At 45.2% G+C, this 142142-nt stretch overlaps 4 protein-coding genes and 2 long non-coding RNA genes across 16 annotated transcripts in view; 3 read left to right on the top strand and 3 right to left on the bottom strand.

Moving 5' to 3' along the window:
* Positions 1-37490, top strand: part of ADGRE5 (adhesion G protein-coupled receptor E5) — a 47087-nt gene extending 9597 nt beyond the window's left edge. The window contains exons 2-19 of one of the 2 annotated variants that reach the window (XM_083717601.1): positions 9880-9936; positions 11958-12014; positions 13138-13257; positions 14137-14271; positions 16578-16721; positions 19796-19842; positions 22422-22514; positions 25357-25525; positions 25972-26085; positions 28199-28428; positions 28746-28919; positions 30536-30727; positions 31540-31760; positions 32762-32828; positions 33432-33523; positions 33842-34010; positions 34316-34423; positions 35186-37490. In XM_083717601.1, coding sequence (XP_083573727.1) covers positions 9880-9936; positions 11958-12014; positions 13138-13257; positions 14137-14271; positions 16578-16721; positions 19796-19842; positions 22422-22514; positions 25357-25525; positions 25972-26085; positions 28199-28428; positions 28746-28919; positions 30536-30727; positions 31540-31760; positions 32762-32828; positions 33432-33523; positions 33842-34010; positions 34316-34423; positions 35186-35218 — 2222 coding nt within the window. In that variant the 3' untranslated portion in view covers positions 35219-37490. The remainder of the gene's footprint in view (positions 1-9879; positions 9937-11957; positions 12015-13137; positions 13258-14136; positions 14272-16577; positions 16722-19795; positions 19843-22421; positions 22515-25356; positions 25526-25971; positions 26086-28198; positions 28429-28745; positions 28920-30535; positions 30728-31539; positions 31761-32761; positions 32829-33431; positions 33524-33841; positions 34011-34315; positions 34424-35185) is intronic. The other variant, XM_083717602.1, reaches the window with a different exon arrangement.
* Positions 37491-38019: 529 nt separating this feature from the next.
* Positions 38020-49858, bottom strand: DDX39A (DExD-box helicase 39A). 2 transcript variants are annotated; one of them, XM_083717620.1, is made up of 11 exons: positions 49705-49858; positions 45609-45819; positions 44841-44968; positions 44328-44420; positions 42625-42808; positions 42098-42216; positions 40490-40621; positions 40290-40399; positions 39912-40056; positions 39416-39563; positions 38020-38309 (listed from the first exon to the last, which is right to left on the bottom strand). In XM_083717620.1, the coding sequence occupies exons 2-11, from the start codon at positions 45814-45816 to the stop codon at positions 38293-38295; spliced, it is 1284 nt and encodes a 427-aa protein (XP_083573746.1). In that variant the 5' UTR covers positions 45817-45819; positions 49705-49858; the 3' UTR covers positions 38020-38292. The 2 variants fall into 2 exon arrangements, with proteins under 2 accessions (XP_083573746.1, XP_083573747.1); XM_083717621.1 differs by having other exon boundaries at positions 45518-45819; positions 49705-49781.
* A 6896-nt stretch (positions 49859-56754) lies between these two features.
* Positions 56755-69123, bottom strand: LOC310838360 (UPF0575 protein C19orf67 homolog). Of its 6 annotated transcripts, XR_014560943.1 has the most exons (8): positions 67327-67562; positions 64322-64623; positions 63173-63317; positions 60897-60997; positions 59705-59890; positions 59349-59471; positions 56980-57497; positions 56755-56925 (listed from the first exon to the last, which is right to left on the bottom strand). XR_014560943.1 is itself a non-coding variant. In XM_083725574.1 (7 exons), the coding sequence occupies exons 2-7, from the start codon at positions 64597-64599 to the stop codon at positions 57323-57325; spliced, it is 1005 nt and encodes a 334-aa protein (XP_083581700.1). In that variant the 5' UTR covers positions 64600-64623; positions 67577-69123; the 3' UTR covers positions 56755-57322. The 6 variants fall into 6 exon arrangements, 5 of the variants coding, with proteins under 5 accessions (XP_083581700.1, XP_083581697.1, XP_083581699.1 ...); XM_083725574.1 differs by lacking the exon at positions 67327-67562 and adding an exon at positions 67577-69123 and having other exon boundaries at positions 56755-57497; positions 63173-63314; XM_083725571.1 differs by lacking the exon at positions 67327-67562 and adding an exon at positions 67577-69118 and having other exon boundaries at positions 56755-57497.
* LOC310838361 lies at positions 66061-80205 on the top strand. The gene is made up of 2 exons (XR_014560944.1): positions 66061-66457; positions 79991-80205. It is a non-coding gene; the product is annotated as an uncharacterized lncRNA (long non-coding RNA).
* Positions 70641-76521, top strand: LOC310838362. The gene is made up of 2 exons (XR_014560945.1): positions 70641-71684; positions 71837-76521. It is a non-coding gene; the product is annotated as an uncharacterized lncRNA (long non-coding RNA).
* PKN1 (protein kinase N1) lies at positions 73287-137377 on the bottom strand. Of its 4 annotated transcripts, none has more exons than XM_083725557.1 (22): positions 136514-137377; positions 103256-103556; positions 99231-99376; positions 97820-97949; positions 96957-97102; positions 96099-96312; positions 95582-95782; positions 94936-95045; positions 94276-94419; positions 90174-90249; positions 86321-86483; positions 85573-85669; positions 85343-85428; positions 84709-84787; positions 84357-84448; positions 83489-83665; positions 83137-83199; positions 82746-82822; positions 81465-81607; positions 80787-80894; positions 80397-80477; positions 73287-78751 (listed from the first exon to the last, which is right to left on the bottom strand). In XM_083725557.1, the coding sequence occupies exons 1-22, from the start codon at positions 136532-136534 to the stop codon at positions 78548-78550; spliced, it is 2859 nt and encodes a 952-aa protein (XP_083581683.1). In that variant the 5' UTR covers positions 136535-137377; the 3' UTR covers positions 73287-78547. The 4 variants fall into 4 exon arrangements, with proteins under 4 accessions (XP_083581683.1, XP_083581684.1, XP_083581681.1 ...); XM_083725558.1 differs by having other exon boundaries at positions 84709-84784; positions 136514-137061; XM_083725555.1 differs by lacking the exon at positions 136514-137377 and adding an exon at positions 107906-109222.
* Between the last annotated feature and the right edge of the window lie 4765 nt (positions 137378-142142).

Below are 142142 nucleotides of genomic sequence, written 5' to 3'. Positions count from 1 at the left end.
TAATGATGCCTCTGTTTCCCATATGCTGCTTTAGGAGTGGGGTACTTGGGCAGGGAGAAGTTGGAGGGCATGAAGTAATCCCTATAACCTCCCCCTATGTGTGTCTCCCCATGACTCTTCTCCACTCCAGCCCCTGAATTCCAAAAGTGTGTTTGCTTTACACCAGTAACCTTCATGATCTGACATCTGTTGATGGTGCTAAGAACTCACCTGTCTCCCCACCCTACTCCAGCATCCATAATTCTCCAGAAAGCAGGAACAGAATCATAGAGTTGCAAAGGGGCTCCGAGGATCCTATAGCCCAATGACCTCCAATGCAGGAAGATTAAGCTACTTTTAAGTCTGTGATATAAAGAAGCACAGTTGAGCGCAGCTTGGGAGGTTTGAAACCTGTAGCATTCTTTTTTGGTTTGTATCGAGTACTTGGACTTCATCAGTTTGTAGACCGCAACCTAGAGACGGATGTGGCCTTCAGCAATGTTTGAATTCTTTCCCAGTAAACTGGGACATTTGGTTATCACGAGCAGCATCATTCATGCTCGGAGTTAGCTTTGCATTTCAAGCATGCATCAGTGCCAGAGTCATTATTCTTTCTCATCCTTAGAACTATGTGCCAGTTCTTCACAGCCCACTGAACTTGGCCAACTCTGGCCGCTGAGTAGCCTGGATTTCCCCCTCATCTTCTGGCTTAGAAATCTTCTCCTCTTGTCTGTTACCTTTTTTGTTCTGTTTTGTTGCTTTACATGCCCCACCTATGGACTTGCCCTCCTGACTTGCTCGCTGTACAGTGGTACCTCGGGTTACATACGCTTCAGGTTACAGACTCCGCTAACCCATAAATAGTGCTTCAGGTTAAGAACTTTGCTTCAGGATAAGAACAGAAATTGTGCTCTGGCAGTGCGGCGGCAGCAGGAGGCCCCATTAGCTAAAGTGGTGCTTCAGGTTAAGAACAGTTTCAGGTTAAGAATGGAGCTCCAGAACGAATTAAGTACTTAACCCGAGGTACCACTGTATTTGCCCTGACAATAGGAAGGAGAGCTTGGTTGCCTAGCAATGAAAACTATACTGATTCTTCTTCTACAGCCTTACGGAAAAAAATACTCTGATCACATCCGCACATTCCCTCAAAGAATCCTGGGAACTGTTGTTTGTTAGGGGTGCTGGGAATTGTAGGCTCTGTGAGGGGTCTCCTGGCAACTTTTAGCACCCTTAACACGCTTACTGAATTGTACTAGTGTTTCAAAAGCGACCTCTTCTCAAAGTAAAACTGGAAGCTGCATTGCAGCAGCCGTTCTGTTATCATCTGGTACCAGAACCTCAGTTGATGCAGGTCTACACACTAATCCCAGGGTCTTATTGGCAGGGCCTTCCTCTCAGACATGGGCGGAAGAATGTGTGCGGAAGCTCCTTGCCGAGTTCCCAGGGCCCTCCACATCATGTCACAACTTCTGCTGCAGCTGTGATATTTTATTTTTCTTTGTTGACATTACTTGCATCATGCAGTTTTGAGAACTTCCGAGAAGATAAGATCACTTACTACCCAGAACCCTTGTGACTCTCTTTGTGACAAACTAGGTGTTTACACACAAAGCACTGAGTCTTTTCTGCAGTTTACGGTCCCCTCCCCTACATGTGATTATAGATAACTGGTACTACAGAGCATCATCTTGCACATATTGAGTACATTTAAAGCACATTGCCCCCCCCCAAAAAAAAAAGATTGTGGGAACTGCAGTTTGTTAGGGGTGCTGGGAATGGGAGCTCTTTGAGGGGTGAGCTACATTTCCCAGGATTCTTCTGAGGGATGCTCTTTTAATGTATGGCGTGCACAAAGCCCAGGTCAATGGACATTTTGAAAAATGCATCACTAATTCAGGCCAGGCAAAGTCTTTTGACATTTCCAATGTCTCTTTCATATGTCTGCTTCCTTGGAGCATTCCAGCTGCCTCCCAAATTTGTCCTGTTAACCAGCTCTTTAGCACCTGCTACTTTTAATTTTCCACAGGTCTGTTTAGGACTACTCTTACTGAGCCTGTTCCCACTTCATTGGCTAGATAGCTCTTGATGTCTTGCGGTGCAGGAAGCTGGCCAGTCGTGAACTTCCCACTTTTGCAGAACTTAGCAAAGCGGATATAAGACCCGTGTACAACCTTTGATGCTCCCAGCCCTAGTAGAGAGAGCTCTGTGCTTGTGGAGTGCACAAGACTTGCTGGTCAGCTAGCTGCTTTGTGGCCTCGAGGGGTGTTGCTTTCCTTGTGATGTGCATCTCTTCCCCCTTTCCTTAGATTTATTATGGCAGTTCAAACCTATCTATATACCTGTTGCTGAAATGTGGAGGAAGCAAAAGACCTCCTTAAGAGCTTCAGGGTGTTACAATTGGGCCCCAAGGCGCTGGACTGGGCTGCGTGAGGCTTGTCAGTATATTTTCACTCCCCCTCCTGCCAGTTTGCAGTGGGATAGAGGGAGGGGGAATTGTTGAGGAAAGCACAGCGAGTCTCCCTGAAAGTTCAGAAATGAAACCCAGCTGAACAAAACTAGCCTTGGGGGACTTCCAAGGAGGGACAGAGGCATGCAAGTCATTTTTAACCTCTTGTGGGAACAGACTTGGTCTTCGTTGATGGGGGAAAGGGCATGGTGTTGCTATTTCCAGAGCAGATCTGCTTCCAGGCACTCTGTGGCGCTTTGGGTTCAAGTTGCCTTCCCCTCTGACTACTCTGGTGGAATCTCCAAAGAAGGCCGGCCTAGTCCATTTTCCCAGCTGTCCCCTTGATCAAGTCCCACTGACTTCTTCCTCTTCCACACCCTAAAATCTTGACATATTTACAATTACAATAAATTTGTAGGTAGTGCTCCTCAGCTCTCTCTGTGTGTGGCCTTGCCTCCCTGTTTCCCTAAGGTAGCTAGCCGCATTTCCCTTTCTGCAGAACTAGGAGGCGGAACCTTCTCTTTCCTGTCACCTCTGGGTTGCTTCAGAATTTCCCCAGAAGAGCTGGAAGGGGAAGCCTTACTTCTTCAGGAGGTTGGGTATCTGGGTGGGGCTGTGTGTGTTTGTGTGCATCTCACACTTTCACATGAGGCCTAAAAGTGTGTGTGGGGGGGAGTATGAGTGACTCAGGCTTTCTCTGCCACCATTTCTGTAGGAAGTGAGGTTTACCTTTCAAACTTACTACCTCAATAAAGCTTACGGACTTTTGAAATGCACATTCCTTTTCTTAGGCCCTAAGAGAGATTTTTGTTGTTGTTCCTTGGAGACCATTCCTGGCGCTGGGTGCTGGTCTAGGCACAAAGGATGCAGATGGCACCTCAGCGGAGGGGATCGTTTCCCCCTCAGCAAGGCCTTCAGATCCTAAAGAGATAGCTGGAATGGGGGGGGCAGTTGTGCTGTGCTACCGAGGAAGCCAAAATGCCTGTATGCTTGAAGTGGGAGCTTTCCTGGGCCCTTGATTCCTTATCTTTATTTTTATTTTTGTGCACTGCTCAATTTTCCCTATGGAATATAGTACGGATGGGGGACCTGTGCCTCTCCCGATGTTACCTAACTACAGCTCTCTTCATTCCTGTCTGTTGGTTGCGCTAGCTGGGGCTGATGGGTGTTGGAGTGCAACATGTCCTGTCCCACGCCCCCACCCCCCATGTATCATTTTACTTTCTTCTCCTTTTTTTAGCTTTAAAAAACTCTGTTTTGAATGCTGTTGTTGCATTCTTACATGAAATAATACTGATTCTGACATTGCATTTCATACATCGTATGAAACTTTTGTCCTAGAGTTCAGTTTGATTTAGGTAGCCCAGCATATTATCTTACCTTTGGCATTCTTAATTTGTTAACCATTTTCAAGAACAATGATTGTGTTGCTTTGTTTAGAAAGTAATACATGCTAGATATTTGCATGAGCAGGGTAGAAAGGCAGGAGTGGTTTTCCATATTCCCAGGGTTGTTTGTGAGAGGCATAGAAATTTGATCTTGGAGAGGTGAGTTGCTAAGAAAGGTTACGATAATGGAAAATACAGCTGTGAGAGGTGATCTGTGTCCGTAGGTGGCTGGTTCTACAACAGGGGCCAACACCAAACAGGAAGGAGTCCCTACAAGTTTTCTTACCTTGGCAAAAGCTTACTTCTAGGACAGACAAGTTTTGCCTCCATCTTCAAATTGTTTTCTCTGCATGCACATATGTGTAATGAGGTTGTTTGCTGCCATCTCTTCCTCATTCCTGTGGAATATCTCTTATTCTCTTGAATAAATGTATTGCATTTTTACCTTACATTGATATGCACTAGTGCAGTGTAATGAAAGAGATGCTATCTTGTTGGTATGTTGACTCCGTCACAGCCTTAATGAATGCTAAGTACTTCAAATAGGTCCCCATGGTCCAAGATCTACTTGCTGTTTGGTGGAGGCAAGGGGTTGTGACCCAGAAGGGGTCTGCAAAGCACAATTCTCTTACCAGTGTCTCAGGGAACAGAGTGTCTGGGCAGCATTTAGGTCCTGAGGATGTGCCACGCTTGCCAAATATAAGGTTGAGAAGGAAATAGGGTTAGCTCAGGGGCGGAGGAAGGGGTGTGTGGTAGGTGTGGGCCACCCCGGGTGTCACCACTGAGGGGGGGATGACAAAATGTCGGGCGGCACTCACCGTGCAAACACTCCACCCGCTGCCTCCCCCCAGCAGTAGGGCGGCTGAGTGGGAGAAGTCAGGCAGACTCCGGAGGCCCGGTGGTGCACCCTGCCCCAGGTGCCCGAGCAGCTTTCTCCGCAGCTAGGTTAGTGTGCTAGCTTTGTTGATTCCTTGCCTCTGGTTCGTTTTCTTTTTGCAGGACGCACTCCAAGGAATAGAGCAGCCATTTTGGTGAAAGCATTGTTTGCTGCTCTTTTGGCTTTTTGTTCCGTGTGCAAGTTTGTTTACAGCTGTTGAAAGAATGTGAGTGTATGACCCATCAGCATCTCATTATTACTGTTAAGCCTGTTCCAGGCTCTGTCTGTCCTGCGGATAGCAGTTTCCTAGGGCCAATGCACTCAACTGTGATGGAGAGGCAAATTCAAAACCTCCCACTCCGGTCATGCAATTCATTGCCAGCCATTGTCACCTGTCAGCATGGTCTGATAAAATGCTATTTCTTATGTGTCGATGGGGATGCTCAACATGGAGGGCTTTAGAGGGACCAAAGCACCTTATTACATGTGGCACTTTTCACAATAAATGTTTTTCCTGAGGTTGTTTCCACCATCACTCAGCATATTGCAAAAAGCTACAATATGGACCAAACATTTGTGCATAAAGGGGGACAGACACATCTTTCCCTCTAGATCTTTCCTCCGTCTTTCTTGATTATATAAGAGCTGAGGGGTGCCCCTAACTTTTCCTTAACAAGGCAAGAAGTAGCTAGGAGGGGGTGGTTTTGATAGGAAAACCAGCCTGCAGGGAAAGTGGTGAGTACAGTCGTACCTTGGAAGTCGAACGGAATCCGTTCTGGAAGTCCATTCAACTTCCAAAATGTTTGGAAACCAAATCGCAGCTTCAGAAGCCGCAGAAGCCCCGTCAGGTGTTTGGGTTCCAAAAGAACATTCACAAACTGGAACAGTCACTTCCGGGTTTGTGGCATTGGGGAGCCAAAACAGCCGAGTTCCAGGCCATTTGGGATCCGAGGTACGACTGTATCCTAATGCACATGCACTTATTATCAAGGTTGCAGCTTCTTCCAACTGCTTGATTGTTGTAAACAGACAAACAGAAATAAAAATCATCCTTTTGGGGACAGGTATGTTGCTGAGCATCAACAATGCTTTGACCTTAATGAAATTGATCCTGCTCTGTATAGTAGATCTTGCAGTATGAAGATTGTGGAACCTGTGTGTGATTATTAATCACATCTAGAAACTGAGAGGATTTCCGTCAATTGACCTTGAAGACAGCCAAGGACAATCCTTCTGGGCAGGCAAGGAACATGAATCTTGTGATACCTATTTGTTAGCTCAGGTCTGACTCAAAGCACTGGCCTTCTCCCCTCCCATTATTGAGCATAGTGAGCCTGATCCTTGGCAGGATAAGCACAATTGCCAGTGTTAGCCAGCAAACCTCTGAGGTCAGTCTCCCGATGGCAGAGTTGAAGAGGATTATTTGAGACAGAAAAGGGTCCCTCTCTACCTTCATTTTTTCTGTTGCTTATGGAAAAATAACTGTAAAATGAAAAAATGAAGCTAAACCTCTCCGCATAGAGACGTTTACAAAAGAATTCTTTCTACAACACATAATGGGAGGTGTTTATAATTTTATTTCTTCTCACCAGCAAGTAATAAGAGGGAGAAGGATATGGCTGTTTTGCAGTCTGCATACAACTGTGTGATAGCAATCAAGGCAAGTGAACTGGAGATTTCTGTTCAGTCAAAAGATATACCCTGACCAATAATTTTTGACATGTTATCTGAAACCTAGGAGAGATAAGTTTGTAAAGGAAGCAAGAGGGGCAAGGGGGGCAAAAGTTAGAACAGGAACAGAGAAAGATATGAACTAGAAGAAAGATTAAGATAAAAAGAAGATAAGGCTATTCTATTGGTCTCATTTCAAAATACGTTACAGAAACTTGATGATAGAATGAAGGAATGTGCAAGTAATGTGATGGATAAGACATTTGAGACATAATGTGGGCATGATGGAATGAAAGATAAGCATGTGCTTAATCTCTTCAGTTGAAGTTGCTTGGACTTACAGCATATTGTAATTACTGTACAAGAAGTAGAAAAATAATGAATATAAATCAGAATTGATAAAAATGAGAGCAGAGGAGATCTATAATGAAGGCTGAAAAAAATAAGATCAGAATCAGATGAGTGCCTGAAAGGTTTGACTGACTCTCCAGTAACATTTATTTCATTTTTAATTTGGAAGACCCAAATGTGAGATGCATAAAATACATGCTTGGAATAAATTCTGCTACTCTGAAGGAAGTGCCACTGAGTTCAGTGGGACTTACTAAGCAAATGTAGGCTTGCGGCCTAAATATACTGTATTTTTCTGTCTATAAGATACTCCCATGTATAAGACACCCCCTATTTGGGGGGACTCTGATTTAAGAAAATGGGGGAAGATCTGTGTATAAGACTCCCCCAAATTTTGGACATTATTTTTTAGGGGGGGGGAATCTAGTCTTATACATGGAAAAATACATACTTAGCGACAATATAGTAAAATTATAAAGTACTAAAGCTAGTTTTCCTCTAGTACTTCAGGCAAGAAGTAATATCAGTTAATCTACCCAGATGATTCCTGGTTTTAATCCCACCGTTTTAATTCTGTCTGAAGAATTTAACTTCCTAGTAAATTAGCTGAAAGAAATGACCGCACGCTATCATTGGGGAATAGGGACACAGGAAGCTGCCTTGTCCCATGGCAAACCATTAGTCCACCTACCACAGGCTGTCCAGAGCTTCAAAAAAGTGCCCATTTAGAATCAATTTTCAGCAGTCGTCTTCAGCTGCTGAATAGAATTGTTAGAGGAAGGAAGAAAAGAAGCAAATGTGAACCTGGGATGGAGATCCTGTGGACCTCCAAATGTTGATGGACTACAATTCCCATCACCCCCAACCATTGACCACGCCTGATGAGAGTTGGAGTCCAACAACATCTAGAACGCTACGGCTTCCTCACCCTGTTGTAAAAGAAGATGATCATGGTCTCTTAGCTGTAAGTACAAGCTTGATTTTCTGTTTCAGCCATTCATCGGAAAGAGCTCAGAGAAAAGATGGCAGGCATCAAACGCTCTGGGTGGTATTCAGCTAAGTATTGTTCAGAGTAGACCTATTGGAATGAATGGACCTAGCCATGTGCGTTAATTTCAGTGCATCTGCTCTGGGGAAAACCCGTAGTTGACTTCCACCTTCTGTTAATAATAGAGCTGCATATTGGGTTGCAGAAGATGGGAAGGGTCTGTGCCTGCCAGTGTTGTATGCTGTTGAGTCTTTCCACGCATCAAATGCCTGTCTTTCATCATCAACTAAGCTTCTAATATTGCTGAAGGATTTTGCCACTCTCTTTTGCAGCCCCAGGCTTGGCTAAGCAAGCTTCTGTAATTGTATATGCTTAAGTTATTTATTGACACATTTTCGGGACTTGTGTTTGAAGCGGGGCTGAGTGCCAGAACTTGTGAAGTAACAGTAGAGAAGAAAGTAGCTAGGAGCCCTTGCAGGCAGCATTTCACATACCGCTGTGTAACCACAGCCTGCTCTGGTATACCCTGTATGTTGACTTCTAGGTGACAAAGTGTAACTTACAGGCGGGTTGAAGACTAGAAACCACTTCTTGGAAATTAACCACTTGCTTGTGTTGGTTATTACCCTGCACAAACAATTGGCCCTCAATTTGCACATTGGTTATAAGCAGAAGGAAAAAACGTTGTTGGATACGCATGAAACGAGAATCAGTTGTGCTTGCAGATGTCGTGTTGATTGAATTGCAATACAATGAATAAAAATACAACACATGCGAGGCAATAAAACAACATCTTAGCACAATGTTTGTAAATGTTAGGAAGTTTTTAAAAGGCGAAACAAGAAATGCAGCAGACATCTACCAAAATAAAATAAAATCGCAGCCATTTGTTTCTCTTTATTAATATAAATGAATATGCCTCATGCCCTTAAAATTCCATGCTTCTTTAACTATCTGTAGGGGAGAAACTGCCTCCTTTCCATAGAGGAAAGGACTAATTGGGTTTGTTTGTTTGTTTGTTTGTTTGTTTGTTTGTTTGTTTACATGGGGGGCATGTTGCACTCCAACATCCATTAGCTCCAGCCAGCACAGCCAATGGACAGGAATGAAGGGAGCTGTAGTTCAGTAACATCTGGAGAGGCAGTATAGAATTTTTTAAATATAAATTTATGACTCGACAGTCAGTGAAATGGTCACTACACGATTTAATTAAATAAAAAATACTGGGGCCTCTTGCCACTGAACTCCTTTCCTTGAATCTATTGTCGATTCAGCCTTTTATTCTGGAGGGCCTTTGACTGGAGGGCTGTTCTGTCTCAGCTGCCAAGATGGGAGTCGCTGTAATCTGTTAGCAGTTGTATAAGCCATCACTTGAATCTGGCTCTCCTCATGGAGCTGCCCTCTTTTGAGAAACCACTGCTTCCAAGAGAGCTGTGCAGTAAGGGGAAAGAAGGGCTGGAATAACCATGACTGGAAATTATCTTACTATTCATTCAGTCAGCCACAGAACCAGATCCAAGGATTGCATCCTGATGTAATAATATGAAGAGCTGAATTCCTAAAGAGGTCACCTGGTGAAATACAAATGTGTGCTTTCCCTTATGTTATCCCCCTATATCTGAGTGATGGACAGTCCTGGCTGATATTACAGATCCTTCCTTCCTTCCTTCCTTCCTTCCTTCCTTCCTTCCTTCCTTCCTTCCTTCCTTCCTTCCTTCCTTCCTTCCATAAATGTCCTGGATTTAGACAGGGTTTTAACTGCTGTACAGGCCTTCAGAGGCACCCTGCCTCCAACTGTGAAGGTAGAACATAGCCATAGCCATTGTGGCTAGTAGCCACTGATCGCCTTGCCCTCCATTAAATACCCATGGAGATGTTTGTGAGATCCACAAAGCTTTTACTTCCTGGTGTGACCGAATGACCTGTCCAATGAGTTCTGAGAAGGCTGGGACTTGCAGGTGAGTAGAGCCAGTGTGGTGTAAGAGGGTTAAACTAGGACTGGGGAGATACAGGTTCCAATTCTTTCTTAGTCATGGACCTGCCTCACCTATCTCCTAAAGTAGTTATGTGGATAAAGAAAGGTGGGAAAGAGAACCATGTGTGTTGCCTTGAGCTCTTCAGAGCAATAGCAAGGTATATATTAATGGTAAGTCTGACACTGGGGCTCTCTGTCTTTCAGGGCTCTTCATAATCCTGATTCAGTCTAGATGTGCTGCCCAGCAAGAAGCACCAGAAGGTGAGTTCTCTCTGGATTAAAAAGCCTTCAGAGAAGCAATAGAGGACCAGTTTAAAACCACTGCTTGACCATGTTGTTTGTTTGCGGAGGAGTGCAGCGTGTGCTGAGGACACCAAAAGAAAGAGTTGCCGTATGGCAGGGTGCAGTAAGCAATCCACAAAGCGGTGATAGCCAAGACAAGGAGAACATCCTATGGGTCAGCTCATGGGGTTATGCATAGCACTGTGGCTGCATTTTGAAGAAATGTCTTTCCATCCATCCATCCTGTGGGTCGGTGGTTTCCATGTCCCGGAGATAAGCAAGTTATTCGTTCTGGATGGAGTCATTTCCCCTTGAAGGAGCAAGTGCACATCTTGGGGGCACCCCTGGACACATCTCTTGTCACTAGAGGCCCATGTGTCCTCTGTGGCTAGGAGTACTTTTTACCAGCACCACCTGGTTTACCAAGCCACGGCTGTTCCTGGACAGGGATAGCCTGGCCATTGCAGTGCATGCACTGATAACCTCGAGGCTGGATTACTGCAGTGCACTCTGTGTGGGGCAGCCCTTGGGCCTGGTTTGAAAATTATTGCTGTTGCAGAATGAGATGGCCAGACTGGGGGCACATGACCGACACCTGCCCTGGCCTGGCTGCACATTTACTACAGAGCCAGTAGTAAATGGCTCAAGGTTCAAGGTTCTTGTATTTGCAAAGCCCTGAACAACTTAGGTCCAGGGTACTTTACGGACTGCCTAAACCCTATAGCCCAGCTTAGTCATGGAGATAATCTGCAGGAGCATTGTTGACAAGGCTCATCTGACAGCAACAAGAAACTGAACCTTTAATGTCATCTGCCCAATCATGTGGAATGCTCTGCAGGCACCTTCTGGTTTTTAAAATTATTATTATTGAATTATTAACCAAAAGAAGTGCAATCATAACAAAGAATTAAAAATGTAAACAATAATGCATCACAACCTGGAAGGCCAAAACTACAAAGGTACAACCCACCTCCAAAGGGAAATAAAAAGGCACCTTCTGTTTTAATCTTTAATTGTCTGCTGGAAAAGTTTTTGCTATCAAGTTTTTGCAGGCAATTAAAAAATACCTATCCATGATATTTAGTTGATCTCCAATTTTAAATGTTTTTTATTGTATATTTCTAAGTTGGTTGTAAACCAGCTTGATAGTTTTAAAAATATAAATAGCAGTATACAAATATTCTATGACTATATAAATGTAAGGCACCTTTCCGTGTTCCTATATCCTTTATATTATAGATAAACTTCCTTACAAGTGAAATAGCAAATGCTTAGGTACTAGTCTAATATATTTTAATATTCAATATTGTTGCACAAATTTGCTTAATGCAGTGTTGGCCAAGGATTTCTCACCTAGGACCACTCTAGAAATCTTTGCTAATGTGCAAACATGAAGGCTAGAAATTTGCCTTTTAAAAACATGTTTGTATTTTACTAACTTTTACTTAGAGTAGACCTATTGAAATTAATTGACCTAAATTAGTCATGGCTATTCATTTCAGTGGGTTTGCTCTGAATAATAGTTGGTTGAATGTAACTCATAAATATATTAGGGGCTCTCATGCCTAAATGACTTTAGATCTGTCTCAACTCAGAATGAGAATTCCCTGGCCTCAACATGATTATTGAGTCAAAAAACCTAATCTAATACATGGAAAAATACAGTATTGTTTCCTGGAAACAAAGATACTTAAAAGTAACTAAATTGCAAACTCTGGCACACATGAAAGCTTGGATTCTCAAAAAAAATGAAAGAAATAAGAGTTCTGGAGTTGCTGCTCCTGCCATAATGTATTCTGATTGCAGAATATTTAATTCCCCACTCTGCATGGGTGGACTAGTTGTTTTGGAAGTATGTAGTAAGTAGGGAAAGGGGAGGTCCGATTTGGGGGAGGTGGGCTTAAGTGTTGTTTCTCTGGAAGGAAGTGAGAAGAATGGGAACTGACTGCGTGGCATAGGCAGAGACTCACCAGTTGCTGTTCTCTTCTCTGTCCTAACAGACTGCTCACAGAAAGAAAAGGTTGGTGGCACCTGTGGCTCCTATGAAGACGAGTACGGTAAGTGTTATGGTAATTAGACTTGCTTCCCAGATCACAGCACAGTAGTACCTCTGGATGCGAACAGAATCCGTTCCGGAGCCCCGTTTGCATCCTGAGTAGAATGCAGCCCGCGTCTGCGCGTGTGTGGGTCGCGATTCACTGCGTCTGCGTGTGACATCATTTTGAGCGTCTGCGCATGTGCGCATTCTGTTACTTCCGGTTTGCCGCGGAGCGTAACCTGAAAACGCTCAACCTGAACCATATTTAACCCAAGGTATGACTGTAGTGATTTTAAAGTAAAATACATTAAAAAAAAAACCCAACAACTTTGCTTTTTCTTTTCTGGCAGTTGCCCACAATGAAGAAACGAAAGCAATTACAGCAACCAGTTGGCCACCTAAAATGATCTGATCTTAAATATTTATAGAATGTGTATGTCATATATTTAATCTTGCCACGCTCAGAACACCTTCTTGGAGCAGCATCCAAAGCCAACAAGCTCCCCTACATGGGCTTGCAGCTTTTGGCTTGAATAGCAGAGCTAGCCCCAAATTATAGACCCCTGTTTTAACAGGAAATGTTGAATATGAAGTCCCTTGCACACATACCAGAAACCTCCTGCCCCAGTGTTAAGAGAAACGTTGCCAACCCTTTATCCTACTAAGGGCGCTCGCTTCCAAGCTCTCAGCATGACTTGATTATTTGTGTGAGGATGTGAGAGGCTACAAAGGAGACACCTCTGCAATGGACGCTTTAGTTTAGTTTCCTGCATTGCAGGGAGTTGGATTAGCTGGCCCTCGGGTTCCCTTCCAACTCTACAATTCTAGGATAAAATATTGTGTTCAGCACTCTTGGGTTGGAGGAATCCCGTGACCCAGCTATGACACAGAATCAGATTCCTCAAACCCGGGTCAGAAAACCTTTCACCCTCCAGATGCTGTTGGATCCCAACTCATCCCATCCCGAGTCAGGGGGCCAACAGTCAGGAATGATGGGAGGTGTAATCCAACAACATCCGGGGGGAGGGGCAACACAGGATCCATACCCTTCAAAGGAATTCCCAGGCCTCAGCCATTTGATGCATGCAGGAGACGGTTAACAGCCAGATTGCAAAGTGTATCCTTGTTTGTTGCATTCATAGATGTGGATCTATGCCTTGAGAAGAAATTAGATTGTGGATTCCATGCCAACTGCAAGAACAACTCCTGTATATGTGTAGATGGATTCGAGAAGTACCCCAAGAAGGATAATGCCTGCAAGGGTAAGGGCTTTCTTGCTTGAGATGCAGCATGTTCGCTCCAGGCACGACACGGGCTTGACGTATAGAGCTGAGAGCTACAGCAGGGGCACAAGTCTGGCTGTACATGGGGCTGTGCACAAGTTTTACAACTAGCACCAAACCTAAGTGTACCATCTGGGAATAAAAGAAGGAGGGCTTCTTTCAAGCAAACGCAGCACTCCTCTCCTGGGAGTGGGGAGCCTGCACCCCTTAGCCTAAATAGGGAGCCGGTAACTGCTGAAATTTGCTTGTTGGGGAGATGTCACAATTTAGTCTTCTTAATTTACTTCTGGCAGCTGAGTCTGTAACACAAGAGTGGGGCACCTCTGTGGGGGACGGCACGAAAAACAGCAATTGCTGCTGCATAGTGAGGCAAGGAAGACGGCCACGTTGTTTCACAGCATCCGCATCACAACATCCTCTGGCTGTGCCTCCAGTTCATTACCTTCTCGCTTGTAGCTTCTGTGGCTGAAACTAACCTAAAAACTTGACTTGTTACTCTCTCACCCTCTAAGCTGGAGGTTCCTCGAGTTGTTCCAGATGGCAATTGCCGTTGAAATCTGGTGTACTCAGCAGACATCTATTAACGCTAGCCATTTTTTTTATTTGAATGGGAAGCCCTCTTGTCCCTGCTAACAGCCTGGCATGCCAGCTACAATGCTCTTGCAACCCAACACTTGAGAATTGCTGCTCTAAGTGAATGCTAACAGCATGCTTCTTTGAATGGCTTCATCAAGGCGGATTTTCTAGAATGGCTTGCCTTTCTGCAGCCATAAGCAGTTTCCTGATTATCATGATGTGATGGCTCAGGTTGGGGGCCAATTTGCCGTGTTTCACCTAGAAGCAGATTTCTCATTGCAGACATTGATGAGTGCCAGAAAAACGCTTCCATCTGTGGACCTTATGGAAGTTGCATCAACACCAAAGGGGATTACCTTTGTAAATGCAAGCCGGGATTTGCGAAGAGCATACAAGATGATAAAAAGATATGTAGAGGTACAGCTCAGAGAGAATGCAACATTTCTTTCTTACCCGGCCAAGGGAATGCATGGGCAATGGCACTTCTTCATTTACCGCAGAGTTGTAATTAGCTAGTGATGTTAAATATGTTGGGGCCAGAGGATGATCTGAGCACATCTGATGCTAAAGCAAAACAGACCTCAGCATGACCAGTGCTTGGAATAGAGATTGCTTGGAGGGCCGTCTAAGGCAATCTGAGCTCCTGGGATGAAGTTTGGTGTAAAATTCACTGATAAAACATGTGAAGTTGAGCTTCTGTAATAGGCATGTTTGGATGTGGAGGATCAATGGGGCCAAATGACTGTTTGTAACTGTTGTAAATAAAAATATGCCCTTTTCCCTTATGGGGTATCCAAGAGCCCATATAGAGTCCTTGCATAGGTTCCCTATTGGTAGGAGAAAATAACAGAGGCCAACCAGAGAATATTGAGAAGCAAAGCAGCTAGTAAGCTTGATCTTTATTGATCTGTTGCAACAGGGTACTCCCCTCACACGCAGGAGAGGAAGAGGACCCAGAACAATGCTGTGCAAGGGTTTATAAAGACTTTTGAAATTCCCATTCTGTAGATCAAGACCACCCCCAGAAACATGCATACATCACAGAAGGGGTGTAACCTAAGACCACCCCTCAGATACATCCCACCTACATCACAGAAATTTAAATGTTGTTTTTCTCTTGTCACAGTTTATCTTCAGTCGCTTTGTTTATTTCCTGTCTGGCAGGTTACTTGATTGGATTTCTTGGGGAGCCTGGGCAGTCTTGTAATGATAAGGCTTACACCCTTATTCAAACACAGATTAAGACAGGATTTGTGAAGGAAGAGACAATGGGGAAGCTTTTCCATTTTGACCATGCAGAGAAACATTTGCTCAGTTTAGGAATCAAAATGGTTCCAGGTTGGCTTTCCTGTGCTGATCTATGTACGTGTGGTTATGAACGTTGCCATATATCTAAGACCATAAAATTCCTATCACATAACATACCTGTGCACAAACCTACCATATGTAAGATTTCTGTGTTCTTATATCGGTTATGTGATGCCAGAACAATCATCTGCCTTCACTGTCATATGCACTGTTACACATTTTACAGGGATTAAAGCTTTTGTGCATGTAAACTGGATTTCTGCATGGCATAATTCACATGCAGTTGCCTCTTGTCAAGTCAACACAGTTTGTAGAGTCTTCCTGGGGCCATATTTCCCAGATGGATTGCCATGTCCTCCCTTTCTGTGAGCCTTTTGGAAGGAAACCTGGGAATAGATGGCTTTAATCTAGGACATTTCCCCCCCCCCTTCCTATTTTCTCCAGTATCCTCATTCCCATCTGTTCATGAGGTGCTGTAGGGATGAGAAACTTGCTTCTTTTGCCAACTGGGCCAAAACTCAAAGGAGAAGCTGCCGTCAGGGTTGCCTCCAGTGTACTCAAGAGACTTCCATTGTGTATGTGAAAGTTTGTGCACACAGGGACTTTCCAATCCTATCAACAGGAGAGGATTTGGCATATTCAAATGGGAAGTCCTTGTGTGAAGCATCTTCCAGGCTCAAATAATAATGCGGACCCTTCCTTTGTCAGTATCATTCTCACCCACGTGACACTGGAAGACCGTCCCACAATAGTTTTGCAGTTCAGCATCAAGATGGAGAACTAGCACCCAAAGGAACGGTTCAAGGCATATACTTTAGCCTGGGTGCAATTCATGTGGTTGCACTACACTGCAGATTTTTTGGTACCCAAGTTGAAAACCTATCTTTTCCAGAAAGCCTTTGTAGATGCCTATTTAACTGCCCCAAGTCTTAACTCTATCTGTCAATGTTATTTTATTGTTTATTTGTTCTGGATCTGCTGTTGCTGTATTTTTATTTTAAGTCTGTGATTGTGCCCTGGTCTGACAGCATGCTCTGATGAAGGTCAGGTGAGAAATCTAAATAAATACACTGTTTTACAGAATCATCATAAAAATGTTATATGGGGTGATAGTCAACTAAGTTTAACTCGGAGTAGACCTATTGAAATTAATGGGCCTGATTTAGTTGTGTTCGTTAATAAAACTTAGTTGAATTTCAGCCACGGAATAATGCGGAATGCATTGCAGCAGAACTGAATTCACACAGTTGCAATTCTATCTTGTTGCCTTGTCCCCAAAGACACCCCCGGTTGGCTCAACAGATTGTTGAATGCTAGGACACAACTTGGTTGTTTCTTACTTCTTCCTCTCGTTTCCCTTTTCAGATTTATTATTCTCATGTTGTTGTTTCTCTCCCCTCCCCCCCCCTTTTCAGATATTGATGAATGTAAACAAAATATTTGTCATGAAAGTGCCCAATGTGAAAACGTCGAGGGGAGCTTTCTGTGTACGTGCCCATCAGGGTACTTCCAGTATATGGATGTTGGACCTTTGGGTAAAAACATCACAAAATGCAAAGGTAAATTCTGGTGGAAGAGGCTAGGAAATGGGGGAGAGGGCAGAGGGCCGTGTTCTAAGGGAAGGGGGGAGGCTGACATTGTCAAAGGCCATGATGTGTAATAACATAGACCTAGAGTCTAGATAATGCAGGGTGGGGAGATGCATACATTTGCCTTCTGTTCTTGCTTTAATGTAGCACTATTCCTTGGTTTAAAAAAAATACTCCAGTAAAGTTAAATCCGCATGGGGAGAAATGCAGAAAAGGTCCATTGATTACTTCAATACACTGAAAACACTTACCTTGCCTTCCTTGCCTCAGTCACTGGCTCCCTGCATGCAAAGACAATTTGATTCCAGATGTGTTAACAGTGATCATTTTCTGCTCAGACAACATCTAACTAGGCTACCCAGGTGCATTATTTCCTTACAGCTTCCATCAACGGCTCATCTCCACAGGGGTGTCTAGTTTCCACTCCCCTGGAACTCTGCTTTGACAGATTCCCCTTCCAGCCTGAGTGATTGACTGACAACAATTAACCACCCTCTGCTCTCCACTTCTTCAGGCTCCTTCAGACCAGGCAGGGATGAGGAGCTTTGTTTCAGCAGCACTCCCGGGGCTTGTGGCTCCAGAATGGCCAATCCTTGCTGTGTAGGGCCTGTATGGCCAGGACAGCCAGGTGTATCCCAGGGGAAAGATGCCTTTTGCCAGCACTCTTCCCACACCCCCAGGTGTGTGCAGCAGCACTAAGCTGGGAACTCAGCAAACCACAATGAGAGGCCACACGCCGCCCTTGAAGAGGGGAGCCTGGTGGGAAGGATGCAGAGTGGGAGGGGTAGAATGGGGAGCCAATCTGGATGGGGAGTAGCGAAAGGGGAGGGAAGGCCTCTGCAAGTGGTTAGGCCAGACATCTGGTAAGGGCTGTCTGTCCTGTTCCCTGGCAGCCCAGTGAGTGAGGAGGAGGCCAGAAAGAAGAAGAGAAGGAAGGGGGTAGCAGAAACAGAGGGAAAGGGGTATGCCAGCATATGGGCCCCAGCTAAAAGAAGGATCCCCATCTTTCCCTTAGTGTGCTGTTGCAGTTCCCAGCCCATCCTTAAAAAGTTGGGGCTAACTGCTCCATAGCTATGGCCAGCATTTGAAAGCATGGAAACAAAGTTCCATGGCTGTGAGTTCTTGTAGTCTGAATTCGTCCACATGTGCTGGAACCTGTAGGTCATTTCTAAATGACGGACAGCATTCACCAGTGGATTTATTTTATCCTTTTCTTGCTCAAGGGTGGAGGATTCAGGAGAGAACAAGGGAAGTACTTCTTCACACGGCATCGTGGCTTTTGCTCCCGCAAGAGGCAGTTGTGGGTGGCTTTAAAAGAGCAATAATAATAATAATAATAATACATTTTTATTTATACCCTTCCCGGTTCAAAAACTGGGCTCAGGGCTGCTGACAACAAATTTAAAACACTTAATTGTAAAAGCAGCATAAAATACAGTATAAAAACATGAATAACAATAAAATTCAAAGTTCAGAAATCAATTTAGGGGAAATCCATCTAATAAGCATTAGATAATCACCACGGCTAGCTGGCTGAATTAGTCCTACTTGGGCCAGCGAGGAGGCCAGGGGAGAATTAGCTGTGGGGTCTCAGAGCTGGTAATCTTCATAAAAGGGGAGGGGGAGGGAAGAGAAGGGAAATAAAAGATCAGGCTGAATTCAAATTAAAGGCCAGGTTGAATAGCTGTGTCTTACAGGCCCCACAGAAGGAGGTTAAATCCTGAAGGGCCCTAGTCTCATGGGCCAGAGCATTCCACCAGGTCGGAGCCATCACTGAAAAGGCCCTGGCCCTGGTGGAGGATAGTCTGACTTCCTTAGCGCCCGGGACCTCTAAACTATGGTTATTCATGGACCTTAAGGTCCTCTGCGCGGCATTAGACAAATTCATGGAGGGGAGAGGGCTATGGGAGGCTCCTAGTTATGGCGGCTACGTTCTCCCTCCACTGTTGGAGGCAGTATGTCTCTGAATGCCAGTGGCTGGGAATTGCAGGTAGGCAGAGCGCTGCTCAGCTGCTGCTTTGGGGCTTCCCATAGGCATCGTGTGAGAACAGGGTGTTGGACTAGATGGGCCATTGAGCAGGCTCTCTGTAGGTTCTTAATGTTCTCCCAATATGTTGTTTTACTCTTTACTGAGAAACAAAACCAAGCTGGCTGGGGAAAGACCCAGAGCTGGGGAGGGGAGGGGAACAGAGGTGGGTGGGAAGGAGAGTCTTTCATTTTGAAAAACAGAAGTTGCTTTCAATCACAGTGAATTATTTTCCCAATGTTCTATAGTCACAGTGACTTGGGGGATAGCACCTCCTCCATGTCCCCATTTTTGCCCACAAAAAGGAGGGGAGAAAATGTCTCTTTTCCCACCCCCCAAAAGTAAAGTCTAAAAGTAAAGTCTGCCGTTGCAGAAGAACCACCACATATATATTTCCAAGATTTGACAGGCTTCATCCCCACAGAAGGAGCAACTAAGCCTGCAATTTGCATCCAATTCTGGCAGAAAATAAAAAAGTTGGGGACTTTTATTCTTTAATAAAAAAGCAACCTTTAAATGTTCCCTAAACAAAAAACCTTTGGATGGATCTACCTGAAATTTGGCAGGCTTAACCCACTGTGTAGGGGTTCATTTTCCTGCAAATTTCATCCATTTATGTGAAAAGGGAAAGAAATTATAGTTATTTTTATATTCCCCACTATAGTCAATGGGGACAAAGCAGAGCTTTGGATTTAACAGATCAGTTTCGGACCTAAAAATTAAATTAAATTGGAATGACACAGAGCAGATTTGAAGTAGACCAATCTGCTTCCAAGCACTACAGAAACCAGTTGAATCTTGTGGTCGCTGCATGGCCCTAATACATATCCGTTGTTTGGTGCAGACATATTTAGCTACTGCTACTCAAACAGGAGCTGCTGGAGCCATTATGGGTTACTCAGTAGAAGGAACAATGTATTGTGCCCCTGGCTCTCAAAAACAGCAAGCAGAATGTGAAAGGCTTTTTGGAAAGGGATGGAGAGCAATACGTTCTGATAATTTGTCCTCCTTTCCCCAGAATTCAGCTGCCCGGAACCTTCAAGTGATAACTGTTCAGATGAACAGGTGAGTCCCTAACATTGGACTTTGGAAATCAAGACCAAATTAATTACATGCATAGGCTTTCTATTGACTTGGGTAATTGGCTGTTGTGTCAAGAACTGCATATATCTGGTTATTTGAAAAAAGAACCAAATCCATCAAAATTCTCTAAGGAAAGCTGCATTACATTGCTTGTATACCGTGTTTTTCGCTCTATTGGACGCACCGGACCACAGAACGCACCTAGTTTTTAGAGGGGGAAATCAAGGGGGGAAATATTATTCGCCCCCCGCCAGCCCCAAAGAGCAACGGACAGGCTGCGCGCTTCCTCTTTAGCCTTGAGTAGCATCTTTAGCCTTGCACAACGGGATGGATCGTGCCCGCTGTCCACCGGGGCTGGACTAGATGACTCCTGGGGTTCCCTTCCAACCCTGCAGTTCTGTGACCTCGGAAGTTGTTGGGGGTCTCCACCACTGGAGGCTTTTAAGCAGCGGTTGGGGGACCATCTGTTCTTTAGCTGTGATTCCTACATTGTGAGGGGGCTGGGCTAGATGACCCTCGGGTGACCCTCCCAACTCTATACAGTCCTACACTTCTGCGGCAGGAGATCCACAGCCACTTCACACAATGCCCACTCCCAATTTTCATTGGAGAGACATGTGGCTTCAGTGTCTAGGTAGGTACCCCCCTACCTGCCACTCTTCCCCCACCCCACTTAAGCAGAGGGAATTCCTGCCCAGAGAAGCTCCCAGGTGAGGCAAGGGTTAAGATCTACCTCTGGTAAATGGCTTTGTATCCTCCCTCTTTCCCTTTTCTCCTCTTCTTCTATGCTTGTTCCTTCTCTTGTGTTTTGTTTAATCTGTTTTTATTGTATACTAAAATAAAAGCTGCAAAGTTTCCTTTTTTATAATATTCCCCCCCCCTCCAAACTAAAACGTTAATCTAAATAAAAACACTGATCCAGAGGAAAATAAGGGGGTGGAGAAAGGACGAAAAAAGAAAAAGAGGTAGAGATAGAGAGATTTTTTAAAAGTTGGCTTCTTTAGCCTTGGGCAGCTGGAGAGGCTGTTGGAGAGGCACGCACGGCTAAAGAGGAAGCCCGGGCAGCGAGCGGGATGGCTCGCGCTCGCTGCCCGGGCTTCCTCTTTAGGCTTGCACAGCCTCCCATGACTGGAGAGATTGCGCAAGGCTTTTCCAGAGGAGGGAGAAGGGACTGACTGGCCGCGTCAGTCCCTTCTCCCTCCTGGGGAAAAGCCCGCAAGAGCCGCGCGAAGCTTCTGTGTGGCTCTTGGGGGCTTTTTCCGCTTGCCTCCCCTCCTGCATTCGCTCCATAGGATGCACAGAGTTTTCCCTTAGTTTTTAAGACGGAAAAACTGCGTCCTATGGTGCGAAAAATACGGTAAATGATACAAATTGTGAAGATTTGGATATAGTGTTTAATTGGCATACTTTACATTAGCCATGGGAAGAGGCAAAAAGTTGTTCATGGCACCCTGTAACCATTGGAAACTTGGTTGCTGTCATACACTGATGGTGGAAATTCCCTCGAGGTACTTCCTACTTACACTTAATCATGTTTGCACTGCCATCTTAAGGACTAGAAACTTTACAAAAAACTTAGCTGAGATTCTCAGGATGCTACTTTTCTAAAGACAGTCCTGTCCTGTTTGTCCATTGAGACAGGGCAGAGGGGGATATTCATGACTTTTAAAAGAAGAGCTTGTGGAATTTAAACCCCAGGAATTTCCTACAAAGATAATTAGGTAAAGGTAAAGGGACCCCTGACCATTAGGTCCAGTTGTGACCGACTCTGGGGTTGCGACGCTCATCTCGCTTTATTGGCCGAGGGAGCCGGCGTACAGCTTCCGGGTCATGTGGCCAACATGACTAAGCCGCTTCTGGCGAACCAGAGCAGCGCACGGAAATGCCGTTTACCTTCCCACCAGAGTGGTACCTATTTATCTACTTGTACTTTGACGTGCTTTCGAACTGCTAGGCTGGCAGGAGCAGGTACCGAGCAACGGGAGCTCACCCCGTGGCGGGGATTCGAACCGCCAACCTTCTGAATTAAAACATCTGTGATTTGCTTCCCTGAAAGCATCCTCATAAAGCCCCAGCTTACTGAAAGTGGGAACGTTTAAACTACTTTATAGGGAAATTTGAGCATTGCTGCTAAATGTCAGAACAAAATACTGGCTGTCACTTTGTGCCCACTTGTCCTAAATAGGTGCGCATGTAGCTGTGTGCTGGATTACAGCCGTTTGTCTTGAATCTCGCTCTCTGCATTTCCTAGGGCCTCTTTCCTCTTGTATTTGTGACACAGCTGCTCAGTCCACAGCATTAGCCCTTTGCAGCTTCCCTCCCATTGCAAAGAGCTGTCGTGGGGGCCGTCTGTTCAGTCTGGGACAGAGGCCGGGGCAAAGGACTTAAAGTGCGTCTCATGCCATGATCCTGATCTGGATCAGAGTCTCCTGGCGCCAGCTGTTTGTTATTTTAAAAATCAAGTGTACCAGCACTAAAGAGATGTGAATGCTGCTTCCTTGCTTGGCCCGTAGGATTAAACAGGCGCAGCAATTTAAAGTTTTGTGGGGATTGTTTTCCAGGCACTCCTCTGTGACTTCAGAGCAAAAAGGAAGCATCTCTGCGATTCATTGCTGGAAATGCAAGGGGCAACAGATGCAAAGAAGCAGCTGCAGGTATGTTTCAAGCTGGTTTCGCCTTTGCCTTCTTTAACACTTGCCTTTGCTCCAAAGGTCAGAGCTGCAGGGCTTAGCAGAATGTGCTGCTCTAAAAATAAGTGGAAACAGAGGCCAACAAGTAGTGCTTTCTAGCCAACCATCACTTCCCTGTAAGAAAAATGGTGCTTCGTACATTTTCCATGAGGAGAGGATATGTTTTCCCACTGAAGCAGTAATTGCAACAAATGGGGAGTCTCTGCAGGGTGTACCCATATTGCACAAGTCTGCACAGTGCAGGAACACGTGCAAATGTTGCACATGAAGCTGCCTTTAAGACCATTTTAGTAAGTGATTCTCAAATACACACACGCGCGCACACACACACACACACGTGTATCTATATATATATATGTGCGCATTTCCTGCCCCTGTAGAGCAAGCGAATGAGGGAAAGCATATTTGTTTTTTTAAATGACCTGGTTCTACTTTCCATTTCACACTAACCAAAAGGTTGTCTAAACAAAATGGTTGTGGTCTAGTTCTGGGTGCAGGACAGGAGTGCAGGACCTGTGAGCCCTGCAGACATTGCTTTTGTCATCAGCTGCCACATCACAGACCACTGGCCATGTTGACTGGGACTGGCGGGCATTGGGGTCCAACAACATCTGGAGGGCCAGAGACACTGGTGCTGGGAATGTTTAGCAATGGGTCAGACAGAATAATACCAAAATACAGCACTATCAGTGATTAAAGATTCTTCTTAAATCTTAAGGGCAAAATTTCATTCAGTTTACCCCCATGCACATGCACAGCTGTGCTTTTCTCCTTACACACGCTGGTTGTGACCTTCTCTTCACTGGCTGTTCTGCCTTAATGCCCTCTCCTCTCCCGCAGCAGTTTTTCCATTTATTTTACTTTATTTATTGCTGAACTAAACACAGCCTTTTAGGACATGAGTGGTGTTCAAAATTTTGGGCAGTCTCCAATGTTAGTCCTACTCAGAGCATACCAATTGAAATGATTGGATATGACTGACTGAGGTCCAGTCATTTCAGAGGATCTTCTCTTGAGTATAATTTAGCTGGAAACAACCCTTCATAAGTCGTCGTCGTCATCATCCAGTTAAAGCCATATTGTTCTGACTTAACCCTAAATAATAGCAGCTAAACACCAGCAGCAATTAACAAAAGCAGCAGCCTTTAAAGAAGTATACTGAAACAAAAACATTTTAAGTTTACATTCCCTACCACTGCACTGTACATGTTTATGGAGCCCTCCATCCTCCCCATACTGATGCAAATGTTTGCACAATATTGGCAAGACCAGTTCGGTTTACAGGGCTGAATTAGATCAATCCCAGCTGCGTCAATTTTTGTTTATTTATGAGCATTTTAAAAAATGGTAGAGAGGGTTGGACAAACTTCAACTGGTAGTCAGTAGACAAAACTTCTATTTGCACAGCAAAATTTGGTGCATTTCCATTGGTAGCTAAGAGGATAAGAATAAGCCACCATTGGAACAATTAACTACCAGAAAGTTATTGCTGTTCACAACATGAGCCAAAATAAACATTGCTACTTTAGTCAATTGTATTTCTTCCGAAATGCAAAACATCAAGTGAGATAACACTCAGACCATATGCTGGAGGTGTAAATGACTATCAGACTTTGAAAAGCTGGTACAGTGGTACCTCGGGTTACATACGCTTCAGGCTACATACACTTCAGGTTACAGACTCCGCTAACCTAGAAATATTACCTTGGGTTAAGAACTTTGCTTCAGGATGAGAACAGAAATCGTGCCCCGGTGGCGCGGCAGCAGCAGGAGGCCGCATTTGCTAAAGTGGTGCTTCAGGTTAAGAACAGTTTCAGGTTAAGTACGGACCTCTGGAACGAATTAGGTACTTAACCCGAGGTACCACTGTATTAGTTGATCAAGTTCATTAATTTTGTTGAATTAATTAAACAAAATAATTCAAATTTAATTTTGAATAAATGTGCAAATAATTGTTCCTGTATTGAACTTTATTGTGTTATTATCTTTTTTTAGTGGGTTGTGTAAACCAGTATTTCCCAAACTTGGGTCTCCAGGTATTTTTGGACAACAGTTCCCATTGTCCCTGACCGCTGCTCTTGCTAGCTAGGGATGATGGGAGTTGTAGTACAAAAAAACAGCTGGAGACCCAAATTTGGGAAACACTGGTGTAAACCGCTATTCTGAATAGTTTTTTTTGTAGGGTAGTGGGCACTGAGGATGAGTTTATGGAGCCAGGGAGGCAGTGGCCCAAAGAACAGTGGGAAGCAATGACATAAATGATACAAAATTCTATCAAGAGCGTAAAGGAGGATGCAATGTATAAGGGTAGGAATGCACACACTTTCTGTTCACACACACACACACACACACACACACACACACACACCTACCCCTCCTTTGCCAAGTGGTTCAGTGGCTTCAGACAGAACTCTACTCAACGATCCTGTAACTTGCAAATCCAAAATCTGTTGCAATCTGCTGTAATGACTTGGCAGCCAAAAGTGCCTATAACCCAGTGGTGTCATCCCCCCCCCCCCCATCACTGAAAATTTCAATTTGAAATCTTGCTACATATGGAAGGATGGTTAGAACACTGTCTTACCTCCTATTAGTATTTAGTATTCACAGAACTACCTTCCCTTTTCCCACGTGCTGAACAAGCAACACACGGTCGAAATCTACCCTCTCAGTGCTTGCATGCACTTGCAGCTGATTAATCAGACTAGGGTTGACCATCTCTGCTCTGTGTGTTTTGAGTGTCTGGACCATAATGGTGGCAGCTTTTTCCCTTGAGAGCTGATGACATCCTATCTTCATTCTCAAGAGTCTGCTGGCACTGCTGGATGACCTCGTGGCTCTGATGCCAAGTGGGAACAAGGAGCAGGGGCACCGTTTCGTCACTGAGATGTTGGAAACTGTGGAGGTCCTGCTCAGAGTTCTAGCATTCGCTTTACCCAAAAACACTGTGAGCACCGGGAGCAGCAATGGAACAGGTTGGTGTGCAGAGCGTTTGCATGTGACCTGAGGGTTCCCTCGGTGGCAGAGGTTGGGATTTTCCTGTTCCCCCACTCATTGCAGGTGTACCTACCCTATCTCCCGGGGTAGCCTTCCAGATGTTGTTGGGACTCCAACTCCCATCAGCCCCAGCATGCATGACCCAATGACCAGGAATGATGGCTCTTGGAGTCCCTAAGGCATCTGAAGGGCACCATGTTGGCTCCCTTGGCTGTGCACCCTGTGACCCTTTCAGGGTGCCACTGGAATCATCAGGAACGTTCTTCCCTCCTTTCCCAGTTCTTCTTTGTGGCATGCAAGATCTTTCCCATGGTGGGAGAGACTACAAGTGGAGCAGCTTTTGAGGAAAGTGACAGATGTTCCTGGGGTGTTGTCTTTTCTGCTGGCTGTCAAACTCGGCCTGGGTTTTTTTCATTCACTCCAGAGTTGACCATGGACATCAGGACAGCTGGGAACCGAAGCCAGAGTCCAGCATGGCTGCTGCAGGATTCTGTCCAAATGGAGCTAAACTGGGAAGCAGCAAGCAAAGAAGGTGAAGGTAAGGGAACCCCATGTACACCACAAAGGGGCTAGAGTACAGATGCAGCTGTGGCCCGCAGCAAGAGGCTTTCAGCTGACAGGAAAAGCTGGGAAGGGGCAATGGAGAAGAGCCAGCTTCCCTGAGGACGCAGCTTCAACGGCCAGGCTTTGTATTTTGTGGTGGGGTAGGGCGATAGAGATGGGGAATCCACATTTCCATGCACAGCTAATTTATGTGTGTTCACCATCTGCAGGTGATGTCCACATGCAAACAAGCCTGTGTATGCCTATGGAGCTCCATAGCTAGATCAGGACAATGCCATTTCATTTTATTGTTACTATTTTGAATGGTACTGTTTTGTATATTGAATTTCATCTTGTAAACTAACTTGAGGGCTGCCAGGTCATATGTTTAATATCTCCTCCTTATCTACTTGGGGTGATGGAATGCAGCGCTTAGAAATCCCTATGCCAGAGAGTCAACCTGAGGCGACTGTATCTTTTTTTACAAAGAATGCAGTTTCCCAGTGCCAGGGATGGGGAGCCTGTGGCTCTCTCGAGGTTGTTTCAGCCCCCCACCTGCGCTAGTTAACATGATGGGACTTGTACTCCAACAGCAATTGGAGAACCACAGGTTCTCCACAAATAGCTCTATTGCTGTCAAGGTGTGGGATGCAGGTGGTGAAAGCTTGAGAGCAGCTGCCTCAATAGCCAGTCTAAGAATGTGTTGGGAGAAGCAGAAGTGCTTGGGGCATTTCAACTTATGAGACAAAAAAGAAAGAGACAACTGAGTGGAAAGGCCTGTTAAAAAACTTTATTTTAAGAAAAACAGGGTTACCAATAGGATTGGCAGAATATTTAGGGTGGGCAAAAGGGAGCATTCTTCACATAGCATATACATAATTCAGGAACTTCCTACGTAATGGGTCCACCATTGATAGCAAAATGCAGCTTCCGCGTTCAGAAGCTCTGAATGCGTACCACGTCACAAAGAAGAGTAGACTCTTAGCGCCCCCAGAGGCATGGGCTTCTGAGGAGCCATCTTTTTGCAGCAGTGGCCAGGCAGGTGCTCTGAGGATCCCATAAAGAGAGGAAGAAGGAATTAATCCTCTTCTCTTGCTCATACACACCATCTACAATTCCAAATGCTGGACTAGATGCACCTTCAGCCTGCATAGGAAACTGTTTTACACTGTTCAGGGCCATTGGTCCTTCCAGCTCAGCATTGTCTGCACCCAAAGTGGGGAATCAGGGCTTCTCTGTCTAGCCTTTGAAACTTTCCTACGCTGGTCCTGTTTTGTACCCTGATTGTTTTTGCCTGGCCAGAATGTGTCCTTGAACTCTTGATAATGCCTCTTCCTTGGCTGGCTGGAGGGGGTGTGTGTATAGAAACTAGCCTACTATACAAAGGTGAAATTTGCATTCATTGCTCCACACACTTTTGCCTCTGGCCTCACCAGCTAGTCACACCAGTGAGTACTTAATTCTCCCTTAGGTTATCTAGGCAGAAATGCAGCCCTCAGGCTGTAAAAGGCTCTCCATCCCTGGTTGACAACTAACTGGCAGTAGCTTTCCAGAGTTTTGTACCTGGAGATGCCAAGTATTGAATCTGAGACCTCCTGCGTGCATAATAGGTTCTCTGCAACTGAGTTACAGCAACCCTTCCTTAGCCACAGCTTGATCCAAGGCGGTTCGAACATTTTTAAAGGGAAGCAGAGGGAGCTTTCCCTGTGTTGATATTGCTTAGGCCTAGTCCACACATGCAGCACAATAGGGTGAAAGAACAGACCATACCACAAGATTGTAGGTGGGGGTGTCTCCCCACCTCCCATAATGTTTTCCCCTGTAAAATATTCCCTGTAAAAAAAAACAATTTTTAAGCATATGAAGCAAGTGGGAGGCTGCACCCCAACCCAATTCCTGCTGTCCTAGTTGCAGTGTTTTTTCCTCTATCTTCATAGAGAGCAACTCAAAATTCTGATATCCTTCTAGCTGCTAAATAAAACAGTAGAGTCTTTTCTCCCCTTTCAGGATTCTTGTCACCTCATTCTGCTGCGCATAAAGCCTTTAGTTTTCATCATACCAGCACCTGTTTAGTTCTTCAGTTCTGACTAATACTTTTCTCTTTTCAGCTTTGGGTCTGGCCGGCCTGCTCTCCTACCACAGGCTGGGGCCCATCCTGGCTGATGCTCACGTTGAAGGAAAAGAATGGGAGCGAGTGGGGAAGTCCCCACAATGTGCACAGGTGCCAGGCAAGCCCAACTATGAGGTCCTGTCCACGGTGGCCTCTGCTTTTGTGGGCCACAATGAAACCACAGCCTTGAGGGCCCCTGTCTTTTTCAACTTCAGTCACCGGACAGCAGTGAGTACATAATTCTCCATTTCCCCTTTGCCCGCCATCGCCAATACTCTGTGCGGGCCATTTCCTTCGCCCTTTTACACGAGGAAGCAGACATGCCAGAAAAGAAGGGCCTTTTCTCAGTCCTCTTCTGTCCAGCTCCCATGAGCAGATGTTGACATCTCATTGATCCATATTATCAGCATTAAGTTCAGACTGTTTATGCTCCCTCCCATTCTGTGTACATGTACATATCTGTAGTATCAAGTTACCAAGAATACTACTCCGCTGCTCCTAACCTCCAGGTACCTCAAGATGCTTCCCTCCCACTTTTTTCTTAGGAATCAAAGCCTGACCAGCAGGTGATTTGTGCCTTCTGGAAGCCTGTCAATGGCAGTGGACACTGGTCTCAGGAAGGCTGCACACGCCTGGACACCAGCACTGACACCAGCACACACTGCCGGTGCGACCACCTCACCAGCTTTGCTGTCCTCATGGCCTTCTATGATGTGGAGGTGAGTCCAAAAGCCCTTTCATTTTCCTGGCCACTGAGACATCATCTTCCCATGTACTGCAGTCAGGAGGAGACATTAGAGTGGGTTGTATCCAACACTGCATGAGTGGACTTCACTTTCTCCCCCTGTATGCACTCAAAATATTTCCCAGAGTCCCCCAAACCTCTGGAGCAGCGTTTTGAGGATTACAGTGGGGAGAAGAGGAAGGGGAAGTCCTGTTGCATAAGCAGAAGCCTGTTTCGCTCCTGCAACGGCAGTGTTGGATGCAAGCAGTGATTCAGAGACTTCATATACGCTTGAGAGAGGTGGAGTGACAGAGACATTACAAGAAGTGCCAAAGTGAACATGATTGATTCACTATTTGTGTTCCCAGAGGAAAAAATCTAAAGGGAAAACTTGCACACCTTTTCCTGTGCTGGACTGCGTGCATCCCACACATACCGAGTGGCCACAGCCGTATCACAGGGGAGATGTAGATCTTCCATTTTTGTATGTTATACCACAAATGTGTGGGAAGCAGAGACTTGTCCTTGCTGTTTGAGGGCTGCATCTGAAGTCGCCCTGAAGGAGCTGACTTTGCAGGGATATGAGAGTTTCTTCTCTTGATGTCACACCAGCAGCACAGATAATGAATGTGCATCAGATGGCTTTTTAGCAGACACAGAGTCAGCTGCTTGGCTCACACAAGCACCTGCTGGGGTCCGTGGGGTGAAGCGCTGGCTGGAGGCATGGCCTGCTCTCTTTCTTAGTGTTGTGCACATGTTCAAACCTGCACACAAGGCAGAAACCAACAACGAGAAATGGGGGGGGGGGCACACTGTGAGGGTAGTGGCATTTTTTTAACGGTGGGAAGCAGAGGACACTTGCCTCAGCAAGCAACAGCTTTTGGAGCAATTGCCTCGCTGCTGCCCTTCCATTTCCCAGCCCAGAGATGGGACGCCTCTGGCCCTCCAGATGTTGCCGAACTCCCTCAGGCAGCATGACTAGTCATCAAGGGGGAGATATTTGAGGCACCACAGGCTCCCTATCTGTGCTCTAGGCTACTTACGTGGGGCCTAATCCTCCACTGTGAAGGCCAGGAAGTTCAAGATCAGCATGGCAACAGCAGGAGGAAGCAGAGATGCTAGCTGGGTACAGAGAGTAAGGACTGGGGGATGACCCAGAGGAGACACTCGTGCTCCTGGCTTTGGCTCAGCTCACTTGGCTGAGCATGAAGCTAAGGAGGGAGTGTATGCAGTGACTAGAGGGGAAAGAGAGAGGCTGCAGGTACTCTGAAGCCCAAGGACTCACAACTGCTTGAGGCTAGGTCAGAACCAAGACTAGGAGTTACGGTCCCTGGTGTTTTGTGGAGATGATGTAGGAGCCAAAGCAGGTTGTCCAAAGAGCAAGGAGAGGTTCAGTCTAGATAACAGGACTTCTGACCCTTCTTCCCATGGAAGTTTCCAGTGGCTTCAAAACATTGCCTCCTAGATACTAGGAACTGAGACTGCCCTTCAGCTTATTATTAGCAGTGTCTTTGGTGGGGAGGTCCTTTTTGGGTAATCAGCCGGTTATGCCAAATTTCCCCTAAGACTTGGCTTGTATTGCACGGGCTCAATCTTTTGTCATTGTGGCAGGACTGGGGCCTGGATATCATCACCAAGATTGGGCTGGTTGTGTCTCTGATCTGCCTGTTCCTGTCCATCCTCACCTTCTTGTTCTGCCGTGCCATCCGAGGTATCCGCACCACCATCCACCTCCACCTTTGCCTGGCCCTCTTCGTTGGCGACGTCATATTCCTCATGGGTGCTGGGAACACTGGCAACCAGGTAACTGGCCAGGATGGCCTGCTAGCATGCACACAGGGAGCTATATGACCAGAGCTATTCCAAGGGAAACAATTGGGGGTGAATGGGTAGCCCAGGGCCCTCTGATAGCACCTCTGCTGACAAGGGGAGCTCCTGCCTTCTTACTCAGGCTAGTGAGCATCCCTTGACTACAGCCCTTGCTGACAGCATTACAAAGACCCTGTGCTTGGGAGGGAGCTAAGGAGACTAAGGAACTGATGGCCACAGCAGGCTGTAGTATGTGGCAATGATGCGGTGGGAACAGGAAGCACCTTGCAATTCCTGTTTTGTCATATTTCCATTTTTGAATCTCCCTCTGGGTGTGGGGGTCTCCCGATGTGGGACAGCTTTATGGGATATGGACACCATGTTGAAGGAGAAGCAAAGAATGTTTTTGCAGTAGGTGAAGAGGTGGGACAAAAGTGCAAGGCACTTGGCTCAACCTGTTCCCCTTGCATCATCATCATGTCCAAAGCTGATGATAGAAACGAGCTGCATTGTGAAACCTCTATCAAAACGGCAGGGGCATTTGCCAGAAAGGCAGTTTGTGTCACAATGTCAAACATTGGCAGCTGCCATATCATTTAGAGGCAAGGGAAGGATTGCTTGATACCGTGGTGTAGCAGCAGATCTCCAGTACGGACCATTTCAGTTTGCAAAGTACCAATTCAAGTTCTTCCCCAAACAAGTAGGCAGCTGGATTTTCCTCCCTTTGGATTTGGGGACCTTATGCATCCCCCCCAAAAAAGTAGCCCCTTTCACAACCTCCCCCTGGCTCTGTCTCCCCTCCCCAGACAACTTGTGCTGTAGTGGCTGGGCTGCTGCATTTCTTCTTCCTCTCGGTCTTCTGCTGGATGCTGCTGGAAGGCATGGAGCTCTACCTGATGGTCGTCAAGGTCTTCAATACTCACAGCCTCAGGCACTGGCACATCTTCCTTGTAGGATATGGAATCCCAGCCATCGTGGTGGGCATCTCAGCTGCTGTCAATAGCGAGGGCTATGGCAACCTAAGAAAGTAAGTCCTGGGGTTTTGGTGTGCACCCATGTGAACTAGAGAGTAATTGTCCAGTAGAACTCAGGATACCAGATCCTGTGGGGACAGCTGGGTAGCATGTTAGTAGTGTGTAATAAAAATGTTTGATTTTATACTGAGGTAAGAGGGCTCAGCATGGACAAGCAAAGCACAGCTGCTGTTCTGGAGCACCAAGCCTCTGTATGTGCATCTGAAATATCAGGTTCTCAGCTTTGGAGTACTCGTTGATCCAGCTTGAGGCACAGGTTGCATAAGGCCTTTCTAGCAGCATATACTACTTTGCCAACAGCAACCCCTGCAGGGCAGGGAGTGTTTTTGCACTAGGTATTCCAGAGCCTGGTACAATTTCATTTAAAGTACTCAATGGGGCCGCCCTTGAAAATGGTCGGGAAAAGATAAGTAGCTCAAAATGTAGCAGCCAACATTTTGATTAGGGACAAGGTATGAGATCACATCTTGCCAGATTTGAGAAATGTATGTACTTGCTTATTGGTTTACTTCCAAGCTCAACTCAAGATGCTGGTTTTGACATTTAAAGCACTTCATAGTTTGGGACCTGTAAACCTTAAGGACAACCTTCTCCCACATCAAACTGACTGTGTTAAAAATTCCATGAAGGATGTTCTCAGTGTACACTAACAATAGGTGGCAACAAAGCAGAGGAGCTTCGCATCTGTAGCACTCCAGAAATACGGGGCAGCAACCATATTTCGATCATTTCATGCATTTTAATTGCTTGTATTTTAAAAAGTACTGGGAAGTTATATTTCCTACAGCTGTGTTTTAAAATACATTGTAAATTGCCACGGGATAAATAATTGTGAAGGGTAGTATACAAATAACTGAAATAAATAAATGATTAGCAGTGAGATCACATGTGAAGGAAAATGCTTTTCTAAGGGGACAGGGGAAACAGATTCATAATACGCAGAAGGTAAGACAGTTCGATCCCAAATGATTCACCCTCTGCCTTTCCCCCACAGCTGCTGGCTTAAAATGGATAAAGGGTTCCTTTGGAGCTTCCTGGCCCCTGTTGCCCTCATTATCATGGTAAGCTTAATGCATCCCAGGAATAGCCATTTATTCTTCTTTCCTTGATGACAATCTTTACCCTTTCCTTGCATGTATTAGCACACTTCAATCCAACCCTTACAAAGGCATCAGTGAGTGGTGGTTGGTTTTTTTTATTCAACTTTGGATGCAATTCTCTACCTACTGCTTTGAATCCATTTCTCAGCTGTCTGCAGTTCATTTTCCCCACACAGACAACCAGAACTGCCTTGATTCTCAGCTCCATCCACTTTCCAAAGGCATGGCTTACAGAGATTGGGGGTGGGGAGAGAGAGATGATTTTATGTATATCAGGGAACATTTTTTTCTGGCCAAGCTGTGTTTCGTGACAGATAGTACTCACCAAACTAAACCCCATTTCAATCATCCAGGCAGCCCAACTATTCGATCCATGAGTTTTGGCTTACACAGATTTGTAGGGGGAAATTGTGTACATTGTGTGTGGGAAAACTGATCCCCCTCCCTTCTGCATGTACTTTTGGAAGGTAGAAAAAAATTGTGTGTGCAGCAGATGCAGCCCAAAGACCAGCTCTTATCTCGAATGTGTCTTGCTAACTTCCATCTCCCATCTTTTCCGCACAGCTGAATGCCGTTGTCTTTGTGGTTACTGTCTGGAAGCTCTCTCAGAAGTTTGCCGATATCAATCCGGATATGAGTAAACTAAAAAAGCAGAGGTAAGCAGCCACAGAGTCCCCCTGGAGTCTAAGACGTCAGGCAGTAACTAGCAACTAGCAAAAGACAGTAACAGCCCTTCCATGTAGCAGTAAGATTATGCTTAACAGTTTACTGAGCTGATTGGTGGAAAGGGATGTGATATATTTCTCTAAACTACACTAATTCTACCTTGGCTGTGAACAAGTATAAAACACGCTGTTATTCTAGGACTGTCTCAAGTTCCAGGCCCTTTCTAGCTCCTCTGCAGAGGCTAATCCTGACTGTGTCCTCCACAAGTCAGCTCATAAATTGTGTTCCCTTTCTTCTCATCCCTGCAGGGTACTCACAATCACAGCCATTGCCCAGCTCTGTATTCTGGGTACCACCTGGGTCTTTGGCCTGTTTCAATTCAGCAATCAAACCCTCGTCATGTCTTATATCTTCACTATCCTCAACAGCCTGCAAGGACTTTTTATCTTCCTCCTGCATTGTCTGCTCAAGAAACAGGTACCTGCACTAGGAGAAAGGCAAATGGGTGGGAAACAATCTCCAGTACTGCAGTGCTATACACAGTTACCTGAGAGTAAGCCCCATTAAACACAGTAGGACTTACTTATGGAAAAATGCACATGGGACTGGCACTGCAAGTTTGACAAAGGGTGGTTTGGGCAGGTTGGGGCTGGGACATGAAACCCAAAAGGCAAATTGCTTATGTTTGTCTGGCTGTAGAAGGGGTAGTGTACAAACATTGAACACCATGAAGACAATTAACAACATGAGCCTGTCAGCTGCAATTTTACTTTTGTGTCTAGGTGCGTGATGATTACTACCGCTGGTTCTGCAAGGACAAACATGGTAAACCCCACAGCAGTGACAAGTATTCCAACTTCAGCTCCACAGTGGGTTCCAACACATTACAGGTAAGCGAACACAGCAGGTTCTGTGGCATACCCCCCCCCCCCTCCACAGATCATCACTCTTCCCGTCAAGCTTGCAGTTGCCCTGCAACAACAACATGGCTCTCAGCCTGGCGCTTGCAATTCTTCTAAAAACTACCCCCCCCCCATTTTCTCCACTGTTCTTCATGAATACTGCAACTTTCCTGAAACAGCAATAGTTTTCTTTTGGACTTTACAGCTAAGCTCCACTTAGGGGGAGACAACCAATTGCCTTAGAATCATAGAAGTGAAGAGTTGGAAGGAACCCTGCGGGTCACCTATTCCAACTCCCTGCAATGCAGAAATCATAAATGACAGCTTAAAAACCTCCCAGGAAGGAGAGTCCACCACCTTTCATGGGAGTCTGTTCCACTGCACGGAAGGATTTATGGGCAAACAGGCAGAAACAGTTGGTTGCATGTTATAAAGCAGCGCTTTCCAAACTGTATGTTGCAACACCCTAGTGTGTTGGTTGCAGTATGTAGGTGTGTCATGCAAAGGCTCCCATGCTTCTCCCGGGGCTGCAAAGGGGTTCGTTTAACTTCGTTTTTCTAGTAAAACTGAATTGCTGTGTAAAAATGATGCGTGTGTAAAAAGTGTGTCACCAACATGAAAAGTTTGGCAAGCTCTGTTATAAACGATTAATGAAACACAAGATGGGAAGATACATGGGCTATGCACACGATGCTGACAGTGATAAAGTGCTATTAAGACTCCTACCATTGCATCCTTTCTCTCTTACAGGCACCCAGTACTTTGAAAGAATCTGGAATTTAGCAACCAAACTTTGCAGAAGCAAGTTTCAAGAGTGCTATTTGGAACATGAGAAACACATCTTGTTGTTCCAGTAATCTTTCTTCTGGAAGAGTCACCCACTTAAGATGCAGCAAGGACAATTGAACTGCCAGAAGGTTATATAGGGACCCACTGAGCAAACTCAATAACTGGACCAATGCTATTAAGCTGATGTTGGCATAGCCTCTTCTGATTGGGCTCCTCCTTCCTCTACACCAAGACTCACCTCTCTCAAGAAGAGATGGAGCAAGTTAAAACGGTACTCTGCACACGTGACACTTTTAAAGAGGTCCTTGCAACAGACATTGGCTAACTCTAGTTCTAGAAAGTACACAGGCTGTGTACCTTGCTGTTCAATCATCATTCACCAGCTGTAGGTGTTCATCACAAATCTGGTGAACTTTCACATTTGGTCCAAAAAACTCATTGAAACATTATGGTGGGGCAAATAATCCTTTCCTTCCACTCCTTGTTCTCTATGGAATGATCCAGACAGCCCTGATCACTGTGGTATTTTCCAGGACTCTGTCCTTCCTATCAGTAGCTCATCTTTTTCCACATACTCTAAGCAGCTGCCTCAAATAATGACTGCAACTCAAACTGGTCCAACAACCATAGATAAAAGAAGAGCCTCAACTAGGAGGGCAAGGCTGTTACTCGCTTCTCTTGCCATCACTTAACCTACGAAGACTTAAGAAGAGCCTGCTGGAACAGGTCAGTGGCCCATCTAGCCCAGCCAGATGCCTGTAATAAGCACTGTGAGACTGTGAGTATTCAGAGGCAAGTTAGACCCATTTGTGCAAGGAATAGCAAAAACTGAAGCCTAGTATCACTGAGATGATACAGGTCAGCACATACTTCTTCAGGCTGCAGGTGACAGCTCACATGACTGAAGATTCCCCCATAAAGAGAGCACCAAGATAACATGAAAGAGGAGGATGTGAGGGCAATGCCTAAAATCTGCCCCCTCCCAAAGGCATCTAGTTTTCTACATCCAATAATTTATTTATTTATAATAATAATAATAATAATAATAGAAATGTTCACGCAGTCTCCAGCTATAGCTTAGACACATTTTCTACAGGATTCAGATGCACAGAGTCAATCTAGGCAAGGAGCAATAGTCAAAGTTGTGTTTGGGTTGCCCATAGTCTACTGTTCCCAGAATTCAACAGAAGTAAGTATCCACATCTCATGATTACAAAAATGCAATAATGCTTCATCAGTTGATGATTCAGGCACATGAGCTCATTGCTTTCCTCGTCACCACTTTCAGGGAAGCACATGTGCTCTTAACTCAACACCTCACTTTTGTGTTTGGTACACTGGAATCCATACTAGAGTTGGAAAACGTCAAATGACTCTTCAGGTTGCCATCATCAACAACAGAAAACTGAAGCATGCACAAGTAGAATCATGACAGGAACCCCACTGCTATAAAGGTCCTCATATGCTATTTCCTTCTAGTTCCATATTCCTCAGCTTAACAAGGAGATGCACATTTCCATGCTTTGTCCGTCCCCCCCCCCGCACTGCTATCCCCCAGGATTTCTGCGCAACGGCAGCAAAAAACAAGGGCACAGCAAGCACTCAATCAGAAAACCCACCGGTCAAGTAGCAGAGAGGCTCTTGTACAAAGACTAAATGATAGCAGCACATATAAAGCAGCAGGAAGGAGAGAAAGACAGTTTTCTGGAAGCCGTTACTGAAGTTAATGGAGACCCATATTGGCAGTTCACATCAAACACGAGCTTTACAGAGCTTCCTGTTTAGACTAATTTATTTAGGACTGTTTCCAATTTTGCCAGATTCCTACTGTTCTTGCCAAAGAGATTGGCTATGTATACTGCAATTCCAGATGCTCTTTACTCCTAACGTGTGTGGATAGCCAACGCACATTAGCGTTAACAAATCTTTATTTTATTTAGTTTTAAACCCTAGTTGAGAAAGAAAAGGTGTTGCACAGCAAGCTTTGCATGCACCTGAACACCAGGTTTTGCAGTATTCAAATCAGTGCAATGGATTCAAAATGTAGTGACGTTTCTAATGCTGTGTAACTGTTTCAGAACTTACTCTACTATGAAATATATTCACTCTAAGGATGTCCTTAGGTAAACTTACATGCAGTTTATCCAAGCATCTTTGCACAAATAAGCTTATGCTCCTCTAACTACGCACCCCGTTATTTGAAGCAATTGTCTCTCAACCACTATTTTTTCCTAACATGTACATTTAATTAAAATATATTTTGGAATTCTGAGTTATACCATCTTTCTAAGCAAGTAACTTTTGGGGTGGGGGGGGAGGGAGAAATGTGCAATGTGAAGGAAATGGGTAACTACTTTAACACACCAGTTCAAACATCCTACACTTCATAGGAAAGCAAGAGGAAATAAAAAGCCAGGACAGCTGACACTATCTGATTATATAAAAGAACAAATATCTCATACAAGGGTATGTAGAGCAAGGACATACATATCAATAGTGCCTGTCTTGTTTTCTCCGAAAGGAAGATCTGTTTTACCTTTCTGTTCTGTGAAACTGTTTGCAATGGAGACATGTCAAACAAGCACACTGCTCAAAGCCAGGACAAAGTGGTAGGTCTTGGTAAAGGAAGATGTAGGACATAGGAGACTAGCAGGCAGCAGAAGAGTATCTACGGCAAGTTTAAGAAAATGCACAACCCTGATACACAGAAAGTGGGAGACGTAGCAAGGATGGAAGGCACCAAGAATGTAAATACCCACAACCTGGCTCACTGTGCCTCAAGAACAGCCAGAAAATGACATTTGAAAAATTCATTTATTACGAAACTTAGCCACAGGGGTTTACTATTCAAAAAATATAAAAGTCTAATTTAAAAAAAAGCCCCCAGGCTACAGCAGAGGCAAAGTACCACCTGGGCAATTTGTAGGACATTCATTTAACATCAAACACCTCTATACGTTTAACAGTGTGTTTAAAAAAAAAAACATTCATCTCACTTCACCAGAAGATAGAGGTATTGTGTTCCATCAGGTTCCATTCTGGACCAGGTGGGAAGGATCCACAAACAGCTACCGACTCTGTTCAACTGCAGGAGACAAAAGAGTCAGTCAATACTCCTCCCTAGCAAAGCCAAGGCAAAAAACTTACAAGCTACCCCTGCTGTGGAGAGGCATTTTGATATATCCATCACCAGTTCTACAAAGGTGGCATGGGTATCTCCACCACAACCAATTTCAATGGGGCTTGAAAAAGCCTATTGGCTCCCAAAGGCGGCTTTTTTCAATCCATAAACTTGCAAGGAACATTGAGAGGATCTTGTGGGGCAAATGGGGATGCCCCACAACTGCATCCGGCCCACATGCTCCTCAATCCTGTACTAGGGTTAAAGTTATTCAGGTAGCCTAATGGTAATTCAGAGTTGTCATCCCAAACACTTCCGCAGGCACTGCTCCCAGCATAGTGCCCTGCTTCCAAGAACCATTGCTGCAACATGCACCACGTACTTCACATTCCACCTCCTCACCCCAGCAGCCTCTCATTGGCACCGTAACAGTTACCTCTGGCCCAACAGCTGCAACACATCTACCAGAGCAGGGGGTTTTTCCTATCATGTGCCACCGACTCATGGGGCGAGGAGGAAAGATAGAGAATCAATTGGGCAACTGAACCACAACTTCAAAGGTCTTGCCCCCACCTCTCTGTTCCCTTTCAAACATTTGGGGGAGGAAAGACACAGAAATCTAGTGCTTATTAGAAGCCTCCCACTTTGAAGGTAACAACTGATCAGATGAAACTAAGCAGCAAGCCAGAGTCAGTCTAGAAGTGTCCCCAAATCCATGCCCTACAACACAAACAGGGCACAAAAATGGGAACAACTTCCACAAGTGCAATAGAACGTCTCTCTTCCCCACACTCCTGATAGCCTGATATGCTCTGGAGTTTCCCACAACCCTCTGGAGCCAATTTGTGGGTGGTGGGGGCAGAGAAGTGAAATTCCATTGCACTTTAAGACCCAGCAACATATACTATAGGTACAGACGAGGATCCACTCAATGGACCACTTTGTCTTCCTTCAGGTTCCCAGAAATAGTGTACAATGGCTACCCTGATTCTCCCCCACACTTGGGCAGGGTAGACAAAGAACATGCCATCAGGAAGAAAAGCCTGTCCAAGTTAATTTCTAGTACATACTATATGTGGAGATGTCTATCTCTTCAGGGAGCTCAGCAACGTTGACCTCAAAACGATCCTGCACTTCATTGAGGATTTTGGCATCACCTTCATCTGACACAAAAGTAATAGCCAAGCCTTTTGTGCCAAAGCGCCCAGCTCGGGCCACCTGCAAAGAGAGGTTTATTTCAAGGACACACAGGAAAAACATCCTTGTAATCTCTGAATTCATCACCCCAGAGGTACTATCTCTGCCCTGCACCCTGTGACAAGCTCAGAATGCAGGCTGATGCTCTTTTCCTCCACCATGGAAACTATGTAGCCTGATTGCAGAAACATTTGCAACTAAACTACCAAAGTTAAATTATCAGAAGGGATTTGACTAGGAACTAGCCAGGACCTGCAACGGTTAGCAGCTCCCTTCCAGTAGTATGAATGGCAAGGTATTAGAACAAATACCTTCCAGAGAAACAAGTCTGACTGTGCAGTTCATTCCCCAACCTATAACCAGACTCACTCTGTGCAGGTAGGTATCTGAGTCCTCAGGCATGTCATAGTTGAAGACTATGTTGACCCGCTCTATGTCCATCCCACGGCCAAACAGATTAGTGGCTACCAGAATCCGACGTTGGAAGTCCTTGAACTGCTGGTACCTAGACAGTCTGCAAAGAACAAGAGAGACGTGGCTGACCTCCCCTGAACACATACAGGACCTGTATGCAGCGCATAGCCCATTATCTGTAGTGCATTAACTTTCTAGATCCCCTCTTCCCCTTAACACACACAACTGATGTCAAGAAGCCACATTCCATGATAAAAAAGTGAACTCAGAATTCATGTTCTTCACTATATTTGCTGCTGCCCTCTCCTGATACAGCCATCTCGCTGTACTCACCTCTCCTCCTGAGACATGCCTCTGTGAATAGCAATGGCTGGGAAGTTCTGCTCAACCAAGAGCTGAGCTAATGCCATGCAGCGCTGCACCGACTTCACAAATATCACAACCTGCACGGGGTGGGAAGAGGAAAGGGGCTTTAACATGGAAGCTCCAGGGACTCCCAGGAGCCCTGCTTGTCAACCCTCGCTAACACAGACCTGGTTGAACTCCAGCACATCCAAAAGGTCAAAGAGCTTGCGGTTTTTCTCAGTGTCCTTCAACTTCACGTAGTATTGCTGCAGGCCATGCAGAGTCAGCTTGGTCTCATCATCCACAAAGACCTCCATGGGCTGCGAACGGAGAAGAAAGCCAATGTGACCTTTTACTGGCAAAGACAGCAAAATCCTCCAAACATATCTAGACAAGTTTTTAAACACCACTTTTCATGTTTAATTGATAGATGTAGAAAATATCAAATTCCCACAGCGATAGGCATTACTTTGATCACTACAGGGAATGTTGGATGCTGAGAGCATAAATAGAACTATTTCATCTGTAGAACTGCAGATGAATTCTCTACATGCTCAAAAGCTCCCTCTTCTGCCAAGCACTGAAGGGAGAATTCCCACTACTGTTAATTATCTACAAAATTGGTTTAAGTGCCTGGAAGGAGAGAAAGCTGACTTGGTAGGCATTTATCATGCATTTCATCAAGGTCCCAAGGTAAACATTCTCTAATCTACTGGGGAAACAATGAAGACAAAGAAACATTCAAAACTAGTAGGTCAACTAGATGAGATGCCCCAATGCAGCTCTCCTTTACAACCAAAAGCATGTAATGATAGCTCTCAGCAGCTGTTGGCATCTGCACAGCTTCAGGCGGAATTTAACAGTGGTAATGAGAGACTGATGGTCACTTTCCACCCTGAGCTATATACCTGAATGTGCCTAGCTTTCTGTCTTCTCTGGCTGCCATGGCACACTACTCCAATCAGTGGGGGGGGGGGGGAATCAAAGGGTGCATGGAGTGACATTCACTTGTGCAATGAGACTATCCCCTCCCTCCTTTTTCCATATACATCCTAAGTCTGTTCCATGGATTTTCCTAACCATCTAGAGCAAGACAATTCAGCTCTAAGGGAACTTCATTTTTTAAACTTTATATGCCAGAAAGTATCAGCCTCATTAAGCAGTGTCTGCATTTCCAATACTATTGATATGCATTCTAACAGGACTTGCAAAAAGGGAGAAAAATGCCACTGTGGTCCTATTGAGAGATGAAACAGAAAACAATGTGTGTTTGGGTTTTCTAACAGCCACGCTAAGAAAGCATAGGGAACACAACAAAGTTGAATAGGGCTATGATTACTAACTTCCCTCCACCTATCGTCATCTAAGAATATGATATAATGAGCTGCAAACAAGCCAATGCCTCCATGGGCATAGCTGCCCCCCAAAAGCAAAACAAATTAATAAAAATGTTAGGTTCGACCCCCACCCCCCAAAATCCTGGCTACACCCATGACTGCCTCATACTACCAAGCCTTCCTTCAACATAAGGGGTCCCTTTTGAAACAATGCAGTAGGGCAAAACTGCCTCAAAGGGGCCTCTTTAGCCTAGTGTGGAAGGCCCTTTCCTGGATCTCCTACACTAGTGCAACCATCTAGGACAGTTTCTTAAACTTGGGGCTCCAGCTGGTCTTGGACTACAACTCCCATCACTGGTCCTGGTAGCTAGGGGTAATGGGGTTTGTAGCCCAACAGCAGCTGGAAACCAAAGTTTGGGAATCTAAGAGGAGGATGAAATCAAAGGTTTTAGGGCTTACATCCTGCATGAACTTTCTGCAGACAGGCCGGATCTCCTTGCTCAGAGTGGCACTAAACATCATGCATTGCTTCTCATGGGGTGTCAGTCGAAAGATCTCCTGCACATCACGACGCATATCTGAAAGAACAGTAGGAAGAATCAGGTTGCTGTAATTCACCAAATACTGGCTTCTGAAAAGGACATACCAGTCCGAGTTCCACCACCTTCCCCCACTCTTGGTATCCAACATGTCTCTGCTCTACCACATAATCTGAACAGGAACAGAACTTCAGGCTGTAGAAACCGTCCCTCGCTTCCCCATGTTCTTGAAAGAGATGGCTGACTTCCTGACGCGCCTCAGGACAGATTTTTTAAGCAACAGTGGCCTTCCTCTAGCTGGCTGCTCCTCAGTTCCTTGACTTGGAACTCAAGCACCAGACTTTCTCCCAAGGACGGCAACTCCCATACCCAAATGGATGAATAATCCCAGACCATGAAAACGCAATACATTGTGTCTTTATTATGCCAGCCCCTCTTGTCCCTTACCCAACTGCTCCAACATCTTGTCACACTCATCCAAAACAAAATGCTTGACATTGCGCAAGTTGAGGGTCTTGTTGCGCACCAGTGCTAAAATGCGGCCCGGGGTCCCCACCACAATATGTGGGCAGTTTTTCTTCAGCACCTCTTCATCCTTTTTGATGGAAAGCCCCCCAAAAAAGACTGACACCTGCAGTACAAACAGAAACTACTGTCAGCCACTTAGAAAAACCCAACCACCTAACCTTCAGAACTTCAATAAATCCCCACCAATTTACTTACGTCAGGGACAGTCAACATGGTACACTCTAAATGCTGCTGGCCTACAACTCCCATTATCCCTGACCACTAGGCCATGCTGGCTGGGGCTGATAATGAGTTGGTCCACCAACATCTGGAGGGCACACCTAACTTGTGCAATAAAGTACTTGGAAGGGAGAGTACAATTAACTATGAGGGCGACATATCTATGCTGCTTCTCACCTCTAATCATAGAATCACAGCTGGAAAGGACCATGAGGATTGTCTAGTCCAAGCCACTGCAATGCAGGAATCTTTCACCCAATGTGGAGTTTGAACCCGTGACCCTGAGATTAAGAGTCTCGTGCTCTACCAACTCTCCACCATAATATAACACATCAGATCAACTATTGTTCCAAACCCAAGAAACAAGGCTTTCGGTCCCCATGAAGCAATCAGGTGGTGCAGGGAAGCAGAGGCAGGCTCTTTCAGAATATAGGGACATAGTAAACTACCTTATACCAAGTCAGACTATTGGCCTACCTAGTTCAGCCTTGCCTACACTGCTGGCAACAGCTCTGAGGGTCTTGATGGTCTTAACTAGAAAAGCCAGGAAATGAGCCCAGTGCCTTTCGTATGAAAAGTGTGTGCTCTACCAATGAGCTACAAGTGCTTCCCAAACTGGGTCTTAAACTGACAACATTAGCAAAAGCCCAGGTTCCAACAGAGCTTCCCACCCATGAGCTTTCATTCTATCTGAAGGTAGGTTCGAGTTTTAGATGCAGAAACTGTCAGTTTCCATTTCTTAGTACAGAAAGTATTGATCTGATGTGTAGAGATCTTTCCTGCTCTACTTAATTCAAGAGGGTTCTGGAAAGTTTTCTTTCTATGTGAAAGAAACAGGCAGAAGGTTCTTGTTTGGGTTATTCCTTCAGAGAACCTGAGTACAGCTGGTTTAAACTGGTTCTGTTATCTTTTGCTGACTATATTAGGGAGGCCAGGAGGAGCCTGGGTTCTCTCTTACTTTCTCTTTCTGTCTCTGTTCTGATGTGGTTTGGTGTTCTGTATGCTGTGGTGTTAAGGTTTAGACTTATTATAAGTTATTCTACGTTTTATTGTAAGTGCTGCAACTGGATTTTTTATGGACTGTGCCAATCCTGATTGTATTGGATTTGTGACCATTATGCTCATTTGCCTTCAGTAGCAGTAAAAGCTCTGCTGGATGAAGTACAATTGCCTCTGATCTATTTTTTTCCCCTTCACACGCAATGTGTCAGAAACATCTAAAACCATTCCCACAATCAGGTCACTTCCTCTCTCTCAACCCTCTCTACAGGCTCTTTCCTAAATAAGTGCACATACCATTTCCATAAGCAAAGATAGTCTTCCACCTTTTCCTGTCATACAGAAATAGCCTATATTCTGTATTGTATATATTTCAGACCTAACTGCAAAAGATTTTCCCTTACCTTGACAGTGGACATATACTTTGAGAAGCGCTCATATTCTTTGCTGATCTGGAAGGCCAGCTCCCGGGTGTGACACATCACCAGCACAGACACCTGCCAGAAAGAAACAGACAAATTTGTACAATAGCAGCAAGAAGGGTTTAGGACTCCCCACTGCTACCTGAAACACCACATAACACTATACAATGGTTTAGAGCTACGTCCTTGAGATTCAGTGAGGATGAGCAGAGCCGTGGGCTTGCACGCTCCTCCCGTCTTCACAACCACAATGAGGACTTGTTGGAAATTAGTTTCATTGTCAAAGACCACTGGCTTAAAAATTAAGAAAAAAACACTGCCTCATCCTGGCTTCACAGGAAAGTTGTGTGAAACCAAGGCTTTTCTCTGGCTCACAGCAGTTCATGCAGATGATAATAAAACATCATTTAGTGTTACATGTAAATACACCCTATAGCTCCAAAACAGAGTTGCGCTGGACATAAGCACAGTACAGTACTATTCCCCATTACATACCTGCCCATCCAGTGGCTCAATCTGCTGCAGTGTAGCCAATACAAAGACAGCAGTCTTGCCCATGCCTGATTTGGCTTGGCATAGGACATCCATGCCCAGGATTGCCTGTGGAATGCACTCATGCTGCACTGAGAGAGCAAGAATAAGTAATAGTTTAGACAAGCCCTAGGAAAACACAGGAAGCCAAAGCAAATGTACCCCCAGAGGACTTGATCCCACCTCTCTCCCAACCCTTTAAATCCAGAGATTCAACACCACACCCTTCCATGAGGTTAACTTTTCTGCACACATACTAGGGGAGGAAAAACTCTTCACATCCAATAGCAGCTGCTGCACAAGCACTGGGATTTTCCAGGTTCATCAGCCTGAATTACAAGTTAAAATGAAAGACATGGCTGTGGAATAGTCATCCTACAGAAGCGTCTTACTAGCACACCCTAAAATCCCTCCTTTCTCTTAAATGTTAGATCACACCCCATTCCATGCAGAGTCTAAACCCATTTCCCATGGCTAATAGAGTCTCTGCTCAGCTGAACTGACAATTATGAAGTCCCTCCATCCAAAGTGAACTCCATTTCCAATAAAGTAGGGCTCTAGAGAGCTATACTAGGCTCAACAAGGACATCCCATTCTAGCATAACCTTCCCACCCTGCTCCCTGCAGCCCCCAGCTCTCACCCTGCACCGCATGGCACCACTGGCAGTTGCTCCCCGGTGGGTGGGCTGGGCTGGCTGACGAGGGGGCCAGGGGCCTTGGCTCAGCTCCTACCTTCTGACGGGTGCTCAAAGCCGCAGTCCACAATGGCACGAAGGAGCTCTGGCTTCAGCAGGAAGTCTCGGAAGCCAGAACTGTGAATGGAGACATAGGAGCCCTTCACATCTTTTTTATTGGGGACAGGGACAGCATCAGTCACTGCCTGAGGCTCTTCATCCTCCTCATAGTCCAGCAACTCATTCTCTACATCCTGTTCAGCCATGTCCTGTAGAAAAACCAAAAGAAGGAATAAAAGGCTTGAGGAAAGACCGCTAAGCTCAGGAGTAAGAGCACCCAAGGAACAGGAAAAGTGAAATCTGGATCAGTTAGGAATTGCAACTGTAGCTGCATCAACTGAAGGATCATCAGCTCAAAGCACTCCATCCACACCCATTAGTTCCAACTAGCACTGCCAGCTAATGGTTGAAGCAGATTGTGCCATCTTTCCACAGTTCTCCGAGCAGCTTTTAAGGCTTTCTAACATTTGAATCACACATTGCTTTTTATAGCCAAGTATTATTTCCTAACTTAGAATAACAGCTGAGAGGGAGGCGGCAGTGATGCTCCGTGTAGCGCGCCCTACCCCAGCTCACTCCGCCCAATGGGTGGCTTGTCTTGCCCCCCAGGTGCAGGGCACGCACCACCCCAGGCACCCGAGTGGCCAGATATGCCGCTGGATCCATCAGCCTCTGAGGGGCAACCATCCTAATAGGTCCCCTGCTACTGCGGAGGGGGAAAGGTGCTGAAAGCCTAAAGGTGATATGCAAAATGGCCCAACAAAAGTGCAGTGTTTCTAGATAAGGTGTAGACTTTTTTCAAATCCCTTATCAAAAACTGATGCTGCCAGATTATTATTATTATTATTAATTGAAAATCTGCCCTGCCTTTCAAAAAGGGCCTTAAATTGGATTTAAACAATTATGTGTAACAGTTATTGTCAGAAACAGTACATTCGAATACCAATTACTGGTAATCCAAGTGGAGAGAGCACAGCTGCACTTCATATTCTGACCGCAGGCATCCCATTGGCCACTGTGAAAACAGAACGCTGGACTAGATGGGCCTCTGGCCGAATCCAGAAGGCTTTTCTTATGTTCTTAGGACAGCATATAAACAAATTTACCTTTTTCTAGAAAAAAGTTTATATACAAACAGAGGGGCCTGTCAATCTGTGTCTAAAGTTTATCATACATCTATTAGAGGGTCTACCGCACAGAAACAACTAGAGCACATTATACTAAGCACTTGCAGGTAGTTCTTGTGAAAATCTGGTGATGTAGAAAGAAATAGACCAAATTGGCAAACAGCAGCCCCAGGACCATCACTGTCCAGTAACAAAGCCCTCCAGCCAAAGCAGAACCAATGTGATCTGAAGTCTTGCCAGTCTGAATAGGACATACTGCACCTTATAAAAGCCTTAGAGCAAAGGACTGACTGCAACCTTTACTCCAATATTTTTATACCATGCAATACACCCTATTTTATTATGGCAGGTCTTCAAACAGTTTATGAAAAAACCTATGCCTGTCTTTTTGGTGTGGAGTGTTTGTGAATGATTAAGAAGCGTCCGTTATTAAGCAGTACCGAAGAGGCTTATTGCCCCAGCTCTATTATTTTCATTGCCATGATCCTACACAATCTCAAAAGGGAACTCTCCACCAGAGTAGAAATCATATATTGAACAGATGGAAAGCTCTTTAATCTGAGTAGGCTGAAAACAAAGAGTAAGGTTATCATAACTTCCATCATAGAGCTTCAGTATCCTGATGACAAGGTAGTGTGTGCGCACTCAGAGGATGACCTCCAAACCATCCTAAATATCTTCGCAGTGGCCTATCATTCAACATCCAAAAAACCAAAGTGCTGCACCAACAACCACAAAACAACCCCTCTGCAATGCCACAAAACCAACTCAATGGTGAAAAGTCAGAAAGTGTCAATCACTTCTCCTACCTGGACAGTTACCTTTCCACAAGGGCCAATACTGATGCCAAAATCCAACATCGCATGAGCTCTGCGAGTGCAGCTTTCTCCCAATTAAAGTGCAGAGTGGTTGAGGACCAGGCCATTTGCAAGGAAACCAAAATGCTTGTTTACAAAGCTATTGTACTACCAACCACATTGTATGCTTGTGAAACATGGACCACTTATAAACGCCATCTCCAACTCCTCTAAATATTCCATCAACAGTGTCTCTGAAAATTTTTACATATTGCTTGGGAAGACAGGCAAACTAATGCCAGTGTACTGGAAGAAGCAAAGATCACCTGTGTCAAAGCAATGATCCTTCAACATCAACTTCGTTTGACTGGTCATGTTCAGAAGCCTGATTATCATCTTCCAAAGCAACTACTCTATTCCCAACTCAAGAATGGAAAGTGTACCGTATTTTTCGCCCTATAGGACGCACCGTCCCATAAGGCGCACCTAGTTTTTTTTTGGGGGGGGGGAAATAAAGGGAAAAATTATTTTTCCCCCAGGCGCGGGGCTGGGGAGGACCGAGCTTCCCCCAACCCCAGCCCCCAAACAGGCAGCTCTCTGCAAGCCGTGGGAGCCCAGCGCTGGCTCCCGCTGCTTGCTGAGAGGTCCGCGAAGCCCGGACGCGCTGAGCTCAGCGCGCGCAGGCTTTGGCATGCAGCCGACTCTCTGCGAAGTCTGGAGAGCGAGAGGGGTCGGTGCGCACCGACCCCTCTCGCTCTCCAGGCTTCAGCGAAAGCCTGCATTCGCCCCATAGGACGCACACACATTTCCCCTTCATTTTTGGAGGGGGAAAAGTGCGTCCTATAGGGCGAAAAATACGGTAATTCTGGTGGTCAACAAAAGAGGTTTAAAGACTCTCTCTCAAAGCAAATCTTAAATGTAGTATAAGCACTGATAACTGTGAAACACTGGCTTGTGAGCGCTCTAATTGGAAAGCAGCCTTTACCAAAGGTGTAATGGACTGTGAAGAAGCATGAACTCAGGATGGAAGGGAGATATGTGCTAAGAGGAAGGCACGCTTGGCAAAACCAAACCATGATCAACTCCCGCCCAGAAACCTAGGTCCCCACTGTGGAAGGATGTGTGGATCCAGAATTGGCCTTCACATTCACTTACAGACTCACTGTTAAGACCATGTTCGTGGAAGACAATCTTACTCGCAGGGCCGGATTTAGGTTTGATGAGGCCCTAAGCTACTGAAGGTAATGGGGCCCTTTATATGTCTAACTGTCCTTTGTCAACAACCAATTGTCACTGGTTTTTGTGTTGAATATATGCTATATGGTAATTTATGGGCCTAGTAGATATCTAAATCCATTTGCACATGCAGAATGTGGGCACCCTATATATAGAAATGAGCAAACCAGTGATATTTGGGGAGCAGGCTAGCAGGAAGGGCCTATTATTTACATCATAGGAGCCTACACAACACAGAACACTGTTGTTGTATGTAGGTTTCATTTTATTTGTTTTTTTATCTTATATTTTGGAAACGTACATCCAGGTTTTTTCCCCTTTAAATTTTATGGGGGCCCCCAAGAGAGTAGGGCCCTAACATATAGCTTGTTAAGCTTATACGTAAATCCGGCAGTTTACTCGGCAACGAGTGATCGCCAGAGGAGGAGGAAGAAGAGAGGGAGGCGGGACGTCGGCGGGGGCGAAAGAAAGCGCCTCCTTTTCAGGCACAGGACCCCCAAGGGAGCCTCGGAAGCACAGCCAAGGCAGTCCCGGGTAGGCCCGAGCGCTGCAGCCACGAGGCTGGCGCTGGCGGAGGGGAGGCGCCGCGACGGCGCCTTCAAGTTCCGCAAGCAGCCGAGGCGTCCCGGACTTCCGAGGCGCCTTCATGCAGGTCCTGCCCTCCCGAGCGCCCCGCAAAGCGACGTATGTGAGGAGCAATTTCGCGCGTGGCCAAAACGGTCGTCTGAATGGGCCGGCGAGGAAGCAACCAAGAGGCGACCCAAGCAGAGGCGCCTCCTCTTTACGACCGACCGACCGACCGGCCGGCCGCCGCCCGCCCACCCCACCCGCCGCCGCCACGAGAAGGTCTGAGGGACCAGGCGCCAGGGCGGGAGGCTTGCGCCGCCATGGGAAGCCTTCCTCGCCGCCGCCGCCCCACGCAGAGCCCCCTCACCTGCTCAGGTCCGAGTTGCCGAGTCGCTTCCCGCTTCGCCTTGTGCACACCGCGCTCCAACTCGGATAGGTCGGCCCAGTACAGGAAGCACCTTCGATTCCTATTGGCCGCCGCCGCCGCCGAGCGCGGACCCGCCTCTATACGAAACCGGCGGAAGGAAGCTTCGACTCGTCTTCGCGCCCGCCAATCAAAAGACGTCAGCGCTGCGCCATTGGCTGGATTGAGACCCGGCGATTGAGAAAGAGAATACAGATGGGAGAAGGGGGCTGAGCAAAGCTTCAAGAAATCTATGGTGAGATTGTAGGAGGAGACTCCGCCATTTTGGATGCTGGCGGGAGTCGTCGCAAGCCCTTTACTGTGTAGGTTTATTTTTTAGGCGCCCTTTTTCGCCGCATACATTTTATTATAGATCAAGGTCTGCCCCCCTGAACTGTTCGGAGGATGAGTAGGATTATAGTGCCATAAAATAAATGCTGCTGATGCAATCTTGCCCCTGCCATTGAACTCAAGGGGACTTATTCCTGAGCAGGATTGTTTAAGGCTTACACTGAGTTTAGTGCTTCATGGGGCTACGAAAGCTCAAGTTGCAATAAAATCATGGCTTGTTCTCTGACCGCAGCAGGCAACTGCTAGCCCTCTATAATATATCTAGGGGTGGTGAGCCGTATGTGATCAGGAAAAATGGAACAAGTACTCGGCACTCAAGACAGCAGTACTTGTTCCATTTTTCCTGACCACATACGGCTCACCACCCCTAGATATATTATAGAGGGCCTTCTCGGTAGTGGCGCCCGCTCTGTGGAACGCCCTCCCACCAGATGTCAAGGAAATAAGCAGCTATCCTATTTTTAAAAGACATCTGAAGGCAGCCCTATTTAGGGAAGTTTTTAATATTTAATGCTGTATTGTTTTTAACACTGGATTGGGGGCCGCCCAGTGGCTTGGGAAACTCAGCCAGATGGGCAGGGTATAAATAAATTATTATTATTATTATTAGTATTATTAATAATAATAATATAACCAGTTTAAAATGCAGCCAGGTTCTTTTTCTTAGTTTGGATCAAAGCTGGTTTGGGGTGGGGTGGGGGGAACACATCAAAATGCAGTATTTCATGGCTTTACAATAGAATTCTTCAAGAAATTCAAAGAAACCCTGATGCCCTACATGACCCACCTATTCAGCGACATCATAAAAGGGGCCCCCATTCCTAAAACCTGGACTTCTTCCAAAATAGTCTCTATTCCAAAACCACTCAAAGATAGCCTCAGAGTAGAATCATACCACCGGATCTCTCATTGATAAACCAAGACTGCAAGACTAAAAAAAAAAAATTCCTACACAAATTAATTGCCCCAGTCCAGACTGGCTTTGTCCCTGGTCTCAATATAACAGATCCCATTAGGAAATTACTGAATTTGATCGAACACAGCAAAGCAACTAAACTCCCACTGACAATTATATTCCTTGACCATGGCCCCCTTTCCAACCTTTCTGTGCCCCCCATAGACATAGCCAAGGGGGGCAGCTGCCCCCCCATAAGTACAAATCAATACAAATCTGAGGTTCTACTCCTCCTAGCAAGCACCTGCCCCCAACAAAAATCCTGGCTACGCCCATGCCCTCCCCATCCTACCAGTAGAAAGGTACGGTAACTATTTAAATATTTTGTTTGTAGATAGAACATTTTTAAAATAATTTTATAATTTATACAAAATACAATTACATAAAATGATATGAGCATAATGAAATGTTGTTGAAGCAGAAAAACATGATATCATAGAGCTGGAAGGGACCCCAAGGGTAATCTTTCTAGTGCAACCCCCTGCAATGTAGGAAACTCGGCTAAAGCATCCCTGACATATGGCCATCCAACCTCTGCTTAGAAACCTCTAAGGACGGAGTCCACAACCTCTAGAGGGAGATCCATCTTGCATGTATTATAAAAAGTAATCAACACTTATGTGACCCCCATTATTTGATTCAGTCCAAAAGGCGCACAGGGATTTCTGTATATATGGGAGAATTTTAAAAAGCAAGTGATCCTCACTGACCTGGTGCAAAAAGATCTCGTCATCCGGAGAAGCCCTGGCTGCCTGGGAGTAAGGCCCACTGAACTCAGTGTGGCTTTCTTCTGATTAGACACTTGGTTATTTATTAGATACAAGTCAGCAGCACCAGATGACCCCCCCCCCCCCCGCAGCTAGGCACTGGGGTGGATTGCCCCCTGCACCTTGCAGAGTCAGGCCCAGGCTGCCACCAGACTCAGCACTGGTGGCAGCAACAAGCAACTCCAGCTCGCCCAACCCTACCCTTTGCCACCCCACCACTGCACTGCACCACCTGGGTGTTCTGGATCGCAGACTTTACTAGACAAAATGAAAGCCTCAGTGATCGCCCTCTCCCATTGGAAGACTAGGACTGCACCAAGAAAATGCACATTGCAAAAAGGAGCATGAGATATATATATATATATATATATATATATATGCTTTCGTAGATTTTCACGGGTACAGGAATGCAGGTTTTGGTGTCCTCGGGTGTCTCACTCGTCATCTTCAGGCTGGTGCTTTCGGTCTCACTCGTCATCTTCAGGCTGGTGCTTTCGGCTTCTTGTTACTGGTTCCAGTAACAAGAAGCCGAAAGCACCAGCCTGAAGATGACGAGTGAGACCTCGTCGAAACGTCGCCTAGACACCCCAACTTTTACACGGGAAGACACCCGAGGACACCAAAACCTGCATATATATATATATATATATAATGAGATTTTTTCCCCTTCACTTCTCACTTCCCTCTATGGTCCCCACACAGCATAAAACTTCCAGATAAAAACCTGGCAAGCCAAAGGCCTATATCACCTAGCAGATTTCTACAAAACAGCAAACCCATATCAACACAAGAAATACAAGACAAACTAGGGGACACCCAAATACCCTGGCTAACACACCACCAATTGCATGCCTTCTTAAACAATCCCTCTGCCTGGTTCCCTGTAACTTGGCTTCTCGCAGTGAGGGAACCGCCAGAAGGCCCTCGGCGCTGGACCTCAGTGTCCGGGTAGAACGATGGGGTTGGAGACGCTCCTTCAGATATATTGGACTGAGGCCGTTTAGGACTTTAAAGGCCATCCATCCTCCAACCGCCTCCAGACACTCACACAGGACCTCCACTGCCTCTACTGGTTCTGATTTGAAAGAGAGGTAAATCTTTAATAAAAATTATTTTTTTAATAAAAAAATAAAGTATTTCATAAGATACCACAGGAAAGATGCAGGATAGATATGGATTGTGGTTATTGCGTACATGGCTTGCCAAACCAGCATTGGGGTGGGAGCACACTGCTTGGAGAGTATACAGGGGTATGGACACAGCATCTGTGGGGCACCTCTAAGTTAAGCATGCTCCATTTTGCACCAAAGAAGCTCTTTAAAGGACAAATTAGTTTGGGATCTCCAGGAAAGTCCCCTCAAGATCCACCAGGATGAGCAGCTTAGAGTACAGCAGATCTTCAGTTTAGCTGGGTGATGCTCAGCTCAGCTGGAATTAAGTTCCCAACCCCAGCTCAGTTGAAGAGAGGCCAGCATAACTTGCTCAGCCAGGGCTAAGCCAAGGCTAGTGTAGGTTCCCCACCCCACCCCCAAAGGATGCAACAGGGATGGGACCAGAGGGGGAGGGGGACTTTGGCCAGATCTGAACCAGTTCAGATCATTCTGCCTGGACACTGAGGTCCAGCGCCGAGGGCCTTCTGGCGGTTCCCTCGCTACAAGAAGCCAAGTTCAGGGAACCAGGCAGAGGGCCTTCTTGGTAGTGGCACCCGCCCTGTGGAATGCCCTCCCACCGGATGTCAAAGAGAAAAATAACTACCAAACTTTTAGAAGACATCTGAAGGCAGCCCTGTTTAGGGAAGATTTTAATGGTTTAATAGGTTATTGTATTTTAGTGTTCTGTTGGAAGCCACCCAGAGTAGCTGGGGAAACCCAGCCAGGTGGGCGGGGTATAAATAATAAATAATTATTATTATTCAGCTTGGCCACATGACCTGGCAACCCAGCACAGAAGGCTGTTTCAAAAGCTTGCTTTCCCTCTGCCAGGTTTAGGCAGAGCAGCTGCAGCAGCCCTGCTGTGGAATGGGGTTAAGGATCTTGTGTAACTTTACGCCAGCTTACCTTACACCAGCTTGCTTCACACCAGCTCCTTGAGTATAGTATTGCTCCCTTAGTGATGACTCACAGACATCAGGGAATTCATGTGCTATTTCATTAAAAACATTAATCCTCCAAAAAGCCAATCCATCGTGCAGAACCGTCTGTGCTATTTTTTTCACTGGAATGCATCCAGCTCTAATTGAGCCATTATTCAGCCTTCATTCTTGTGCTAAATGAAATACTATTTCCTATGCTAAATGCAGTGCTATTTCAGCCCACACTGGATTCTGGGCTGGAAAGTCTGCCAAGCACTTAGCAGAAATTTCTAAGCCTGGTCACATCCCCTTTAAACCAGTCCCTTCCCACTGCATCAGAATTAGGTGGCCTCAGATTGAAAACACCTGTCTGCCCTGTAGATGTTGCCTGACTACACTTGGAACTACTTGATGCTTGGTTTTGCTTTTATAGCTGAAGAGTTTTGGCTTTGCAGATACAGATCTATATTGCAGATTATGTCGGCTGAGGTTGCTGTTCTTCATTGTTCAAAAAAAATAAATAAATCCTGAACTGAAGCGAAGATAAATTCTTCTCTTTCTTCTAGCAGGTCCTGGTCCACAGCTTGTCCATTCCTTCACAACTGGATGAGCAACCTCAGAATTCTCCCATCAAAACATGGAGAGTCTGCTCCCCGACAGGCATATCTTATAAAAGCTTAGCAAAGAGGGTTATTCTCTTTGATCATTTCACAAAGGGCAAACTTTTGATGCTATAATGAAGACATAAAAAGTGTGGCTGTTATTTTGAGGCAGTGCAATATGGACAATGCCTGTGTACACGCGCCTAAAAGAGCTACAATTCCCAGCAGCCTTAAGAAACTATGGTTCCCAAGATACTTGGGACAGGGGGAGTCAAGTGCTTTAAATTGTGTTAAAGCCACATTCAAAATCTGGACACATATTAGAGTAAACGCATCTCTCTTGCTTTGCATTACACTGTAAGCAGGGGGATGTGGTTGTGGCAACTATATCGTCTTACTGTTCACTAAAGCATTTGATCTAATGTTTGTGTGTGTGTTTTCCTAAACTATGATGCTAAGCAAAGATGTGCAGAAGTGGCATCCACAGGTGTTCTTTCTGTGTATCCCACTCTTGGAGCATGTTGGAGAAAGATGGAATTAGCTGTGTCTCTTTATACTACTGCTGGTTAAGGACACACTGAAGACACAAATGAAACTATGAATCATGGGTGCTGTCCTTAGGGGAATTGTTGTGATCAATCAGCCATTTGGTTATTTTTTTCCACATGGAATAACATATCTCTGAATTTCTGAATTCTATTATCGATGTTTATTTTAGTGTTTATATTGGTGCATGTTTTTTATCCGAGCACCAGTATAACCTAACTTTAGATATATACACTTTGGGCGCTAGATGGCAGGGCTTCTCTACTCCTGTTTACCTCTGCCTTCTAACTGCATTCTTTCTCCTTTCTGCAAAGGGCCCTTCTGCAGGTTTCCCTAATGTTTAACCAGGAATGCTGCTGGAGCAGGGATGGCCCTCTCCACCAGCTCCTCTATGTTGGCTGGCCTTCCCTGTTCTACAGGACCTATTATTCCTCATACAATGGTTGTTTTAGTTGTGGGGTTTCAAGTGTGAAATTTTAAAAATCCTTCTTAGCAAATCCCATCCATTATTATGGCAGGTGAAGAAAATCCAGTTTTTCTGCAAACTGCCATGAGTTTCCAGGCATGGTTTGAAGCTGCTAGCACTGACTTATAAAATCTGCTGGTGACTTTTAGCATTGGCACGATTCTTTTCAATTATTTTTCATGTTGATCTGGGTGGTTCTTTTAAAAAATGGGTTAATGTATTTTATTGTTTTCTGTTAGAAGAAGAGGAGGAGGAGGAGGAAGAGTTTAGATTTGATATCCCACTTTATCAATACCTGGGAGGGAACCTTTGGGATGAAAGATGGGATATAACTGGAAATAAGAGTCTGGGAGCTGCGTCCCTAAGAGAACACTTCTGCTCCCATGAAACACCCAGCCTGCTTCCCCTTAGGTCTCCAGATTATATCCCATTCAAGCTTCCACCAAAGCAGGAAGTAAGAATAGGAGCAGGATACAAACACTGCTTTTGGCATTTGCTACAGAAGCTGACACAACAAACAAAGCCTGTTTATGTTAATATTATTAACAGAAAATTCATATTTAGCGCTTGCATAAAAGTGATAGGATTTTTGAAGCTCTCACATTTTTGAGTGGGGGCAGAGACATGTTGAAACTCAGACCACCCCCTGGGACAGGCTGTTTCCATGACCACCTCAAAGCTCTGGAAGTTCATCCTCAGAAGGGTGCAAAGGCCCAGCTTTATGGGCTCGCTGGAACCACTGCAGGCATTTTTGTATTGTCAAGTGTTTGAACATACAGTGGTACCTTGGGTTACAGACGCTTCAGGTTACATACACTTCAGGTTACAGACTCCCTAACCCAGAAATAGTACCTCGGGTTAAGAACTTTGCTTCAGGATGAGAACAGAAATTGTGCTCCGGGGGTGCAGCAGCAGCAGGAGGCCCCATTAGCTAAAGTGGTGCTTCAGGTTAAGAACAGTTTCAAGTTAAGAATGGACCTCTGGAACGAATTAAGTACGTAACCAGAGGTACCACTGTATATTACTGCTGATTTTTTATTTTTATTTTTTGGCCTATTTCTTGTTCTCTTATGTTAACTAAATCATGTTCTAGATCTGTTCTAAATATTTATTTAGACAGCTTTCTAATTTTGTGCACCACCCTAAACATTGTCAAAATGAATTGCCAAGACTGGAGCTGAAAGGTGAAAGGATATTGAACCTGATCGTCTCCAGCACCCTTCTACTTCTGAGAAAAGTTCCACACATCAGTAAAGTTGAGCCTGAAAATAGTCACCACTTCTTTATTAAGAAAGCTATACATAGACATTTTAAAAATAAAAAGCTTTCTAGATGTCCCCGTTTAGGTATTTCAGATACTTTGACCTGCCTTAAGCCACAGGTGCCTAGAGCTCAGAGGGAAACAGGGAATTCAAAGGCAAATGTGACTTCCAGCTCTATCCTGCTGAACCTTGTAAGGAGGAGCACAAGAGCCTCAGTACTTTGGTGATGTGGCTTATCTCAAAGTGGGTTGTACCTGTTCAGTGGCCAGGCATAGGAAGCCAGCAGAAGGGCAGGCAAGTATATTCTTGTTCAAAAAATATCACTTACATCTCATTGCAAGCAGTACAAACACAAGAGCATTAACATTAGGAAGGGGGGGGGGGACCTCAAAATTTTTCAACTTCAACACAAAAATCCTAAACTGGCATATCTGCATGCCAATATCTAGCATGACCTCACTGTGCCTAATGTGAGGGTAGCATCTTATGCCACATATGTGACATTGGTGGTGGCAGGAGGCAGTGGGCTGCCCCTTGGTGGCATACCATGAAGGTACGTTTTTCACTGCACCTGTTCCCCTGAGCTCACCCAGCAGGAGGACTCGCGGTTCAGCAGACCGGCGCTCTGAGCACTGAGCATCTGCACCAAGAGGTCCGTGGCGAGCGTGTGGGAGGGTTCCTCAAACCCGATTGTCAGGAGCTGCTGGTAATCCCCCATGGGCTGGCGGCACAAGACCCTGTGGGAAGAAAAGGCAAAGGGGGTGGTGGCATTCCTGGCATCCGTGCTATTTTTAACGTCATTTGAAATTAGTTTGAACTCATCACTGCTTTTGTTGTTTTGGGCTCCTATATACCACAGTTGTGATTCGGTGGTACATAAATGGTTGATATAAAAACCTAAACATCCAGTTCAGCCCCCTGATTTTAATGAGCAGTCACTACAGCATGGCTACATAGGGTTGCCACTTTTGTTCTGACAAAATACAGGGTTGTGGGAGGGGGCGTTATTATTATTATTTCCATCTGGTGCTGAAGTGACTTCAAAGCAATCCATTACAATCTATTGCAGCCTAACAGGATGGCCTCTCTGGAATTTGTTACACACAAAAAGACAAATTTGTAAATCTGTCTGTTTTTGGCTACCCAGAGCTTAAATACATGACCTTTCAAACACCCTTTAAAGCACATGCACTTGGAGAGGATCCCTAACTTGAGAGAAAGAGAGAGAGAGAGACTTGAAATACAGGACAAAACTGTATCTATATAGAACATAAGCATTTTACATTGAAATACGGGACAACCGTGTATTATATAGGACAGGTGGCAATCCTACCAGCTACAGAAATACACAGGAAGGCATGTATGAAGCCACAGGTGAAGCCAATGTGGTCTCCTTCAGATACTTCGGACTACAACTCCCATCATCCCTGACCATTGGCTAAGCTGGCTGGGCTGAAGGGACTTGTAGTCCAAAACATCTGAAGGGCACCTGGAATACCTTCACTCTGCATGTCACCTTGCACTTCAGCACACAGCTATGACTAAGCTACATTCCACATTTGCCACTGTCAGAATGTGCCCCTTACGAGTACATCTTTTCCCAGAAGCAAGAGGAAATTCAGTGTTTGAAGGTGGTTTGTGGTGTTGTTTTTATTTTCATGCTTGTTTCTTTGCATTCATTCTTACAGGCTTCAGTCATAATATTGAATCAAGTTCCAGGCATCAGCTGTACTTGTATTTACCATAGTAGAAAATGTGTGGGAAGTTTCAACCCACTCATAAGATAAGAGAGAAGCCACTTGCCATGCACACATTTCAAGCTATATCCCACAATGCAGAAATGCCTTAAAATTACAACTGTGTTGGAATCTGGAACTGTTGTGATCCCTGGTTTAAACTTCTTCCTGAATGACTTCCTGTTACATGTCTGGGAGGGTGCCAAAGATAGTGTAGACAGGAGCAAGTGTATTTTTCATAGTGTATGTGTCTGCTTCACTTTCGAAGCTTAAAATAGGGAAATGATGTTAGATGCTACAGCTGGGCATCTTTTCCAACCGTGTTTAAAAGAATCAAAGAATGAAGCCCATGATTTCTGAAAGAAAGGCACATCCTGAAGTTAACTCGTGCTGCTTTAATAGATTAAATAGATTTTAATAGATTAATAGATTTAATAGATTAAATAGCTATTAGCTTTAATAGATTAAAGTGGTGTGCAGAAAGAAATAGTCTGGCAAGACTGCTGGTTGAAGGTAAGTGTAGGTTTTAAATGTGGCCAAGATAGCATGGGATAGTGTTAATCTATTGGCTCCGATTCATACTTGAAGAAGCAGGAAGGAAGTAGAGCCTGAAAGGAAGCAATCTGCTTTACCAACAAGTACTAAAAAGAGAAGAACAGGTTGCCCTTCTGTCTGTTGCCCCCACCGGGTTCAGGTAGGTTATTGAAAGCTTTGGTGCACCCCCTGTCTTACTTGTTAGGAGATCTTGAGTATGCAATATTGCTTTGTAAACATAAAGCACACTGGGAGACCACACAAGACTCAAGTCAGCCCACCGCTGTTCTAGACAGCACTTCCCTGCTGCATGCTTACCAGGAGAGCACATCGGAGCTGTGGTCACTGTCAGGATCCAAAGGCACCCAGCGCCCAATGGACCAGAGCTTCTGCATCTTCGCTGTTGTCTCATCTCCTGTATCCCTGAAGCACAGGAAGTAGCTACAACGGAAGGACAAGGTTGCAGTTAGGCAGGGAAGAATGGGGGTGGCCAGTCAAGCAAGCCTCAGGAAAAGTGGCAGTGGAATAAAACCACACCAAGACCTGCATCAAGTAGCCTTGAAGTGGTAGAGCAGAGGAATAAGGTGGGGAGGGGGGGGTCAGTGCCAGATATGGCTCTCCATTCAGGTCCCCTCCACCTACACCCCATATCTCCAGGGTGTCCTGCAACTCACTATTCTGTCCGGGGTGTTTGATTCCGGCAAGCAGAACCTTCCAAGATATCGAGGTTCCAGCGCATCTTCTTATAGAGGTTGCGGGGAATATGGGCAGCTGTGTAGGGTGCTGGGATGCAATATCGGAAGATGGAAACTTGTCGCAACTCATTTAGCCAGAACTTTCCACAGAAGAAGCATGAGACACTGGTAGTGATTGACAGACAGACAGGTAAGATCAGCTGTGCATGAGATTGGATGTAGAGCACATAACTTACAAAACACATGCAAAAAGCTAATGATTACATTTTCCAGTTAAACCAGTTTTCCAGATGATTTGAAAATATAAAGCTAGATTGCTATAACTGAATGTTGGGTTTGAAATATATTTGCTGGAAACTGAAACCCAAAGCTAAACAATTGGGGAGAAATGTGGGAGGATAATGTAAAAAAAGTAATAATATTAAATATATTTTGAAAGAGACTTCATTTTTATATCTGCTACTCTCCATCTTGGGGGGGGGGGGGGAATCTAACTGGAAGACCTTATTGGTACAAAGACTCTCCTCCTGCCTTTGGACTGAATCTTGTGTGCTTCATGGTATGCAGAGAGCTGATTTATTTCAATGCTGTGCATTCTATTATTTAAAAATTAATATTATTGTTTGGCATTTATAGACTGCAGGTTGGATCCAACGTAGACCTAAGTGAAAGCCACTTAGCAGTATAGTTGTTCCACTGGTGAAATGCTTATGGCAGTAGAGTATTGCTGTGTAACTGAATTAGGTTGCTGGCGACTTCGTTGTACAATAGATTGCACAATCTGTTGTGCAATGACTTTCCGCTAACGCAACTGCATTGGATTCCCTGGTGCATAATATGAAAACTTACCCATTCCCTAATGCAAGAACCTTTGTGCTAGCAGACAGGGAACACCAAATACAGCCCTGTCCAATTAAGCATGTGCCTCTGGGCAGCTCACAAGATGAAATCAACAACAACCATCAAGCAGCACTAGCTCAAAAATTAACAAAAGCAGCATTGAACTAATAAAACAGCACTAAAAGCCAGCAAGGGGAGAAACTAAACGGTTGTAAGAGCTAAGCTCTAGTGACTAGCAGGCACCAATTCCAGAGCAACCTGTTCCTGCTAGCATTCTGGGGCCACTTGTGCCACACTTGGGCACATGCAAGTCTTGGAGACTGTCTCCTACCTGAATGGGTCAGTGTCTTCTAAAGAGACAAAGCTGAAAGAAGCATACATCAGCACCAGTTGCTCAAGCTGGCAGGCCAACTGCTGGGATATCTCCAGGAGCTGTGGGGGGAAGTGCAGAATTGCAAATTCAGGATGCACAATCTTAGCTGATTGGGAGTTTGGGCACAACACATCCACTTCTTCAAAAGTTTAGACTGTTTGAAGTAAGGAAAGTGACAGGCAAAATGCTCTGGAGCATGTGGGATTTGACACAACATCATCTAACCTCCTTGCAACCAAATTGGGATGGGTGCTCAATAAACAGGTTGTCTGGAAGTGCCCCAAAGGCTTGAAAGGGCAAGTTCTTGAGCAGTGGGAAGTGAGAGATGAGACCTCTGTCCTTCTGGTTGTATACCCGGACATGCCCCTAAGGGTGAAATGTGCCAGCCAAGCTCTTCATATCTGGATTTGTTTATTTAATTATTATAAAGGTATACAGTGGTACCTCGGGTTACATACGCTTCAGGTTACAAACTCCGATAACCCAGAAATAGTACCTTGGATTAAGAACTTTGCTTCAGGATGAGAACAGAAATTGTGCTCCGGCAGCGCGGTGGCAGTGGGAGGCCCCATTAGCTAAAGTGGTGCTTCAGGTTAAGAACAGTTTCAGGTTAAGAACGGACCTCCGGAACGAATTAAGTACTTAACCCGAGGTACCACTGTATATCTACCTTTCTAATGTGTATATCTTATTCAAGGCAGTGTATAGTAATTATAATCACAGCAGAAAAATACAATAATAATTATGAATGTAAAAATAAAATACAGTAACAGAGACAGGCATGGCTGATCAAAGTCAGTCTTCAGTAAAAGGCACTTCAACCTTCAGCCTGCCCAAACGAAAACAGAAGGCTGACAGAGAGGAGGAGGAGGTCTTCTAGATTTCATGAGGCAAGCTGTTCCACAGGTGCGGCTACTGAGAAAGCCCTATCCCTTGCCCCAAGAGCCATCCTTACACAATGGATGGGTATCTGCCAGAAGCACAGAGGGTGGGAAACACAACTAAGTCCAGTAGAATTTCACCCTTGGTCAGCTATGAGTTTGTAAAGGAAAGTGGGTGAGAGTTCATCCCTTTAGTCTGCCTCAGATCTTTGACCAACCCAGTTGCTGACCTTTAATAATAATTAAAAATAAAAAATATTGTTTTTACCCTGCCCATTTGACTGGGTTGCCCCAAACACTCTGGGCAGCTTTCAACAGGATATACAAAAACACAGCAAAACAACAAACAAACAAACAAACAAACAAACAAACAAACAAACAAACAGAATATCACACATTAAAAGCCCTTATATTGAAGTGTATTCCTCCAGATTGTATTGGGGGTCTGAGCCATCCCTGCTCTTTGTGGATGTAGGAATCAAATCTCACATGCTACGGTCATATTACCTTTTCCCATTTTACATATATTGTGTTTAGCAAAGAACCTGCTAGATTCCTTCCTTTCTAAAAGCCCAGCATAGAAATCAGAGTTATAGTTATACCAAAACTAAGGGTGGCATTCTGTTAACAAGTCCAATCAGCCCAAGGATTTATGTTGCACAGCTGGGTTTCCTTCCCCCTCTCGTTCCCCTGCATGCAGCCTGTGCCCTCTCCAAATCTGCTCTGCAGGGTTTGTGAAACACCGAGAAGAGAGAGAATGTCCCATGGCACAAGGAGAAATCTTTCTTCAAGGAACTACTTAGTGCTACATTGAATTCCATCCCAACGCTCTTCCAATTTCACTGATTGCCCACTTCACCCTGAAATAACTTGTTTCCATAGATTTCTTCTTCCCAAACTACACACACTTGTAATGGAAAAACAATCTATTTGCACAGTTGCTTCAATGAGTAATATGAGATTTATTATTATTTTAAGCAGAAAAGAAAAGACTCTACGACTGTGAAGAAGAAAGGGAAGGGCATTGGCCAAGGATGGGCTGGATGCGGACTAGAAAATTCAGGTGCAGTTTTGGAATGCTATACAATAAAGTTTGATTGCGAAGGGGAGGAGGGAGTCAAAAGAGACTTTTAGTGTTAATTTCAGTTCTTTTTCCAGAGCCAAAGATTGTAGCCTTTTGATTCCAAGCACTTCTTCCATAGAGCCTCCTCCCCCCACCTTTTTTTTTTGGCCTTTTCAGATCAGTTCTGCAAAGGTGCACACAGAATGTCATGTAAGCTTTTTGAACCAGTTTAGATGAAGCGATTGTGCCTCCCAACTCTATGGGGATTTCCCTCCTTGGCCCAGACTCACACGCCTCCTCACTGGTTCCTGTGGGGGTCTTAAATAAGGAGTGCAGCTTCGCGCTGTGGATTCCAGGTAGTGGAAGTAAGGCTGGCACATCTGCAGGAACGTGGGCATGGCTTTGGCAAATTGCTCCTTCTGCATTCTGTCTCTGCTGGAAATAGGAGGCCCACAATATGGTCATCACACTGGGAGGAAATGCAGTGTCTCTCTTTGCTCTCCACTCCAAGCCCCTCTTCTTGCTGGGCACATGCTAGACCCACACTGCATATTCTGCTACTGGGGAAGTGCATCATGGCAACAACCCAGGGCTGACTTGAGGATTCTGGCACCGTCCAGCTGCAAACTAGACCAGACAGCCCCTTGGCTTGCTATCTCTCTGGCAATAATGTAGTATGGAAACTTTCCTCCCAAGCAGCCCATCAACTATAGAGTAGCCCAATAAGCCCTGTGCATTTTCCAGGTCACTCCAGGTACAGTGGTACCTTGGGTTACAGACGCTTCAGGTTACAGACTCCGCTAACCCAGAAATAGTACCTCGGGTTAAGAACTTTGCTTCAGGATGAGAACAGAAATTGTGCAGTGACGGTGCAGCGGGAGGCCCCATTAGCTAAAGTGGTACCTCAGGTTAAGAACAGTTTCAGGTTAAGAACGGACCTCCAGAACGTACTTAATTACTTAACCCGAGGTACCACTGTATTCTCCCTGATCAATTTGGCCTAATTGGGGGGGGGATCCCAAGAAGAGGGCAAGCCCCTGAAGGAGGAAAACTGGGTGTGTAAGTTACACACACACACACACACACACCACTGTGGGAGATTAAGAGTTCTCCATTACATTTGCCACTTAGCAAGAATCCAAAGGGTACACTGGTACTCACTCTAAATCAAGTCCCACTAAAGCGGAGATTCAGCAACCAGAAAATTTGATGGGATCTCAAATTTGGGGTTTTGTAGTTAATGGAGCTACCTTAGACATCACTAGGACTAGCGCAGCCAGCCAGTCAGCCTCCCTCCTTCAAGTCCCTGCTCCTCCCTAATCTGCAGTGGCTTCATAATTACAGTCGCCTCAACGTGTCTCCCCACCAAACATGTGGCCTGCCCAGATTGCCCAAAGACTGCCCACCTCCTCCCCAGCTTTGACTCAGCCCCCTGCCACCTGTACAGCAGGTACGTCTGGAAGTCCTCTGCTTTCTTCAGCAAATACTTGAGCTTTTCCGTAATGGGAGCCAGGAGTTTCTCCAAAGTTACATTCATTTCTCCAGGCGACTCTGGCTGGAGTGGGGCGCTGCTCAGCCAGTGGGTCTCTGCTGTGGGCGTGGAGATCAGGCAGAGCCCAGGGCTGTGAGGACTGAGGCTCAGGGTGCCTTCAGGGCTGGAAGAGGGAACATCCAGTGAGCCGTCAGAGAGACAACTGTACCCTTGCTTGCTGGCCATCTTCAGTGACCAGCTTCAGGGAAACTGCCAAGAGAAAGGAAGAAAGTTAAGCAACAGGACAGCTTACCCATTCCCAAAAGGGCTTTAGGTTTCTAGACCGGTCCTTTGCCCAAGCCCCCCCGTTAGAGGCAGTGAGGTCTAGGGGATAGAGTCCTGTGTTCAAACCCTGCTCTCCTCATGAAGTTCACTGGGTGACATGTGGCTATTTGTCTTATCTCAGTATGTAGAACCTGTGCATACTGTTCTGAACATCCAGTAGTGTTACAAATGGGTTAGACGTTTGACATTTTTATTACGTCTTTCTTACAAAAGATATACGGGCAGACCTGCAACATGGCTTTAAATTGGGATCCTTTATATTTAATTTGTTAGAGATTTCTTAACCTCCCCTTACAATAAGGTCCAAGGACGGCTTACAACAATAAAGCACACTATTATTAAAACAGTTAAGAGCATAAAACAATAAATGTGCAAAAACAAATAAAAACAGTTCCATATTTTTTTTTAAAAAACAACAATTAAAAACAGTTCAGTTTATAAAAAATTGAAAGGAGCTCCAGTACAGATGCAGACTGAGATAAAGATCAGACAAATTCAGGAAGGATCAGGCTGCCCATGGCTCCGAGCTTTGGTGGTTCCAGCACCAAAGGCAGAACACTTCCAAATACTAGGCTGATCAGGTGATGCTTGTGAGCTTTCCATAGGCATTTAGTGGACCACTGTGGGAAAGAGGGTGCAGATAGATAGGCCTTCAGTATGATCTAGCAGGACTCCCCTTATGCTTTTAAAATTGCTTTACAAATGGCGACTGCAACAAAATGTTTCAGTGTATCTCCCCCCCCTTCACCCGGAGTCCTTGTCTAGTCAGAATAAAACAAGGAGCTTTGTAGGCCTCTGATGGGGGTGACCCTCAGGAGTGGAAGTATACCCATTTCTGTTCCCACAGCCCAACTTCTAACACTTTACCTGTGTTGCTATATGACCCTAGAGGCCTGAAAGACTCACACCTGGGCATTTTTTAGCTGAGGTTGTAAGATTGGGGCTTGGTCATGAGAGGGTTAATAGACTGCTACAGGAACTGTTGGGAACTTTCTGATTGTTGGTGGACAAGTGGTGGAGCTCTTCATTTGTTAGGGAAATTACAGGTAAATGGCACACAATGAGGAGGTGCTAGCTGGGGAGATAGGCAAGAGTCATTTTGGCCAAAGGCATCCTTTTCTGTCTCCTCTAATCTAATCTGTGTCTGGGAAAGAGAACAAAGGAGGTGGACTGAGGTTAGACTGGGGTCAGGGGAGACACACAGGGAGAAGGCTGAGCTGAGGTTTTTGGGCTGCTTAAGCATCTCTGGGGATCTGACATGGGTACCTTGGCATTTGATTTGTTGGCATCTTTGTGCGGTCTGCCTTTACCCACCAGTTTGTAAATAAACTCAAGTATTAGTCTCCACAGCAGAACCCACCTTTAAATGACAATTCTGGAACTTGGGAGGAAAGCTCTAGAATGAAAGTGCTCAACTGAAACTAATTAAAAAGTTGAATTTTATTCATTTGGGTCTGAATTGAGACAATGGTTTCCTGTCCCGGTGCAAGTGCTCATTTACTCAGATGATTCTGTCGTCACTGCTGCTATGATAGGCCATTTACATTATGCCTGAATTGTCACAGAGTGTACTTGTTACATTCTATTCTGCTGCCATTTAATGCCTGCCTTTACACATACACCCCTTTGAATTAGGAATGGTGAGCCAGGCCAAAATGATGAGTGGGACAAAAGTTGATAGGGTATAGGGCCTCAAACAGAGACTGCCATTTCTCCCTGCTGGCAGGCAGCAAAATAAAGCAATCAGAGCAGCAAACAGGTAGGAACTGCTTCCTATCATTGTATTTTCATACTAGTAAATGGTTAACCGGCTGAATTTCTGCCTTTCATACAGCTGTTAAAGGAACAATAATTAATAGATAAGGTTGTCAATGGCTGCCATCTATGATGGCTGTGCTCTGCCTTCATAATCCACCTCAGTACTTGATTACTGCTGTGCACTCAGTGTGGAGCTACCCTGGGACCTGGTCCAGAAGCTGCAGCTCTGGCTAGACTGTTGGTGGGGACAGACTACTACCACCAGCACATAATTCCAGTGCTGAAAAGCTTGTACTGGCTGCCTATACATTAATGGGCCAAGTATTAACTGACAAGGCCCCTAACAACTTGGGTTCAGGATATCCTTACTTAGGGGCAGACAACGGTAATCTTTGGTAACATGGCACCCTGTGCGAGGCCAAATTTGGCCCCTCCAAATGGATCTTCTCAATTTTGTGTCCCCTTGGTTTGGGGGAAACGACCTGTATTGTCCTAAATCTGGCACTGCCTTATTTCTTATATTCTGGAGATATCACTGTGATCTTTCCGGGGGGGGCGGGTGTCTCCGTTAGTAGTCCCCCATGGTTCGTCTCCAGTAGGAGCCATGGAACGCTTCGTCTCCAGTAGGAGCCATGTGAGGGTCCAATTCTGTGGAACTCACTCCTGATTGAAAATCAGACAATTTCCTTCCTTGTTAAACCTGCTTTCTGCTTCAGCAGGCATTTTAAGTTGTTTGTGCTATCTATGGTTTTCAGACTGATAAGATTGTTTTAGTGCTTGTGGTGGGGGAAAGCAGGCTAGAAATATTGGAAATAAACAAAATATACAAATCCCCCAATTTTAATGCCTACCCCCCTCTACAATACTCACTACAAGGTGTCAGAAGCCTGAAGAGGCCAATGCCCTCCCTTCCTTTGAGATGGGTGTTTTTTAAACTGACTTCCTAACATTCTATGTTCAACTGCTCTCAACCATAGAGTTAAATCAATAGGCCTGCATAGGCTTCTGGTTTCTTTGCAGCCTCCTGCCCTCCCACCTGCCCGCTCCATCTCTGTAGGATTATGGAGCAGTAGATATCTTTGTGACGGTTGGGAACCTGTTGAAGAAAATGGAGACATACCTGCCGCAGATACTGAGAGTAGTCCACACACCGCTAAGGTTATAACTGTGATGGCCCCACACTTGGCCAACTTGGACTTTTCTAGAAAGCTATCAGGGTTCACCTGGAGGGGGTCCATCCCAGCCAATAGCCTTTTTGCCACCTCTGGTGGCAACATGTTCCACCCAGGCAGGGCTTCCTCCTCCTCATTTCAGAATCCAGAACAGGTGACACAATCATAGTGATGAGAAAGGCTAGACGTATGGCTGCATGTGGACCACTCTTTAAGAATGCAAGTGGACAGCTAAGAAACCTGTTTTCTCCTTTGAGTGTCAACATATTGTCCCTGCCGTGGCTGAACAGCACATATTATTGTATAGAAGGCGGCTGGGTAATCCTGAATCCTTCAGTCACACCTTTACATGCTCTGCATCCTACTGTTCCTGCACTAAAACAGAATAGCTTCACCCAGCACCACCTAATAACTGAATTATAAAAAAGGAAGTTCTCTCTGAACAATATGACAAATACCTTCATGGTCTGTTTGTATTCACTGCAGCTTCCCAAAGGTTCACAGCCGGGACTTGAGAGTTATCAGCTTCACCATAACTATAAAGCCCTAATGGCCTAAGTAAACATTGCATAAAAATGTATGCAATAAAACTGTGGTGCATGGAGTTTTTAAAAGCAAGAAGTTGCTTTAGGGGGAGGCAGCTTAGAGCACGGGGGAAGGAAGTGCTGAATTTCTTTTCCCCTCCCAGTCTTTCTCTGCTGCAATCAGCCACTACTGCCCCAATCAGCTGTAGCTCCTCCTAGAATCCAGGTGTGCTTGCAAGGATAAATACATGTTTGGAACTCCATGATGGGAGCCCCTCATTTGGAATCAAGAAGTGGCAACATTTCCTCCACCTGCTGAAAATCCTCTCTGAAGTTGCTTTCCCCTTTAAAAATCAGAACAGAGAGGCTTCGTTACTCCCACATCTTGGTGTGTGGCACCAAGATTGGCTCTAAGTAACGAGAGATCAATTCCTCTGGCCACAGATTGAAATTTACAGCAAAGGGCGAACTCTATTGTCTCAATGATCTATCAACGTCATGTTTAGGTAATAGGTCTAAATAAGATCAACAGCAACTATCCTGGGATACATTTAGATCCAGCAGGAAGGCAGAAGTGGGAAAAGGCAGACATGGAGCTAAACTCATGACCAGGGCCATGCACCCCAGCAGGCATTGTTCATGTGCTTATGCTCTGCACATGTGATGCATGCTGGTTGGCACCCTTGTAGTGTTTGTTTGCATAGGTAACATGCAGCCATCAGACAGCATGGTGAGGGAGCTGCATTGAGAAACTGGAGGCTGGAGCTGTGTGTGCCCTGTATCTGCCTCAGCTAGACTGCTACCTCCAGGAGTGATGGAGAATTCTGCTTTTATCAGGTGTTGGCAGTTTAGTTCACTTGGCTTCTGGACATGGGGGGTGGACACATTTTCCTTTACTTTCAAAAGCAAAATGCTTTGGAGAAGTAGTGAGGATGTCAGAGAATTCAGACTGGAAAAAGGGGGGGCCGAATTGCTAATTGATGTTTGCTTATTTACCCAACTGGAAGTAAACAAGATTTGCATTCACTGTTGTTATAGTTTTAAGCCTGCATATATAATTGATGATTCCTTCCCCGTTTTCATTCCATTTTCTTTGCCCTGAAGTGAATGGTGTGGAGTAACATAACTGAATATATAAAATTCTGCCACAGTGGGCAAGGAGCCAAACAACATAGTTTTTGTCAGAAGACGAACTACAACAAAACCCAAACCAGCACTGCATGCAGCCTACACAGGTTGGAACTGAAATCAATGTCTTCTTACATCCCGAGAACAATTTTTGTTCCAGTACCTCACTGAATTCACAAGGCGAAGTGTAGCAGGGGAAAGTTGCATAGGTTCCACCCTGCTTATATCTTGAGCAAAATAGGAGCCAAGCATTCATTTCCCAACATCATCTTCCATAGAAGAGGAAGGCAGTGGAGGTTTAATTTGGGATCTAAGCCTCTGGTTATCTCCTTTCTTTCTTTGTATCATATACCAGCTGCTAAGGGCTGAGCTGAGCTATCACAATGACAGCGTGCACACACTGTCCCTTTAAAGCACATCCAAAACACATTAATGATAATTAAGAGTAATAAGAAATGCAGAATAAGTGATAAAGAATGGAAAATCATCAGAGGTGTTGATGGAGCTAAACTCCATTGTATAAGACAAGAAGTTATGTTATATGATTGCTGGAAATGATATGTTAAAAAAAAACCTAATAAAAATGTATAAAAAACAATGAAGAGTTACAATTCCTAGCAACCCTTAACAAACTAGTGTTCAGAATTCTTTGAGGGAAAGAAGTTGTTTCGGATGTGCTTTAAAGGGATAGCATTTACAGGTTTTAGGAGCGTGGGTCTAACTTACATCTCCCAAAATGCTTCCATGAACTTTTAAATTTGCATTTGAGCCCCTGCTATGCAATGTGATAATTTGTAATGCAAAGGAAAATGTGTGTGGATGGGAAGCAGTTATAATCTGAATAAGCATCCTGTGTATTTTTTCATTCACATTGCAAAGTGCAGCATAGTGTGATCCCAGGGATATTCAACTCGAAAGTAAGCCTTGTTGTATTCAGTGGGATGTACTCCTGGGATATGAGGGGACGCGGGTGGCGCTGTGGGTAAAACCTCAGTGCCTAGGACTTGCCAATCGCATGGTCGGGCGGTTTGAATCCCCGCGGCGGGGTGAGCTCCCATCTTTCGGTCCCAGCTCCTGCCAACCTAGCTGTTCAAAAGCACCCCTAAGTGCAAGTAGATAAATAGGTACCACTTTATAGCGGGAAGGTAAACGGTGTTTCCGTGTGCTGCACTGGTGCTGGCTCGCCAGAGCAGCTTCGTCACACTGGGCACGTGACCCGGAAGTGTCTCTGAACAGCGCTAGCCCCCAGCCTCTTAAGTGAGATGGGTGCACAACCCTAGAGTCGGACACGACTGGCCCGTACGGGCAGGGGTACCTTTACCTTTACCTTACTCCTGGGATATAGCTCCTCCCACCCGACCATTGACTGAGTTAGCTGGAGCTGATGGGAGCTGGATTTCAGCGACACAAGGGAGTGAGTGACACATTTTCCATCCTTGTCTTTAACCTCCAAGTAATCAGTTTCCTTATGTGCTTTTGGTCTTTTCACACTCCGCTTTGGGATGTGGTGAACTGACATTTTCCAAAACTGACATTTTCCAGTAAACCTGTGAATACTGAAGTTTCTTTCAGGAAAAGATACAGACTTATGCCATGCTTTCTCCTTTTGGATGGCTGGGGTGAGGAGTTGGGTGGACGTCATGCTGCCCAATTGCAGAGAATTGAGCAGCTGTCCTTGCTCTAATGCCAATTTCTATGGCTTCAATACTAATACTATTCAGGATGACTCATCTGAATGCAGAAGGAAGGTTGGTCTAGAACTAGTACTTCCTTACACTCGCTTGACGATGGGGGAACTCAACCTTCCTGGGATGTTGCCTCCAGAGCAGACGCAGGATTCCTATAAGTTAGCACATGGGTAGGCAAACTAAGGCCTGGGGGCCAGATCTAGCCCAATCGCCTTCTAAATCCGGCCCGTGGATGGTCCGGGATTTAGCGTGTTTTTACATGAGTAGAATTTGTCCTTTTATTTAAAATGCATCTCTGGGTTATTTGTGGGGCATAGGAATTCATTCATTTCCCCCCTCAAAATATAGTCGCCCCCCCCAAGGTCTGAGGAACAGTGGACCTGCCCCCTGCTGAAAAAGTTTGCTGACCCCTGAGTTAGCACTTGAAAGCAAATTGTCCTATGGGGTATGATGAGAGAGAAGCAAAATGTGATGGGGAATATCCGTAAAGGCACACAAAAAACTCCCCAAGCAACTGTTCTCGTGTGGAAATATATTGTGTATGACTGTGTTTGTATGTTTCCATACTTTTTAGCTGCTTGACCACTTTTACTTTGTACTTCAAAATACTTGCAACTTTCTACTACATGTGCTGTTCCATATCTGTAAAGCCATGAGACTGCCATTGCCTCTGTGTCAGCAGTACCTGCTACAGTTAATTACCAGTAAACAGTGGCGTAGCATGGGGGGGCAGGCCGCACCGGGCGCAACATCTGGGGGTTAGGGTTAGGGGGCGCAAATCCACGGGTTAGGGGGCGCAAATTACTTGCCTTGCCCCAGGTGCTGACAACCCACGCTACGCCACTGCCAGTAAAGAGCCCTTTTTGAGGGCGGTCCGAGGGGAGGACAAGGCATCATCCTGCTCCAGGATAAGGAGAAAAGGATCTGAAGGGTGGCACTGGCCATTGGTGGTGGGGAGTTGTCAGAAAGCCCTTCATAACCATTCATTCCCCCTCCACATGAGGAGGCACTCTGGGGTTATCTGAAGAACCCCCAGTAAATAACAGGTTTCACGGTTTTTCATTCCTCTTACCAAAGCTGCCAAGCTTTGTTTATGCCATGCGACGCTTGTTGAATTGCTCCTTTCTGGACTCACATCTATACGCCCAACAAGTGCTTGCCTTTTCTCAGTAAGCAGCCACAGTAGTAGTAGTGCAGTCTAGTTCTTCACTGCTTCAGCATTTTTTCCTCCCATCCAGCTTTAGTAAGAGTGTTGCCAGGTGGTGTTTACTGTGGAACTGATGCTGCTCATGCATTCAAGGGTTGAGTTTTTCTTTCTTTCCTTGCAACATCCACATGTCGTCAATGGCATCAAAATGCCAGCCTGCATTTTTATCCCTCACTTAATCAAGGTTTAAAAATTCCATAGAAAATCTGATGCTAAAAATAACCTGTTAACGGTGGCCTGCGTGTGATATATGAATGACTCACTTTGCAGAATTAAACGCCTGTCTGGAAGCACCATCATCCCTTAAAGCAAGCAGAGGCAGATCTGACTTTTTCACCTTTGCTGGATTCTGAAGAGGATAAAAGAAAAAGAAAAGAACAACCTCTTGCAATGGGCTCCATGTCAAAAGGTGGCTAGATTTCCATCTACCTCACACTAACAATGGACATAAAAAGTCAGTCATGTGGTCCCCAGAGCATAAATATAAAGGACAAGGTGGTCTAGCCATGCTACCGTCCCCTAAACCTTTTCACATTATGGATACTGGTTACTGAAGCTTTCATCTTCCAGCCTACTGGAAGTGTCCTGCAGAGTTTTAAGTAGGCAGGAAGATGAAAGCTTCACACACATAACTTGGCTTCACTTCAGTGGTGGGAAAGCAGGTAGCAGGGCTGCTGAAAAACAGGACTGTGGTCCAACATCCTTAATAGTTGCACAGAGGAAGAAATGCTAACAGGGATGTAGCACACCTGCTGAAATTCCCTCTATACAGCTCTTACAGGTGCAAAGTACTGCCCTCTCTTATAAGCCACCATACCAGTAGCGACTATGTCATATTGACACAACCAGTTCAAGCCATTTATGACTCACTCCAAATGGTGGCCCAGCATGGATTAGCTAGGGAATTAAGCCATTGATAAATTCTGTGTTTTCCCTTTAGTAAGTCATATGCAAAAAGAGAGGACGCAAAGAAATTTCTTGACCCCCATTGCTGATAACTGCCAAAAAATGATGTGTGCCGTGCAACAGAGGTATCACAGCAGGAGGGCTTAATAATTTATAGACCTGCAACATGGACAAAGTCTTTAAAGATTAGGCATCAACCTCTTCATTGATTCAAATGAGTTTAATCTAACGGTGAATTTCCATCATCCTACAGCTCAAGCTGTATACAGAATACAGCACATTAGGAAGGAGACCAGAGTGAGCAGGTATGAAATTGGTCCGAAAACATTTTTTCAAAGTGGCAACTTCAGTATCACACAGATGTACAACAGTGGACAGGGAAGGAGGTGCTTTAGCCAAGGCACATGGGAAGAAGGGGCTTTCTAACCACCTGTGACAGGAAATGGCTACGTGTGCTATTTTGCTTGATTGCTTTAGCTAATTCCCTACACTTTACAGAGAAATGTTCTGTACCAGCAAGAGGTTGCAGATGAAGCTGTCCACCTTGGGAGGAATGATATACAGAGGAATGATGTCCACAGAGATGGCAATCCATGTTATCTTAGTGACACTTTGGAAAAATTAGCTTCAGCCATTAGAATAAAGTAGCATTGTCTAGTAGGGAAAAAGCAGACTCGTTTGATTTAGTTCTGTTAACTCCAATAGTAAAAGGACAGTTTACATGAAAGGAAATACAGGCCAATAGCATAAAGCAATTGTACACTAGCCTATCACCATAAAGTCACCTGCTACAAGACTCTAAGTCATCCCGGCTACCCCTTTGCATTATAAACCAGGTACACGGATCAAGCACATTTGTAGCCAGAGACGGGAAGGTGAACACAATCAACTTCAGCAAGATTCCCTTTCATTCAACTCTACTCCCAACATCCTGATAGAATGCTAGTGACTGTTCTGGTATCTGATTATGCTATTTGCGAGAATAATAGGGTGCCAAAGGTCCAGGGAGGAATCAAAGGCTGCTGGGAGCATATCTTGCATGGTAGGATGACTGAAGGTGGAAACAATCATGGGATGCAATCTTTTAATTTCTCCTCTATAGTGGAGTAAGCCAAACAAAGTGGACACAGAGTTGAGCCCAGCAGGGGGCAAGAGGGTTTAAAATCAGAAGGAAGTTGACCCTGAGGAATCAGCATTGAAGAACTGCACCCATTCTTTCAACTTCCCCACCATCACCCCCCAAAATGTCCCCACTAACAAGCAACAAAACGTGGAATATTCTGCCCCTGCTGCACTCTCGGTCTCCCTCCACGGTAAACTAAGACAGGGCTATGTGGGTGGAGCCTTTGCTCAAGATCAAGATTCTGCACCAAGGTAACCTGAATTTTGTGAGATGTATAGATCATACAAAGTACACAGATTTGTATGTATTTACTTGCTTTGAACAGGCAAAGAGAGCTATGCAGAAAACCGAAGCCTGGGTTACTAGAAATCTTTCGCTTCTCCTTTGGCTTCTGAGATTTCTGTAAGACATTACGGACATGCTTTCAAGAGCATAACTGTGACATTAAGAATTAGAAACTTGATTTTAGGAAAATGAAAGCTGAGGTTTTAATGTGCTGGAGGAGTCTGTGTCCAGAATCAAATTTGAAGCTTGCTAACACAGCCCCAAAATCCAGACTGCCCCAATGTTTCACTGCTTTACTGCAGAGCACGCTATCTGTGCTTACTGCAACACTCCCCCCCTTTCCAGCCTATAGTTTTAAGACTTGGGAATCATGGTGCTCCATATCCAAATATTGCACACTATCTATCAGAGCCTCCTCCACCCACCCCCCGCCACATTAGCTACCCCTCTTCTGCCAAAATTTACCCACAAAGTCAGTGTTAGAGTTAAGAATGGAACCCAAGAGACCTTGGATCCAATTCATGGAAGGGCTGGAAACAGAACTGAGTCCTGCCTTTTGCCCGAAGGAGAGCTCTGCTCACTTGCAAGGCTTTTGGTCAGATAGCCTCCAATATGTTAAGGACTAAGTCTACACTTTAAAACTCAAGCTTTATATAAGCAGAGAAGTGAAAGATCCAGACAGCATTTTGTGGCCACAGTGCGATTCTGGTCAGGCAACAGAGGTAGTTACAGTAAGGTAGGAGACTCAGTAGGCAAGGCAGAGTTTCAAGTCCACAGCATGATGGTGTCTCCTAGCACAAAATCCATACAGCTACTAAAGTTTGGACGTAGCCCTGTGAAAGATGTAAGAGGCAATGCAAGCAAAGAGGCACAGAGGAAGTTAACAGTGTATCTGGGAACAGAAGCTCTACTTTCCAGAGTACAGGCTGAAACACAGAAGCCTTAAAAGCAAGCCCTCCCAAATCTAGGACAGAACAAAAAGCCCTGACTTTAAAGCAGGTTGCACTGCAATTCAAGACAAGTAGGCTCAAATTTGTTGATTGTGTTAAAAGGAAAGGAGATCAACCAGCATGAATCCAATATACATACAAGGGCCAAAAAAGAATGAAGAAGAAAACAAACTCCAAGCTGCTTCAAGAAGCCACATATGCTTCAGTTCAGGAGAGAATAAGGGGCAGAACAATTTCCTCCCCATACAAAATGCTAGACAAAACCCTGGCCCTAGTTCTCCTGCGGCAGCAACTTTTACAAAACCCTTTGGTACCCCTTTAAGAGGCAAAGCTGGAATTCTCTCCCTCCAACCCCTGTGGGACGGGACCTTCAGTTCTTTCTTCAAATAGCCCCCAACTCCTGTGTTTTGGTCTCAAAACAGAATTGCATGAGCCTGGTAAAAGCTGAAGTTGAAATAGGGGAAGACTGCAAATAAGAGGAACATCCCCTGAAAGTAAGTAGGAGGCTGCAAGTATGTTCAGGAAACTGCCCTGTTCTGAAGGCGTAAGGAGGCCCTGAGCCCTTGTGCTGATACACTAGAAGAGGAGATGTCCGCTATAACCTCCTGGCCAAAAAGACAGAAATAAATTTGCCTTTTTAAGAATGCATACTCAAAGAGTAACTAATCTGTGTTCAGTGATCTCAATAATCCTTTGATACATGAAACTGCTGAGAGTACTGTAGTAAAAAAGGTGTGTTTCCTCATTCTTTTCACATAGGTTCATGGGCAGAGTGAAACTTCTAAATCTGTCTTCCACAACCTGATGGCTTCCATGTTTTTTCCGACAACAACTCCCAACAGGCCAAGCCAACCTGTATTAGAGGAGGCCAATGTGAGTTGTGATCCAAAACACCGGGAGAGCACCAGGTTGGGGAACGGTTGCTAATCAACATTAGAAACCCAAGTAGAGAACCAGGTAATAGTAGCTATGCTAAACTGATCACACATAAAAAGGGTATCATAGTGGTTGTGTGATATGAGCCACAGAGCATTTATCTTGGATGCAGCTCACAGCACCAGGCAAGAGTTTGCCAGTATTTTTTTAAATATGTAATATCTATATATAATGAATCCCAGGAACATTCGTAGGAAACAAACAAATAGTACTCAGGACAGATTTCTCCAAACAGCCTTGCAGAAAGGAGCAACGTAACTCTGCAGCATTTATGCCCAGGATATTTCCATCAAGGACCACTAATGGGGAGATGTTGCCTCCATCAAACTTCTTGCACTTCTAAGAGAATTTGCTTGGGGCCCAGGCAGAGCCACACTCACACCAGCAAGGGCTGTTCTCAAACTCTTCCCTAGAGATGTACATTGCCCCTTTCTCAACAAATCTCTGAATTGCCAAAGCTCAAGCCCAGGCAGAACCCCTTACTCACCCTTCTGTGGGCTAATTTCTCCCTAACAGAGCAGGGCAAGGTGGATGTTGTCAGCACTGAAAAGGGGAGGGTTTTGGGTATTTTTAGAAAGCTACCCTCCAAAATAAAAAGCAAACCAGGAGCGGAATATGGGGGTTGGAGTTCCCAAACCATCACCTATTCCTACGTGAGATGCACTCCCTTAGCATGGCAGCTAGCAGATGTCACTGCAAAAGCTGGGACACACGATGGAAACAACAAAATATTAAGATGGTATGGTGATTTCCAAGTGGTAGATTTGAATTAATAAATGTTGCTGAAATTCATTATTACCTGGGCTCAGTGAACTATTCTTTCTAGCTTGCAATACTTGGCTGTATTATGAATCAAGTGTTGTTTCCTTCTGAGAAGTTCCTCTCCAGCTTTGTATGTTAAACAGGACTCTTGAGTGTGCATGGCCAGCAGTCGGCAGAAGAAGTGCCAGAAGTCAGCTGCTGTTTAGTAGGCACAGAAGTTCTTTAATGTTAACTGCTACTTCATGATGAAACAAGCTCTCGTTGATTGCTGTAATCTACGTGACCAAGCCCACCCAACCAAGCAGCCTTTCGTTTGGCAAGTGTCACCTCTACCTGGATCAATCAATGATCCTGACTGTTTCTTGCAAGCACGTTGGAAGGCTCTCCCCCCCCCCACCCTGCGTATCTTGACCTAAAACCCTCCCTTGGCCTCAGGTGAGTTTGTTCAGGGCATGTGTGTGTGCTTGAATTTCTGCCATGGCTGGCACTGGGGCAGGTGAAACCATTCTACGATTCCCAGCAAGAGCAATATAACAATGCACCTACGTGTTGCGCTGTCAGCACACATGTGCCAATGTTATGAACTGGAGAGAATCTGGGGGGCCAAAGCAGGCAAGCTTTCCTCCCAAAAGCTTACACATTCAGAGCCGGTTCCATTATAGAGCCAAGGGGAATTTGTCCATCACTGACGTTTGAACCACCAAACCTTTACAGTACATTTTAAGAGAAAAGATGCAAGACAGTGGTGCAAAACAGGACAAAGAAGGTTTCCCCTTCTGGGTTAGGAGTTCAAATCATTGGGTTTCAACAAAAACACCAGAAGGGCAAGCCATATCTTTGGAAGATTTTTTTTTTTTTTTAAGGAAGGAAGGGAAAAAATCTCAGGCATTTGTTAGGTCGGGGAAAGGCCTTTTGGCTTCTGTGGCTCCAACACCTATGAATTTCTATTCGTGGGAAAGCCTATTTGCTCATTTTTGCAGGCAGTTTGGGAATCAGTGGATAAGCACATGCTATCGCAGAGACTCCGTTGCCCAAGTCTCGGGGCCAACAGTGTTTGTTCTATTGGACTTGGCCGTCTTTCTTTCTATCTCTTTCTCTGCCCCTCCCCTAGAGCTAGCCAGTGTCCGAGTGTCTGCATGAATGATACTGTGTCCTGAAGGGTGCAGAAGTACTTCTGGGGCTTTCGCGGTCTAGTCTCAGAGCTGGCATATGTCGGTGAACATTAACTCTACACCCATGAAGTTGGCAGTGCTGCTGGGCTGTCCCAGCTCCACTCGCGGAGCTAACAGCAGGGCTAGCAAGCGTCTCGAGTCACTGGTGGAGCAGAGCCCTGCCCATACAGGGCTGGCAGTGGTGGTGTTTTTCTTCTTCTTTGGGGGTGGGAATCTCCTTGCCCCCCAACTCCTAGAGCTAGCAGGCATTGGAAACATAGTCAAAGTCCTTGAAGGCATCCTGCTCCTTTTGGGTGAGGGGCCGTGATTCACGGGGCGGCGTCAGCATAGCCGCTTCGGCTGTGAACTCCTCGTCAAAGTTGCTGATGTCTTCACGGCCCTTGACTACTGGCACAAACGGTGGCTTGATCTTGCGGGCCAGCAGGGCTTCCCAGTCGATGCTCTGTGGAGATAAGAGAGGAGAGAGAGAGAGAGAAAACCATCAGGGACTTTTGATAAATATCCCATGGAGAGCTGTGAGAGAAGCTGTATGGTACTGGAATGATACAGCGGACAATGTAATAGGGGCAGCAATATAGACCAGCACACATTTAAAGCAGTACCATACTGCTATGGTTATTCCCAAATAATCGTGGGAGCTATAGTTTGTTAAAGGTTCTGAGAGCTGTTAGGTGAGCCCTGTTCCCCTCACAGAGCTATCAGAGTTCACCGGGAAGAGAGACTTGATTGTTGGACTATTCTGGAAACTGTAGATCTTTTGAGGGGTCTCCTAGCAACTCTAAGGACCCTTAAGAGACTCCACTTCCCTGAGGAGCCATGACTGTTTAAAGAGGTACAAAACCCAGTCATCAACATATATAAATCTTTGTTACTAGCAAACCAATTTGATATACAGGGATTGAGGGAGGAATGAATATAGAACGAGAGATCTCAGTTTCAACCACACAGTGAAAAACTGTTTTAAGTGCTATAACAAGGGTGTCTCTGGACCTTAAATTGAGGCTCATACAACAAAAAATATTATTTAGAATATACTGGACCCCATTATGTTTGTTAAAAAGGGCTATCTAAGGTATCTAACTGTTGGAGATGTAATAGGGATAATGCTTCTCTAAAACATATTGTTTTCAAGTGTCCTATATTGAAATATTTTTGGCAGAAGGTAACTGAAACCATCAACAGAACTGTACAGAACAGCCTTACGTTTACAGAGCAAAATATTATTTTGAATTATATGATCAGCACATGGAACCTTAAAAAAGGACAATATGAATAGACTCTGTGTGCCCTTACCATGGCAAAAAGAGTGATACTAATGAACTGAAAAAATAAAAATGTGGCTCCCTTCTACGATTGGATTGAAGACTTATACTGTAATAGGTTAAGATCTGGTGAAGTACAATAACAACTTTGTAAAGAAAAAAAAGTGGTATGATACTGCTTTAAATGTACAGTGTGGATGAGGCCTGGGGCACTCTTTCCAAATGGTGCATGCTCCATGCTGCTCCATTGCACACCACTAGGGAATGCTGTTGTGCATGCAGAGAAAGGAGCAGCTTCTTCCCTGGTACAGGTTTGAGACAGGAAAACCGCTAGCTAACAATGCTGGGGGTTTTCTTTTACACAGCATGTGTTTTGAGTGTTTCACATAATGGGATAATGTATCCGTAATCCTTTACAGCTCTAACATGACAAGAGCCAGACTTGAGTCTTGGGGACAAAGACAAGGTCACCACAAACGCATGAGAAAGAGAGATGGCTATGCGGCGCCTTTTGCAGACGAACATGTTTATCACAGCTTTTGAGGACCCGAGTGATCTTCATCAGATGCATGGAGACAAGACTCTGGGTCCATGAAAACTCCACAATAAATTTGCTCGAGCCTTTCAGAAAAGGGGTAATCACAATTTTGTGGGGTAATCACAAAAGCACCATCCCGGCTGTAATATTAGGCTGCCGCATAGTCCCAATGAAGGCTGGGCCCACAGTGGGTGCATTTTAGATGCCAAGAAGCCGGGGCAGAGGCTCTCTCAGCATTACCCTGAAGGAAGAATCTGGGAGAAGCAGAAAGACAGACAGAAACTGACCCTGAAGAATGGCTGCTTCTTCACGTCCTCAGCATCTCGCTCACTAGAGCCCAAGCGACGTTCTGGGTTTCGCCGCAACAGCTGAGTGGAGAGAGAAACAGAGAGAGATCATCAGCACCAGGCTTCCCTGTGAGCAAAACTGCTTTTAACCTATTCCTACCCTTCACAGTCTCTCCCAAAGCCTGGGGCGACGGAGAAGAGTGTGCTCTATTTAGCTCATGCTCGGCCTGGGGTGGGTTGAAAGAATTTGCAAAAGAATGGTGCTCCACTGTGCTCAAGGCCCCCAAACCCTCCCCTTGTTCTTATCAGCCTACGCTCCCTTAAGTAGGAACCACCCCCAACCCTATTTGAGCCTCCAGCCCGGAATGGGGGGAAAGCCCCTAGACTCACCCGGCGCATGATGCCAATGGCCTCCGAGGAAAGGAAACGGGGGTAGCGCACTTCGTCATTGACGATGCTGTCAAATACTTCCTCTTCGTCGTCTCCAGGGAATGGGGACTACAAAGTCAATCGAGGCAGGATCAGTGGATGAAGGGTATCATTGATGATCTGTTCCTCTGGGCATCCCTTAGGATGAACTCCAGGACACCCTTGCTTTCATCTGTGCTGGGCCACCACCCAGGCCCCCTAAAACACCTAGGTGGCTCACATGGCCTTGTATAGGCAACTCTTCTCAAGTCAGTTCTGGCCCACAGAACTTCCAACCTTGCTCTTCCTAGGCTCTTGTGGAGAACGAGGCCTCTTTAATTTCCCTCTTTGGGAATGACTGCAGTTCAGTAGGAGAATATCTTGCTTTGCAATGGTTTAAATACCTGACCTAGTCAGGTGGGACTTGGAGAGACTCCTGGGCAGCCATGGCAATTACTGAGCAAGATGAGCCAATGATCATATGTCACCCAAAACATCCAAGTTCTTCTGCACACTGTGTGTGTGTGTGTGTGTGCGCGCGCGCAACCCCTCTGCCTCCAAACCTACACACACACAATCCTATGCTTCATTGCCAATAATAATACCCTGGTCTCTTGCTCTCAACTCACTGTTTTCCTCAGTCAAACAGGTGGGACTCACCTCCCCTACAAGCATCTCATAGATAAGGACCCCCAAGCCCCACCAGTCGACGGCTCTTGTGTATGATGTGTCTGTCAACACCTCAGGAGCCAAGAACTCTGGAGTCCCACAGAAGGTGCTGGTGCGGTCAGCGTAGCCCATCCCTGGCAGAGCAAAAGAAAGTGGTTATTAACACGTTCCCTCACCGACAGCCCTCTGCAAAGTGCCTGCTAGGGAGGGACAAATATCTGGAAACATCTGAGGGGGACTTTTGAAATAGGGGATAGATGAAGCACATTCTCCTTCAGGATTTGGAGGATTTCACATTACAGTGGAGAACTGGGCTAAGAAAGCTTAAGCAAAACAGACCATTCCTCCCCTCTGCATGCTCCCCACCAACCAGGTCTTTTGGGGATCATTGTAGATTAGTTTAGTGCCTACCAGGGCAGTTGTTTTAGTCTGGCATCATTTCTACAAGGCTGTACTTCGTTTGCATTTTGATTTAGAGCAGGAGCGGTCAACATTTTTCAGGTTGAGGGCCAAGGGCTGCAAGCCAGCATGAACACACATTCGGATGCATGTGCACACCCACGGAGCACATAGTGCATACAGTCCCGGGGGTGTGGAGAGAAGATGAAAAGCAGCCTGCACAGACACACAGTTGGGGGGCACACGGGCACACACACACACACACACACACACACACACACACACAACAAAGCAGGCACGCACACACTCAGTTGAAGGGGGGACAGGATGGCAGATACAAATGTTTCTCTCCTCTCCCCCCCCCCACTATAAAAAGAGGAATAAATGCAGGGGCGAGGGAAGAAGTGCTACTGAACTTCCTGCAGCTTGGCACCAATGAAAAGATATGCATTCTGCAGCTTCAAGCTTTGGCTGCTCTCAAGATCGATAGCAGAGATTATATCTCTTCATTAGGTGTCAGCGTGAAGCTACAGGAAGTGCCTGGGACAAAAGTTACTGAGAGATGCAGAATCACTCTGTCTAGGGAGTTTTAGTGATGTTTAAGGACTACAAAGGCTTAAAAAATAATTAAGTGCAATAACTATGCATCCAAGCAAGGCCACAAGGTAAATCTGCAAAATTCTGGAAAAAAGTGCTTTAACAAATTCTGGAAAATCCTGAAAATGTCAAATGTCGGGCAGGAGGGTGGGGGTGGAAAAAGGTCTCTGTGGCCATTAAAATATCTTACAGCCTGCAGGCTGTGGGGTTCACTACCCGCAGTTTAGAGGATCCTATGCCTACCGTGGAGGTATCCATCTCACCCCAGACAATCACCTTCTTTGCAGAGGCCGAAGTCTGCAATCTTCACAAAACCCTCTGTGTCCAGCAGTAAGTTATCCAGCTTCAGATCCCTGCAGGGCAAGAGAATTTTAGGCAGAGAGAACCACTGCATTCTGCAGAAACTATTAGCCAACCTCACAGAAGGGAGCTACAGGGTTAACTGAAGTTGCACTGTAACACAGGAATCCTGTATAGTATTTCACAGCTCTTTGTTTGGCAGGAGACACCACGATTATCCCACTGTGCATAGGCAGATGAACAACACCCTGCTACGCTATAACGCATATCAAGAAGCACAGAGCAAAATGACAACACAGAAGAGTGTAGAAGAGACTCTGGGAGGGGAGGAATTTACCAGGATGGTGGCCCACATGGCGTTACCTACCTGTATACAATTTTGTGGTCGTGAAGAAATTGCAGCCCCAACACAACGCAAGCAGCATAAAACCTACAGAGGGCAAGAGAGGGAGAGACCATGACCAGCCCTTCTCTGGTTAGTCAGCAATGACTAACTAACTGCATGAAGGCTTCAATAAGAGAAGTGTGCAGCAACAGGCAAAGTAAATAGGGCTGGAAAGGCAGAGTCGCCACCCACTGCATCCCTGCCTAATCGGCTCTCAGTGTGCTGGCAAGAGAGCAAGTGACCCCAAAACAGCAATGGGCAAGATGCTTTTGGGCGCCTCTAGCCCCTTTCCATTGCCTGCCCTGTGGCTCCCTCTCCCTGACCCATAACTCACGTGGCACGTGGCTCTGTGAATACATCCGTGTGGATGTGCATCATGAGGTCTCCGCCTGCTGTGTACTCCATGACAAAGCAGACATGCTGGGGTGTCTGGAAGCAGGCGAAGAGGTTCACTAGGAAGGGGTGTCGCGCATGGGTCACGATCTCAAAGATCCTCTTCTCGCACATCAGGCTAGTAGGGAAGGGTGGGGGAGAGAAACCATGTCAGGAGGGCGACAACCACACATTGCCTGGCACTCTAAAAACAGGCTGTTGCCTTCACAGTTGCAATTTGTGCATTTGTCACTGCTTGTGTGTGTGTGCATCCACATGCATGCATGGCTGTCTCACTGAGAAGACACAGAGCTGTGAAGGCAGAGATCTACCACATCGGAACTGCCTCCCTCCCAGCTCCCACTCCCACACAATTCAGTGCATACATGCATTTTACCCTTATGTACAGTGGGGTGTGGGGAGCCTTGATGCTACTTGAGGCAGGTACATGTGGGATAAAGTATTCCCATGGGAGTGATCAAAGAGACAGACACAGCATGGGAGGTTACAGCACCTTTGGAGTAATGGCATTTAACTGGCTAGAACTGCTCCCTCTTCCCCTTTGGGGACCTTGGGAGTTGCATGAGCCCATGGCTCCTCATGAGAAGCAACGTGCTTTTTCAGCTCCTGCATACAAATACTATTTCTCTTGCATACACACATAATATTTCTGCCAAGGCAACAGGAACAGAGCCTAGTATGGGGATGGAGACTCAGGTCTTATCCCAAACTAGCACTATTATGACACCAAAATCATATTAAAAATGCCCAGAGATGCCCTCCAGCCCCCCTGGCACCATGCCTTCCCTTGGCTGCTGGAACAGACTCACCTCTCCACCTCATCCCTTGCAACGATGTCACCCTTCTTCAAGGCTTTAATAGCAAATAGCTCCCTTGTGCGGTGCAATTCAGACAGCAGCACCTACGCCCAAGGCGAACACAAGAAAGGCAGAATAGATCAGCGACTAAACTAGCATCTAACATTTCTCTGACACTGAAGAGGCAAACTAGGACATCAGGAGAGGTTCAAGCAGAAGAAGTGAGGAGCCAGCGTTCCAGACAATAGTCACCCACTAGCAGATGGCCTTATGCCTGTCAGGATGGGGGGGGGGGAGCAGATGCACCTCTTGGAGGAATATAAGATAGCTAGAAGCATTGAGGAGGAATTACTAGAATACTCACTTTGCCAAAGTGGCCACGCCCCAGCACAGCGACAAATCGGAAGTCATCCAACGCGAGAGGCATTTTTCTCAGGTGGCTGCTGTGAGATAAAAAGAACAAGTTGGAGAAAGCTGTCCCCCCCCCCACCTCTCTCCCCCACCCCCCAAAAAAAACACCACACACAAACACACACAATGAGCTTCTCCACACTTGGGCCTGTGAATGTCAGCTCATGTGAGAACCCCCTGTTTCTACAACAGGGAACACCACAGTTTGGGCACTGTGAAAGGTGGTAGGGAAGCAAGACATGTGTTATCAATGGTGTTACACTTAAAACTTCAGTGGTATGTGAAATCTGCATGTGCACATTCCAGGCAAGCAACCCAGAAAACAATATATTATGTTTGCTATCTCCCAAATTGAAGTAACTGCTGGAAATAAGAGGTCAAGAAATGTTGGAACCTGTGCAAGGGACGAGTCACAACTAAGCTTTCATTGCAGTATAGACTGAGGTTAGCCACTTTAGGAGGCAGGGTTAGAACACGGTAAGGAGGTGGGGTGCAATTGTAGTGTGTATATGACATAGAAGGTGAGCAAGGATCTGCATATAGGGGTTGCATGTGGAGTGGGAGGGGGAATAATGATTGTCCCCTACCTGTGAAAAGTACCATCAGATCCTCTTGCCTCCCCTCCTGGGCCCAGCTCCACCTGGAATGGAATCTCCTCCCCAACTTGTGAGGTCTGAAGAGACAAGTACACAAACAAATTAGAGGCATCTGCAAATGGCAGATTAAGGCAACTCACTGCTGTTCATGACAGAGGAGCAGACAAGGGAGCAACTTCCGGGCAGACAGATGAAAGAAGGGGAAGAACACAACCACTTACCAACAAGACCTTCCCAGGAAGCTCACTGTCATCCTGGCCCACCTGCTCGATTTGAATTCTGTCCCCATCCAAGCTCAGCTTCTCAATGGCAATGTCCCTGGAGAAAAGGAGAAAATGCCATTCTGGAGAATCCCAGGCAATAACATCATAATAAGATCACTGCCTCCAGGCCTCAGCATCACACTGACAGCACTCTAGGTAACCTAGGCAAGAGCTAGACCTGCAGGAGAACATCTCTGTGTCTTGGAGAAAGGCAAGTGCTTATAGGGGGGGGGGGGAGCTCTGATTGCTTTGTGAACTGGGCTCTGGAAGGAAGTTGTCAACGGGTTTAGAAACCTGCATGGCTATGGCACAGCCACAAATGGTAGCAAGTGCAATCGTGATATTCTTATAATGCTAGTCAACACCCACCTGGTGGTACCCTAGTGCCCAACCGAGAATAGGGTACCTCAACACTGCCCCTTCAAACGTATCGTTCCCCTCAAATTCTCTTCTTTCCTTAACCCAGGAATAGGCAGACTCCAGCCCTCCAGATGTTTTGTGACTATAATTCCCATCATCCCTGGCCGCTGGTCCTGTTAGCTAGGGATGATGGGAATTGTAGTTCCAAAACATCTAGAGGGCCGGAGTTTACCTATGCCTGCCTTGACCCTAGCAACAAAAGAAAAAAAAGGGACCCACAATATAAAAGAACTTGTGTTTCCCTGTTGCACAGGCTGCTTACCCACCCAGTCTAGTGGGCACCTACCCAGAGTTGAGGCTATGCCTGCTTTCGGAGCCAGATGTTGGAGTCATCTGCGTCGAAGGGCTATAAGTGCCTGTGGTGTTGGCCGTGGGGATGATGCGCCGCAGGAGTCGCACCCAAGTGGCAATGTCAATGTTCATCTGGCGGGCACGCAGGAAAGCTTTCCCTTGGGGAGAAATGTCAGACCATAAACCCTGAGAGTGCTGCTGGATCAAAGCAAGCATTCTGCTTCCAACACGGCCCAACCAGACAACCCCAGGGAAGCCCATATGCAGCGCATGAGGACAATCGCCTTCTTCCACTGCTGTTTTCACAACTGACATTCTGGCTCTGGCTCTGGCTCTGGCTCTGAACCTGGGGGCATCATCTAGTAGCGGCTGGGGATGTGGGTGGCGCTGTGGGTTAAACCACAGAGCCTAGGACTTGCCGATCAGAAGGTTGGCGGTTCGAATCCCCGCAACGGGGTGAGCTCCCATTGCTTGGTCCCTGCTCCTGCCAACCTAGCAGTTCAAAAGCACATCAAAGTGCAAGTAGATAAATAGTTACCGCTCTGGCAGGAAGGTAAACGGCATTTCCGTGCGCTGCTCTGGTTCGCCAGAAGCTGTTTAGTCATGCAGGCCACATGACCTGGAAGCCGTACGCCGGCTCCCTTGGCTAATAAAGCGAGATGAGCGCCGCAACCCCAGAGTTGGCCACGACTGGACCTAATGGTCAGGGGTCCCTTACCTAGTAGCAGCTGACTGCCAAACAAATTGAGGACAAGGCTAATTCCCTTTCAAAGCAACCACCATATCCTAAGGAAGTGCATTCCACAGGTTAACAATGTGTAATGAAGAAATCTGTTCTCTTCTGAATCAATCAGATTCTCTGGGTGGCCCCAGGTTCTAGCCACTTGGAATGGCTTTACTTGTTTTATATGACCCCCAACAGTTTTATTTGTCTTTATAATTGTGTATCATCTTGTTGTAACCAGCTCTGGAATCACGTGGTGAAAGGTGGGAAAAGAAATTTTTATAAATAAATAGCATTAAGCCAGCAAGTCAAGAATCATTAGTCACAAGCAATTAGTGACGATGACTGAAATGTACAAAATACTTCATTTTATAGTGAAGGTGGGTCCTCAGACCTGTCTTCATTAATGCAATTACTTTAACAATGTAGTCCTGAAACGGTTCTCTCTCCCAAAAGACCTGTGGTTAATACCTTCCAAATCTAAGCATATTTTGTATGTACATAAACACAGGTATTCATGCAGAGACCAAACCCTCCATATGATAACACAGCTGTTTTGAGACCTGGTGTAGCCTACAGCCTGAAAGTGAGCAGCAACATATCTGGTTCAATTCTCACGTTAGCTGCAAGCTTATTATGCGGCCTTAAGAAAGCCACTATCCTCTCATCTCCAGCCCTATGCCATACAAGAGTGCCACTGTCCTCTCTTACGCGTCTGTTGTATTACTAAGATATATATATATATATATATATATATATATATGTGCTTTCGTAGATTTTCACGGGTACAGGAATGCAGGTTTTGGTGTCCTCGGGTGTCTTCCCGTGTAAAAGTTGGGGTGTCTAGGCGACGTTTCGACGAGGTCTCACTCGTCATCTTCAGGCTGGTGCTTTCGGCTTCTTGTTACTGGAACAGAGCGGGATCTCAATGTTTGAGTTCCTATAAATACTGTAGAGGGGGTGTGGTGTCTAGCCTCCAATGTTCTGGGCAGAGAGGAAGTTCCCAGGCTAGTGTGCCTTTTCTTCTTTTGTTCCTTAATTACTTGAGAGATACCTTGAGTGATTTCTTGAGTGATATCCTGAGTACCACTTAGGTGGGTCATTAGGTGTGGATTAGTTGCTAAAGTCTTTGTGTCTTGACCTCTTGAACTTTGTGAAGAGTTTTCCTGAGAAGATGGCTGTATTGCACTTAGTTGTGCTTTGGCTTGGCTTCGTGTATAGGGGCGAGCTGTGGTTTTGTGGCTTGTGTCAGCCAGATCTGTGTAGGGATTGCAGGGGGGTGCAGCATCCGGAGGTGCCACCATGGACTGGCTACTGGATGGTGTCAGTAATTCATCTGTGGAGAGGGTCTGGGTTTGGGTCTGGTGTGGTTGATTGGTGTTGGCGTTCTGTGTGCCTCTGGATCTGGTGTCAGTTTTTGTGGGGAGGGCTAATTTCCAGATGTCTGGCAAGCGGGATGTGTCGTCACGCTTGTTCATGTTGTGAGGGTGTTTCTCTATCTCGATGGCTTCCATGATTATTCTCTTGTGGTGAATCTGGAAATTAGCCCTCCCCACAAAAACTGACACCAGATCCAGAGGCACACAGAACGCCAACACCAATCAACCACACCAGACCCAAACCCAGACCCTCTCCACAGATGAATTACTGACACCATCCAGTAGCCAGTCCATGGTGGCACCTCCGGATGCTGCACCCCCCTGCAATCCCTACACAGATCTGGCTGACACAAGCCACAAAACCACAGCTCGCCCCTATACACGAAGCCAAGCCAAAGCACAACTAAGTGCAATACAGCCATCTTCTCAGGAAAACTCTTCACAAAGTTCAAGAGGTCAAGACACAAAGACTTTAGCAACTAATCCACACCTAATGACCCACCTAAGTGGTACTCAGGATATCACTCAAGAAATCACTCAAGGTATCTCTCAAGTAATTAAGGAACAAAAGAAGAAAAGGCACACTAGCCTGGGAACTTCCTCTCTGCCCAGAACATTGGAGGCTAGACACCACACCCCCTCTACAGTATTTATAGGAACTCAAACATTGAGATCCCGCTCTGTTCCAGTAACAAGAAGCCGAAAGCACCAGCCTGAAGATGACGAGTGAGACCTCGTCGAAACGTCGCCTAGACACCCCAACTTTTACACGGGAAGACACCCGAGGACACCAAAACCTGCATATATATATATATACACACACACACACACACATATGAGAAGTGTTACCAGTATCATTCTCTTTCCCTGTAGTGCCTGTAGCCATGAAGAAGGAAGACCACCCCTCATTTGAGACCACATACATGTAAGTGGACATAATGCTACCAAGATGTTGTGATCAGCTTATGGAAAGAAACATTTACATGCAGTGCAGTATTAAATGATAGTTCCTAAGACTATAAGACGATGGGGGTTCCAACCCTTTCCTGACCTAGTTGTGCAAGGGAGTTTTTTCCTGAAGTGTTGAAGGATTTCTGACTAGACTCATCCCCATTTCCAAGTGCCAGTAAGAGCAACTTGCACATTCCTTCTTAAATGTCATATCGAACTTCCACCCCTGACAATTCCCCACAAGGAACTCTGATTGCACCTACCTGTCACTAAATTATGACACTGTGGGTGGAGTTCAATGTTGCACTATGGTGCACATCCTGTCAGGGAAAACACTGAAGCTTGCCAGTCAGAATGATCTCCCTTTCCTCCTTCCCCCATGCACTGTTTTTTTTTTTTTTTGGGGGGGGGGGAGAAGAGAAACCCCACAAGTCAATTTCAGGGGGTGCCAGGGGAGGATAGGAGGGGAAGGCCACATTGTGGAAGCCCTCACACAAGACTTGCGCCGATAGGACTCCTTAGGTGAATACCACTGTACGTAGTCAGCAACACAGCTTGTTTTCTTCTCACAAACTAACCCAGGGTTACCCAATGAGCTGCTGCTGGACTACAACTCCCATCATTCACCTGGAGGGCACAACAATGGCTACCTGTGAGCTAAGCTGTTGGCAGAAGGATGCGTGATTCAATCAATCCTTCTACAATGTGTGTTAAGAAAGCACCTAAGAAAACTAGGCAAGGCTGGGGTGGCGAAGATGCTGCCTGCCCTTTTGGCATTTTCACCCAACCCTTACCTTGCTGCTTGGAGAAGATCTTCTTTTGCCGCTGGAGCTTGGGTATGCGCTCAATGACAGGGTTGAAAAAGGTAACCTGCAGCAGGGGAAAATGACATAAGCTAGTCAAGGGTGAGTTTGCACACCGGGTGATAATTTCTGCTATGAATACTACTGCAAAAAGAGCCTCAAGGCTGAGGCTGTTAGGGTAGGTTATAAAGCACACCCACATAGAATGGGATAGAAGACGTCTCCACCTTGGAGTGGGAGGGAGGGGCTTAGCCTTTTGCAGCCCCAGGGCAACCACTCCAGGGGCTGCTAGGTCAGCGCTGGGTGTGGCCTTCCCACACTCCTGAACACCCATATGTACACCACATACATGCAGGCGGACAGAGGCGTGTACACTCCCATCAGGTGCTCTGTGCAAATCATCAACACCATCATCATTTTATTTATATGCCACCTTTACATCGTAAAAACCATGCTCAAAGTGGCTTACAACATGAAAACATTTGCAGAATTACAAACATAACAAAAGTAGTCCTAAGCAATAAACAAAACTCATCAGAAAGTACACAACCAAACTGAACTACTTCCACATAAATCATAGTAAGATCTAAAAATATATGAAAAATTATTATCAATAACACAAAACCATCTAAACCAGACCTTTCCAAACTTTCCATGTCAGTGATGCACTCTTTAGACATGCATCATTTCGTGACACAGTAATTCAGTTTTGCTAGCAAACCAAAGGTTAAACAAACCCTTTTCCAGCCCCAGGAGGGGCGTGGGGAGCATTCATGTGACACACCGACAGATTGCAGCCGAAATATTAACATGTTGCGATACACAGTTTAGGAAAGCTCTGATCTAAACTACACCCCAGCCCAAGAGTCTCTTCACCAGCCTCAGCTTCTTTCCCATCACAACGTTGGATAGAGAAACTTAAACCTTTCCCCACTGCCCAGCCCTGTCATGAGGACGAAAACAGGGACAGCCAAGCACTGTCAGAAAAATCAGAGCTCCATAAGTACCAGTGTAAGAGTGTGAGGTCTTAGATCTCTACAACATTCATTTTACAGTGGTACCTCAGGTTACAAACTCTGCTAACCCAGAAATAGTACCTCGGATTAAGAACCTTGCTTCAGGATGAGAACAGAAATCGTGCTCCAGCGGCGCAGCAGCAGGAGGAGGCCCCATTAGCTAAAGCAGTGCTTCAGGTTAAGAACAGTTTCAGGTTAAGAACGAATTAAGTACTTAACCCGAGGTACCACTGTATTTAGAAATTTCTACCCTGATTTTCTTTACAAATAAATTCAAAGTGGCTCGCAAAGTTACTAATAACATATCAAAATAAATACAATGGAGACAATCTGATGATTATGAAGAACAGCACCATATAATTAAGAGCAGGTCAAAACAAGTTTAAAAGCAAGGAGCTAAAAGCATTAAACCACACTGACAGCTCACTGAAATAAAAATGGTTTTGGCAGTGCACTGAAAACCTATAGAGAGGCAACATCTATCTCCTCGCTAACCCTGTGCTAATTCAGGGTTCACCAACACTGTTTCCAGGCTGAAATAAATGGTTTGGAGATCATTCTTTCATCCTGTCAAAATGAGACAAAACAGAAGCTGGGGGTGTTTTGACTTCTTTTTCTCAACATGAAATCTTTGTGGGAGGAAACTATCCCACAGGAATTGAATTGGCACTGAAAGAGATAGCAGTCTGTTGATTGTCCCTGTAACGAATATTCCATATTTTAGCATCCAAATGAGATGCAATGCTTCAGAAAAAGAACAAAGCCTTTCCAGGTGGATTTCTTTGTGCACGTTCACAGTAACCGTACACATGCTAAATGTATTTTCTCAAAGTGGTGCTTTTGTTGTAGGTAAACTGCATTTTCCTAATATCAAAGCACTTTATAGATGGGGAGGGGGACCAACATTAAAATCCACAGGCAACTTAAAGAGTCTGCTTTGGAATTTTGTAGACAATTTTAAAAATTCAGTGCAAAGCTTGTGCTGGTTGCAATCCAGCAACGTGAAACAGTGACATCCATGTTCACTTGAGAAAAATATTCTGGAAGATATGATTAAATACCAAACAGGGGAAATTCCCAGAAATATATATATATATATATATATATATATATATATATATATATATATATTTGCTTTCGTAGATTTTCACGGGTACAGGAATGCAGGTTTTGGTGTCCTCGGGTGTCTTCCCGTGTAAAAGTTGGGGTGTCTAGGCGACGTTTCGACGAGGTCTCACTCGTCATCTTCAGGCTGGTGCTTTCGGCTTCTTGTTACTGGAACAGAGCGGGATCTCAATGTTTGAGTTCCTATAAATACTGTAGAGGGGGTGTGGTGTCTAGCCTCCAATGTTCTGGGCAGAGAGGAAGTTCCCAGGCTAGTGTGCCTTTTCTTCTTTTGTTCCTTAATTACTTGAGAGATACCTTGAGTGATTTCTTGAGTGATATCCTGAGTACCACTTAGGTGGGTCATTAGGTGTGGATTAGTTGCTAAAGTCTTTGTGTCTTGACCTCTTGAACTTTGTGAAGAGTTTTCCTGAGAAGATGGCTGTATTGCACTTAGTTGTGCTTTGGCTTGGCTTCGTGTATAGGGGCGAGCTGTGGTTTTGTGGCTTGTGTCAGCCAGATCTGTGTAGGGATTGCAGGGGGGTGCAGCATCCGGAGGTGCCACCATGGATTGGCTACTGGATGGTGTCAGTAATTCATCTGTGGAGAGGGTCTGGGTTTGGGTCTGGTGTGGTTGATTGGTGTTGGCGTTCTGTGTGCCTCTGGATCTGGTGTCAGTTTTTGTGGGGAGGGCTAATTTCCAGATGTCTGGCAAGCGGGATGTGTCGTCACGCTTGTTCATGTTGTGAGGGTGTTTCTCTATCTCGATGGCTTCCATGATTATTCTCTTGTGGTGATGTTCCGTGTTAAAGAGCAATTTGGAATCTGCAAAATTAATTTCGTGTCCTGTTTCTTTCATGTGTTGGAAAAGAGAGGAAGTTTTTTCTTCTTTTTTGACGGCATTCTTGTGTTCTGCGATACGTGCATTTATTCGTCTGTTTGTTTGTCCAATGTACGTGGCTGGGCAGACTTTGCAGGGTATTTCATAGATCCCTTGGTTTTCCAACTGGATTTTATCCTTGGGGTTTCTGAGGATATTGGCTATTTTTTGGTTGGTGCAAAAGGCTGTTTTGATATTGTGTTTATGGAGGATTTTGCTAATTTTATCTGTAGTGCCCTTGATATAAGGAAGGAGGGCCATGCCATTGTTTTCTTCTGTGTCTTGGTTTTTGGCCAAGCCAAAGCACAACTAAGTGCAATACAGCCATCTTCTCAGGAAAACTCTTCACAAAGTTCAAGAGGTCAAGACACAAAGACTTTAGCAACTAATCCACACCTAATGACCCACCTAAGTGGTACTCAGGATATCACTCAAGAAATCACTCAAGGTATCTCTCAAGTAATTAAGGAACAAAAGAAGAAAAGGCACACTAGCCTGGGAACTTCCTCTCTGCCCAGAACATTGGAGGCTAGACACCACACCCCCTCTACAGTATTTATAGGAACTCAAACATTGAGATCCCGCTCTGTTCCAGTAACAAGAAGCCGAAAGCACCAGCCTGAAGATGACGAGTGAGACCTCGTCGAAACGTCGCCTAGACACCCCAACTTTTACACGGGAAGACACCCGAGGACACCAAAACCTGCATATATATATATATATATATATACCCTAAATAAATAAAAAACAGATTAACAAAGCATGGGTCATTTCTGCCAATAAATGGAGAATGTATTGCTGCTTATTTGACACTTCCACTTTTACAAAGGGCTGCATGTTAACAGTACACTGGGCAAGTGCTTAGCCTCTATAGAAGGAATAATAATAATAATAATAGGAATTATTTTGAGGACTTTCTTAATATTCAGAAAAATGATAGCGAAAATGGGGTTGTATTTATTCTGCTGTTATCAGATAACTTGTGTTTTGGCATTTCCCATCTTATCTAAGAGTATTCTGCTAAGAAATCTGACTAGCTGGATCTCTAGATGTTCAGATCCCTGTTCTGCCCAATTTGGCTCTTTTTTATTACCTCTGCCAAGAGAATGCCCTGTGGCTCCAACTCCAGGTGGATTTCATGGCGCTGGTTATCAAGGAAATCCTCCAGCTTCAGGTATTTCAGGGCACAGAGACTGCGGTAGTCACGCCAGTAGACACCAATCTCGAGCTCTCGTGCCTAAGAGGAAGGGAAATAATTCATTTTTTTTAAAAAAGGCAGCAGCTTATTGGCTTTGACTCTACATTGTACCCACAACTGCTCAATCAAAACTGACACTGGGGGACAACACACCTTCACCACCTTTCTCTGTATGAAGCACAGCTTAGCAATACGACACAAAAGGTGCCAGAGCTATAGCTGACCAGTCTACTGCTTGATGAGTACAAAGAGCAAAGAATCTTACTGACCCTTGCTATGTCCTTGAGATGCACAAATGAACAAAATTCCTCTTTTATATCAGTGTATGAGTCCTGATAAACTCTCTCATTCCTCCACAAAGTTATAATTTGACATTGGGAGTGTTATTTGAGAAGAGGGGGCCAACAGCAAGATAAGTGGGTATGAATGTGATTGCCACCCTCCATTCCTTTCCCAAAAGGATAGCAAACGCAAGGGGTCTTTTTCCATTATAAAACTGCTGACCCCCTGTGTCCCAACCAGGAATATCATCGAAGGATGCATCTTTCCACATACCCTCTCCAGCTCCACTGCGAAAGTCTGGTTCCAGGCTTGTAGGCCGCTGGGTTTCCAGGCCGTCTGGCCAACAACTACATTATCCAGCTTCAGCACAGCACTCACCTCATCTGCAAGAGGAAGAGTACCAATAAGCTGGAAAAGCGATGGACAGCAAGTAAGAAAGGGGAACAAGTTCAGAAGTGTTAACTCTTAAAAAGTGGAGCAGGAAACAGGGTGTGTGTCCCAACACTCAGCATGTCAGGTACCAGGAAAAGGACAGCAGAGAAAAGAAATGCGTCTTCAGATACCCAACTTACTGTTGACATTCTTCAGCAGATGATGGCAGAGCAAACAAAATCTCTTATGAGTGTATCTGAAGAAGTGTGCATGCACATGAAAGCTTTTATGAAGAACAAACTTAGTTGGTCTCTAAGGTGATACTGGACAATTTTTTTTTAAAAATAAAATCTCTTAAATTAGAGATGAATGAGAAAAAACAGAGTAGAAGGATTCCACCTGATGTTGACTGAACCGTTGAGAGAAAGACAGGGACCACAGACCCCCCCCCCCATGTAGAACTAGTTGTGCTAGAAGGTCTCCCTTCTTCCAGTTCACCCTTTGTCCAGTTCAGAGCCTGCCAAACCCCCGCCCCCCCATTACTCACTGCTATTATCTTCTGATTTGATGGTGGTCCTGCCGCTTACACTGCCGCTTCGGCTGTACAGGCCTCGCCCGCTGCGGCTCATGAAAGATGGCCGTGCTTCACCAGGGCTATTGCACGGCAGGGAGACAGTGGAGCCACGGGTGCGTCCTGGGACATATTCCAACAGCTCGCTGCAGCCCAACAGCTGCACTTCCAGCATCCCTATCAACAAGAGAGAAAACAGCTCAAAGGGGAAGGTCCAGCAGGGCCTGCTCAGGAGCATTCAAAGCAGAGCAACTCCCTGGAGTCTTCTTAAGGGTTTGAGAGAGCAAGGGTTCTCCCACTACTAAGGTATGGGAAAGGAGAGAGTGAGGCGTGGAAGGAGTCTTGAGCAAATTAGAGAGGTGTTAACTATGGACAGCCCTGGGGCATTTAGGGAGTGGACAGTGCTGAATACTGCAGAAAACCCCGCCAAAAAATAGCAATGGTCAGCTGCGAGGGCTTTGGAGGCACCCCAAGCAAAGCTAAGTCCAGTTACCTGTGAGTGGAGATGGCTTTGAGAGGGTGTTGTATTGGTTGTGCTGGTAGGAGGTGGTATTACGGGCACTGAAGGCTGGGGAGGATGCCAGGATGAGCTCTTCCTTGATGAGGCAGCCCTTTGGGTGATCTTGAGGCAGCTCAGCTAGACGCTGCTCCAGGGAGTGCCGCAAAAGGTCCAGCTTCTGGCTCGACTCGTTCAGCTTGGTCTGTGCCTAAAACGGCCAGGCACAAAAATGGCTACATCCTACACATGGCACTGATGGGTGTTCCATCCGCCACCCCATTTCCCAACCTTGTACTAATACCACAGCCTTCTTGGGATATGAACGATGACACGGAGGCACAGTAGTCATTAATTTACAAACATCCCAAGTCACATCTCAGTAGCAGAGCTTGCAGCTGGGCGACTCAATAACCCACTCACTCCTAATTTCAGCAGCAAGTAGAACTGGATGCAACAGGTCACAGGCTAGGGAACCATAGAACAGTCAAGAAGGACAAGTAGATGTCCCAGACCTTTTAACGTATCTTGGATTCCTGCCAGACTCTGCTTATGGAGACTCTGCAAATTATGATACGTGCCACAACCTCTGTGACAAACAGATGGTCTGCTTGTTTCCCCTAGACAGCTTCATTAATAGTGAATGCTGCAGGAGGAAACCTAAGCCAGGGTGGGGGGAATGGGGAGAGGAGTTTGGCTGATTTCAACCCTATTAGCTGCTTATAGTAGTCCTAGGGAAAGGACCCGTTTACAATTCCCAAACCATTTATAATTATGCGTACGTACGTGTGAGTGTATATAATCGGACCGTATGAGACCTGCCTCCCCCCCCCAGCTGAGCAATGCACCCATTACCTCGGAGATGGCATGGCGGTCCTGAACTTTGGTGGAGCCCAGAAGGCGCAGCACATTCTTGGCCCCCTCAGAAACAGCATGCTCCACCCGGAAGTGGTGCCGCAGCTCTTCGATCCTCAACTCTATGGTGCTCAGGTCAGTGTTACCTGCAAGTAACAGGATGGGCGTCAAGCATCTGCTATGTGCATCAGAGATGGCAGGATTAGTTGTGGAGGGAACCCAGAACACATGCATCCCAGGCACAAGGAAATGGGGGGGGGGGGTTTCCCCAGCACCAAGTGGAGGTTTTTCAAATTGCTCCGGGGACATTCTCTGTTAGAATTCCTGCTCTGTGACTATAGCCATAGGATTGTTGTCTATCACATGATGGTGTATGTTTTGACTCCACAGAGTGGGAAGACAGGATGTTTGTGTTACTGTGTTCCGTGAAGTAGGACTATTGTCTTTTGTTCTTTTTCTCTTTGCTGTCTGATGTTGGAGAGAGAAGGAGCCATGTTGTAGTGCTCCGTGTGTGTTTATATGTAAATAAAGTAGATTAGCCAAAATGCTGAGTTGCTGTGGTCTGTTATGCAAGCTGCAAAGACTCTGTGGATCCCTAAGTGTGCTGATGTCTGTTGGCATCAGTCACTGTGATGTTTGGGCTGAAGAAAGCTTTGAAGCTCCCGAACGATCAACCAGGAGGGAGGGAATATGCCAGTCGGGCATGTGTCTCTGCCAGGGTCCTACTCGAGTGTGGGATGAGCTCCTGACATTCTCCAGCTCTCGAAAGCTCTTTAAAGGTTGAAAGGTGGGAGAAAGGGACATTGGCATTTGCAGAGCAGCCTGCTGGCCACAGGGACCTTCTTTTTTATCCTCCCCTTCACCTTGCCCATCTTCCATATTCAGCTGCACCTCGTCAGCCTGCATAGCCTTGCGGATCTGCATGCGGATTATATTGATCTTGGTCTTGCTGTCCTGTAGCATCTGCTGGGCTGTCTGCAGCAGCTTCCGATCCTAGAGGGCAGGCCAGGTGGGGGTGGGATTAGCAGGGCCGGCAGAAGAGAATTAGTCATTAGAATGTATCCCAATGCAAGGGCAAAGCCTGCCCATCTGGCTCTCAGTTCATCAGTCCCTAGCCATAACAGAAGAAAACACACACACCCCGACACACACCCATGCTTCCTAAACCTGGAGGTATCATGTTCTATTCTTCTGCATACTGAACCACATCCTAGGCATCCAGTCTACGGGGTAAGCCTCAAAACAGAAGCAGCTACAGAATCCCTTTAAGAACCAGTCTGCTTCCTCAACAAAAGTGGCTTCCAATGTGAATATTTAAAACTAGAAAACCCAATCACAGCAATTTTGAAAGTGGTATTTTAATAAATAACTGCATGAGCTGAATGTTCACCTGAGCAACTGGATTGTCCCTCATTTCCTTCTTCCAAGTGCACCTCACCCTGTCCCCAGATCTGCTCCAGAGGGTTGAGGGAATCCTTAGAACAGTTTTGAATTGCATGGGGGACGGGGACATTCTGTTCAGCAAGAGGAAACCCTTGTGCTGGCAGAATGTTTGCCTTTCACTACATTGAATCCCACCCAACTTTTCTTTTTCTTTTCAATCCTGAGAACCTGATAACAAAGACGCCAAAATCATCCACAGAAGCGCCTGCCTCCCTCAAAAGTTCAGATGCACAAAAATGTTATTTTCATATCAGTTCAGTCAACTGTTGCCATCTTGGTCCCAAGGACAAGATCATATGAAAATGTGTAACTGCATGTGATATCTGGACCAAAATTTTCCTGGTGCAACCGTATGTGGCACTTATTAACGGAGCAGCTATATTTAGATGTTTTTTGCAGCTAACGGAAAGACATACAGCCATAGCTGAAGAGTTTACTCAGAAAGGTTTACTGGTCTAATAGAAAATATGTACACGGACCAGCAGGAATTACCTGCTGATATCATTATCTAGGAACTTTCCCTCTTTTGCAACTATACATGCCTGCCATTCTGGCTTTGCTGGAAGCAAGAGGCAGCTAGAGGCGAGAAGGCTAGCATACTTGCATAGTTCAAAGCACCTTGCACAGCAGGTATGGCAAAGGCTTTCTGCCAAAGAACTTGGAGAGAACCTGCTGCCTGTCAGAGAGGACGACATTGAGCTAGGTTGACCAATGGTCTAGCTCTGCATCTGGCAGCTTTGCTGGTATATTTGCATTTTAGTGGATGAGCATGCAGGGACTAGCTAGGTTCAGGGCAGGAGAGGAGGCAGCCAGCCAGCGACATCCACATACCTTGGCAGCACCGTTGGCATACATCTGTATCATGTTCTCTGCTCCCTGCTTCACCTTCAGCTCAATATTGAGCTGCTTCTCCAGGCCAGCAATGCGGTTCTTGGTAGCTGCTGATCGGCTCAGGCTGCCTGGCGATTGTGGGGCATCTGGGAAGACAGTAAAGTGGTTAATGCCAAGAGGGCACAAATCCCAGACCACCACTATCAGGGGAACCATCCGAATGCATGAGCTAGCAGGTAGGGAACTGGCATCACGTAGCAGGGACCATCAAGAGCATGCAAAGGAATGCATACCATACACATCTTTATGCCCATCCCGGCTCATTGGCATCTTGGAATCCGTAACCCCCAGGAGGCACTGGGGAAAAGATTGAATCAAGCAATGAGCACATTTAGATTGTGTTCTCCTTTAGAGGTTTCTGGACCTCAGGACAGAATAAGATGTATCAGCCAGTCTACTTGTTTGGAGAAGGTATCTCGCCCGTTTTCAGGCTGCTGTACCTACTTGCTGCCCCTTTCTGGGCAGAATTCAAAGCACTGCTTCTTAACCATTAAAACCATGAGGTCCAGGTTACCTCAAGGAGGGAAAGGTCTTCTCAGAGGTGGTCTCTCAACTCTGGAATACTCCCCACCCCCAGAGCTACTTGCTTTGTGCTCAGTTTGGTGAGTTTTTAAGTACCTCTGGTTACGTACTTAATTCGTTCCGGAGGTCTATTCTTAACCTGAAACAGTTCTTAGCCTGAAGTACCACTTTAGAAGAAGAAGAGTTTGGATTTGATATCCCGCTTTATCACTACCCTACGGAGTCTCAAAGCAGCTAACAATCTCCTTTCCCTTCCTCCCCCACAACAAATACTCTGTGAGGTGAGTGGGGCTGAGAGACTTCAAAGAAGTGTGACTAGCCCAAGGTCACCCAGCAGCTGCATGTGGAGGAGTGGAGACGCGAACCCGGTTCCCCAGATTACGAATCTACCGCTCTTAACCACTACACCACACTGGCTCCCCACTCTAACCACACCTTAGCTAATGGGGCCTCCCGCTGCTGCCGCTGCGCGATTTCTGTTCTCATCCTGAAGCAAAGTTCTTAACCCAAGGTACTATTTCTGGGTTAGCGGAGTCTGTAATTTGAAGCATATGTAACCTGAAGCGTATGTAACCCGAGGTACCACTGTACCAGGCTAAAATGTGAGTGTACTCAGGATTTTAGTGTCTATGAAAACCTAAAGCAGCAGCAGATGATATCTCTTTTTTTGCTGCTTCAGTACTGCTTTAAATTGTATCATTGCTTATTGTTACTTTGATCAGTATGAGCACGTTGAAATCTTTCTGAATTCTATTCAAATTATATAAAAACACAAATTCACTTGTTTCAACCAAAGGGCCATTTGTTACAAAGAAGTTGTCATTTAAATACTAAATATAAAGAGTTTTACAAAGGATGCTTTGTCAAGCCTAGTAAGAGGATTCCCTCATTATGTTTTCCATCCAAGAGCAGATTGCCAATGAGACAGACAGCAGAAAAAAGCTGAATTCAGTTAACTAGTATCTAGTATGTTCCTGGATCCAGAGAAACTTCTACAGGTCTGGTCTAGTGCATTTGAGTGTGACTTAATCTATGAAAGAGTTTTATACAATTAGATGCATAAACAATAATATACGTATTTTGTGCAACATCCATGTCAGGGCAGACAACTCTTCACTGAATACATAGGTCAAAGGCTTTTAAGAGAGGCCGTATTCAGACTTTGGCACTTTAAATTCTGGACCCTAGCTGACATCATGTGGAACTAGCATTAGGCAATGGTGTGGTCCCAATACTCCCAGTTTAGCGCTTTTCTCTCTCTCTCAGAGACAAAGAATGGACTATAAGATTGGGGGCCTGTTCTTGAGAAAGGCTGCCAGAACTGCTTGGTATTCACTGATGTGCAATGTAGTTTAAAGCAAGCCAACTGGAATGAATCCTTTTTATAAAAAAAGAAGAAGAAAAGAGAGCAGCTCAGATCTTCTAAGCCAGTACACCACTGAGTAAATCCTAGATTTACAAAGCACTTGGTTTGAAAGAACATTTGCAGTGTTGTCAGCAACACCACATTACAGCCCACAGCTGTAATGAGGACAGGCTTAGACAGTGGCCCATCCAGAACTCTTATCCTTTCTGACCTCTGGTTTGCAGGGGGCTCTGAGCCTAGGTTCTCCAAGCAAAAAGGAAACAGCCACGCCCAAGCCCTGCAGGCTTTCTAGCCCAGTTATATATATATGCAGGCTCTCCCCCCTCCTCCCTATTTTTGTGGCCTGTGCTTGACAGTGGAGTCAGGTACAACAGCAACCGCTTCCTCTTTTGCAAAGTCACAGGCCGCTGCCTCTCCATAAAGTGCAGCCCCATCGTTGTAACAAGCTATTTTGGAATGGAAGTGGCGCCTTGACATTTTAAGGTTCTGCCTGTGTGCTCCATGGGCTCCACTGTGCCTTTTTTCGATTGCTTCATACGGAGGGGTTTGGGGATGTTCCTCTCCCTGCTGCTGCTTATTCCCCAATGCCTCCTTCCACACCCACAGGCCAGTTGCCAAGTTTCTGCTCTGTTAGTGACTGTCCACATATGGAGACTGGCATAGCTGGTGCTTATTAGGAAAAAGGGGCTGGGAACAGCCAGGTAGGGAGGAACGTACAAACAGGATTGGCAAAGTGTAAAGTTTCCTCTACCATACAAAGGTGCCAACAGGCTAGGGTGTGGATCTATATGGAACAGTTTTTAAACAAACAATGCCTGGCAGTTCAAATGAGTTATTTCTTTCTTTCTTTCTTTCTTTCTTTCTTTCTTTCTTTCTTTCTTTCTTTCTGTTTATCTCTCTCTCTCTCTCTCTCTCTCTCTCTCTCTCACACACACACACACACACACACACACCACAAATACACAGTTTCACAGCTTTGTTGATGGTTTTATGAACATTCAAGAACCATAGGTAGCAACCTATGGAAAGCTGTGTTTCTCCAATGACAAATATGAAGCTAACTGAATTATTAATACTCACTTCTATATTCTGAACTTTCCCCCAAAACAAAATGCAGGTGAAATGTGCAAGTTTTCAAAAATAGTAGCTGAAGTAAGCCTAATCTGAAAGGTAATTATTACATAATAATAAATGGCAGGTTATAGCTTGCTATTCTATAACATACTCAAAGAGGCTAACAGTCATCTTCATCAAAACAAATTTAAATTGTCATATTATAATGATTCTTGCATAATAAAAGGAGAGAGATACAGCTCCTGACTCAGCAATACATGCCTCAATCTATACTGTTTGAAGGGACAGCCCATTTTTGCAGAATTTGATAGTGTCTTAAAACATTTGAAGAATAGTCAAAATAAGATGCTGCACACTCTGGAAGAATGTACCCTGGGATAAGAGAGACACTTTTCACACTTTAAAGCAGTTCCCACATTTTTATAAAAGCTTTTTTAAAATTGCTTTTCCATGTATTGATACTGAAATAATTCTAAGAATAAATGCCCTTATTCCCAGTACAGAAGCCTACTGGAAGATCTGTTCTTAATTTGCATTCAGGATGGGTTATCCTATTCTATATGCCACAAAATTATTCTTAAGTGCAGGCAGATGCCGCCAGTCCTGTTTTATATGAGTGACTTCTTTAACTTAGCTATGGACAGCTTTCGCTAAACCAGCCATTTCCTTTTAAATGCCTCTCACCAAACAAGGGGAAAGAGCACACACCACCCAGTAAAGTCGCGGATTTGCTCACCGTGAGAGGTGTTTAAAAGATTTGATATGTCTTGATCAAGGGAAGCTCACCAACACAATTTAACAACCCTCTCTGTAGTTCTTTAAACTCTTGCCAGCTGAAATCGTCAGGAATCCAGAGAGAGACTTAAATCCACAAATACCTAAGAAAAGCTTGAGCACCTTGTTACCAGTTTCTACCCATTCTTGCCCTAAATCTCTGCTTGCTTTTTGGCTCCTCCATAGCACCTGACCCTTAACTTCCCACCCATCCATTGCACACACTTACCCCCCAGCTCTTCAGGGTCTTTGACGACAATATGTGCATTGAGATCCTGCAGTTGGTGGTGCAGGGCCTCCAGCTTGCGGTTGGAACTCTTGAGCAAGTTGTCCACATTGGAGAGGTTCTTACGGTCTGTGGTTGCCTTGCGCAAGTTTTCTGCTCCCTCCTTTATCTTCAGCTCTTTTCGAATCTCACGCTTAATCTTCTCCTTTTCTTCATCCAGCTTCTGCTGTACACTGGTGTCTGAGAAATCTGAGCTCTGGTCCAGGCCCAGCTGCTCCAGCACTGACCAGTTGCCTGGATCACTCTGCAAGGGAAAACATAGCAATGAGTTGTTTACAGGCACTGGAATCAGGTTAGCACTATGATTCAATGGGTGCTATTCTGAATATCACTAGAATCATCCACAGAGTCTACAGTAAATGGGTGATCTGTCTATCTATTTATTTATATTATTATTTTGTTTATGCATTTATACAACTTATATATACACCATACAATGCTCATCATTATCTCTGATCCTCAGACTTCCCAGTCCATCTCTCCACGGCATTCTAGGTAGTCTTTTGTTGGCTGCATAATCTGCAATTCCACCAATTTTCATCTCAAATCTTCCTTTGTTTAATAGAATCTCCCAGTATTCTCTAGCATATTTACACAACCACCACATATGGATCAGGGTTCCCTGTACCTTGTGGCACTTCCAGCATAGATTTGACCTTTTTATGTACATTTTCACCACTTTGCTGGGTTTCAAGTTACCACCGTTACATCATCTTTTGTAAATGTTCTTTAATAAGGTAGCAGGCAGAGAAGTTCATAGTCATCCCCCATAGTTTTTCCCACGCTGACATTTCTATATTATAACCAATACTGTATCTATAGCACATTTAATCATTGCCGCCTTTACCATTTTGCCTTTAGCTTCCCACTCCAATAACAGTTTATAAATCTTAGAAATCAGTTTCACATCCTTTCCTATTACAATTTTTTCAAATTCCGAATTCGTTTCCCCAACTCCCTTTTTTAAAACTTTTTAAAAATAACCCGTTCACCTGGAAGTACTGAAACCAATCTATAGTATAATCTGATACCTCTTCTCTTTTCAAACTTTAAACTCTAAACTTTAAACTCTCTTTAAACTTCAGAAAATCCTTGTATGTAGCCTATCTGTTATCCATATCCAATCTTATACCCCTACTTTATGCCTTCCAACTACCTAGATTCTGCAATCTGTTCAGAACTCAACTTAGTCACAGATGTTCATATAAATGAAGCAACATGCACAGTGACTTTCCCTTTAACAGGGAAACATAATTTTGTGCAATTGGAAGTACACTTACAGCCCAATCCCATGCATGTTGCCTACTATTCTTGCATACATCCACAGAGCTAAGCAGAAGGTCTGGTTCTAAGCAGATATGATTTTGCTGTGCAGGTAGGACACACGATCAATGACAACAAAATGCAGATTATGCTACTAGGCTGTATAAAGGTTCTAATTAAAAGCAAACCATTATGTTTCATTTTTGCAGAGTCTTATTAGTATGTAAGTGACATGTGAATGGTTCACCTTCTTGCAATGTAAAAAAATCAATATTTTAAAACTGGTCTTTCTAGGTGGTTTAAAATCCAGTATTTACGTTGGCACGATTTAAAGTCAATCCACCCTGCCGCCCCCTTCGTAGCCTTGGGCAAGTCACCCTTCTCTCTCTTAGTCACCAAACTGCAAATATAGATAAATAACATCAACCTACTTTGCAAGGTTGCTCAAGGAATTATTGCTAATGTTTCTGAGCACTAGGTAAGTGTTATTTTTATTATAATTATATTATTAATAAAAGTTTTATTTATATACTGCCCTTCCGCTCAACTGAGCCCAGGACGTTAGCTAAAGCAGCATCCAGCTAGCACTAAAAATGTTCTCATGTTGCTAGACATTTCACGGAAATGCTACTATAAAGAGAGAAAAGAAACCATGCATAACTGGAGTGAGGAAGCAGGCGAAAGAGAGGGAGGGAAGCATTACAGCAATAGACAGTCTGCCACCGAAATAGGAATGATAAATGGTCCAAGAACCCAGCAGTCCTGGGTGCAACCTCTGCCATTCTGGATTGTGCTCTCTCCTTAGAACTACATAAGAGTCCATAATTTCAGATTCAGGCGAGCAGCTTCTCCCCCTGCCCCAACTAGAAAAAAGCAAAACAAAAACCCCTCTGACTCCTCTCACACACCCCTTGCTCAAACCACTGCATAACCAACACCAGCCTGGATTATGCGGAGCTCTTTAGGAAGTTCAAGCAGACCATTACTGCCCTGTTCCTTTGCTTTCAGCCCTATGAAGGCTGAATTCTCTTACGACGGTAGGTTCCTTTTACTAATAAGGACAATAGATATAGTTCTCAAACCTTCAGCTCTTAAAATTATTCCCAGAACTGTGCTTGCCATCAGTGGACTGCACCAATAAGCAGGACAGTAATGAAAACTTATCTGTCCAGAATGGTGCCTCTTCTTGGATGGAACTACAAAAGGATCTCCATGCTTCCACCATCTGTCCATCGGAGGAAAGAGAGCATCCATTTCTTTGCTGTGTAGCACCATTAAGCTCCTTAGGCAGCTCCAGTCCAATCCTAACGGCATCACTTTGTTGTACTGTATGTGTGCTTAGATTTGAAGTCTAAATGTGTCAAGTCCTAGTGTGGGCTTTTGTCCTGAGCTGAAAACCCTCAGTTATGTCCATGTGCAAGTGTGTCTGTAAAATGTGTATAAATTTGTGATAAGTCGTAAGAGTAAAAAAATAAAATGAGATAAGGATTGTGAAGCCTTTTGCAAATTATGATTATTCTATTGTACCATCAACACACATGGTACTCCGGAGGAATAAGTAGCATAAGCATAAGAAGGCAGGTCCATGTCCCGAGAACACTGCAATCTTAGCTATGACAGATTGGGAGCATAATTATAGAAGGGGAAAGGATAGATACACAGTCAACAGGTGAAGGATATGCACAAAAAATGAAGCTGTGTGCATTTAAAGCTTGGCTTCTGTAGGTGGGGGGTGGAGACTAAGAGGTTGAGCCAAATTAGAAGCACTTTCTCAGTAACAACAGTTTGAGTGGTGCCAACTTGGAATGCGCTGGCAAATTCTTTCTGGCACTACCTTCAATCTAGGCTGTATGAATCAGAGGCTGACCCTGCTGTGGTGCCCCAGCTACAGGATACATGCCCAGGTGGGAACTTGGCACACTGTAGTTAAATATTATCCACATAAGTCTTCTAGTAAGGAAAGAGACCTCACAGGCTTACTGGAAGGAATTAAACAAGTTGGCCTGGGGGAGTACAACACAGAACAACACTCATTTAACAGCTTCCCCTGCTACCCTATGAACAATGCACAGAGCCTGTGGAGTCTGCACATAAACAGAAGAACTGCTAGGGGTGAGTGGGGGCAATATGCCTCCAGTATGCTATCCGTCCTATCCAGCATAAGGATGTGGCTAGAATATTGGACTGAAATGAATATATTGGGGTAGGAAAGGTGGAGAATAAGGAATTCTGAGCAGGACACAAAGTAGGTAATCTCATTTCAAAGCACTGCAAGGAGCTGCATGTATCTACTCAATGAAGCCTGGCATTAAATGTGTTAGGCACATGATAGCCAGTATATGCAGTGATATCTCATCGGCCAAACCTATAGGTATATTATGGCCTCCCCTAACATTTACATGTCCCCTGCCCCCCCCCCTTTTACACACAAAATATTATATACCTGTTGCTCTCCGTCTCAGACACCTTTCTCAGTAGAGTACAGTGGAAAACTCTTAATCTCCCACAGTGGTGTGTGTGTGTGTGTGTGTGTGTGTGTGTGTGTGTGTGTGTGTGTAACTTACACATCCAGTTTTCCTCCTCCAGGAGCTTGCCCTCTTCTTGGGACCCCCCCCCCCCATTAGGCCAAATTGATCAGGGAAAATACAGTGGTACCTCGGATGAAGAACTTAATTTGTTCTGGAGGACCGTTTTTAACCTGAAACTGTTCTTAACCTGAAGCACCACTTTAGCTAATGGGGCCTCCTGCTGCCGCCGCCGCGCAATTTCTGTTCTCATCCTGAAGCAAAGTTCTTAACCTGAGGTACTATTTCTGGGTTAGCGGAGTCTGGAACCTGAAGCATCTGTAACCCGAGGTACCACTGTAAGTACTACAGTCCCTCCTTTCTCCAACACGTAAAAGATGACATTTATTCCTCAAACACATATTCTGCTGCTCTCACATGTGTCTATGTGTTCCAGACTGAGGCGCATTGCCCACAGATGCCCCACAAATGTTAACACTTCCTGCTACTTGTACCCCATTGTGCTTTTTCGCCTTTCATGTCTGTTTTTCTGATGTGCAGAGCAGCAAATGCACACACAGATGAACATCAGGGTATATTGTAACATGCATAGCCACTTGTAGATAAGGCAGTGCAGTTCCCAAGCCACTTTCACAACACACGCAGTACTCCCTCATCTTAGACTAGGATTCCTGCTCCCTCATACTAATCCTGGCCTACTGATTTCTACACATGCAATGCCCTTCCTCCCCAGTTGTTTGGTTATCATTAAAAAAAAGGGGGGGGAGGAAGTATCCTGATACCACCCCCCTTCAAACGACTGTACCTCTTGGTCATGCTCAGAGTTTGTGTCCGGCTCCGAAAGAGACATCCCGGCTCCAGGAGAGGCGCACCAGGCCGGCCGTCTGCTTCGAACTGTGTGCTGGCTACACCCTCATTTCCTGCCTGTTGATTCAAACGGCTCTTCCAGCCTATGAGCAAACAAACCACTTCCTAACAGAGTTCCTGTATTCGCTGGCAATACCGGAACACAGGCCAGGGCTGAAGGGAGCAATGGTGGGGCCTACATCTTCCCCTGCTGCTTTGCTACTTGCCTGCCCTTCTGAGTGAACTTTCTAGTGGGGCAGGAAATCCCCAGAACTGCAGTAGGGCGATGTTCTAGCAAAATGCAGAGCTGAGGAGGGAGGGAGGAGGGAGGGAGGGAGGGAGGGAGAGAGAGAGAGAGAGAGAGAGAGAGAGAGGGAGGGAGAGAAAGAAAGCTAGGCATGATTTTGGAGCCCAAAAGTTCACAGTGTGTAAGCCTTAATGCAGAATGGGGTGGGCAGACTTTATTAGACTCATCTGGGTGGAAAAGAATTTAAGGATGCACCACAGGCTTATTAGGACAACCAGCCAACTGACCAACCACTGGCAATAACTGACCAACCACTGGCAATTTCTCCTTATTTTGGCAATATAAAATCTAGGTAGTTATTTGGATCTGTGTCCAACACAGACTTGAAAACACAGGTCCCCTGTGTGGCAGAAAGAAGAAGTGAAGACAAATGCGGTAATCTTTCTATCAGCAATGCTACTGTAAGATAGTAAACGCCATGCAACCATCCACACAACAGTGACCAATGGCAGAAAAGCATCTCTCTCTCTCTCTCTCTCTCTCTCTCTCTCTCTGTTCTTAATTAGCACAAGACAAGACAAACACACTGCTACAGGATCTACAGCAGTTGGATCCTTACACTGAGCAGGCAAATTGCGGAACAGTTTTGCAAGAGCAGCACAGATCCCGTTGTCAGAGCTATGCACTACAGAGGCTTTTGCCCTTGACATTACAAAAAAATGAAAGAAAAAGGAAGACTTTCTCTGAAGTATTCCTTTTCTCTCAGGATCCAGCACAATCCTCCCTTTGTCATTTTTTATTTTTAAAAAATGGGACATTTTGTGCCCTGATTATTTGTAGCCTTTTCGTGCTGCCTCATTTTAGCAACAATGGACTAGAAAGCATATTCCCATTTTTCACTCTCTTTCTCAAGTTACATTAACTGCACATGTGCCTTTTTGTCATTTGAAGCTTTCAGCTTCCCAATTTCAACCTTCAACACGGTGGTATCTAGCTCAGAATTTGCAAGAGCACATTTTAGTCCCATCCCCCCCGCTGATTTTTTTAAAAAAACTGTCAGCATGAAGGAATAGGAAAAACCAGAGTTTTTCTATCAGTGGTGAATCCCTTTTCAAAATTGCACGGTTACTGTAAGGCGCTTCAAATACCATTTACTGGAAAAACAAGATACTAATCTAAATAAATAAAAATGTCCTAACTTAGGTTCCTTAATTTCAATGGGTCTACTCTGCTTTGAACTTTGTTGCATACTGCCAACAATATAAAAATTGGTTAAAATAATTTTCAAACAGAAAAAACAGGGTGAAGTAAAAAGCAGTGTTTAAAATTACCCAGGCGCCAGGCATGTTTTGCTTATTTATTGCATTTATATCCCACCTTTCCCCCCAAGGAGTACATGATTCACTCCCCATCTCAATTAATCCCTGTAATGACCCTGTGAGGTTGGCTAGGAGGTTGTGACTGGCCCAAGGTCACCCAGTGAGTTTCATGAATGAATTTAATCTGTAAGCTGTTGTTATACACTGCTTTACATGCATATTCTATTCTTGTGAAAGCTGTCCCAGTTGTGCTTTTCGAGCTGGTCTTTGACCGTAATAAATTATGATGATGATGATAAATGAATGAATGGGGATTTGAACCCTGATCTCCCAGATTCTCGTCTAACACTCAAACCACTACACCACATTGGCTTCTTAGAGTACTTCTGCTATGGGGCAGCTATATAAAGTAAAAAGGTAAATAAATATGGGGAAAGCAAAATGTCACTTAGAGAAGGATCTGAAATATTTTCCTTAAAGCTTGAATTTGCTTTATTCTGGACTGTTTTATTTGATGTTTTAATGCGTTGAAAACTACTACTAAAGTTATGGATTGAAGACAGAGAAAGAAATTGGCATCAGTAGCAAAGACTAATGCCTTCTGCACAAAGCTGACCAGATCTGCTGTAAACTCATACATGCCAAAAAAGAAGTAGTAGTTATTTTTGCATCAGAGCAGCTATAATGCAAATTTACATTACTCACACTGGGCACTGTATCTTCAAAGGAAAAGGAGCTGTGTGATAGCCTGATGCAGAAGGTGTTCCCAATCCAGACTGGGGCTGCTGCACCAGGTGCCTGCTAAAAGTCTTTCCCCCTCCCAGCTATTATTTGTACAGTGTGCAGGCAAATAGCAGTTGGAACGGTGGGAGCAGATGCAGCAAGAAATTGGTGCAGGGTCCTGATCTAGACCAGAAGGACATTCCGGATCAGGGACCCACATGGCTGCTTTAAGTAACAGTAGCATAATTAAAACACACATTTTAATTGAACATTACAGTGTTACCTCGGGTTACAGATGCTTCAGGTTACAGACGCTTCAGCTTACAGACTCTGCTAACCCAGAAATAGTGCTTCAGGTTAAGAACTTTGCTTCAGGATGAGAACAGAAATTGTGCGGCAGTGGGGCGGCAGTGGGAGACCCCATCAGCTAGAGTGGTACCTCAAGTTAAGAACAGTTTCAGGTTAAGATCGGACGTCCAAAACGAATTAAGTTCTTAACCTGAGGTACCACTGTACATGTAGTCTGGTTGTGAGTTTACAGCAGTCTTCACTGTAGCAGCTAGAGAAGTCACTGCAATAATTTGCCCAGGAAATTTTTAGTGTGGACTATAAGTGAAGTAAGCAAGAAGCTCTAAGAAAAAGTCGCTTTGAGAGTCAAAGACTAGCCGAGAGTTCTTTCTCTAAGAGACAGGTGTATAACAAAGTCCCTACAGAGTCAACTGTCTTGCAGAGATGTGGGAATGAACCCAGCAGTCTGGCTTGACCAATGGCCTCAGTGAGCCTACACTTGCAGCTCTGCCTTCTTACAGCCTGGAGCACATGTGCAGAGCCAGTTCACTCAGCTGTGAGTTGGAATCAGGCCAGGTCACAGCCCAGAGAGCCTCAGTACTTGTTCTGGACACCTCCTGACGCAATGCAGGAAATGGAGCTGATGACTCACCCGCTTCCTTCACAGAAGTCAGCGCTGACCCTAACACAGTGCAGCAGCCCCAGCGATGCAAAGGTCAACACCAGGGGGAGGAGACTTCTCTAACCAGCACTGGAGTAGTAGCATGACTGGGGCAAGTATTATACTGTAAGGACAGAGGGCACAACACTCATCACTATCCTACGTGCTCTTTCATATGCCTTGGATTGAGAGCAAGCAGCTCTGTACTGGAATACATCTCCCCAACATTTTGCACCCATTGCCCAAAAGACTGCTTTATGGATTTTGCACTGAATTCTGCAGAGGCTTAGTATAAATGTGTAGGGACTGTAGTCCCCTCAACCAAATTAATGTATTACAGGAAAGCTATGGGGGGACAGAAATAATCTTTGGCACAGATTTATGGGGGGGGGGGGAATATTTCAACTCTCGAGTCAATAACAGGACCCACAATCTCTATATAAAAACAGCCTTAAGAATAGATGACCCTCGGGGTCCCTTGCAACTCTACAATTCTATGAAATCACAATTGCTCCCAGATTTGCTCTACGCTAGGACTTTCCCCTCTGGGACCAGCACAACAGCTATAAAAGGAAAGCAACTATCTTCCACACAATAGCTCTAAGAATGCCCAAAGGCCAGAGACAAGCCAGCCAGCTGGCACACAAAAGAATCCTTCTCTAGCCTTCCTTTTTGAGGACACTAGATCAAAGAGGCTGCCTATAGCTTTCATATACCAGAACTGGAGGGTGAGGGGCAAATGTTCAGATAGCAATTTCTAATCTTTCACTACTTCCTTGCTCTAAAGCTTAGGCAGCGCTGCCTCCCCTATGTATTCCTTTTCTAAAAACAAAACCAAGATATCCTGGCTTGCAAGCCTCGGCTCTTTCCAAGCAACAGACTCACCACTGCACAATGGGAACAGGGCCAGGAACCCAAGCAGACATTGCTACAGGGCACAGGAATGTAGAATGGCGTGTGCTGCTGATACGAAGGGAGGGCAGCAAGCCCTTGCGCTCCAAGGTTAATTCTGCACCCTTGGTAGGCAAACCTTGGAGTTTTAGAACAAGTCTTTTCTCCCCAATGTAACTTGTTTTTTTCCTCTGCAGGCCAGGCAGAAGATGAGATTCCTTCTGCATGTCTTTCCTAAGGCCTGACCACCTCCAGTTGCTCCATCTCGCATCTGGTTCTTTGTAAACACTGAGTGCTGGCAGGGCCAGAAATCAAAACGGAACCTGAGTGACCCTGCCTGCCTGCTCCAGTGCTTCTGAGCATGGCTAGACTGAGAAGAAGCCTCATGTGACCCACAAAGTCCGAGCCAGTTCCTCCTTAAGCTTCACATGATGGAGTACCCTCAGAATATCACTAGCCCCTATGCTAGGACCACTATGCTTATGTTCTCATGGGCCCTCATGCCAGGCTTCCCATAATACCACAGGAAATGCAGGCACACCCCCCACACACACACACACAGAGAGACCCATATTATTAGAGACAGGCTTCTATGTTGTTGCTTGAGGAACAGCCTGGATTTAAATCCATGGTGCCAAGTTCAAAGTCCATGCCGAACGCTCAGTGGAGCACTCCTTAATGTAGCACAACAGGGTTTTGCTGGACTTCCCGACTCCTCCAAGAGCACTGACCCCCTCCTCCATCTGGCAGACACCGATCCCCCTTGGCCTGAGCAACACAACAGCTGAGAACCTGGACATCACAATGTAGCCATTCACTTCATCCCAAGTCAAGAAACACAATGGGAGCTCAGTAACACAGCCCAGATGGCTTCAGGCCGAAATGTGTGCACCAAGCTGCGCTGAGAACATGGAAGCAGCACAGGTGTTATGATGCTTTCCGGTCAAGAGGATCATGCTCATGAATTGGGCCGCTGTCTGGATCCCCATGCACGTGGATTGCATCTTCCCCATTCTTATCATCAAGGCATGGGACCACTTGCAAGAATGACCCCATGGCTTTAAAATGTAACATGCGACTTGGACTCAACACAGTTAGTGCTGGGTGTTTTATGGTAGTGCTCAAAAGTAACCTGACAGAGGATTAGAGGGTGTTCTTAAATGCAGTACAATCTAAGCAAAACTCGTGTGTTATTTTTGGTGTCCTGAAAGCAGACCTTCTGTGCTCTGGTCCGAGTGTGAGCAAGCCAAACATCCATGTCTGGAATTTAATCCAAGTCCATTTAAACTCCTGCTCTCTGGAGTTGATCAACTGATGACATAACTGGAACCTTCAATTTAAGCCATAATTATTTAGGGTTCTTTGACGAGTCATAGCAACCAGAATGTGCTAGTTTACATCAATTAATCACCCCCTTAAGCTATGCTGAACTCCAGAGTCTAATTCATTATTGAAACCGTGTCCCTCCCCATGAAAAAGGAGTGATATTCCATAGTGTCTGTCTGATGGCTTAGAACTAGGCAGAAACTTGGTTTTTCATTACGCAGCACAGCAAAAGAGTAGCAGCTGGAAAGGAAGGAAGGCCTCCTGAGTTCTAATCCAGTGCCCTACTTTCTCAGGAACAACTCTGGAGGACTAAGAAGTCTTACAATTCTCTGCACATAAATTTGCTAGGACCTAAGTAAAACTGTGTGTGTGTCTGTGTGTGCACATGCAGACTCTATCTCTCTCTCTCTCTTCTGCAAAGTAATTCAAAGTTCAGGCTCTACATGTGTCACCAGGTCTTTAGGGAGCCAAGAACTGCTGAACAATCTAAAGGCCCCATAGGAATTGACCATGTGACCTTGACACAGCAAAAGTATCCAGCTGCCTGAAGTGCGCACACTTTAAGTGACATCCAGCACCCTCCTAGACAAATCTCAGCGACTGAATGCGTAAGGAGCCTGTAACCAAGCAGTCACTGGGAACCTGCTCAGGTCTCATGCAGTATACAGAGAGAAGAGGCATTCCAAAGGATTACAGAAGTTATTCCTTAATTGGAGCAGGGACAAGAAGAAAAAATGGTGTGTGTCAGCAGTTTCCCTCTGGAAACTGGCCATTTCTTAACCAGGATGCAACCAAAGTTCCCTCAGGCAAAAGCATCTGTTCCTAGTATGCTACATTTTTGCTGATTATTCTCCAGCCACAAGGCTAGCCTCTCCCAGCTCTGTCCTCCATACTGTGGGGTCAGAAATAGACTACCACTAGCACCGTCTGGAACTAGAATGACTTTAGCAGATACAATTCAGACACCTTTGCTGCTGCTATTGATCCGGAAAGGCAATGACAGGATATACTGGGCTTTTAATTTTTAAACACAATGAGGGTTGGGATTTCAGAACGCAAACAGCCAGTCTCTACCAACCTTTTGTTGTGAGCTCCAAGACGAAGGCAGGCCTGCACCACACGGAGACAGCAACATCCTCACCACCAAAATAAAGTGTCAACAAGAACACTGGCTCTGGCTCCTTTTCTCCACCCCGCTCACAATTGTAGTCAGTTTCCTGAAAGCAGGGACTACAGAAACTCAAGCATGACCCAAGCTCATGTATTCTGTTACATAAACGCCTCACAACAAACACAATGCAAGAGTTTTCTGTGAAGGCGTAAGCTCAGCTAGGCCCCTCTCTAAATCTCTTGAATGCATGCCCAGATGCCTCCTGCAAGCCTTCCTGGTTTTCTCAATTTCTCGCCTCCTCTCTTTGCAGGTCATCTAAGATCAGAATCAGTTTTAAATTTGCAAGAGAATATCTGTACGGTGGGGGCAGGCAGGGGAGTTGCCTTTGATCTAGATTTATAGATTTAAAACTGCACCAGCACCATAGGCAATGTGACTGCAATGATTTGCATCTGCACCCGTGCGAAGGTCAATGTGCTAACTTATGTCATGCCAGCTCAAAATACCTGCCACCAACCGCTTCAGTAACATAAATGGGAATGGCCACAACTGCTGCTAAGACTACAAAGAAATGAGATCCTAACATGCAAGAAGGGCACTTAAGTGAAGCTTAATCTGACCACAAACACATCACATTCTCTCCAACCTAGCATCATAGGAATCTCATTATGCCTCTTCAGCATTTGCCGAAAACCATACAGTGAAGAAGCCAGACACACATCTGTAGTGAAGGAACCCCACAACTTAGGGGCTGCCACAATGAATGCCCTTTCCTGCCCCCACAAACCTCTGAGGGAGGTGGAACTATCAAGGTCACCTGGGAGGGTCTGTAGGGTCTTGCAGGTATTTGGGACCCAAGTTATTTAAGGTTTGAAAAACTACTATCCTGAGCACGTTGGGCCTGGAAATGAACTGGAAGCCAATGCAACTGTTTTAGAACAGGGTTATATTTATTCTAAAGGCAAACCCAGCCAGCAATCCGGCCACTGCATTGTGGACCAGTTGAAGGTTCTGAATTGTCTTCAAGGGCAGCCCACATATTACAACAATCCAATCTGGAAATTACCAGAGCAAGGAGTACTATGGCCGAGAGATCTGTACAAAAGGGGGGAAGAGGAAGGGGTGGTTCAAACACACCCCAACACAGCCTGCTGCTGCCCCTCAGTAAAAACTCAATGACAGACAATGAGTACAAAAGGGATGCATAATTATACTTTGCTTCCGAGGCAAAACCTCAGTGACCACAGTAGTTGGCTACTAAAGGTAAAGGTAAAGGTACCCCTGCCCGTACGGGCCAGTCTTGCCAGACTCTGGGGTTGTGCGCCCATCTCACTCAAGAGGCCAGGGGCCAGCGCTGTCCGGAGACACTTCCGGGTCACGTGGCCAGCGTGACATCGCTGCTCTGGCGAGCCAGAGCCGCACACGGAAACGCCGTTTACCTTCCCGCTGGTAAGCGGTCCCTATTTATCTACTTGCACCCGGAGGTGCTTTCGAACTGCTAGGTTGGCAGGCGCTGGGACCGAGCAGCGGGAGCGCACCCCGCCGCAGGGATTCGAACCGCCGACCTTTCGATCGGCAAGTCCTAGGTGCTGAGGCTTTAACCCACAGCGCCACCTGCGTCCTGATCGAAGGCAAGGCCTTATCTTGCCAGACACCCAGATAATTATCTAGGAGCAATTCCATTTCTGGTGTTCAACAATTTTCTTCCCAGAATTGATATTATCTAACATCACAAGTAGAGTTGTGGAGGGGGGGGTGGAAAGGGAAGGAAAGCACACTTTCCCCCTTCACTGTTATTTTTTAATTGTCCAACAGAGGAAAAAATGAAATTTTGGGAAACACTGAAAAACATTCCTTTTTTAGAATGAACGAAATGCTGTTATAATTTTTATTCTTTTGTAAGATAACCTACAGCACTAGAGAATGATAATTATGACATATGGAACACTCAAACCCAAGATGGATTTTTCACCTGGCGAGTGCTGCCATCTTCAGGAGAAGAACACACAGGCTCTTCATTACAGTACTTGTGAATTGCTGCTTGCCTTCTTTTGGTGACCTTTAGTCTAATTTGGTGATGTGAGAAACAATATCCTGTTTCTGCTGTCCTTTTGACCTGGCTCTACCCTTTGTGGCCAGACTTTCCATGTCTCCCCTCAAATATCTGTGAAAAGACATCCTGATGCAAGACTCTGAAAGGAGCAGCATGTTGCCCTGTCATGTTGGAGGGTGAGCGAAAGAGTCAGAAGATGGGGCTAAAACTGCAGGAGTTCTGGCATGAGTGCCAAAGCATCAGAGGGGAAAACTGAAATTTTGGGTGACAACTTAGCCAAGATCCAAAGAAGGAAATGAGCTACAATTGAGCATATTTGCATTTTTTGCACATACAAAATCAATACATTCACTTTTAAATTTTATAAATATGCCAAAAAAATACACTCTAACTCTTCCTGGCTTAGGTCATAAATGATACGTTTTACGTTCTTAAAGCAGTAAAATGAATTTAAGTTTGAAAAGGAAGAACTGTATTTCTTTTGCTTTTCTTAAAAAAATAAATATTTATTTTGTTTCCCTAGGGGGGAAAGATTGGGCCTTCAGAACTTCAACCTTTGTGGACATTTAAAATCTAATCACAAGCATCACTTGTCACAACAACAGTGCTTCAATTTGAGGTCACAGAAACCAGAGGATTTTGATCTTCGTTGTTTCATGGAGTGGAGCAGAGTTCGAAATGAGGGAAGCAGATTCTATCCTGCATTACCCACTACGCATATCTGAGATCCCCAGGCACTAAGGCACTGGCAGTTTTATAATATACCCCACCGGGCATTAACCAATTGCCGATGCAGCAGTGCAATAAATAATACATGCAGCTTGGCAAAGAGCCCACACAAAGCCACGAACAACGGGCACAAAGATGTTAACTTTACTGCCAGGATTTCTGCACTCAGCATTTGGAAGCAGGGAGGGGGTGGTGGAGAAGCAGCAGCAGCAGGAGGACAAGGCAATGCTCTTGCTGCAGTTAGGAAAGCCTTAGATTTCCAAGGCTATCAAGCAGCAATTCTAAATGCTGCAAGCTCCCTGCTCCTACACAAATAATCCTCGATTCTCTCAACACGCCAAATCCCAATGCAAGACAAACCCTGGGGTTATTTGTACTGATTGCTGGAATTTATTTATTTTTTAAAAAAATCAACAGCAGCCATGAAACAGGCACAGGGGGCCAAACAAGATGCGAGGGTAAGTTTGTGGCTGTTGCCAACGAAACATCAACTGCACATCGAATACATCTTAACTTGTGCCATGGTGCCACAATGTCCTGGATTTCTCTCCAGTGTCCGTCCCCCACCCCCACGCCAAGCAGCAGCTGATTAGGTGAATCTAGAATGTTATGAGGTGGAACAAAGTTACATTTCCACATATTACGGAAGGGAAGAGATTCATTGTGCCCTGCTGCCATTTTGGGCAGCAGCCTCACTTTCCCCCCTATCATCCATCTTGTCCATAATTCTAGCTGTCGTATGACCTCATCTCCCCCAACTCTCATTGTCATGGTCACCATGGAACCTTTGAAAAGCATCCCTTGAAAGAGGCTCGGCAGCAGCGCCTAAAGCCTGTGGAGTGGGCATTTTCTATTATCTGCCACCCCCACCCCTAGCCTTCACAATTCACCACTGCCTTAAAGAATACCCTTTTAAGTTTCTCATGTATTGATTATCACACTGACAGCCACTTTAGAGGCCTGTCGCCAGGCAGAAAAGGTGGGATGCAAATTTCAATGCAGTAAGCAAGCTGCAGACAAACTCTCCATGAGCCACAATCTACACGCTAGACATACACACCAGGCATGAGCAAACCACCTGCCCGGGGGCCAAATCCAGTCTGGCAGGCCTCTGAATCCACCCCCTCCCAGCATTCCCAAGAATACATGCCCCACCCCACCCCCAACCAGTCCCATTCCACTTCCTCCACAATCATAGTGTGCTTGTTACTGCGGTGTAGAAAGCTATTTCTTTACCCACGGCCAGCTATATTGGAAGCTGACTGTGCTAACGAAGCAATGTCAGAAACACCCTGTTTCATCAGCGTGATATAGCAGATATTGTGATATATCTAGCATGCTGCAACTGTGGAGAGTGGGATAGGATTGGGACACACACACACTGATTCAACTGAGTGAATGAGGTGGGGGGGGGGAGAATATAAGTGGGAGATACACACGCATCTGTGTGAGAAAGGGAAAATGAATAGTTTGTGTTGGCCCTGCTGACTTGCAGTGCTGGCCTCGCCTGAGAGCGCCCTCCTTGAATCTTCATGCGCAGCAGCTACAGTGTGAACTTTCCTGTGGCTGCTGTCACATATGAAGTAAGGTACGAGAAAGGTGGGTGTAGCTGGTCAGAAATGGCTTGATGGGCCAACCTCCAAGATCTGGGAGGGGTGGTCTAATTATTTCCATGGGCTGGAATCCCTCACCTCTGTTATAGACCATTAGCAGGAAAGGGTGTGCAAGGAGAAAATGGGACCATGGAGCCCCAACCAACCCCCAATAATTTTTATTTTAATAGCTGACCCCCACTTTCCTGGAAGAAAACAAAAACAAAAACAAGGCAGATTTCCAGACCCTGTTTTCCCCTCTACACCAATCATTTATTTAGGCATTTGTAAGTTGTTTGCTCTCTGGCAAGGAGGCTTCTACTAGTCATTCTGACAGATCTTCCTTTCATTCTAGCTTTTGTACAATCTGAAAAGCATTCTAGGAGAACCCTTGCTCAATTCATCCCCAACTGCAAAACGGATTAGAAGCAAAGACAAAATCCCTTCCCTCCTTCTGCTTGGATGATGAATTTGCATACTGCTTGTTCTATTTTAATAAAAATTATTCTTTGGGACTTTGTTCTTGATATTTAATTTTTCGTTGTTGTTCCACTGATACTGTGCTCCTTTTCTTACAAGACCTGAACACCTAAGATAATCCTGTATATTAAAATTAATTATGCTTTTAGGAATTCTGTGTAAATACTGTATAGCCACTGATCTTGAATTTTATAATTCATACTTCTCACATGATTCCCCTTGATAATATGGTCAAGTGCGCACGCGCACACACATATATCCAATCTCTCAGACTTGTCAGGAATTGTGTATCTAGTGTGTGTTTGAGGGAGGGATGGGATGACAGCAAACAAGTCTCAAGTCACCACCTTGGTTTCCAGAATTCCATGCTTATTAAGAGAATGCAAATGCATTCTACACAAGTACTTTTATTGCAACAAAGAATGGAAAAAACTGCCCTTCCTTCCTCCCAAATGTTGGAAAACAGGCAGGACAGGAGCTCCCCCACCTTCTTCATCTTGCTCTGACTTTCCCCAGGAGAATTTTGGCTTGCTTATGGAAAGTTACACTTTCAGTTGAACCAGATTTTCCATCAGAAAAGATTCAAGTGAAACTAAGGAGTACCCATTTCCCTAGATCCGCCCCCCCCCCCCAGTGCATCATCCAACATCAACAGTCCCTGTTAGTATATAGGCTGCCGAAGAGAGCAGCACATCAACAGGCACTATTCAGAGGCAGAAAGGATCCTTCTATTTCTAGAGAGACTCCTGATAAATATTGCTTTTTTCTTGCCTGGAAAGTCCAAGGTGCTCTTATGCACTTTGGGGTCAAGGAGGAGCTGCCAGGGGAATATTATTCCTGCAGTCCAGTTCCTTGCCACCATGGTATTTGGTAGGGCTTGTTTGCATTCTTTTTAAAGAATGCTGCAATCCAGCAAGGAGGGCTTCACTGCTTATCTGTGCTTACACAGGATCTGGTCTAGCAACTGCTTGACATATTATGACCGAATAAGACATTAGCGCTCTTTTCCCTCTCTAGCAGCATCCCCCTCTGTTTCAGCCATCTTTGTACCTAGCCTACCTTTGCAGATACTGTCAGAGCATTATAAAATCTGTTTATGAGACCCTGGAAGATGTGCCGCAAGGCAGCCTTTGCAGCCTTTATTCCCTTGGCTACTGCAGGGTAGGCTGCTTTTGCATCCATATTTGGCCCCTCTTTTCCCCAGCAAAGGGTTGCAATCTTGCAGAGAACAGGTACTTGAGCACTTCGAAGCTGCTATGAGGAGGAGCCAGATTTCAGGGATCCGCGTCAGCTTGGCACATTTGCTATGTGTGGCTGACTGCTGGTGTCAGCCTCTGCAAATCTAGGCCAATTCCCACGTTGGCCATTCTCAGGGCTAAAGAAGCACAAGAGATCTCTCTGTTTGACCCAGCTGGCTCTGTCCTTCCCATAGAAGCTTCCTGTCCGCTTACCCTCTGTGTGCTATCCAGGACATCCAACTATTGCACACAGAGGTCACAAGGAGGCCAAACTAGGTTGCGTTGAAGAGATACAGAACTGCAGATGAAGGCCCAAACCACCCTGAACAGAGGACAAGCAGCTAAGAGCGAATCCTGCACTACAAACATAGTGGGGACTTGGGAGAAAAGTTGATGGCAGCCAAGCGACCTAAGATCCTGCCAGCAAGCTCTCCATACAAGGGTCACTACAGTTCAGAAGAGATTATAATAAATGTTCCCGGGGGGGGGGTGGAGGGGGGAGGGAGTCATTCTTGCTATTAGTATCCATAAGCTGAAAGTACAGGAGAAAGCGCTTCTTCACTTTCCAAAGGGGTGGAGGAGGCTCTAAGCATTGCCAAATGGAATTCGGCTACAACCTGCAGCAGTTGTGGAGAGGAAATGTAAGGAGCATTATTTGCTGAGCAGCTCCATCTCTAAAAGCCACAGATTAATGAAGCAGGCTGTACTTTCTCCCACCCCTCTCCCCAACTCTGTCCTGGACGTGGGCCAAATTGGAGAAAGTGACTCAGATGCTGGGAACCAAGGGAAATTGTTGCCTTTTGTCCAGCACAGCCTTCAGGAAGATTTGCACTGCAAATTGGAGGAGAGCTAGCTGCGCAGCTGATTCATCTCTCAACAGGAACCCGGGGTAAGGAGCCAGCCACTAAACTTGCATGTTAAGGACTATGTCCACGTCATTTTATGGGAGCCACTCGAACCCACCCTTCCTGGTAGCACCAGGGTGCATTTAGTGGAGTTAGAATTGCATCTGCCCTCGTCTGCCATGGGCACCAGTGCATTTAGAATAAGAGAAAGTTCATCTAGGTGCTAGGGCAAAAACACACTGGCTGGGAAGAAAGTGGCAGTGTACCTTGTCAGCTCACAGCCTAGACTTTAGGCCAGCAATGGGGGGGAACTCCAGTCTACAGATCCAACTATGCCTGTGAGGCTGCTTTCTTCAGATCACACCCACCTGCCCTACATATGTGATGTGAGGTAGGCAAAGACGTGGCTGCAATCAAGAACTCAAAATGTGCTCCTAGTTGTACCTTGGCAATCAGGTGTCACTACTGCAGCCAACAGGGCTTACTCTCAGCTCTGATCAGAGATGCGCCCCTTTGAAATGATCACCTGATGCCATAAAGACAGAACTTGCCTCCTGGTAAAGGTAAAGCTTAAGCTCTGAAATGCAGGCTTTTTGGTTGCCTCCAGCAGCCATTCTGATAAGGGCCAAAGTCCTTATCTCCTCTAGGTCATCCCCCCCCTGCAAGTGGTCATGATCAAAGACAGCAACACTTCCCTCCCCTTCTCCTGCACCTGATTTCCCCTCCCTGTGAAACATGCTGAGTGGTTCCAGTTGCTTGTGGGACAAGTGCTCTCACCTCCCAGAGACATGAGCATTTGTCTGTTTGCTAACCACATGACTCAAAAGAATGGGCAAACAAGGTTATGGAATTCAAGGCTCTTGGCTATCTCTGCAAGGGAGCTCATACAGGCCTGCAAAGGATCCCACAATGAAATGCACAGCACCCCAGACATTTCCACCAAAGAACTCTGTAATCAGCAACATCTCAGCAAAGGAAAATCAGTGATGGGGCTTAAACTCAAAAAGATGCTGCTGCTCCTGGGAAGAAAAGGATTTGAGTTTTCTGTATCCAGGTGAGGCAGCCCTCACTGGGCCCTAATTACCGACAGCAAGGAGGGAGAGAATTAGAAAGCACCTCCTGACCACTGTAAAGGCAAAGCTCACCTTCTTCAAACAAGATTATACTCTTCTGAACCCTGTGTAGGGACAACTGACAACAGGGAATCCTTTCTGGAGCTCAAAAGGCAGGAAGTGGCAAAAGCCCTAAACAAAGGCAGTGTGTTAATCTCCTTCCAACAGAAAAACAGTCACTGTCTCCTACGGCTGACCCGTATTCCACAATGTGGTGAAAGATTAACATTTTCATGTGTGCGCTAATACAGAGACACTGCAGAAGAAAAGGAATGCATTAGCAACAGAACGAAAAATTCCAGCCACCGAAGCAACAGAAAATGAAGCAGCCATCAGTCTGGACCATGATGGGCAACATCAGAAGCAGAAAGGAGCATCTGCCTGGTGCTACAGGAGCCAATTTTACTATCCATGTTACATTGGAAAGCTGTGGCAATTAGGATAGGTCCTGTTCATAAACAAAAATCGGGTATTTAATGATTTTAAATTATAGCCCGCAAGTCACCGGGGCCATATGTTTGTGGAAAGTTTCAGAAATTAACAGGAAGAATTGCTATTGGAGTAGTGCTAGCCCTGGAAAGCTGAAAGCTTTTAGCTTTTTACTTGTTAAGGATATGGTTCTTCCTTTCATGTGGAGGGAAAGCAGTTTGGAATCCAGCTTGTCACAGCAGCAAAGTGAATTCCCCTCTGACCAAAAGAAACTGTGACCACCAGCCAATGGAAAAGAACTCTCTCCTCTACTCTGGAGTCAGCCAAAGTGGAGTTACTCCCTAACCAAAGCTCGGGTCTCAGTAAAATCACAGTACCCTAGCAGTACCCTGTTCTTGATGAAGAACAAATTAAAGCAGACATAAAGGAATCATGCCTCTGGGGACAGGTTAAAAGATGAGAGAACTAACCTCAACGCTAACCCTGGTTAAATTCACAGTCACTTTACATATGCTTGTATTCAGATCATCCAACATCAGCCAGGGGGTTATTAGCAAAATCAAGCTTAGTATTTATTATTTCCTCAGCTGCCTCATGCAAATTGTTGTATTTGGTTCAATAGGACAGTCCCCCTTCTCAAACTGGGAGGTTTATGCATTTCCTAGACTGACATAAGGCATGCCTTTCAATGTATACCTCTCAAAATAAGTCTTCAACAGGGTCTACAAATGTTAGCAGGTCTTGCAAGCAAGCCACCATTAATGGTCATCACACAAGCTGCCCTTTTTTCATTGCCCCTTCCCTGAGTTTCTTGGTATCACAGAAGGTCATAAAGTCCAACTTCATGCTGTGCTTCCGAGGTATTCTGAGAACTCCTGAAGGACAATATGGAAGTCAGAGATTAGGGAAGGAATTACTGCTAGGGGGAAAGTGAATGAATTTGTGAGCCCTTCTTCCAAGTATAGAATATAATGATCTCCTAAATTAGATGGTGAAATGTAGCATGCATTGATTATCTTTCGAAATAATTCCTAATAATCCTGATACCCAGAGTTGGAAACTCATGTGTTCTGGCACAATTTAGGGCTCTTGCTTAACTACAGATCATACCACATCATAGAAACACAGAGTATATCAAAGGTGTGCCTCACACAAGTTTCTCCACTGGCCTGCATTTCTTCAACATTATAGACGGGCTGGCAATATTGAATCTCTTCAGGTGGGGAGCCCAAAACTGCCTCCTATTCCTCCTATCCAGCACACAACTGAATAAATCCAAATCCAGGGACTGAAGAATGTAATTACCTTATTTTTCTATGTATAAGATGCCCCCTACTTTTGGGGACCCCAAATTTAGAAAATGGGCATATGTGCCAGCCATGTATAAGGCACCCCCAGATTTAAAACCTTATTTTAAAGTAAAAAAAAAAAAACCCTAGTCTCCTAGTCTTATACATGGAAAAGTACTGTACTTTGATCAGAACCTCATCCATGAAATGTTGGGCAGAAAAAAACTGCTCATGCTCACTGGGTTCTCAAAGTGCACAGGCATAAAGACAACACTCAGCCTGACCACAGAGATCCTCAGGTAGAAGATATTCAGAACAACAAGGAATTGTCAGCCAGTATGAGACCAGGGTTATTGGAAGGGCTAGACACTCAAGAGAGAACCACCTGTCCACAAAACAGCAATCGCCTTGGAAAGTTTTAGCCTGGTTTTGCTACTGGGCCACCAAAATGGTTCCCTAAGAATAGAGGCAACCCTAGCAACAAGAAGTACTTTGTATTCAAGGAAGAGTCTCATCCCTTCCTACACACACACACACACACACACACACACACACACACACACCAAGACCCCAGCTACTTCTCTCTCCGCCTTATTGCGGGAAGCATTACAAAGCTTTGAGCATACTGTACACCATGTACACAGCTCTCTGCATACGCAGGCAAGGTTCTGCACTAAGCATGCATATTCAAAACATGCATACAGGCAAGGCCCTTTGTGGGCACATATGCTCCCTATTCTCCCTCTGTCTGAATTGCTTAAGCTCCCAGCATCAGTTTTTTCACAGCCCTGGTGTAGCATTACAAGATACCAGGTTTCTGGTTTCAGTTCCAATTAATGGAAGGTGCAAAGGGCTTAGTTACCCTGCTGGCAGTTTTTAAACTGCCCCAGACCCTTGAATTTCAAGCCAACATAGCAGGCTCAATCCTGCATTCATTCACTGCCTGTCCTCCCCCACTCCACCTAAACCTTCCTTTTAACAATTGCACCCCCAAACAGCTCTTCAGACTCCCTCAAACTTACAAAAAAAAAAAACAAAAAACTGGGAGATCTGGTGGCAAAGGTTTTAAGGGTCATACAGGAAAGGTTCTGCTAGTTCACATTATCTTCCTTCTCTTTTTGTGTACAAGGATTTGGTATGTTTTCTAATGTGAAAACAAATACGTGGGTGAACCTTTGTTAACAAGCAGGTTCTGGGAATGTGGCATGCACATGGAGACATGACACGGTCACACTTAAGTGATCTGTTTTTCCATTTTAGGAAAAATACTGACAACCTCATGCACTGACACAGGTGGGAGTATGCAAAATATGTGACATGGGAATTTATTATTGGTGACTGAAAAAAGTTATTAACACTATGCAGATTTGCCCACACCAACATAAATTTTATACTTGTTCTATTTTCTCCTTTGTTAGACACTGAGGAAGTAGTAGCTTGGGGATCCTTGGACCTGAGGAGGAGCAACAGATAAACAAAAGGAAAGATGAACAGGGTGCTACACAGATGTATCAGTAGCGGTGCTACTGAAATCCCACTCCCCCCAAAAATTCAACCCACTAGACTCCTAACCAAAGTCTAGTCCTCAAAGCTTTTACGTGAAGGCAGACCATCACTTGACATTTCTTCAGAAGTAGAATGGCAAATAACTATTTTGTTTCCATGAACATTGGCCTTCTGCATTATAGGCCATTATCTCATGCAGATTCCAAGATCCCTCTGTACATAAGCAATGCTAAGCCTGACAATGTGCAGAGGACCTGAAATTCAAGTCCAATCAATTTCTCTATAAAGATGAAAAGAAACTAAGAAATAGTTCCACAAGATAAAAGGTCTAAACACAGCTAAACAAGAACCAAAAGCTGCTTCTTTAAGAAGTGAAATTTCTTGATGGAAATCAGAGCCCACTGCTTAACAAGGAAGGTGACTAATAAGGTCACTTCCTGACTGATTAAAGTTGTCTTGAGACATGTCACCTGGCCTGCTTACTGGTTAAGAACAACCACATTCTTCTCTGTCCTGGGCAGCTTTCAGATGTTGTGCAGCACAATCCTATGCATATTTACTTGGAAACAAATCCTACCATCTTCAACGACATTATCTTCAATGGTGCTCACTCCCCAGAACACTAGATCCCCAACCTTTTCCCCATGGCCTGCCTAAAAAGTGCTGGTGGTTTTGAAAGCTAATTAATTATTTTTCTGCCCATTGTAGAAACTGTAATGTGCTGCGCTAGGTGCTATATGTGTAATGGTTGTAAGGGGTTACTTGTGCGTAAGTTGCCTGCTAGTTGTGTCCGATTGCCTGGTTCACCATGCCTTGGCTGACAGCCCACACTCCGTGGCCGGTCAGTCGCTTGCAGAATCTGTCAGTGGGCGTTTCTTGAACCTTTTCCAGCATAAGAGCTGTTTGACCCCAAGTCTCCTCCTATTTTCCCTGCGCGGAACTCATCTGCGCAAGTAAGGGGAAGGCAGGGGTGTGCCAGCGCTCTCTCCACTAGTCTCTGATGCAGGGTCTTGGAGACCAGTCTCCAATTCCTCCATCTCCCTCCCTTCTCTACTGGTGTTGCGCTGAATTCCTTCCCCCCTGCTGGTCCCCTCTCCGGCATCGCTCTGGAGCCCTGCCTCCGCCTCTCGCTCTGATGTCAGTTCCCTGACAATATGATATTTTACAATTTGCATTATATGGAATGAAACTACAATACAGGGACATACTCTTTAGTCCCACATTCCAGGGGGAAAAAATTTCTGAAGGGATCTGGTAAAGGAATAGCAAAGCCAAGTTTATCCTGAACGGCCTGCTTCAGATCAAGAACCGCCTGAACAAAAAGACTGAAAATATTCTCATGTGGGACTTGCGAAAAGTTTCATGCAAGTACACAGTAGGAACTGTCGGGACTCACAGCTTCTTAGCATAAGTGCAACTCAGTTGGTCCTTACCCACACCCCGTGGATGCTGCCATAGAGATGTATAACCTTCAATGAGTCCCTTAAATGAATGGTTTCCTTTACGCTGTACACTTTAGAGGAGCACTTCCAAGCATTCGTTATTTGCACACATTACGTTCAGACTCTTCTGCCCTTGCTTTGAAAAAGAAAATAATCCAGGTTAGTTTTAAAGATCCAGGAGTTAAGTTATGCCTCTGACCAAGGCCTAAATGAAGGACATTTGGAATTGCATGCCTCTTTCCCCCCCCCCCCTTCATCCCACCATTGCTTATTTGTTTTAAATCTCAGGAATGGTGCATCTGAGTTTCTTTTTAATATCCCCTTCCCAGCTGCTTTCACATCTATGCAGGGAGGGGGGCACTCTTCGTGAAAGACAAACAAATGTTGGGAGGAGGCAGATGCATGTCACTGCCAAATAAAGTTTGGGCCTGAGATAAAAGGGACATTGTATACTGCACAGCCATGCAGTATTTTAACAGACTCAGAAGGGACCTGAATATTTTGTTTTTCCTCTTCAGGCAGGTAGTAGATCTATTGCTGCTGACAATTCAGTTTTTCACTGGTCAGCCTCAACAGTACATACATATACTGATGTGAGGTGAGAATATTCTCTGCTAGAAAATTCCTCCAGAGAATATTCTCCACAAACCGTAAATTCTGTGTCGTCTACACAGCTGCTTTAAATGTACAACACCTCATTAATCAAGAATATTCTTGAGAATATTCTCCAAAAGATTATTCTCAATAATTTAACATTACTACATGCATGCTTTTCATTCAGCCGCCTTTTAAAACTACTTAAAGAGTAGCAAATTTGAGAAAAGTACATGCTTAACCCCAATGGGAGGCACTAGTTAGGGAAATATCCAGCGGCCTTTCAAGTCCCAGGCTTCTAAGTAGTAACCCTAGAAAACAAAGGGAGAAAAACAGCACCAACACTAATAAAGCTGAATGTGTTTTTTCAATTAAAAAAATTGCAAAGAAATTCAGTTAAATGTGGGCAACTGCTGAGGTAGGTATCTCCTTATTGCATGGTATTAGAAAAAAGGAGCACGTCTATGATGTTCCCTGTGGCCTTAAAAGATAAAGGATGCAATCCCTTTCCCACTTACCTGACAGTAAGTCCCAATTATCTCCCTGGGAATTACTTCCAAGTAGATATGTGAAGAATTGCATTGCAAGGGTTACATGTAAGCCAATTTCAAGCGAAATTTAATCATAATGGCTTCCACCCAAAGGACCCTGAAAATGTACAGGCTATTCTGTGCTGTAACAAATAAATCCTAGTACTTCCACAAATTACAATTTCCAGGGTTCCATGGGAGACAACAATGAAAGCATTTTCAAACTGGTTTAAATGTATAGTATAGAAATATGTGAACTGATTTGTGCAAGGCTTATCCAGGAGCTTTCATCAGAACAGGAGCAGATTGAACACCATTTGCTGGACTTCTGCCAATGTTTGCACCACTAGGGCAGCCCCATTTGGACCTGCTTTTCACACAGACACACACCCTGAGAACCATTGTCCCAAGTGTTTTCACACACCTCTTTCCTCCTAAGCCACAACACTGCATATTTTGAAGAAGCAATCTGGGAAAACAAAGGATTATGTAGCCCCACAGAAGAACGTTTCGATTCTCTCCATTATTTCAATCTGAATTATTCACATACAAACCTATTTTTCTCCCCTTGGTGAATTAATAAGATAGATTCAGTGCCATTCCCAGCAATTACACATACTGGTTCTGCTCAGCCTCCCCAGTGAGAGCTCCAGACAGAGTTCAGCCTCTATCCATGGCAGCAGTCACCACGCAACTGTGACACTAATAAGCACCTAGCAGCCACCACTTCCGAATGCACAACCAGCCATGGAAGGAAAGCAGTAATTTAACTTTCCCTCCAAATCAAGAGGAGGTTTGGCTCCAATAAACCAGACCAAACACATTCTTAGGTTTAGTTCACATGTCAGTCACCACAGAAGAGAAGGCTTCAAAGGATGCAATAGGTGAGACCCACGTGGCTCTCATAAAGACACTGCGTTCTGGCTGTATTAGTGAATTAATTAGCAACAACACTGGCAAAAGCATAAGCTCGGGAAGAACACAAAACTACTCCTCTGAAGCATACTGTAAATCCACCTGGCTGCCCAGCAGCTGCACTGGATAAGGTACAGCAGCTTAGAGGTCACATTTCCTACTTCTGTTGCAACATGAAGCTTAGGGACATGCTTGAACATTATGTAGCAACGTGTACCTGCTGGACAGAGTAGCTTTTCCGTTTCCATCCACACCAGGAGGGACTCAAAAGAAGAGCAGTGCCATTAATGCAATTTGGCTGAGGGTGGAAGAAAAATACATACGCACAGCTTTGTGTAAGTTTATTGATACAACAAACCAAACACGGAGTACACCAAAGAAAGGCCATACATATGCACCTGACTGCATTTCCATTAAGCAAATGCACTCAAGCTTAGTAGCTCTACCTCTAGGAACATTCTGTACAGCATTGCATTCTGCAACACTGTATGGTTTTTCTAAAGCAATGCTTCTGTGGTCACTCGCAGTACTTTCCTCTCTCCGACATCACAAACAACGCTCCAATATCAACCAGCAAACAGTGCCTTTTGTTTTTAGAAGAACTTTTGACTGGGTTTTATGAACAAGGATAAACTAGAATGATAATAGATACAAATAAATAGACCAAGTCTTCTCATGTCACTTGTATATGACAAAAACAGCAAGATAAATTTGCAGTAGCGTTTACAACATGTGGTGCATTATTAGATATCAGCGTAGAAGTTCGTGGTTTGTGAATTGGTTCACATGAAAACAATTGTGAAACAGGATAGAAAAGAGTTAACAGATAACATTCAACATCACATAGCTAGCTAGACAGGAGCCCCTGTGGTTGCACTTAGATTTAGTATGAGTAATAGTCCTTTTCCTATTTTATGTTACCAATGAAATAATATAAAGTGTTGGTATACTGAATAATTTGGAGTGGAATTTAGGAGTGGGGTTCAAAGTGAAGATAATAATTTCTGTTTAAATTTAAATTTAGATCATCCAAATAAGATAGGACTGCCAGCAAGTAGTCCCACTCTAGGCAGTCCAAGGCCTTCAGAATGCCAAAGGCCATGACTACTGGGAGGTTGAGAAGGTTGTCTATTTACTATGTATGATTATGTTTTAAAGTTTTCTGATAGGTTTAGTGGTGTTTCGATGGAGGGCAAAACCAGCTTGGACTGGGGCTATTAGTTTGTGTAAAAATATCTGAATCCTGTTGAATAGCACTGACATATAACACTGATTAATAAGAGAGATTGGCCAAAAATATTCTACCTTTTGGTGGTCTTTAAATAGTTTTGGGATAATTACTTGGAGTGGTACCAAGATTGTAACTTGGGGAGGGATGCTACTCTCATTAGGTCATTAAATAGGCGGACCATATACCGAATGATAATAATGTTTCTTTGAATTGTTTATAAAATTCAGACAGCAAAGTCATCAGGTCCAGGGGCTTTATGCGGTTTCAATTGTTAAAGAACATTGTCAATTTCTTCTAGGGAGATGGGGCTATCTAAGAAGGTTTTCTCATCATGAGTTGGTGAAGGTAAAGGTATGTTTTCCAAGAAATTGTGGGTATCAACAGTGCCTTTTATAATCAAGAGTCCCAAGTATCCTCCTCAAACAAGAATGAGAAGTCTAAGATTCATGCAGAAGGCACTCCAATTTAGGGTGTAATCTCTAGCTAGGTTACTCTGATTTATGTCAGTTTTAAAGGAGAGATAATTTACCGTACGTCTGCACATGTATATGACAAAGAGAACACTGACATACCCACACCCAAAGAAACAAAATCGTAGTTGGCTTAGCTATTGTAAATTGGCCTAAAGACACCAGCAGAAGGTACATCTGAGGGAAATTATCCTCCTTCCACTCCCCCCTCATTCTGGTATCTCATTTGTCAAATGATGTAAATACATATCTATTCAGACTGCAGTTTTAGGGATGAAGAATGTGTGCCTGCACAGGTGTCTGTGTACTTTGAGTCAGGTTTGTCTCTGAAATAAACTGGGAACTTCCTAATGGGAGACACACTGGTACATAAGGCCTCCACACACAATGCTGCCCACTGACGCATGCTTTCCTGTTTTAGCACATATGCTGAAGCTAGAACACCGCAGAGAAGATTGGCATACCCATGCAGAAGAAGGACATACAAATCCATGCAGTGTTTCATTCTATCTGACAGCTGGCATAGCATAGTGGCTAGCAGTGCAAACTGCTCCTGTTCCAACCTTTCCTTAGCCATGAATTCAGCAGATAGGCTGTTCTGCACTGAGTCATAAGTTCCTGCCTCCCCTGCTGCAAGCTAAGGATTATTGACAAAGCATGTGAAGCACTTTGAACACTTTTAAAGTACTGTATAAATGCTAAGCATTATGACACTCCCCAGACCATATTAGATTAGGAATGCAGTCCCTCCCCACCCCCTGCTCTCACAACAGAGTGAAAAATGAACAGTTAATTCACACTTTCCCAGGCAGCCAAGGACTCTACATCAAGCTTAAAATTTACATTGCAATCCAAACAATTAGTGTCACACTAACTTTTTAAAAAGGCAACATGGAAACAAGCTTGCATCAAAGATTCCTAGTTTGTTTCTGTAACTAATCTCCTCAACCTGTTCTGATAGGATTTGGGGGAGTTTCAAGGATAGTCAGCACAGCACAGATTCCTCTCTTATTAATTCAACTCGTACTTTTTATCTCCTCCACCACCCTGACCCTGCCTCTAACATATATAGCACTAGTTCAAGCCTGAGATCTTAGAAGTCCCATGTGTATTTAGCCATGTCCCTCACTTCAACTCACATGACGGCCTCAGTCAGCAGAACTTCCTCAAATGGGCAAAATAAGAGAGTGCATAAGCACTTGCAGGCTCAAAATCCTGAAATAGCTTTTGAAGGCTCCCAGCTACTTTCTGCTTTTTGATTTTTACCTCTCTTCTTGAAAAATCAGTCAGTTTCAGTAAGATCAGTTATCATTCGGTTTCTCAGTTTTGCTTTCCGGTTTGTGATATCCTATCCATGTTTCTTAGAAACAAGGCCGTCTGTGTTCAGTGGGGCCATACTCCTAGGTGCAAAAGCTGAGGCTGCTGAACAGACTGTTGGGCTGGGATGTTGTTTGGGGGTTGTTGCGACTGGTTCTTTGTATCTTTATTATAGATCCTCTCGTGATTTATGTGGCAATTGTTCAGTTTAGTTGGGGGGTGTCTTGTTGTTTTTTAATGTTTTATTTGTTGTTTATTATTATTTTTGTTATGTCAGAGTTATGTATTTTTTCATGTTGTAAGCCACCTTGATCATGGATTGAACTGTGGAAAGGTGTTATACAAATTAAATTATGTAGATAGGTAGGTAAAGTACACATGCCTTAATCCCATGTATGCATAGCAATGTAGTCTGGTTATTAAACTATAGCCTGCCATCTCACCAACCAGCCTTCAAGCATCTGAAACACTGAATTCTATAAATAAAATTAAACAATTTCAAACTGTTGCCAAAAACACACACAAAAACCCTTTAAATCCCCTAAACTTTCATGTTTCACTCTAAGCCTGGGATTTGTTACTGAACAGTACATTATGGAAGACCAAAGAGCTAAGATTTGAATCTGCAGAAGAGCTGACATTTGACCCGGAATTTAAGCAACGTCTTATCCACAATGCTTCACAGTGTGCATAAATATGCTCACAGACGATATAGAAGGAAGTCAGGTTTTCTAGCTGAAAGATGTTATACATTATTTTTAGTTGCGAAAGTTAGATTCATAAGTGAAAATGTATTACATCCAAATCTGTACATCCAAACTGCAGCATGAGTTAAAACTTTTTGAAAAATCACAAATATGGAAGATACTTCCATCATGTTGTAAAGTGGAAATCTCGGATGCCTTCTACCTTAACTCATTTAAAGGCTGCAGGCAAAACTAGATATACATATGAACAATTTTCTTGACATGGTAAAGTGAAAAGCAATCCAAGGGTACCACAACTGGGAGTGGATGGGAGAGGGGCAGAAAGGGAGAGAGGGTATTTAACTTTCACAGCTGACTCTTTTGCCCACAGACTAAAATGTTTAAGCAGCCCCTTCCCCTTTCTAGTCTCCTCCCATTCCCCAACCCCCAGTTACAGCACTTTGAAGCTGTTTTTCATTTTAAGAAACAGCAACTGTTACATGCATCCAGTTTTGCCATCAACTGAGTATATTCTCACATGTCCTTTTGCACGGGTGCAACATTTTAAGGGACTGAAAATCATCTTATAACTCAACACTTTTATTGCTGTTTCCCTACCGTTTGTCACCTGCAAGAACTCACTCTGCCCTGTGACCTATTGAAATGTGCTACCTGAGAGAAAAAAATAATAATTGTTTGTTCTTCATTTCAAGCGTCCAAGCTGAACAAAATACAAAATGCAATGTCAGGGCAAAAGCTTAATCTGATCTTTTTATCCCTTTTAGCTCAATGGACTTTGTTGACAGTGCAAGGTAAGGGGGCTGACAGTAATGGATTTTATTATCAGCACTGTATCTTTAATAATTGAAAAGTTGTTAGCTGTACAGGCAAGGAGGAATGGTTTTAGTGCATTGATCTTTTAAGCTGGCAATGATCATTTAAACAAACAAGCAGCAAAATCATATATTGGCCAGAGTCCTCCTTATCTTGCAATTTACTTTAAAGAGAAAGGTTGCAAATGCCTTTATTTCCAAAACAACCTATTGCCAGACAATCTCTGCCAGGGAACAGGGTCTCCAGCCTGCAGTTCCAGAAAGCCCTTCAACATACCAGTCAACAGGTAGCCTCACAGGCAGAGTCCCCTGGAACTCCTTGGCAGGCTCAATTCCATGGATTCAACACAGGATCGCAAAGCCCCGAAGGACGCTTGCTGGCAAGCAGAATTCCCTTTAAGCAAAGTGCTTCCTCCCACAGAGCTCTGCTGCATGCCTCCCTGATTAAAAGTCTCACTTCAGCATTTCTTTATGATTGTAAAACTCTCATCTGAAGAGGGCTCCCATGGGCACACAAACAGAAACAATAAATCCAAACAGACAAGTGAGGTAACAGGGAAAGAAGCTGGCACCAAGGCCAACAACCACAAAATGTGAGAGAGACAGACATGTAAAGGTTCTTGGACACAACCTAGCTAGCACAGGCTAAGAATCAATGGCCCATCTAGTCTAGAATTATGTTCTCACAGTGGCCAACCATATGCCTGTCAGAAACCCACAAGCAAGACCTGAGCATAAGAGCCCTGTGACTGTGCCCCCCCTCCACAGGAGTTTCCAGCACCTGGTATTCAGAAGCATTATTGCAGCGGTTCTCAACCTGCGGGACTCCAGGTGCTGTTGGACTACAACTCCCATCATCCCTGAGCTCTGGCCTTGCTAGCTAGGGGTGATGGGAGTTGTAGTTCAACAACATCTGGGGACCCACAGGTTGAAAAAGGCTGCAGTATTGCGTCCGACCATGAAGGCAGAACCAAACCATGATAGGTAACAGCCACTGATAGTCTTCTCTTCAACACATGTGTTCAATCCTTTTTAAAAGCCATCCAAGTTGGTGGCCTTCACTAAATCATATGGGAGAGAATTCCATAGTTTAATAATGTGCTGCACGAAAAAGTATTTTCTGTTATCTGTCCTGAATCTTCCAACATTCAGCTCCACTGGATGGCCATAAGTTCTAGTGTTAGGAGAGAGGGAGAAAAACTTTTCCCTAACCACTTTCTGAACAATAGGCATAATTGCATAAACTTCTATCATGTGACCTTTTCTCCAAACTAATAAGTCCCAAACACTACAACCTTTCCTAATAGGACAGGCACTCCATCCCCTTTATCATTTTGGTTCCCCTTTTTTGAACCATTTTCCCAACTCTAAAATATCTTTTTTGAGGCAACCAGAATTGTACACAGCATTCCAAATGTGGCCAGAGCACAGATTTCTATAATGACATTGGGACACCTGCAGGTTTATTTTCCATTCCTTTCCCTAATGATCCCTAACATGAAATTTGCCTTTTTCATAGCTGCCACACGTCAGGTGGACATGTACAATGAACTACAATACAACCCCAACATCTTGTTCCTGGTTAGTCACCATCAGTACATACCATATGAGCATATTTGTGAAATTAAGGATTTGTTTGTTTATTTTGCTCTGACATGTATTGCTTTACACTTATTTACACTGAATTGCATTTGCCATATTACTGCCTATTCTTTTTGTTTTGGAAAGGTCATTTTGGAGCTCTTCATAATCTCTTTTTGTAATGACAACGCTGAATGATTTACTACCACCAGCAAACTTGGCCACCTCACTGCCAAGTTTAAACAACTTCTGAAAGACCTGGAAGGGTCCAAGATTTCTAGAATGACCTGGAAGAAAGGTCTTTTTGAAGGTTCACAACTAGGAGGCAATCCCTTTCACCACACTGGGATCACCAGCAAGAAGGGGCCATGGTTCCCAATTTTGAAGGCAGGCTCATAAGAGGGACTAGGTTAAATAAATGGAAAGAGACAAACACACCCACTGCACCCAAGAAATAAAGCCTATCTAACCCAGTGGTTTACACACGGGCATTTGAGAGACTTAAAATGATGAGTGACAGGATGCAGAAGAAGAGCACATTAAAGTCCTGGATTGGTTTCCTCATCCACACCGAAAAGATGAAAAGATTAATTGTTATTTAAATGTTTAGTAGTACGCAAGAGCTTCGCTGTCGGTGGCCAACATCACGTGATCATGAAGTATCCCAAGTTATTACTTTCTTTTTTAAAAAATAGATGAGAGAGATACGGCGACTTGCCCAAGTCCACCCTACAAGCTGGTGGCTAACCAGGAATCAGAAACCGGCTCTGTCGAGGTTCAAACCCATCCGACCCATATCTAGGAAGCACGGCTCATCTAAGTCCGTCCCCACTCCGCCGCCCCGCTTTTGGTTAGCCAAACCAGCGCCGGGATCCGGCCTCGGGAGCATAGGCGACAGCTGCGACTCTCGCCACCATCTGGACCGAGTTGAGGGGGAAAGAGAAGCGAGCAGGAGGTGGGGGAGCTCGCGCAGCCCCTCCTCAGCTGCACTCCCGAGGCGCGCAGAGACCGGCGGCTCTCTCTCTCTCTCTTTCCCCCCAGCATCCCAACCACCGAACCCTCCTCAGGCTGCGCGCCACCCCGCGCAGGAAAAGCGAGGACTCGGGTGGGGGTTTGTTTTCCTTTTTACCTGAAGCGACTCGTTGGCCATCTTCCCGCCAAGCCCCGGCTGGCTTCCTCCCCGCCTTCTCGCTGCTGCTCCTGGGGCAGCCGCTGCTGCTCCCCAGGGCTGCCCTTACCACAGCAGCAGCAGAAGCAGCAGCAGCAAGAGCCGTCGTCGATCCGCCATCCTCTGGTTGGTGGGGCGTGTGTGGAGGGAGCCGTCGAGCCCCGAAAGGGGGCGGCCCACCCGCCCAGGAACAGACGAGCGGACGAAAAAGGAGGAGGAGTTGATGTTTTTTTCCCTCTCTCCTGCAGGCAGCTCGACGCGCTGCTTTGCCTTGCAGCGGCCGGTACCGCCGCGCGCGCCACTTTTTGCCCGCCGAACGTTCTGTCCGCGCGCCGGCCTCCCTTTTTTTTTTGCCGCTCTTTATTGTTGTTGCAGCGTCGGCTCCGCGGGCTCGCTCGCTCTCTCCCTCCCGGTGCTCAACTGGCCGGGTTGCTGGTCACGTGAGCTGGGGGGGGTTGAGTTGGGGTGTGTGTGTGAGAGAGAGAGAGAGGAGGAGACGGAGACATCGCTGCAGCCGCCGCAGCAAGCTCCAGGGGAGGGGGGCGGGGAGGAGGCCGTTGGCCGAAGCCGGAGATTTGCGGGGGTAGCTTGCAGCTGCTGCTGCTGCTTCCAACCCTCCCTAGGTTTCCCCCTTTCCGGAGCAGATTAAAAGATTAGCAACAAAGGCCGGGCTGGGGGATCGGGGTGGGGGTTGGAGGGCCAGCTCCCCTCCGCCGCTCCGCTTGGCTTCCAGAAGCCAGAACAGCGCCGGGTTTGTTGCAGCCGGGAGGAAGGACACGGAGAAGGCTCGTTTGGTCGCTGCCATTATTTGAGAGGCCGGCTTGGCTTTCATTCAGAAGCCCCTCCCTCCGTCCGTCCCCTCGTTCAAGCGGCTGCTCTTCTTGCCCAGCAAGCGCTGCCTGTTCTCGCCTCGTCGCTTTCTCCCCACTCCCAACCCCATTACATTTCACAACTTCTGTGGGGTGCTTGTAGAATCCGTATTGTTGCCATACACGGCCACGAGAGGGTCGCCCGGGTCTTGGTGCAGACCCTGATGTTCTGGTTATCGTGTCTACTCGTGGGCTTAAAAGGGGGGGGGGGAGAAATGTCGTCTGGAGTGGACGAGAGGTGACTGTGTGTCCTACTTTATTGAGGGTGGCAATAGAAGTCCAGAGTCTACTTAGAGGGCTGTCCCATTCAAATATGACATGATCTAAGACTCGCAGGCACACTTGGTCACAGAAGCTCCCCACTACCGTGCGTGCATTTCTGTTTCGGTTATAGCAATTTTCTAAATTTGCATCTATGCATATAAAATACGGTATGCAAATTTTATGCAGTTCTGTGTCATCTGTTTCCAGTGATACATTTCCTCTTTTGGCAATGCATACCTGAACAATCCAAATGTACATTTGAAGTTACTGGAAAATGAGTCTGAAGGCAGTTCAGGCAGGGCTTGAATAACGGAGAAGGGGCAGACTTCCTGAAATGTATAAGCCCTACACCCACCTGACTCCTCCCAGTTTTAGCTGAGTCATGCTGGGAGAAGATTTCTAAAAACAAAAACAGAACAGTAAAAACAAAAACACAGTAAAAACAAAAAACAGGGGTAGCTGTTTTGAGTCCATCAGAAGAGGTTAAGGGGCAGACCTCTCTGCCCTTCCTGTAATTCAATATGGTTAATACATCTTGTTTTCAGCATTGGCCTGTGATAACAAGAACAGTCTTATGACTAATCACACCTGCTTGACCATCATTCTGTGGCTTAGTTCCAGCCCTATGTGGCAAGATCCCACTGTCCCCTCAAGCAGTCTCTCTGCACTCCAAAACAAGGGAAATTACCGGTTTAGTGAAGGAAAGAGAAGCTACATTAATGGGGAAGTTTGTTTTGTCTATTTTTTACTCCCATGTAAGCACTGGCAGAGTTGCAATGCAGCTGTTAGCCATCACAGGACCCAGCACAAGTTTCTCCTGCGGCAGTGATCATACACATGAAACTACAGGTTCCTCTTGGAAGACAACAAAGGCGGAGGTAATTAAACTCAGTGCAACAACATCCCTATTACAGTAATAAACAAACATTCATTTAGAAAGGGACGATCTGCAAGGAAAAAGAAGACCAGAATTGCTATTTTAAAAGGTAACATGTAATTTCAATCTCAAATGCAAGCTTAGCCTACAGCTAACGTTTTATTGGTAAGATTACTAGTAAGAAATGTAACATTTAACACCTTACAAATTGTGCAAGACTCAAGTTTAGAATTCTCCTCCCTCACACAACCTGCTACAGCAGGTTGGTTTTGAGCCCTAAACCCAATGTCTTGTACAAAGCACATATTTTCTTCCCCAGTGATGATTCTTACTTTCTCCACAAGCCCAATGGGGGAAACTACAAAATGTACATCCTTCACACAGCCTGGCTTTGCCACCTGCAGGGTCATTTCTCTGCAGGGAGCTATCAGTAAAACAGACTGAGATTCCAAACAGTCTTTATTACCAAGGGGGAGTGTGTGTGTTATTAATTCAACATCAGAGTACAGCACTGATCTGCTAAGTACTGGGCAAATCCATCTGCTCAGTGATAGAGCATTTGCTCTGCAAGCAGAAGGTCCTAGGTTCATTCCCCGGCATCTCCAAGTAGGATTGGGAATGTCCCCTAAGTTAGATGGGCCAATGGCTTGACTCAATGTAAGGTAGTTTCCTATGTACCTTGGCTGTTTGATTCCTGCATACTGTTCCAAGACAAGACTGGGTTAGATTGCAAAACAATGTGATGTGTTTGGGCATACCTAACCCTGCACAGGACCAGCCTGTTGTTAAAGGTAAAGGGCCCTGACAGTTAAGTCCAGTCACAGACGACTCTGGGGTTGCGGCGCTCATCTCGCTTTACAGGCTGAGGGAGCCGGCATTTGTCCGCAGACAGTTTTTCCGGGTCATGTGGCCAGCATGACGAAGCCACTTCTGGCGCAATGGAACACCGAAACCAGAGCAGCGCACGGAAACACTGTTTACCTTCCCACCAAAGCAGTACCTATTTATCTACTTGCACTTTTTGGTGTGCTTTCGAACTGCTAGGTTGGCAGAAGCTAGGTCCAAGCAACAGGAGCTCACCCTGTCACAGGGATTCAAACCACGACCTTCTGATCGGCAAGCCCAAGAGGCTCAGTGGTTTAGACCACAGCACCACCCACGTCCCTGTTGTTACAATACACCTGTTGATACAATACACATATAAGGCTCGGTCTGGGAATGGGTGAGCACTTATGAGGAAGATGGAACAGCGCAGAACTGAAACCTTTTTGTCGCAAGCACAAAACACGAAGTGTCAGGCAGCAAACTTAACTCTGCTGACCTGCACTATTTGCCACCAGCAGACCAATCTGGCAACCAGTTCACCAGAAATGTGATCCTCTGGTGCACACAATAGTCATGCGACTTCAGTCTTTGGATGAGTCACACACTGGCCTCGTTCCATTTTGCTCCAGAGCAGTATCCAGTACAGCTATTCTACAGTAAATGGTTTGAAAAGCATAGTATGATTTCCCCAAACTAATTTAAAAACGAAAACACAATGCAGAATGAACTATGCAGCCAGGAGAAACAGGATCCAGACATGTGCACTCCTCAATACTGGACTGGCCTTCAAACACAAAGTAATCTGATATTTGATTTGATTTATTACAATAACTTATATCCCACCTTACTGTATTTCCATATGCTCCAAGCCAGGGGTAGGGAATTGGATCCAGCTAGAAGAACGGACCCAGAAGCAGCCAGCCCTCTGTGGGCAATTTTGATGGGTGGACAAGGCCATCCACCTGTCAGGCACCTGATATGTCAGGTGATTTTAACTTCAGTCCATGGCAGCAAAGGAAGAATCCTGTTCTTCCTTTGCTGCAGCTTGAACCTTCCTGGGACTCATGCCATCAATGACATCAGGTGAGGGGAAGGTGGGCGTGGCTTGGCAGGTCCAATTAGGCCCATGGGCTGGAGGTGCTTTAAGCTGCTCACAACAAAGCAACAAACAGTAATACAGCATAAAACAGTATGCTGGGGGTTAGAATGGATGGCCCTCAAGGTCTCTTTCACCTCCACAGTTCTGATTAAAGTGATGGTTTGTGGACTAACAATCAGAGGCTTACTTCAGACAATGGCCAACAGAAGAGTTGATCCTGGCTTGGAAATTTGACCTGTGTCAGCTGGGGCTGTACTCCCCTTAGGATCAGGTGGGCTGTTTGAGAGTGCTCCTGGACCCAGCCTTGTTCCTAGAAGTCCAGATGGCAGCTGTGGCCAGGAGTGTATTTGCGTAGCCTTGGCTTGTGGACCAGTCATGCCCTTTCCTAGACTTTGTAGATCCAATCTTGCCCTGGTTACATCCAGATTTCATTCCTGGAACATGTTCTATGGGGAGTCACCCTTGAAAAGTGTTCAGAAACTTTACCAGGTGTAAAATGCAGCTGACAGAGTGGTTTCTGGCGGTCCTCGCTTTTCAGAACACATTGCACCAGTTCTTTTTCATCTGTGCTGGCTCCCATTTAATTTCCTAGTACAATTCAATAGTGCGGGTTATTTTCTATAAAATCCTTAATAGCTTATAACCTTGTCATCTGAATGACCACCTCCTCCCATGTGAAACTGCTCAGACATTGCATTCAACATACAATGCCTTGCTCCATGTTTCACCACATGTTCAGTATTTGGGGTGCATAAAAGAGGTAAGAAGGGGCTTGTGGTATGAAACAACTGCAAGGTTAAAGATCTTTAGCCCCTTGAGATGAAGGACAGTACTTCACATATTTCTGAAAGGAAAGATTCCCCACCTTTCTATCTGTAAAGAAAGAAAAGCAGAGGGGTAGCTATCCATCTTTCCTAGTCAGAGGTATGGAAAGATTAAAGGGGATACCATATATCCAGCTTCTGAAAATATCTAGTTTATCAGAGACTGCAGATCTGATTTTATTTATTTATTTATTTATTCATCATGCTACCATTTCAAAACTATTGAGGTTAAAAGCCCCACCCAGGGGAGCAAAGAACAACTAGAATATTAGCCTACCTTCAGAATAAAAATAGCTTTGTTCAAAGTGTCCCTAGGCAAATATCCATTTTTGAAAGCAATTTGTCTCATTTTACCCTTGAAGAGCAGCCCTGATAAAAGGCAACAGTCTGCCAAGGACAGTTTCTTATTTGGAACTACCACTGCAGATGTTTGAGTAGTCTTCCTTTTTGAAATGCACTTTAAAAGCTTCTGCATACTCGTATATGTACAAGATATCTGTGTGCAGCAATCAGTGGCCCATTGCTTGTTCTAATCAGGAATCATCTGGGCAGAAGCTAATGTCATGCAGGCTGGCATCTTTGTAAGTCAACCCAATAAGCCCCAGACCAAATGCTTAGCTCTGGATTTCATCAGTGTACTAGAGGCGTACAAATCTATGCCTTCACACAATGCCTTATAAGTAACTTAAAACATGTTAAACACCAAAAGTGGTCATAATCAAGCCCTCTTCCAACCAAATAAAATCAGGCATGGGGAGAATTGCAGGATACCCACCCAGCCAACAACATTACATTCAATTCCAAAGCCCCTTGTGCAATTACCCCTGAAGCT

Source organism: Podarcis gaigeae (assembly GCF_964106915.1).
Source record: "Podarcis gaigeae genome assembly, chromosome: 2".
NCBI classification, from domain to species: domain Eukaryota; kingdom Metazoa; phylum Chordata; class Lepidosauria; order Squamata; family Lacertidae; genus Podarcis; species Podarcis gaigeae.
This window is presented reverse-complemented; position numbering and strand designations above follow the sequence as displayed.

What these genes read in the sequence shown, in the direction of transcription:
- LOC310838360 (XM_083725571.1), bottom strand. Translation starts at nt 64,599, where the DNA reads ATGGCCAGCAAGCAAGGGTACAGTTGTCTCTCTGACGGCTCACTGGAT. An exon ending in CAGACGTACCTGCTGTACAG is followed by an intron (nt 63,318 to 64,321) that starts GTGGCAGGGGGC and finishes TCCTATTTCCAG; the next exon opens with CAGAGACAGAATGCAGAAGG. An exon ending in CAAACACCCCGGACAGAATA is followed by an intron (nt 59,472 to 59,704) that starts GTGAGTTGCAGG and finishes CTTCCGTTGTAG; the next exon opens with CTACTTCCTGTGCTTCAGGG.
- PKN1 (XM_083725555.1), bottom strand. Translation starts at nt 107,950, where the DNA reads ATGTCTCTTTCGGAGCCGGACACAAACTCTGAGCATGACCAAGAG. An exon ending in AAAGCCATCTCCACTCACAG is followed by an intron (nt 95,783 to 96,098) that starts GTAACTGGACTT and finishes TCTTGTTGATAG; the next exon opens with GGATGCTGGAAGTGCAGCTG. An exon ending in ATGAGATGCTTGTAGGGGAG is followed by an intron (nt 80,895 to 81,464) that starts GTGAGTCCCACC and finishes TTGACTTTGTAG; the next exon opens with TCCCCATTCCCTGGAGACGA.
- DDX39A (XM_083717620.1), bottom strand. Translation starts at nt 45,816, where the DNA reads ATGGCTGAACAGGATGTAGAGAATGAGTTGCTGGACTATGAGGAGGAT. An exon ending in CAAGATGTTGGAGCAGTTGG is followed by an intron (nt 42,217 to 42,624) that starts GTAAGGGACAAG and finishes CTGTTCTTTCAG; the next exon opens with ATATGCGTCGTGATGTGCAG. An exon ending in GCAGAAAGTTCATGCAGGAT is followed by an intron (nt 40,622 to 42,097) that starts GTAAGCCCTAAA and finishes CTCCGTTCGCAG; the next exon opens with CCCATGGAGGTCTTTGTGGA.